This window comes from Terrapene carolina, unplaced genomic scaffold (genome assembly GCF_002925995.2).
Source record: "Terrapene carolina triunguis isolate 2854851 unplaced genomic scaffold, T_m_triunguis-2.0 Scaffold33891, whole genome shotgun sequence".
Taxonomy (NCBI): Eukaryota; Metazoa; Chordata; order Testudines; family Emydidae; genus Terrapene; species Terrapene triunguis.
The window spans coordinates 5,924,245-6,068,423 of NW_020698242.1; the positions used below are offsets into that span (position 1 = coordinate 5,924,245).

The 144,179-nt window shown below is 41.7% G+C and overlaps 1 protein-coding gene across 1 annotated transcript; it reads left to right on the forward strand.

Moving 5' to 3' along the window:
* The first annotated feature begins 46,050 nt into the window (after nt 1-46,050).
* Nucleotides 46,051-121,287, forward strand: LOC112106851 (chromodomain Y-like protein 2). The gene is made up of 7 exons (XM_026663657.1): nt 46,051-46,123; nt 87,572-88,166; nt 102,182-102,399; nt 111,759-111,931; nt 117,077-117,287; nt 117,937-118,080; nt 120,585-121,287. The coding sequence occupies exons 1-7, from the start codon at nt 46,100-46,102 to the stop codon at nt 120,741-120,743; spliced, it is 1,524 nt and encodes a 507-aa protein (XP_026519442.1). The 5' UTR covers nt 46,051-46,099; the 3' UTR covers nt 120,744-121,287.
* The last annotated feature ends 22,892 nt before the right edge of the window (nt 121,288-144,179 follow it).

Genomic DNA, 144,179 nt, shown 5'->3' on the forward strand with positions numbered 1-144,179 from the left:
CCCAAGTAGTACCTTAATATAGAGGAGGGTGCTGAGGAGATGGATCCAGTACAGAGTATAGAACAGCTTCACCAAAGGCCACACTAAGGCACAATGCTATGAAAGCCTGTGAACAACGGACCAGGTGGCTGCCTTGCAAATGTCATTGATGAGTGCCTTCTTAAGGAGGGCAGAAGAAGTAGTTGCCCTTGTGGAGTGAGCAGTGACTCTCAAAGGAGGGTGCATCCCAGAGGACTCACAGCATGCCAAAATGCACCCCAATACCCACTGAGAGGATATTAAGCGATCCCTCATTCTCTTGACAAAGGAAACTAGGAGACTGGGAGAAACCCTGAAGGGTTCCATTTGGTAAAGATAGAAAGCCAGGTCTTGTCTTACATCCAGTGTATGAAGATTGGTATTTGCTTTGGATGAGTGGGACTTGGGCTAAAATACTGGCAACTGAATGTCCTGATTGACATGGAACTGTGATGATACTTAGGAAGGAAATTTGGGTGGGGATGCAACATAACTGTCTGGATAAAATGCTGTATATAGTGGGTCAGCCATGAGGGCTCCTAGTTCCCCTATCCTTCCGGCCAAGGTGATTGCCACTCGGAACAAAGTCGTGATCAGGATGCCATCGGCTCAAAGGGAGGTCCTCTTAGAGCATTAAGTACTAAATTGATATCCAGGGTGAGGTAGGATCCCACATGGAAGAGAACAGATTATGGAGGTCCTTAAATAATCTGGCTGTCATAGGATGTGCAAAGACTGAGAAACCCTCAATTAGGAATGCCATGATGGTGGCTAAAGGAACCTTAATAGAGCTCAGGGACAGTCCCAGCAATTTCAGGCTTAGTAGATAGTCAAGAATGGACACCAGGGGAGAATCAGCCTGAGACATGAAGTGCTGGGTTCACCAAATCTCAAAGCACTTCCACTTCTGCATGTAAATCCTGTATGTGGTAGTTTTCATTCTATTTAATAGAACTGACTGAACTTGGGGCAAATGTTTCTGCTCTAGACCCGAGAACCATTGAGCAACCAGGCTTTAAGGTGCAGGGATGATAGGTTGAGGAGGGTATGGAGCCCAACTCCTGGATCAGAAGATCCGTCATTAGAAGAAGGTGTAGAGGTGGGTGTGTCACCAACTAGGTCAGGGTCAGGAACTACATCTGCCTCAGCAACGCTGGGACTATAAAAATAACAACTGCTTTTTCCTGTTTCAATTTGAGTAGGGCTTCGTGTATCATGTCCCCCTTGAGAAAAAGTAGAAGTATTTTGAATTGGAAGGCATGGCAAAGAGGTCTGCCTGCAGAAGACCCAAGTAAGGCAGATCTCTCGAAAGATCACATCAGTCAGCTTCCACTCATGGTCTTGATGAAAAATTCTGCTCAGTGAATCTGCAGTGGTGTTCTGTCATCCCAGCAGATAGACTGCCAAGATTTCAATTCACTGGGCTATGTACCAGCTCCAGAGCCGCACTGACTCTTTGCATAATGATCAGGATTTTGCTCCTCCTTGGCAGTTTATATAGAACATGGCTGCTTCGTTGTTCAGTCTCACTCTGACCAATTGGCCCCAGATGGAGAGGTAGGAACTGAAGGCAGGCATTACTGACTGCTTGAAGTTCGAGGATGTTGATGTAAAGCAACAACTCTTGAGGAATCCATCTGCCTCAGGCTGTATGAATTTGTAGCTTAGAAGGGAGGTATCCATGGTGACGATGTGTGTGGGAAGTTGATGTGAGGAGGGGGTTCCCACACAGACTTTTTGTGGGTCTTTCTATCAACTGAAGGAGTTGAGTATCATCTGAGGAACTGACACCTCCCTGGACAGCCTGTTGTGAGTGAAAGCTGTCTTGAGCCAGGCTTGAAGATGCCGGAAGTGCAGCCTTGCTTGGGGGTTTAATGAAAGTACAGGGTGCCACGTGTCCCAGGAGCAGAAGGCAAGGCTTTGTCATAATTCATGGGCTCTCCTGTAATGTAGAGATCGGATCAGACATTGTGGCAAACAGGGTCAGACATTGTCTGCAGGTAGGTATACTTTGGGTGCCACAGAGTCTAGGGTGGCCCTGATAAAGTCTATGCATTGCACGGGCATCAGGGTTTATGTCTCTGCATTGAAGCAAAGGTTTCAGGAGTGGAACAGAGCTAAGTCCTTCTTGGTGGCAGACTGGACTTAAAGGAAAAAATGAGCAGCCGGTCATTCGGATAGGGGAAAATGGCTATGCCCATCTAACGGAGGTGGGCTGCAATGTCTTAGAGGACCTTGACAAAGGCTCTCAGGACAGTGCATAGGCAGCAATGCAGAACCCAGTACTGGCAATGATCAGTGCCCACTATGAACCTGAGGAGGCACTAGTACGCTGGGTGTATGGCTACATGAAAGTAGGAATCCTGGAGGTTGAGGGTGATGAACTTATCTCTGAGATCTAATGACAGAATGTTCATTGCTAGGGTGACCATCCTGGAGTGCTACATATGAACAAAAGTGTTTAGAGACCAAAGATCTAGAATCGATCTCCACCCTTCTTTTGTCTTTGGGACCAGGAAGTACTTGGAGTAGAAACCCTTTCTGATGAAGTCTGGAGGAACAGGTTTGATTGTCCCCGGTTTCAGGAGAGATACTACCTCCTGTTTTAGGAGACCCTCGTGAGAAGGGACCCTGAACAGAGACAGGGAGGAGGGGATGGAACTGAGCATCAAAATTACTGCCAGCATTCATTTGTCTGAGGTGATATGCCCTCAAGAAGGGAGGAAATGGGCAAAATGGTCTCCAAAGTGTGGGTGACTGGCATAGTGCACCTGAAGATCCAATGGTGAGGGTTTATGGGTCTCAACCAAGGTGTCAAAATGTTAATTTGGGTGAGGTAGCTATCTAAGAGGTGATTGTGGAGGACAGGCCTTTCTTGTGTCGCCAAGCCTCATTCTGGGCAGCTCAATGGTTCTTTGGGGCACCTGATAGTACACAAGATGGGAGTGTTGCACTGTCTGAGACTTGCTATATTTTCTCTTTGCAGATGGCATGTAGATACTGAGAGAATGTAACATCCCCCTGGTGTCTTGAGTAAGTGAAAAGATCTGTCTGTGGCATCACTAAAGATTTTAGGCCCCTCAAAGTCCTCCACGGTGTTCTGCACTGCCCTGGGTATGCAGGATTGTAGCCAGGAGGCCCGGCGCATGACTACTGTGGTGGCCATGGATCAAGAAGCATATCTACCGCATCAAGGGATACCTGCGAGGAGGTCCAGATTATTGCCTGGCTTTTTGTAGTAGGAGTCCATACTGGGAGACCATTGAGGATCTGGCAATTGTGATGGTACTGCTGGGCCAATCTTTACTTGAGGCTGCAGCAGTATCAGCAAATATGCTGGGTCGGGGTGGGAGACTGGTACAAATGGAAAAGTCCTCATGGTACCTCTTAGTAAGGACGACTCAGGTTCCTCCATAACATGGAGGTCCTCATGAGAGAGGAACCTGGAAGGTACTGGTGAGCCTGGCAAGTGTTTCTCCAGAGGAAATATATCCAGTAGTATCGAAGAAGGCCCCAGTCGTTCTGGAGAAATCTGGGTGCTGAGGGACAGCACTTGCACTTCATGAGGAGCAAGTTCAGGCAGTCTTCCCTCATTTTTCAAGATCTGCTCTTGAAACCAAAGCAAGTCTTACATTTAGATGGGGCATGAGCCTCTCCAAGGCAGCAGAGGCAGCTGGAGAGCCCATCACTGGGGGGAAAGCCCTGTGGCAGGTCTGGTAGGGCTTGATTCCTGGGGTTTGAGAAAACCCCACAAGGAAAGCCACCAGTTGAGAAGGCCCAAGAGAAAGAGAAGGGTCTCAAAGATACCAGGAGGAGAAGGGAGAGAGAAACCCCTTTCAAAGCACAACTGCACTATCAGGGTAAGTTAACAACAACAAAAAACCCTAAAAACTAATTATAAAATGAAAATCAAGAGGTAAAGGGGCAGAAGAAAAACGGAGTCAGCTTGATAGCAGACTCCACAGAACTCTGTGTTGAGCCGCGGGTGGCTGAGAAGGAACTGGAGTGGCAGGGATCCACTACTCCCTAAACGACCGTGTAGTGGAGCACCAGGAAGTGTACGGGCACCACTACTGCCAGAAAAATCACCGAATGAAAGTGTACAAGCAGGTGCACATCCTCACATGGAGCCCCCTTAGGGACAATACCTCAAAGCAGCAGCCAGCTTTCTTAAAGAGGTCCAAAAGCATTCCAGTTAACAACTCCGTGATTGTATCAATATGTCTCCTGTATTCAAACGGAACCTAGTGATTTTTACTGAATTCACATTAATGTAGGTTGGCTCATAAGCGGTGAGCTGCTGACATTGCTTTTGTTTTAGGAAACAGAGAGCATTACATCATTTGTTTTCTTAGAAAGACATATGTCGAATTACAGACTCCTAAACTAATACAGAAACACTACTTACACACCTCAGCAGTGTCTCCTTAAGTTCTATGGAGGTGCATCTTTGCTTTAAAATATTTAGCAGATTTCAGTCCAGATGGTCTGCAAGTCTCCAGAAATGATTGCAAGGGTCAGGTTTGTAGATCAAAATTATCTTCTCTGATAACAACACTAGTAATAGCTGTATATATAAAGCACAGTCATACTGATGCACTCAGGGTGCTGCATGAAATAATAAAGGTAAATTAAAAGAGTTAAAATAACACTCTTATAATTCAAACAGATCAAGGGAGAAGATTCCAAATTAAAAAGAGGGGAAGCAAAGAAGAGAACAATAAAGGGTATAAAAATGGAGCCCAGTAGTGATTATTCAAGCGTCAGTTAAAATATGGGTTAGTTTCTTTTTTAAAAAGTTGGGAGAGATGGCCTAAGATGGAGTCCAAGTCAGGGTGAAGTCTAGAACTTGGAACCAAGTACAGCAAAGGCGTTGTCCTGTGCAAGCTTCTGACATGATGGCAAGGTCCTTCACAGATGAGTAGTGTTTGTATAATACTGCCAGGACCAAGTTCAAGGAAATCAGAGCTTATACCAGTAAGGTTGACATTTACAAGCGTTCAAGTGCCGAGCACACACCGTGGATCAAATACAATAATACATTATAATATATTAACAATCATATCAATGGATCCTGCAAACTGCTGAGCACTCCATCCACAACACAGCAAAGCACTCAAGCATGCTAATAGTCCCATTGTTGAGGACCAGATCAGGTAGGACAAGCTGCTGACCTGCTTCCTTCCTGACTTTTCCTGCTAGGCAACCAGTAAGCCCAGCTGCACTACCTTGGAATTGACAGAATGGCCACAGCCCCAACTGGCTGCTTATCTAGTTGCCCTGCTTATAAGCCTGGCCCCCAAAGTGGATCAGTGGCTGCTCAATGCAAATTATCCATGCCTGCAACTACATTTGCCCTTGTTCCAGTCCCTGCTCCTGCTTTGTTCCAGCCCTTGCTTCAAGTCCTGCTCCAGACTGCTTCCAGTTCCTGTTCCAGCTCTGCTCCAGGACCTGCTCCCCTCTGGCTTCAGACTTCTGGCTTTGATCCATGGCTCTGCCTCTGGTTTATGACTCTGGTTGACCCTCATTTCTGGCATTTGGCTTCCGTCCCTCTGGTACTGACCCTCGGTTCGTTTCCTGGTCTCTGCCCAGCCTGGACCCAGCTCTAACCAGTAAGGCAAACTCTTGCTTCCACCATTAGGCATGACCACCCACAGCCTGGTTAGCCACACCCACTGAGCTCAATGGAACTACTCATGTTCTTGAAGTTAAGCATGTATTTAAGTGCTTTGCTAGATCAGGACCAGCAGCCTGCAGGACACCAAGTTATGCCTGTAAAAAAAAGGTAAGATTTTTAGACTGAAATTTATCAGAAATTACGTGTGGGTGGAAGGCCACAGATCAGGCTTCCACACCCAGATGAGTGATTCATCTGAACTCACTGGGCAACAGGAACTTGTTTCTTTTGTTTTCTCATTTATCTTTGGATACTTCTCATAGCACTCTCTGGACAACATTTGCTCAGCCAGAAGAGCAATTCTCTTATTGTATTATATTTCAGTCCAACTAAGTTGAGAGGTATGAGGCTCTGTCATGGTGACCTAGCACCATTTTACTGGTGTAAACAAGGCTGCATGGTAAACATCTATCCCACATAAGAACGCACAAAGGGCCTTTTGTCTCTCTGGTGCCAACCCCTACTGGGGAGGCAGCTTTTCTCATCCTTTCCTTTTCATCTGAGTCTCACAGAAATCTTGTGTGTTTTCCCACAAAACATCTCCTTCATTTCTTTCCTTCTATTTAGTCTTCCAATCTTCCTATCCCTTAGAGACATACTTCAGTCACTGACTCAGAGCACTCCTGTGGAGAGCCGTTTGGACAGTGGAGACTTCTTTTCAATGGAGAACACAATCAAAACTGTTTCAAAGCAGGGTAACAAACATTGCCATTATACACTGGATTTAAAAGCTCCAGTACAAAAAAAATCCTATGGAAATTAGAAAAATGATAAATTACGCAAGATGTTTAAAAAAAACAAATTTATGGAAAGATTAATAAGAGAATGATATCCTCACTATGGTACTTTATAGCATGGTTCAAAAACTCTATGTGGGAGATCATAAAATCATAGAAACATAGGGCTGGATGAGACCTCCTGAGGTCATCTAGTCCAGGCCACTGTGACCATCCGAGACCATCTCTGGTAGGTGTTTGTCCAACATGTTCTTAAAACTTCCAGTGATGGGGATTCCACAACCTCCTTTGGAAGCCTATTCAAGAGCTTAGCTACCCTTATATGTAGAAAGTTTTTCCTAATATCTACCTTAAATCTCCCTTGCTGCAGATTAAGCCCATTACTTCTTGTCCTACCTTCAGTGGACATGGAGAACAACTGATCACTGTCCTCTTTATAGCGCCCTTAACATACCTGAAGACTAATCAGGTCCCCACTCAGTCTTCTTTTCTCTTCTAAACATGCTCAGTTTTTTAACCTGAGGCCTCACCAGTGCCAAGCAGAGTGAGCCAATTACCTCCTGTGTCTTTAGAATTGCCAACCCTCCAGGATTGGCCTGGAGTCTCCCGGAAGTGGCATCGATCTCCCGGTGACTATTGAAAGCAATCCGGTAGATTTTAATAGGATATTTAAAGAAAATGACATTACATGGGGGGGGGGGGGGGGAATCTCCCAGAATAGTTTCAGTCAGAGTTGGCAACCCTACATGTCTTACGTATGAGTTTCTGTTAATACATCCCAGAATATTAGCCTTTCACAACTGCATCATGTTAATTCATTTAATTTCTTATACCCCACTCCCTCCATCCTCTTCAGCAGCACTACTGCCTAGTCGGGTATTCTCATTTTGTAGCTGTACATATGCTTTTTCCTTCCTAAGTGTGGTACTTTGCACTTGTCTTTATTTCCTCTACTATTACATCCTGTGATTTATTTTAAAACTTCCTATAGACCCCTATGAAGTTCCTGTGGAACCCTACTAGTTTTGTCTCTATTAAATGCTATAGGACTATTTCATAATGGTTTGCATAGACTATTAAAGCAAAAAGCTGGAGGCAAATTAATCTAATTTGGACATATTGGTGAAAATGAGTAATCATGAATTTATAACGGATTGCTAATCATACAGTAAATATTGACAGTCATTCTCAAAGATCTATGCACACAGTTTGTGCACAAAAGTGCCATTTGCTCACATAGTTGCTCTTATGTACGTGCAATCACAGAAACTATATGCACAGATGTAGATAGCAAAGTGCATATATTTGTGTATGGATCTCAGGCCTGTCTGAAAATCTGGCCCCAGAATAACAGCCACTTTCCCAAATTAGACTGATCCATTCCTAAGTAAAAAGAACTCACTACTTTCTACTTTAGTCTGTAACTGAATAAATTGGAGTTCAGCGCTAATAATTTATGCCAGCGTTGCTCCACACATCAAGGATTTTTATACTCACATGGATTTAGTCTTGGGAAAGCATTTTAAAAAAGTCTAACGTACCAGAAAGAATTAGTCTGATCTTCTCTTACAATATTACTGTATCACAAACCCTTTGTATTTCAAGAGACTCTGCTAATGGTGAACACTTTTTCAAGAGAGAGAAAGTGGATCAAAGTTTGCCTGCTGGGTTGAAATTACCTGGTCTGTTGCCCTGTGTGCCAAAAAACACCCACCAGGTGTAACTGACCTCCTAGAGGCTCCCTATTGTGCAGAAAACCCCATGTTTGGGTGGGACTACTCCTCTGCTTCTCCTCCCCATGCTCAGGTTCTTCATTTGCCTCCCAGCCAATTCCCACCCTGCACTTGCAGTATGTATAGGCTCCTCCTCCTCCCTGGTACAAGAGCATAGCAGGGATGATGATCCAAAGAATCTCAGCAGAGACTATGTAGAAGTGCAGCCAGGCAGGGAGTTGCTAGGAAAGCTCTGTGACAATCCTCCAGGCAGGAGAAGGCTATGAAAGGCCAAAGGGAAGACACATTCAGGATTCCCATTTTGAACTAATTGACTATTTGATGAAGTGATAACATTAATGGACATTCAGCATTATTGATACGAAACCCAAAGTAGCTAGATAAAGCCAAAAAATGTACAGACACTGTTAGCAAACTGCTGGGAGGACACCACAGAATATCCACCCCTTTCACAAACAGAGCGGCAAACACACAGATAAAAGTATCTGCTACGATATGAAAACTGGGTCCTAGACACATATTTTGGTTGCTTCCACTAAATACTTGAATGAAGAATTTCCTAAAATGGTCACTGATTTTGGGTGCTCAACATGAGACACATGGAGAATGACTTTCAGAGGTGGCGAACATCCAAAAACAACAAGAAATAATCTAGAAATTAAACATTGTGCTGCTGTAGTCTAGCCTGTCCGAATTCTCTGTCTCAGCATCGGCAACTAGTGCCTCTCTCTGTGTAGTAGAGAGTCTGAGGAAGTCAATAGGAAACATGGCACTGCATAGTGTCTTGTAGAAGGTGTGACAACTTCTTAACTTCCTGTTGAAACTTGTCTACTCTGGCACTTTACAGTGCTGCACTTTCTCGCTAGGGGTGTGAAAAAACACCCCCCTGAGCGCTGCAAGTTTCAGTGCTGTGAAGTGGCAGTGTAGACAGTGCACCAGCACTGGGAGCCACACTCCCGGCTCTGGTAGCTACTCCTCTCATGGGGGTGGGTTTTTTACAGCTGCCATGTTTTTACACAGCCATGTTCAAGCACTGTGAAGACATACCCTTTATGGCTCAAGAACTAGCAGAGACATCAAGTAACTTACACCTAATCCACTGCCAGCTGAAGACAACCAAAAGTCAACATCTTTATTGTAATGCAATGACTAAACTTAACTGGAAGGAACTTGGTGTGATCCGGAAAGGACTCCATGTGGAATCTGTTTTGGGTGGGGATGAAAGATGTCAAACAACTGCTTTGGGTAAAGACAATGCTTCCCCCCCCCCCTTTTGTCTAGATGTCTCTTTGCGGGATTCCAACATATATCGGATGCTGTCTCTACTGACACAGGAGGATAGCAAATCTTATAATTTGGTACATTATATATTTTCTCCACACACTGTACATTTTGTGGACAAACCTCTGAGACACAAACCCTCACAGCATATTAGCATTAAAATATAACATCAGTGCCACAGTGAAACAAATATAATTTTAAGAAACATCATCATCATGTCACCAGCATATCGCCCCAGAAAAAAATACTATAAACACCGCTGCTAAAAGTGTAATTTTTATTCTTCTTTTGTCACACACACAAAATGTCTCTACTCTCAAATTAATGCCAGTAGACACAGGCCCTACCCAAGTACTGCTCTTATCCTCTCCGCAAGGAGATTATTCCCATGATTTCTTCATGCACAAGTCAGCCAGGCTGTGACTTTTATCGATCCACAAAAAAAAGCATCATGCTTAATATTACATAAAATACCACAAAGCCTGGTTTCCAGGCACAAAAGCAAGAGAATTCACAGTGAAGAATGTACAGCTTCTTTTTCAAAGGGATCTTTGACCTGTGGTCAGTTTGCATCATTCTAATGTCAATCTAATGAAAATAGCAGCCAAATTCTGCTCTGTGTTGCACCCAATGAATATTGGCTTCACTAGAAGACACAGTTACAAGAATACCCGATTTGTGGAGTTCATCAGGGTATCATTTCTGCTACTGATGGCATATACAACGCTCCCATTGATTTCAATGATATTTAAGTGCACATAAACGCAGGCAGCATGTGACCCTGGATTTGTATGATTTCCCACTGGTCTGAGACCTCTAAGAGCATTTAATTAACAGGGTTATAAGCACTTTTTGGAAAACCTAAAATAGAGAATTTTAAAAGTTATAACACCAAAGGTTCCTGAGAGAAGAAAAAGCCTTCTTTAGATACAGGGATGCTGGAACAATTTGTATAGTGGGGGTGCTGAGAGCCATTGAACCAAACTGTAAACCCTGGATATAATGGAAACCACTTCAAGCCAGGGGGTGCAGCAGCACCCCCCATACCACTAGTTCCAGCACCTATGTTTAGATATGTCCATAGGCCAAGTACCTGGAAATCTGTCACATTCCTATGCACCAGGCAATGATGGAGGGCTTCGCCATGTGAAGTCCTCAGTCTATAGCAGGGGTCGGCAACGTTTGGCACGCGGCTCGCCAGGGTAAGCACCCTAGCGGGCCGGGCCAGTTTATTTACCTGCTGACGCTGCAGGTTCGGCCAATCGCGGCCCCCACTGGCCACGGTTTGCCGTCCCGGGCCCATGGGGGTGGCAGGAAACGGCGTGGGCGAGGGATGTGCTGGCCGCGGCTTCCCGCCGCCCCCATTGGCCCGGGACGGTGAACCGCGGCCAGTGGGGGCCGCGATCGGCCGAACCTGCTGTGTCAGCAGGTAAATAAACTGGCCCGGCCCGCTAGGGTGCTTACCCTGGCGAGCCGCGTGCCAAACGTTGCCGATCCCTGGTCTATAGGGACTCTGTTACCTTCTGTAGTTTAAAATAATTTTGAGATCAGTGTACCGTTTGGAGAGCAAGTACAAATGATAAAACCCACCCCTAAGCAAGTGTTTGGACTCCCTCTCCCTCTTCCCCCTCCCAACCCCACACACTTTTGTCTGTAATAAAGCACAGCTTCTAGCATCTCGTCTTGGTCACATAGGAAATCCATGGTGACAAAAATACATGTGTTGTGAAACATGAAGTCCCAGCCAAAACTACTACTGATAGTAGTACAATTCTTCTTACAATTCACAGCGCAACAGAAAACTATTACTTGCCTTCATTTATTACTTTTAAGTCTTTTTCCCCAGCCGTTGGGTATGAATCACAGACTAATATTACTAATCTGTGTTCTCCCCCCAGCATCTGTTGCGACATTCTATAGATTATGTATGTCTCAAATTTGGCCTTTCTGTAATTTATCTGCATTTTTGTGCCAAACAGCTTAATCTAAAATATGTATTTGTTCTTGTCAATCTATCATAGTGTTTATGGGGGGGGGGAGGAGGAGGGAGTAAACACTGCAATTTAGTTGTTAGTCAAAACAGTATGACCGAATATTAAGCTCCTGGTATGATAACAACTATGAATATTTAACAACCAAATGAAACCTCCGAGTGAGTGGGTCACTGTGGTTGAAAAGGCTTTTTGGCTTTGCACTACATGAAGTTGATGTGTTTTGAGGATTTCCTGCATAGATTCCTGTCAAGGTTCTAGAGGCTTGTTTGTTTCCTGCCCATAATCTTTGTTTTGATGCTTTTCGCTTGGGCACATCATGTTGTTCTGTGTGTATGAGAAAGTCTGCTCCCCGAACACAGGAATGAAAGTGGGGGGAGCATGAAGTACTGTCCCTTGAGTATATTGGGAACCAGCCATCCTATGTGAAGCAAAGCAGAGTTATTGTACCAACGCTGTTTCAAATGTCTTTCTATACTTCCTCATTGTTAGACTCAAACATAAGACAGACATGCCTAGGCTGGAACCAAGTCAAAAAGAATTTGAGGACCCTAAGTTTCTATGAGTCTGAAAAAGACCGAAAAATCTAGATGCACAAGGAAGAGTCAGATGTAAGCTGCTCTGGACTCTAAGCTCACCGATTTGACTCCATTCAGATAAAGTGAGAGGCTGGGGAAGAAAGAACTAGATGAGCAAGTGCCAAGATGCAGGGGTGGGTTAGAAGGAAAAAAAGAATAGCTTCTCTAAGTGAAACTGCATGCAAGACACCAAGAAGTCTGAAAACTGAAAGTAGCAATTGAATCAAGCCTTTTCCCACAGTGTGAATCACTGCCCAGCTGCAATCCACGTCATCACTGGAACAGGCAAACTGTGAAAAGCACATTATAAGAGCTTCTAAATAAAACAAGTACAATAACTTTGGAGAATCTGCCTGATTGGTTAAGGACAATTCTCACTGTAGTCACTAGTTAACAGGGTTCTGAAAAAAACAAAAAGGTGCTGTCAAGAGATACATCTGAACCTAGGAATTACCATATAAGAACAGATCATTGGTCTATCTAACATAGTATACTGCCTTTAACAGACCCAATACTTCAGAGGAAAATGATGCACCTAAAGAACCAGTGCAGGACTGCCAAAAGCATCTGTCCCAGTCAGGAGGCCAATTGAAAGACCTAGAACACAGGGACAAGTTCTTCCCAATGGGTGAAATGCACTCATGAAGCAAACTAACGCAAGGCCCAGGCACCACTTAAGTCCTACTTATGCTGCGTTGTCAACTCTCATGATTTCCTTGGTAGCAGTTTTGACTAGGGCTGGAACCAATCTTGCAATGACAAAAAGCTGCTCCAGCCCTCTCATGAATTTAAGACACCACCACAAGGCATCATGGCAGCATTTCCAAACCAAAATTTTCTGTATTAAACCAAAAGTTTTTGGCCAAAAATTTTCATTTTGCCACTGAAAAGTGTTCTTTTTTGGCCAATGCCCACCCCCAAAAATATTTTGGGACAAGCTCTAAAGGTAATCCTTTAGAACTGTCAGAATATGACACATCATGTCTTTAAATAGCTCTAGGAAATACCTCCAGATTAAATAATTCAATTAAAGAGAAATAAGTATTTATTTAACTCAAATGTAAATTCAATTTACTATGCGATTTCTTTAAGAAAAGTCAGGAGGGTCAGATTATATACTATTCTTCATTCCAAAGACTCCATCTTGATTCAAAGATTGCCAGAAATTAAACCTGATGACCCTTCTCCACCTACTTTACAAAAGTGATAAGGCATGAAAACTATTTAAAAGAGCAAGTTCTCTGAGGGCAGATGTCAAGTTACTAGATGACTAAGCTAAGGAGACAATGACTATGCCAATACCTGTATTCAGCCTCTAGGCATGCACATAGTGAGCTAGTTGAAAAGACTGAGCCCTGGTCTACACTATGAGGTTAGGTTGAATTTAGCCACGTTAGGTCAATTTTATAATGAATGCATCTACACAAACAACCCCGTTCCGTCGACCTAAAGGGCTCTTAAAAATCGACTTCTGTACTCCTCCCCAGTGAGGGGAGTAGCGCTAAAATCGACCTTGCTGGGTCGAATTTGGGGTAGTGTGGACGCAAATCGACATTATTGGCCTCCGGGAGCTATCCCAGAGTGCTCCAATGTGACCGCTCTGGACAGCACTTTCAACTCCAGCGCACTAGCCAGGTACACAGGAAAAGCCCCGGGAACTTTTGAATTTCATTTCCTGTTTGGTCAGCATGGCGACCTCAGCAGCACAGGTTACCATGCAGTCCCAGAATTGCAAACGAGCTCCAGCATGGAGCGAACGGGAGACAATGGATCTGATTGCTGTATGAGGAGAAGAATCTATGCAGGCAGAACTCCGATCAAAAAGAAGAAATGCTGATGTATATGCCAAAATCACACAGGGCATGATGGACAGAGGCTACAAGAGGGACACACAGCAGTGCCATGTGAAAGTCAAGGAGCTCAGGCAAGCCTACCAAAAGACAAAGGAGGCAAACGGTCACTCCGGGTCAGAGCCCCATACATGCCACTTCTATGATTAGCTGCATGGCATTCTGGGGGGGGGGGGAATCCTACCACTACCCCACCACTGTCTGTGGACACCTGCAAGGGGGGAGTCTCACGCAACACAGAGGAGGATTTTGTGGATGAGGAAGAGGAGGAGAAGGAGGAGAATGCGCAGCAGGGAAGCGGTGAATCCATTCTCCCCAGCAGCCAGGACCGTTTCATCACCCTGGAGCCAATACCCTCCCAAGACGGGATCCCCGACCCTGAAGGCGGAGAAGGCACCTCTGGTGAGTGCACATTTGTAACTACCGTACAGGGTTTAAAAGCAATAGTGTTTAATGTTTGATTTGCCCTGAAGACTTGGGATGCATTCATGGCCAGTACAGCTACTGGAAAAGTCTGTTAACGTGTCTGGGGATGGAGCGGGAATCCTCCAGGGACATCTCCATGAAGCTCTCCTGGAGGTACTCCAAAAGCCTTTACAGAAGGTTTCTGGGGAGGGCTGCCTTATTTCATCCTCCACGGTAGGACACTTTACCACGTCAAGCCAGTAGCAAGTAGTCTGGAATCATTGCGGCACAAAGCATGGCAGCAAATGGTCCTGGGTTTTGGTTGCATGCAAGCAACATTCAGTCTATATCTTTCTGTGTTAGTCTCAGGAGAGTGATATCATTCATGGTCACCTGATAGAAATAGGGCAGGGGTCAGCAACGTTTGGCACACGGCTCGCCAGGGTAAGCACCCTGGCGGGCCGGGCCAGTTTATTTACCTGCTGACGCGGCAGGTTCGGCCGGTCGCGGCCCCCACTGGCCGTGGTTCGCCGTCCCGGGCCAATGGGGGCGACGGGAAGCTGCGGCCAGCACATCCCTCGCCCGCGCCGCTTCTCGCCACCCCCATTGGCCTGGGACGGCGAACCGTGGCCAGTGGGGGCCGCGATCGGCCGAACCTGCCACATCAGCAGGTAAATAAACTGGCCCGGCCTGCTAGGGTGCTTACCCTGGCGAGCCGCGTGCCAAACGTTGCCGACCCCTGAAATAGGGGAATTTTTGTAAGGGAACAGTAAAAGGACGCCGTTCATGCTGGGCTGTTTGTGCTTGGCTAAAAGGGATCATCCCTGAGAATAGCCACGCGGTGGGGGGAGGGGTGAAGGGATCATCCCAAATAGCCACGCGGAGGGGTGGAGGGAGGTGTGTGCTGCACAGCCACCCGAAAACTGCAGCCCCTCCTTTTAAATGGCAAACCCAACCGGCATTGCTTGCTATGGGAAAGGAGGGTGCTGCAGTTTGAAAACATTCCCACATGTTATGAAGGCGTTAGAAGCCAAACCCGCGTACCCTTTGGCTTACCATGGCTGCCTGGAAACCGAATTCTGTTGCCCAGCCGTGTGTGATGTGTCACCATACCAGCAGGCGCTCAATATAAAAGGCAAAATGCGACCTTGTACCTAAAGCACATGTGCTGTCTGCTGTGAATTGCTTGATTCACTGTGAAAGAGTCTCCCTTTTGTTCTCAGAAATGTATCATCTTAAATTTTACTCTCCATTTTTATCTCCCCACAGGTGCAAATGTTTCTATGCTCCCCCTAGCATCTCCATCCCTGAGGTTATCGCAGATTAGAAGGCGGGGGGGGGAAACCACTCGCGATGACATGTTTTCTGAGCTCATGCAGTCCTCCTGCACTGATAGGGCACAGCTGAATACATGGAGGCATTCAGTGGCAGAGTCCAGGAAAGCATTAAGTGAGTGCAATGAGAAGAGGCTAATGGGGGAGCAAATGGACATGCTCAGGTGTCTGGTGGAGCTGCAGGAAAGCCAACAGTCCACCGCTGCATCCACTGTACAACCACCTGCCCTCCTCCCCAAGTTCCATACCCTCCTCACCCAGATGCCCAAAAACGCAGTGGGGAGGCTCCGGGCACCCAGCCACTCCACTCCAGAGGATGGCCCAAGCAACAGAAGGCGGTCATTCAAACAGTTTTGATTTGTAGTGTGGCTACAATAAGCAATGTGGCCTTGTCCTTCCCTCCTCCCCCACCCCACCCGGGCTACCCTATCAGTTATCTCACTTTTTTTTTATTAATAAAGAAAGAATGCATGGTTTCAAAACAATAGTGACTTTATTTCCTTTGCCAGCTGTGATCGAAGGGGGGAGGATGGTTGGCTTACAGGGAATTAAAATCAACAAAGGGGACAGGTTTGCATCAAGGAGAAACACACACAACTGTCACACCGTAGCCTGGCTAGTCATGAAACTGGTTTTCAAAGCCTCTCTGACGCGCAGCGTGCCTACCTGTGCTCTTCTAATCACCCTGGTTTGTGGCTGTTCAAAACTGGCAGCCAGGCAATTTGCCTCAACCTCCCACCCCGCCATAAACGTCTTCCCCTTACTCTCACAGATATTATGGAGAACACAGCAAGCAGTAATAACAATGGGAATATTGGTTGCGCTGAGGTCTAACCTAGTCAGCAAACTGCACTAGCGAGCTTTTAAACATCCAAAGGCACATTCTACCACCATTCTGCACTTGTTCAGCCTATAGTTGAACTGCTCCTTACTACTGTCCAGGCTGCCTGTGTACAGCGCCGCCCAGAGGATTCAGGGGATCTGGGGCAAAGCAATTTCGGGGGCCCCTTCCATAAAAAAAAAGTTGCAATACCATAGAATACTATATTCTTGTGGGGGCCCCTGTGGGGCCCAGGGCAAATTGCCCCACTTGCCCCCCACTCTGGGCAGCCCTGCAGAACTGTGGCTAGCATCGACTCATGGAGCGGTGCACTGTGGGAAGCTATCCCACAGTTCCTGCAGTCTCCACTGCCCATTGGAATTCTGGGTTAATGCCTGATGGGGCAAAAACATTGTCACGGGTAGTTTGGGGTACATGTCATTAGTATCTTCTCCCTCCCTCCCTTCCTCCCTCCGTGAAAGCAACTGCAGACAATCATTTCACACCTTTTTTCCTGGGTTACCCGTGCAGACGCCATAGCACGGCAAGCATGGAGCCTGCTCAGCTCACCGCTGCTGTTGCAAGCATTGTAAACACCTCGTGCATTATACTGCAGTATGTGCAGAACCTGGCTAAGAGACGGCAGCGCGAGAACGATTGTGAGGAGGACATGGACACAGACATTCCTGAAAGCACGGGATGTGGCAATTGGGACATCATGGTGGCAGTGGGGCTGGTTGATACAGTGGAACGCCAATTTTGGGCCTGGCAAACAAGCACAGACTGGTGGGACCACATAGTGTTGCAGGTATGAGATGATTCCCAGTGGCTGCGAAACTTTCACATGCATAAGGCCACCTTCCTGGAACTCGGTGAGTTGCCTTCCACAGCCTTGAAGTGCAGGAATACCAAGATGAGAGCTGCCCTGACAGTTGAGAAGCGAGTGGCAATAGCCCTGTGGAAGCTTGCAACGCGTGACTGCTACTGGTCAATCGGGAATCAATTTGGAGTGGGCAAATCTACTGTGGGGACTGCTGTGATTCAAGTACCCAATGCAATCACTGACGTTCTGCTATCAAGGGTAGTGACTCTGGGAAATGTGCAGGTCATAGTGGATGGCTTTGCTGCGATGGGTTTCCCTAACTGTGGTGGGGCGAAAGACGGAACACATATCCCTATCTTGGCACCAGACCACCTTGCCAACCAGTACATAAACCGCAAGGGGTACTTCTCAATGGTGCTGAAAGCACTGGTGGATCACAAGGGATGTTTCACCAACATCAACATGGGATGGCCGGGAAAGGTGCATGACACTTGCATCTTTAGGAACTTCAGGCTGTTTGAGCAGCTGCAAGAAGGGACTTACTTCCCAGACCAGAAAATTACTGTTGGGGATGTTGAAATGCCAATAGTTATCCTTGGAGACCCAACCTACCCCTTGCTTCCATGGCTCATGAAGCCATACACAGGCAGGGCCGCCCAGAAGGGGGGGGCAAATGGGGCAATTTGCCCCAGACCCCACAGGGGCCCCCACAAGAATATAGTATTCTATGGTATTGCAACTTTTTTTTATGGAAGGGGCCCCCGAAATTGCTTTGCCCCAGGCCCCCTGAATCCTCTGGGAGGCCCTGCAGTACTGAGGATGCACTCCACCGACTTAATGCGCTTAGTGGGGACATATACAATCGACTGTATAAAATCGATTTCTAAAAATCAACTTCTGTAAAATCGACCTAATTTCGTAGCGTAGACCTATCTTGAGCAGTCTCAGTGTGATATGACTGTTCACATAGCTAATACAAATACTCTCTTCACTCCTGACAAAACCTGCCTCTTGAGAGATCATTAAATATTTCAGTTTCTGCCTTTAGTCACACCCATGCAGCTCCATTAAAGCCAGGTAGAATTTAGCACTAAGATATTAATATGATTAACTTTATTCTAGACTACTTTGCAAGGCTGACTCAGAATGCCAAAGGCACCTCCAATTTTATATTATATAAACAACAATTTTTCATGTTGAAATTTTGTTTCAAAACAAAAAATTGAAACATTTGTTCTAAAAATGTCATCATAGGATGTTTCTGTGTTTTCAGAATTTTTTTCCCCCCAATTTTCTTTCAAAACAAATTGCTGGGAAGAATGACCATTTCAGAACCGAATAATCCAATAGAATATCAAAATTTCTCTGACCAGTTCTATCTAAAAGGCAATATGTAGTTTAAAATTATTACATAACGAGTAAGAGATGGACCTTCCCACCAGTTTGGGGTTGAACCTAACAAGAGGAAAAGCTTCAAGACACTTAGATGAAGAACTGCATAGCTATCCAAACTGAAAAAGAAGGACCAACTTTAAGACATATAGCTCTTGGAAAAAGCAATTAAGGATTTGGAAACTACATTTCCTAAATCTAACTAGGGAGATGTAACAAACATTACAATGTTATAGCAGGGATTGTTCCTTTAGCTCGAATAAAGACGCCTATGAATTAGAAAGAGCAGCAAATTGCTTGTCGATCAGCTTAGACAAGACAAGCCAACGCTCTGTATTTCATCCATTATAGAGTGAAGACGGGAACCAGTATCATCAAAGCTAAATAAGGCTTCGAAATATGGCTTCGAAAATCTGGTGTCCTTTGTCCATTTTTCTCATCAGGTCAATGGACTCAGTGCTTCGAAGCTGCACAGGCTCAGGGATGGAGTTTGGAAACTCATCACCCCAACCTGGATAACTGTTCCAAGGAGAAGTTGGCAGACCCAGCACCTCAGGTTTAATTTGAGCTCTAATTTCATGAGTTATATGATGCCATTGACTATAGTTCAAACTATTCTATGCATAAAAGACTTTTAAACTCTAAGATCTTTTCATCATATAAATTGATAGTGCATAAAGCCCTGGGTACTGAATTGTTCTCAGTGAATAGAGACTCCAGTGCATAACACAGTAAAATTTTTAAAACGCTTTAGATGAAAATTTTGATGCAGAAAAAGTTACGAGCTGAAAGGACTGGTCCTCCCCTCCATGCAACTGGCACAGACCTCCTCAGCCACAACTAAGTCTAAAGTCCTAAATCCATTCTTCTTCTCAACTGCTGTAGCCCATGTGGAGCTATGTCCTGGAGGACTTGCAAAGCATCGCATGGGTTGGGTGGGGAATGTAGACTGAGGACAATAGAGTTGGTTTTGTCTGGGGAGAGAAGCCTGGATTGAACATTTCACAACAACTGAACAGTCAGTCATTCAAAACTTAGTTCAAATGGAAAAGCATTCGCTCAGTTTCCTCCAAGGTTTCCAGAAAAGTTCTTTCTCCCTCAGAATGAGCCTTCAAATTTTGATAATATAAGGACTGGGAGATTCTAGATTTAGATCCTGCTTTATTAAGGAACACCAGCTACTACCTTACCTCTGGAGAGACAACCAGTCTTTCCATTATAATTATTTTAATCCTCATTTTTAAATGTAGACTGTCACTCCGGGCTCGATCTTGCTCTCATTGACATCAATGGGAACTATTTCATTGACCTCACGGGAGGCAATAATTTGTATGCTGGTTATTGCCATACCATTGATCCTAAACATTTTACAGAGAGCAAGCACTGAAGAGGACTATCAACAAAAGTGCAACATTTGAATCTTTAATCTTTGTGGTTACTGATTTATATGACACTCACTCATTAAGCAGTGAACTTCCACAGGCTTTAAAACAGCTTACTTCTGTATGCCATCATCTCTGGCAATAGCCAATCAAATAAGATACTGTGCCACCTCTTACCATCCATTTTCATTGAAGGTGACTGCAAAAAATGTGTGTGTAATTAATGTGACCTGTTCAATCCATGCCTACTGGGCACTGTATCAGTCAAGGATTTACTGACATACGTCAAGGATTTACTGACATACATCTTCTGAGATTCCCCCCACCCCCAATCACAGAATATGAGTTTATTGGGGTCAGATTCACCTGCTTTTGCTTCTGTATCTTTTCTGCTGATTTGATTCTATTACCCAAAATATATCATTCAGAGCATTTTGTTTTGTTTTTGTTGGGGGGGGGCTGCCTTTGGACACTTGAACTGATTTAATAGAATATTTAAAGGATTTACATGTACTTTTCTGATTAAACAACGTTAATTTGAAGAGGACTGTACTCATTGCCAAAGTACAAATTTCTAAGGAGCTCCCTAAACAACTAAGGGAGGGCCTATTCTTTTCTCTATATACGTTTCCGGTCACTCTTGATAAGCATTGCATAGGGCTAAGGATCTGATCCAAATCTGAGTGAAATCAGTGGAAACTCTTCCACTGATTTCAGTGAACCTGGATCAGGTCATAAGCGTTTTTTCTGAAGTAACAAGGATATAGTGGCGGTCATGTCAGTGCTGATCGGGTACCAATCCTTTTGTCTTTACCCACATTTCTCCAAATGCCATTACTTGTTTCATGTCCTCTAACCTTGATTGTCAAATAACTTTGTACGATTTAATAAGAGCAAGAAACACATTGGTGCTTATTGGCCTTCACTCTAAATTGCAGTTAACACCTTCTGGTATAATTTTGCCATGCAACATTCTGTTCACCCTGGTTTCTTCTGTCAAAATCTGCATTCTATGTTAGTCTTCCTTACAGAGCCCATACAAAAAGCATTGCTAGACCCCACAGGTGGATCCTTTAAATCCAATGAGCTCTCAAAAAGATGAATTCTTCATTAATACTAAACCATATTATTTTAGCATTCTATAGCCATGGATTTGCCAACATCCTGGCTGCATATAACGCTATTTATTCCAGTACTTGTCTGTTCAGTAGAACTAAGATGTAAGATATTAGCCTTGTCTCGGTGACCTACAACTTTCCATCACACACAAAGTAGATTGTCTCAAGGAATTCTCTGGGACTAAGTCATCCTAAATACTTAAGCAAATGCTGAACTAACACTGCCATTTGGATCTAGCTGTATATTTGGCCATTCAAAATGTACCATCTTCTACTTAGAATTTATTGTCCTTTTCTTTTTATGCTCCACATTTATGAAAATCTATTCCACCCAAGATGAAACCGGTTTATCTGAATCTTAATCGCATACTGAATCTTACTTAAAGCAAGTTAGATGTTCAGCTTTTCTACAATCCTCTGAATTGCTTTAAGTCAGTCTTGTCTATATATTTGAGAATATCATTGTAATGTAATTCAATATTACTGAATATGACCTATATAAATTATACTGCCTTAAACTGTGATTATGGTCAGAGAATTGACATTAGCCTGCTTTGGTGATAAAAATATGGTTTTACTATTCTTTACTCTGCAGAGTCAATAGAGCTAAGGAAAACTGAGCTAAGGTCTGTTCTCACTCCTGCATCATCCACAAACTTAATTAAATAAGTTCTGAATGCTGGATCTTTATAACTGGCAATATGCCCAAGCCAGAAGAGAGACACCTGATTTTCAGATCACAAAACAGACTGCAATGTCAGGCAGAACAAACTCCCATATTTTTCCTAGTGAAATAATCAGTATGTATATACTTACTGAGAACAAACAACTCCACAATGTTATCATTACGGTCACTTTTCAGAGTATAACTGCACTTTAAAAACAAAGGGGGAAATGCAAAATACATAGTCTTGGAAAGGGGGGTGGGATTCTCACTTAAATGAACAAAGGCCAAAAGAAGTTAAAGTTGGGTTAGTCCTCTGTTACAGTAGCCTCATTCAACTTTCGCCATCCAAGTCAGGAATTGTAGGTCATGTTATATCAGGAACTATGGGTGATCCATTCTTCAAGCTGTAGGTACAACTGTTTGATTTAACAGCACATTAACCTCCTGGCCTGAGACCTCTTTGATATATTTCAAACCTACTCTGACTCAATTTTCTAAACTGTCTTCATTTTGTATGTTTAAAACAAATCAAGACCTGTATAATTTTAACAGGGATTGGTATTTATTCTTATGTTAATAAAAGATTGCATAGGTTAGAATGCAACAGCATACATAGAACCCAGTTCACACGCATTTTGTGTCAGTGTAAACCTGCTGGCTTCTGTGGAGTGACTCCTACAAACAAGAGGCAGATCAGGTCCAAAATATAAAATTTTGCAATGTATACAGTTTAGAAAAGTAAGAACAGGATAAACATGATACAGGAAAACTGTGAAAAATGAATTTAGTAGGGAATATATTTTCCATGGTTCAGTCTGACATCCCCTCAAAGGTTTGCAGAAGGCACTTCATGAACCATTAGGAATCAAATGGAATATTTGTGGCACAAATGCATAAAACATAACATTTATTGAGCTTATCTACCAGACATAAAACACACTGGATACGAAATGTGAACAGCAAGATCATTTAGAGTATTTTGTCTCCATTTATTTACCTGACCAGGACACACCACTGGGTTTTAGAGCTCATTTATGATAGAGTCTTGGGAATATGGCAACCATGTAAATAATAACTTGAGTCAAAAAGCAAGGCAATGACCATAGGAAAAGTAAAATTGCTTTTCACAGCAGTTCTTAATCAGTGTTTTCCTTACCAAGGAAATATAAACAAGTTAAATACACCTCTACCCGATATAACGCGACCCGATGGAACACGAATTCAGATATAATGCGGTAAAGCAGCGGTCTGGGGGGGCGGGGCTGCATGCTCCGGTGGATCAAAGCAAGTTTGATATAACGCGGTTTCACCTATAACACGGTAAGATTTTTTGGCTCCTGAGGACAGCGTTATATCGGGGTAGAGGTGTATATATCAATCTTTAACAGTCATGAATAGAAGATATATAAGCTTTATAATGAAAAAGAATGGACTTAACAAAATCTTTGTTCCATAGCAAATTGATATCATAGACCTTATTTGTGACAATATTATAGCTTCCAATATAAGTGATTATGATGTGGGGTGTAAAGAACTATGATTTCACTAAACACAAAAGGAAGGTTAGAGCTAATGTCTTACCTGGTTTAATTAGTAGGGCTGTCAATTAATCACAGTTAACTCACGCGATTAACTCAAAAATTAATTGCGATTAAAAAATGTATCGCAATTAATCGCAGTTTTAATCACACTGTTAAACAATAGAATACCAATTGAAATATAGTAAGTATTTTTGGATGTTTTTCTACATTTTCAAATATATTGATTTAAATAACAACACAGAACACAAAGTGTACAGTGCTTACTTTATATTATTTTTACTACAAATATTTGCACTGTAAAAGTGATAAACAAAAGAAATAGTATTTTTCAATTCACCTCATACAAGTACCATAATGCAAGCCATTTATCGTGAAAGTGCAACTTAAAAATGTAGATTTTTTTTGGTTACATAACTGCACTCAAAAACAAAAAGTCCACTCAGTTCTACTTCTTATTCAGCCAATCGCTAAGACAAACAAGTTTGTTTACATTTTTGGGAAATAATGCTGCTGCTGGCTTCTTATTTACAAGATCATCTGAAAGTGAGAACAGGTGTTCGCATGGCACTTTTGTAGCCGGCATTGCAAGGTATTTACATTTCAGATATACTGAACATTTGTATGCCCCTTCATGCTTCAACTACCATTCCAGAGGACATGGTAGCTGAAGCATGCTGATGACGCTCGTTAAAAAAAATGCATTAATTAAATTTTGACTGAACTCCTTGGGGGAGAATTGCATGTCTCCTGCCCTGTTTTACCTGCATTCTGCCATGTATTTCATATTATAGCAGTCTCAGATGATGACCCAGCACATGTTGCTTGTTTTAAGAACACTTTCACTGCAAATTTGACAAAATGCAAAGAAGGTACCAATGTGAGATTTCTAAAGATAGCAACATCATTCAACTCAAGGTTTAAGAATCTCAAGTGCTTTCCAAAATCTGAGAGGGATGAGGTGTGGAGCATGCTTTCAGACGTCTTAAAAGAGCAACACTCTGATGCGGAAACTACAGAACCCGAACCATCAAAAAAGAAAATCAACCTTCTGCTGGTGGCATCTGACTCAGATGATGAAAGTGAACATGCGTTGGTCTGCACTGCTTTGGATCGTTATTGAGCAGAACCCGTCATCAGCATGGATGCATGTCCTCTGGAATGGTGGTTGAAGATGAAGGGACATAAGAATCTTTAGCACATCTGGCACGTAAATATCTTGCAACGCTGGCTACAACAGTGTCATGCGAACGTCTGTTCTCACTTTCAGGTGACATTGTAAACAAGAAGCGGGCAGCATTATCTCCTGCAAATGTAAACAAACTTGTTTGTCTGAGTGACTGGCTCAGGACTGAGTGGACTTATAGGCTATAAAGTTTTTCATTGTTTTTCTTAATGCAGTTTTTTTTTGTACATAATTTGTAAGTTCAACTTTCATGATAAAGAGATTGCATTATAGTACTTGTATGAGGTGAATTGAAAAATACTATTTCTTTTGTTTTTTACAGCACAAATATTTGTAATAAAAAATATAAAGTGAGCACTGTATTCTGTATTGTAATTGAAATCAAAACATTTAAAAATGTAGAAAACATCCAAAAATATTTAAATAAATTGTATTCTCTTACTGTTTAATCGCACGGTTAATTTTTTTAATCACTTGAAAGCCCTAATAATTAGCAGTAATTCTAACTGAAAATAATAGATGTAGATCTGTCTTTGTTCATCAGTGGCTGAAGTTCGTTTTTAATTTGCAGATGGACCTTATCCATATCTCATTTGTGTGCACACGATATTTTACACACATACATCTGCATGTGCACATTACATGGACTAACCACTTGACGCTGAGAGCTGCTATAATTTGCACAACACAAGTGATTACACTGGCATGTGCAAAACCCATTTGTGTGCACAGATGTTAGTGTCTGTCACACACACACAAGTGCTGGCGTTAGCAAAGGCATGCCCAGGTGTTTTTTAAGTAAAGAGTTACAGGTGCAAAATGGGTTGTGCTATTTTTGGAAAGTCAACTTTTTAAGAGTCATTGGCAAGGGCACAATAGGCCAGGCTGTGGAGAGAACAGCAGCCAGAAGCACCCAAAAGCAGTGATTTCTCCCTTCACTTTTGAAGATTCTGTAGGGGTCTGCACAGTCTGATCTAAGTACTGCTGATGAAGTCAAACTCCTTGGCTTCTGTGGCTTTTTTTTTTTTTTTTTTTTAACTGCACCAGCTATCCCAGAACACTCTGGTTGGACAACCTGCTGACTCATCCTTCCCTATGCAGAATACCCTGCTTTGAAAAACCGCTGACTCATTCCATCACACACTGCTGACTGACATCCCATTCAGCAGTACCAAACTTAGGTCTCCACAGAACCCATGTCTGGTTTTTTTTTTATAAGTAGCTGCAGTGCAAATAAAATATTCTATCCCTGCCAGTTCAATATGCCATACATAAAATAATGGTAAAACCTGAGGGCAGAAGTACCTCCTCATACGAGAATATACATTTTCTCTGAACTCTCAATGAGAAACTTACTTCTAAATGGAGAAAAATAAGAGGGAACATAACCCCAACACGTTTTTCAAGCTCAACTCATTCTAAAAAAAAATAAAGTGTCGTGTCTTTTAAAAAAAAAGCATGACTTCCTGCCAAGAAACTCCTATTTTCCAGCTAAAATTGGTATTCAGACATGACAATTTTATCCTAGTCCTCGAGGATGGAGCAAGCCCATATAACAGCTAATCACGGACTATCTTTATTCATGAAGTCTGATTTCCCATTACTGCTATTTTCCAACAACTGTGGTTTAAAAAACACAATTTTGCACATTTTACTTCATTTTTCTGATACGGAAATAATGAAAAATTGGTTTGTCAGTTACAATAAGAACAATCTATGGAAAGCTGAGCTGTTGTCACGTGCTGCCACACTCTGCTCTGCTACACTGGTGCAAACCCAATGACTTCAAGATGTGGCTTTATGGGCAACAAAGAATGAAACTGCAGCTAGTTTCACCATAGACAATTTTGGAATGAAAAGGCAGAATTTAGGGTCTATAAGCAACAGTATGAGGAACATGGAATTACATTTTAAAGCTGAACTATGACTCAAAATACTTATTAATATAACTCTTGAATATATTAATGTCACTAAAGAGGCATTAAACCTTCTTGCAAGTTGTGTTAACATAAAGATCACTCAATTATTAGCAGCGTAAAGCACCCTACTGCACTTTGGAGTACTTCAGCGTTTGTAATGTATGCTAGAAGACAGGCCAGGTTTCTTTTAACACTTTTTACCAAAAATTAAATTAGAATATCCCTACAGTAAAAACATTCTAAGCTCATTTAGCTTTCTCTGTATAAGAAATGCTGGTAAGCGTGTGTAACGATGGGGCGGTCTCATTGCTATTGTCTTTAAAAAATGGTTTATAACTGACAGCTGACACTGAAGCACTGCACTGAGCAATCATGAAAGCCTAGAGAGTACAAAAGTAGTTTTTACCATGCTCACTGCAGCTGTGTAGACTCAACCTCTAACAGGTGAGCTCCACCTATCTGAAAAGGCCAACATTAGGGAGCAGAACTGGTTGCAAAGTAATGTTTTTCTCCTGTGAAAAATGTCGATGAAAATGTTTCTGTCAAAAACCAAAACAAAGTTGGTTGCCAAAAACTTACATTTTCAAATTTTCATTTTTTGGTTGAAAACCCTAACATTGTTGACAAAAATGGAATTTTTTGGCCACGAAAATTTCTCTTTATTCAAAAAGCCATTTTTTGTCAAAAGTTTTGACAGAAAATTTCTGAGCAACTGCATGAGGGAGTTTTACTTTTCTAATTAAGGGCCTAGCAGCTACTGACCTTGGTATGTTCACCAGAAGTAATGGTGTAGTGCTGCCAGCTTCCTGCTAATCCCACTCCATTGAGAGGGCCCAGAAGCAGCCCAGGCAGCCCCAAATTGGATGGGATTGGCTCAGGAGGAGCATCACCTACCCGGGTGGAAGAGACACTGATTAAGCATCTGTAATGGGGGTAAAATCACCACTGAAACACCCCCACAAACCATGATAAGGGGTTGATGGTGTTCTTTCACTCTAGTCCCTATGGTCCTGGGTCTGCAGCTTCTGTGTCCCAACCCTCCGGCCAGGTCACCTTTCACATTCAGGGTAGCAGAAAAGTCCAGACAAAAAAAACACCAAAGTCTAATAACCTTTATGACAGGCCTTCAGCTCCCATATAGTACTCATCAATCTTTGCCTCTTTTAGTCTTGAGACTTGTACTTCCCGTCTGGCTGGGGGAAGGGGAGGAGAACCCAGGTCTGCCCTCTCCTTTCCTCTGAGGTCCAGCGGGGTCCCTGTGTGTTAGGCAGCTAAGGGCTATTCCTTACAATCCTTTGCCACTTCCCTAGGCTGCTCCTACCTTTTCCCATTTATTAGCATCTCTCAGAGGGACTGCAACCACCACTACGCCTGCTGTCCTTGTGCAGCTTCTTCCCAACTCTCTATTGAAGAGTTTTCTCAAAGCTACTCCACTCCCAGCCTCTACCTGTATGGTGCCCTATCCTCCTTCTCATCTGGCCGATACTAAATTAGGCCTGCCCTTCTTCCCTCCCCCACGTGTAGCCTGATGGGCTACCTAGGCACTAATTCTCCTATTAACCCTTTATTTGCCAGTATGGGACACATGACCCATCACAGCATCTCTCAGGCAACCTTCACTGAAGGGCTCCTAAGGAACCTCTGCTGGAGTTCAGTCCTGCCCAATCCTGCAGTACTACCACCTGCACTAGGGGAATCCCCCATCCAGCACACTTGCCACCACAGGAACAAGGAGATGCAATTTGCATTCTCCTGTGTCTGCAGGGAAAAATCCAACCCAAAGCAATAAATAGGACAGTTCCCAAAGAGAGCTGGGGGGAAAGGGGGAAACTGAATGGTTTTGCATGCAAAAGTGACTGTAGTTCAATGTATACTGTACCTTTCCCCAGTTTTGGTATCCTTTTTCCAGGGGGAATTCTGCACGTTTTTGCATCAATAAAAGGTTTATGTGTCAGTAGAGAACCTCTGTGCAGTAGAGCAGGAAAATTCAGTTCAGTGCATCACCACTCTGGATCTGAAAAGATCATAAAATGTACCTTTTTTTATATTGCACCCTTTATCTTAAAGGCTCACAAAGCACTCTTGAAATAAATTGATGAACAAACATATCTCCCATTTCTTGGGAGTTAAACAACTGCTGTATGCTTGTGATCTTTGAATTTAATTGCTACAGAACAGACTTGGATCAACAGTCATTGACATTAGCCAGCTCATGATTCATTTTCATGTATGTGGCTTACCCAAATCTTTGTTCAACAGAACAAAAATATTTTTCTCCCTGGTTTATCCTTTCAAAGTCAGAAATTATTTTTAAAACTTTAACATTATTGCCTTTAGTAACCTCTATATTTACATTGCCTACCATTTTCGATTATAAAAGATTCTGCAAATAGTTTTGTTTGTTTGTTATAAACCTCACAAATCTCCATAGTTTGCAGCTGGCCCTTGAAATTCAGTAGGGAGAAAGCACTCTGGCTAGACAAGTGCCTTTTCTTTTGCATTCAGGTTTCGCTGATTTATAAACTGTTAAAAATGACCATTTCCCCTCTCTTGCTTGCATTGCTCAGGAAAAATTTAGGATCATGCCAAAATAAGAGTTGAACATGAACTCTCTAAAGAGCCAGCTGCATACTGCTACTGTTGGAGCAGTGGTGGGTACAGGTTCTTCCACTCCAAATGATATCTCCCAGACGTTGCACATAGCTTCAGCACCCCTTCCCCTACTACATGGATCAAGAGTTCCTTCCACTCCTGGAAGGGTGGGAGAGAGAGAGAGAGATGAGGAAGTCAGAGGCATTGTGGGAGGGAAAGTGGTAATAAAGGCGATGGAAAGAGGGGAGGATTTACACACAATAAGAAAGAGAAAGAAGAAATGGAATGATGAGCAGCATGAAACCAGCACTATTAGGGTACAGTGCAAGACCCATATCTTTTCATTGGCATTCAAAGCAGACGGGCCCTGAGGTATTTGGTGTAGGAGTAAAACCTCTGATCTCACAAAGATAGTTTCTCAAGGGCCTGATCCTAATCCCACTGAAATTAATGGGAGCTTTCCTATTGATCTCAAAGGCCTTTAGATCCTAAAGGGGAGTTCCAACTTCTAGCAAAATATTACATATCTCTTATGTTTGGCACTGGAACACAGTCCCTAGATAATATAATGATGAACACAGTAGAAATACTTATAGGGAGAGAAATAGGCAAAAACAAAGAACCAAAGAAGAGAAAATGCCTAGGAGGGGATGTCATCTCTTTGAGTGGGCAAATAACATGTAAATAAGGATAATGGCATGAAATGGGACCATTGGTTGTGTATTAGGAAAGACTTCCTAATGGTGAAATCTAGTAGAGTGTGGAACTGATGAAGACCTCATTGCTTGGGACAACTGAAAGTAGATGGACCAAGCATTGGAAGAACAATCTCATATTGGCCAGGGAGAGACCTACACTAATAAATCTTTTCCATCTCTTATTTCTTGGAATATTTTTATATATTCATCCCAATATGGTCCTTGAACTTTCCTGAGAGAGATTCGGAGCAAGACGTCTGACAGCAGTAGCATCTCCTCCTGCTCATTTCATTCTTTGGGGGCAGGGAGGAGAGGCTCAGCTCTGTCCCACTTCTTCTCTTCTAGTTCCTCTGCTGAGAAGTGCGTGAAAGAAAAGCAAAGGTGAGAAAAGGGGCAGCAGTGTTTCCTCCCTGGAAGGTGAACACTGAACAGTGGCATTTATAAATGATTTAGTATTCAGGGTGTACTTGAGACTGTTCTCACATCATCTATCACAGACACACACAAAGACACAGAAGTTAGAAAATTAGTACCTTAAAAATAAATTTACCAATTGTAATGTGGTATTCTTGTTCAGTCTGGCTTTATGAATTACATCACTCAGATACCACTACACAATATCAGAGCAGAACCTTATTATTGTAAAGGTTGTTCAGCCCTCAGGCTCGAGAAGTGCCTTTTCTTTATCCTGTGAAATCACACATTCAGGCATAGCTGAGTGACGAACTGTTAAAAATTACCATTTCCCCTGTAAGCTGGCATTTTACAATCCCTAGGAACAGACCCAGGCAAAATTAGCCTCAGCATCAGAGTGATACTGCCTCTCCAGAGATGACACTGCCCCCTTCACATGCATAGTCTGTCCCTCATGTCCTAACACAGGATCAGGCCCTTGCCTGGATGAATGAATAAGCATCAGCTAAGGAAAGATTTGAACATGGGCATAGCCAGACATTTGGAGTTCTCCCATGCTAAAATAGCTCCCTGCCTGTAGTCAGTAATAAAAAAGAAGGAAGGAAGTAGCTGTGTGGTCCATACAGTACTGGAGGTAGGAAGTCCCTCAGAATTCTCCTATATTAGCAAAGACCCCCAAACACAACAATTAGAGTAGTGAGGCTGGACTCGTTCATAATTGAAGGAACAGAATCCCCATTAGAAAGAGGGGGCCCTCAGGAGCCTAATCTCACTCCCATTGATTTTGTTGTTATTGTTTACATTCAGCATATAAACTGGACCCAACCACCCACTGTCCCTAAAATAAAGCTACGCAGAGAAATTAATCCCAAAGGTTGCTAAGCAGCAAGTGGGCAAATGGACTGTGCTGAGGGCTGGGGGAGGGGGAGTTAGCTTACCACTCATTGGTACAATCTCTCTTCCTCTTGGGCAGCTATATAATTTGCCACCAAGAAACTGTTTTATTATGTGGGGGAAAAGTGAGACTTCTACTGCAGAATAAACTGTGCCCAGATAGAGTGACCTTTTGGGGCTTACACAGACCAGGGGTGATAGAGGAGTTCTGTTTCTATGTCCATTCAATCCCTGGCCTGTCTTCTAATACTGCCTCCAAAAGATTTACTGGTTTTTGTGAACTGGAAAACATCCAGTACAAATGGGACTGAGGCCCCCAAACTCACTTCACGCAGGTCACCAAACAGCTATCAGATGATTGCATCTTTGGGTCACTATTCACCTGAAATGGATTTGAACTGCTGATCTTTCAGAAAATTTCAAGAAGTGGATTTAGGAATAGCTTTACACCTAAAGATTAAGGTATAGATGCGAACATCACCTTGATTGATCGGTCCATCAGCCTTCACAGAGTGCTGATCACAACATGTCATTTGTGTTGTTCTAGCCAGTCGTTCAACCATTCGTTGGCCAGGCTGTCAGTGGCACCAGACACCCAATCAGCATAGCACGCTACAGCCCAGAACCCTTGAACTCAAATGCTCCGCTAGCCACAGAGTTCCAAGTAGCTGGGATTACAGGCGCACACCACCGCAGATGTGAACATACAGCTGCACAATTCAGAGACTGGCCACTTACAAATTCTGAATGCCCAATTACAGGTTTGCTCTATTAGTAGAGATCTGCAATCACACATTTTATTAGTCTGAGAGCAACACAGTCATATCATAATAAACACAGGCAACTCATGCACAACACTCTCATGATTATCTGGCAGCTTTACCTACTCCCTTCCTCTTTTCTTTAAAGTTGCACTAGTACTTTGTACAAAATGCAGTGAAGGAAGACAGTAGAACAATGTGGATAGCAGCTGCTCTAGTAAAGGGTACATTTTGCCACCACCCCATTTAATTATTATTTGCTGTTCGAAACTGTGTAGATTATCTCCACCCACACAAGATAATTTGATTGCTTTATTTCGTATACCCGTGTACTAACATGACATTAAAAATTTCAAAAAGTAAAAACTTTATGACTGCAGTTAAGGATCCTGCAAAAAATCTCAGAGCCTTTTCTTTGGGTTCTAATTATTTTATCAGTATATCCCTGTAACACAACACACAGACCTAACACAGTGTTTTGCAGACAGAAGGATTAAACCTTGTCTCTAAGAAGCATATTGACAGCTGGGGTGAAATCCTGGACACACTGAATTGGAAAACTCCCATTGACTTCAATGATGGAGAGCAGGAGGGCAGGATTTCACTTCTGGTGTTCGCCTTCATTACAGAAGTTAAAGGTGAAATCCAGACAAAGGAAAAGAGGAGGTAGGGAGTCGGTGTCAAAGATTGTTCCATCAGGGAGGAAGAAATAGTATAAACAGCAATAGCGGGATTGGAAACCATTTACATTGCGACTTTGAGTTGGTACATAGATGCTCTTTAAGTCAATGTGCTCAAGAGTGTGGAGTGAGACTGGATGATGGAAACTCAGCTGATAAAAGCTCTCTCCTTGATGGCTGCCAGCACACATGATTTATCTCCAGATGAAGACTCTGAGTCAAATTCTCAGATGATGTAAATAGGTGTAGCTTCACTGAAGTCACCAATTTACACCTTCTGAGAATCTAGCTTTCAAGCTGTTAAGATGTCCCAATTTGTATTTAAAGACCTTAGTTGTGTTGGAAGCCTGCTTTTGTGCTTAAAGATTCAGGCCTGATTCTCTTCTTACTCTGGTTTTACATCAATGTAACTTCATTAACTTCTACACAGTTACTCTGGATTTACACTAGTGGAAATATGAGGAGAATCAGGCTCTCAATTTTAATTAGGCTTATTAGTTAGCTTATTCCTTTTAACTCAGGCTCCAAGAAGTCATTTCATCGTTGCCCCAGAAAGCCACCTTATTAAGCATGTGGGTTAGCCAATACCCATCTCAGACAGAGATAGTTGGCCACACCCTTATATAATCTCCATTAAAAACAAGGTAAAATAGATTGGTTACTATTTGTAAATCACTTTTAACATGGAAAGGGTCAAGTTCTTTGGATGAATTTCAAATTTTTACTGAATTTAAGTCATTCTGGGTGGAAAAATTATAAAAATGAAAGGTGGGATCCACAAGGGATGCAGGCAATGCTGAGTGTCGGGGCACCTGGCTTTTAAGCACTTAGAACAGTGCGGGGCAACCTGCAGCCCATCAGGTTAATCCGCTGTTGGGCTGCGAGACAGTTTGTTTACATTGACCGTCTACAGGCATGGCTGCCCGCAACTCCCAGTGGCCGCAGGGACGTACTGGCTGTCACTTCCCACGGCTCCCATTGGCCGGGAACGGCGAACCACAGCCACTGGGAGCTGCAGGTGGCCATGCCTGCGGACGGTCAATGTAAACAAACTGTCTCGCAGCCCAACAGCGGATTACCCTGACGGGCCGCAGGTTGTCCACCACTGACATAGAAAAATCACAGGAACAACTCCGCCATCCATATAGCCTGAGTTAGGTGCCTCGATTTCTATTCAACTAACAGGGAGCAATCAGCATCTCAGAATGTGTTCCACAAGGCCAGCAATAGGTGAAGAGAGGCCTAAACTAGCCAATGGGAGATAGAGAGGAGAGGGGTGTGGCCTAAGCCCCACCCATCTCACAAAGATAGGCAGCTATCTCTGTTTGCCATCCATGAGCCAGGGAAGACAGGTGACCGAATGCCTAAGACACATGCAATCCCTGAAACAAAACAGTCAGGGGGAAGAGGAGGACACTCTCCCTTATAACTTTTAGTCAAGTGGATAGGCTGCTGTGACAGGCTGGCACTCTGCCCCTGCTCTGTGGTATCACAGAAACCTGCTCAGACCCTACTGGTTAGATATCCACACTGTGCTGTTTATTTCAGATCCCTCCACCAACATCTTTACAGTTCAATGCAGCAACACTATGTACAATGTCCCTTGTATCCTCAGGCCTTTTCCCAGGGCCCAAGAGAAGACGTCTCCCTTCCTGCAGATCTCTCTGACTCCACGCTCAGCTTGCCTGCTCCTCCCTCTTTCACTTTGTTCCTGTGCCTTTTTATCAGTCCTCTGCTGATGGGCTAATTAATCCTTTAGTTCACCTAGCCTACTATAATTACTATTCATCCCCCCAGTCTGACCTCTCTGGGGCAGCCAATTAATGCCAGAGTGATCAGCGTGCACGCTCACCTGTTAATTCCCAGCACTCTGTCACAGATGCTCACCCAGGATGTGGGAGACCCCAATTCAAGTCCCTGCTCCTCCTGAACGGGAGAAGGGCCTGGACAGGAATCAGCCACCTCAGGTGAATGCACTAATCACTAGACTATGAAAAAATCCAATGTGGCTCTCCCTCAATCTCTGCCATTGATGTTGTTCCGCTTTAATTAAATAATTGAATGCTTAAATATTAACTGGGCCATAGAAAGCATTGAGTAACTCTACAACCTAGCGGTTAGAGGACTCACCTGAGAGATCACCGATCTCTGTTCAAATCCTGTCTCCCACTTAGAAGAAGTGGGGGAGGGGACTTGAACCAGGGTTTCCCACATCCTGGATGAGTACCCTATACACCAGGCTAAAGGCAATAAGGGAGCTCTGCCTCTTCCTCCCTACATTTTGTGCGGTGTTACACAGCCTCTAAGCACAGCTACTGGATTGGGCCTGCACAAGCAACTAAGGACACTGAATGCCTATTTTCCCCAGTTTCTGACTTGCTCTGGGGCTTAGATGGGAGATAGGTGCCCGGGCACCTAGAGGGAGGCAGCAGTGCATATGCTCAGAGTCAGAAACATAGGGAGCTTTTATTACAAAAGCTTCGGCACCGAGTGAATTTAGGCACCTGCAGGGTTAGATGGCAGCCAAGCAAGAGTTTTGTGCTTCGCAGTGGTGCATAACAATGGGACTTACGCGTCTAAGTACCTTTGTGGAGCCCACCTGAAATTCTCAACATTTTGAAGTTTACAGATGAATTTAATTTCACAGACTAAGCATCCCAGTATATAAATAAAGCAGTATCTACCTAATATCTGAGAACATGACCAACAGGATATCAGCTTTTTTGCAGATTCTCTTTCATAAAAACTGCATGAGAATGGTTTTTAGGCTATTATACTTCATTTTCAATGCCCCGTCTTGTAATCCTTACTCTCAATAGTAGTCCTGAGGATTAGTCCCATGAATAAGCATACTTAGGTATGCACCATAACATTGAATAGTCACTTATAGTGGTCACACTTAAAAACATAATTCCTGTTGTATAGCTACTATCAATTCCAGCAATATTCCCTATACATAAATGGAGAGTTCTAGCTGATAATATTTAAGTGCACCCACTCTAATAATAAGTAAATAACAAACATATGTAATAAATTACTATTTTTAAAGAACAATATGGGTCTGACTAAAATATAAAGCACCATATACAGTCTACTGTCTAAAAACAGACAATATATTCAATAAAATAAATCAAAAGGGACAAGCACTTATTTCTGCCTTTTTTAATCTCCAGTCTCCCAAACAAACTTCTCATAAATACACACAAGGCCAACAAGATGGAGCCTCCATCTACATAACTAATCACAAAATAAATCTCAGAATAGACTTCATATAAATTCAAGGATTTCCATTTCCTCTTGCCTAGCCTAAAGAATCTTTTTCCTGTTACGCAACATCCAACAGACCTTTGCGTCAAGATCCTAGACAAGAGTAGATTATTCATGTCCCGTTCACAAGTAATAGTAATGTTTTGAGCCACTATTGCAATCCTTACCAACCACACTTTTTTCCCATTTGGAGCCTCAAAATAATGCATGTGTTTTTCCTAAAAGCAATCAAAGTCAAATCCATGGTAATTCTCCCATGTCCAGGACCTCTTTAACTGCAAAAGAGGTTTCTTCAAAATAAAGTAAAATAAAATAAAATAATCATCTTAAATAGTAATGCAGGAAGCACAATTAATTCAGAGTTAGGAGACCTGGGATCCATCTCTGTCGTTGCAACTCTTCATGAGCTTGGGAAAATCATTTAGCTTTGCTGTGTTTGAACTTTCCCATCAGAAAGTTAGGGATAATAAAACAGCCATACATATGGAAAGTACTTTGAGATTCTCAGATGAAAGCAACTGCACATGTGCAAATAGTTAATATTAAACATAGTAATAAATACAACAAAATTATGATTTTTGCATTATTCTGTGTGTACTGCCCATTAGTAAAGAAATTGCATCAATATGTCTTTAGCGGTTCTTTTTTCTGAAATGACATGTGTCCTGGCCTGGCTTCAGAGCCACTGGCATATTTAAACACACAGATTTCTTACTATTGTGCCACGGAAACAAATACTATGTGTGCAATGGAATTTTTGTGGGTTGCAATTAAAAACACAGATCCCTAATTTGAATCCATGACTGAAAAATGAACAAAGAAGAAACGTACTCTGGGTTAATATATCAAATGTTATTATCCCTGAAATATGAACATAATTTGAAATATCTACATCAGGGGTCGGCAACGTTTGGCCCGCGGCTCGCCAGGGTAAGCACACTGGCGGGCTGGGCCAGTTTATTTACCTGCTGACGCGGCAGGTTCGGCCGATCGCGGCCCCCCACTGGCTGCAGTTCGCCGTCCCAGGCCAATGGGGGCGGCAGGAAGCTGCGGCCAGCACATCCCTCGCCCGCGCCGCTTCTCGCCGCCCCCATTGGCCCGGGACGGCGAACCGCGGCGAGTGGGGGCCACGATCGGCCGAACCTGCCACGTCGGCAGGTACATAAACTGGCCCGGCCCGCCAGCGTGCTTACCCTGGTGAGCCGCGTGCCAAACGTTGCCGACCCGATCTACATAGTAGTAATTGGAAGCTTGTTGGTACTATATTGTTTTAACACCAAATGTCAGGGGGGACAAGCTATCAACCTGTTTCTGTGCTTTATTATATCAAGACCTATTAGTACGTAGGGTGAAGATGGCAGATGTTTTCTCAGGAAGTGACTCTTATTTAGTTCAGGTAGTTCTACTGGTGTTTTCCATCTTGTCTGTCTACAGATGGCTCCTTCTTAATGATACTAATATGTCTTGCTGTGGGTGACCCTACATCTCTGACTGCCAGAAGCTGGGTCTGGACTACAGGGGATGGATTGATCACTCAGTAAATTGCCCTGTTCTGTTCATTCCCGCTGAAGCATCTGGCACTGATCACTGTTGGAAGACAGGATGCAGTGCTAAATGAACCATTGGTCTGACCCAGTATGGCTGTTATGTCCAGACAGCATGTTCACTCTTAACATTTTCTCTATTTGGCATGGCATAAGTTTCAATTTCCTTATTCCATTATAACTTCTGCAATTCTAAGCTGTTTATATTATTTCATGCACCGCTTGATAGCAGACACAACCCGTGCTTGCCGAGAGTGGGGGTGCAGAGGGAGGGCAGTCAGCTTCAGCAGTGTTACTAAGCATGCTCAGTCCATGTGAGCATGCTCAGTACAAGACAAGCAGCAAATCGGTGGGGGGGAGAACGTGACTCCCCATGCCCCTCCAATACGTGTCGCCTCTGCTTGATAGAATAGACCACCATAGCCATCCATTTCAGACTTGCAAATTTCTACTCCTATAAAAGTTAGACAGTTAACTGATGTCTCTGACCATGTTCTCTCATTTTATGTTTAGGACATACTGGAGAATTAATTGAATTGTCTCATTAGACTGACCCCCAACTTGGTAAGGCAACTCCCATCTTTTCATGTACTATGTATATATACCTGCTACTGTATTTTCCACTCCATGCATCTGATGAAGTGGGTTCTAGCCCACGAAAGCTTATGCCAAAATAAATTTGTTAGTCTCTAAGGTGCCACAAGGACTCCTTGTTGCTTTTGCTGATACAGACTAACACGGCTACCCCCTGAAACCTTAAAAAAGAATGCTTCTCATCTGCCCCTTCTTTGTGTCATCTGAGCATTTCCTTACTCTTGCAAAAATTCAGCCATTGAACTGTTATTTTAAAAAGCTTTTTGTAGTATAGTACAGTAATTTTCCATATGACATTGACATCCACCTGATCTACGTGTTCTACTATTTTCCCTCTTTATTAGGTATTTTGTCTATGGAGCAAGCCTCCTGTCTGCTTAAACAAAAATGTTTTGGTATCTGTCTATTATCTATCATGACATGTCTGCACTTGCAAACAAGATAGAGCAGAATCTGAAAAGATGTATTCTTGGTGTCACAGGGAGAAACCTGAAAAAGAACATGTGTGTTCAGGTGGAAAGCTAGGTAAGAGATATCTCAATAGCAGAGAAGAAACTAAAGTAATTATTTTCTGGCATTAGTGCAAGAAGATGGCCTACACTTCTAAAATAAGGTTGTAGGTGGTACAATGAATGGTAAATACAGCTAAGGGAATTTAAAAAAAAAAAAAAAAGAGGGAGAGATTAACTAGTAACCTGGGTAGAAGCCATGCTCCGATCCAAAGCCCATAGAACTCAGAGGAAAAAATCCCATTAGTTTCAATGGGGTTTGGATAGGTCCTTCATGATCATACTTGTCCTAGAACAGGGATACCTGCTGGTAATGCATCTTCTGCAGTGGCTGTAATGTGGTTGTGATGATAATGAATCAGCAATGTACTTTCCACTGACTCACATCAGAAACTAATCATGAGTTATCTGTCCTGGCGACAAGTTCTACCCACTACCATGTTTTCTTCTTATTCTTTTCAGTGACTGCTGTTACAGAATGGTACTTTCATTTGTTCCGGAAAACACTGTTTTGACAGTGATGTCTCTTTCTCTAGTGATGTCTCTAGGGTAATTTCTGTCCTTTCTTTTTCTATATGGCATAGCAATGGCATATAGTATCTCTGCTTTATTTTCTTATGGTCCATCACTCCATGCCCTATTTTTTAAAATCACTGCAGCCTTCTCTGAGTCTTTTCCTGATTTTTCCTATACAGTTCCAGTCCATCAAACTGATCCATATAGTAATACCAGAGAAACTCTATTTTGTGTCCCTGGCTTCCATTTTGTGTCCCTGGCTTCCATTTTAAATAAGCAAGCATCACTCCACCATTAAATGGAGGCTAAAGGTACATAGCACTAAAAACGAAATTGGTGAGAAAAGGTGATAAACAGATCATAACACTGTGAGCTAATTTAGAATATAGGCTAAAGGTCACATAGTAGAACTGGTGAGAAAAAGAAGGTGGTAAACAATGATTGACAGATACAAATAATAGTCAAATGGTACAATGTCATGTCTAAAAATAGAATTGAAATAGTATAAAGGTCAGTGTGTCAGTTGACTGCTGACAGTTGAGAGTTGACAGGCTTGAGAAGAGGTTGAGAAAGCAACTGAGCAGAGAGCTAAGAAGGCAGAGAAAGGTGTGAAGGTGGTGAGGATGAGATGAAGGAGAAGAAGCAGCAAGCAGAATGACAAGAGAAGGATGCATCAGAGGAGTGAGAGAGAGAAATAACAGGAGAAGATATTGTGCTGTCAGCTGAGTAAGTCTGTCAAAGTAATAGTTATAGTTATAGCAAAGTATCGTATGTTAATGTATATAAGTTTGGGGGGGGATGGTTAATAAAGATGTATGTATGTGTGTTGGTTGTGAAAGGGATTTATATACGTAAAACCTAATGAACATCTAAAAATTGCTCTTAGCTATCCATGAATGACTGATCACCATAAGCAGGGACCAGCCACTTCGTATCATTTCAAACTATAAGGCAATGTGGTTTGAATTACTTTAATTTGTTATAAGGGATTTGTATTTAGATTGTTATTTTGTCAAGGAAGGTTATTTGTATCAATAAAAGGCATCTTGTTTTGGAAAGAATACTGCGTGTGTCAATCATTTATCAGAAGACTGTATCCACATCCTCCAAGTATTTCCTTAGCCACCTTAGAGTCCCATACCTAATGAAAACAGATTGGTTATAACAAGTAAACAGGTTATCAATTCTGGGGGTATGCAAATTCTGTTTTTGGGATAACAATTGATAGGTTTTGATTCCTTTTGTCTTTCATTTCTATCTTTAACCCTTCAAACTAATCCCAAATTAAGTGAAAGTATTAGAAAAAAAATTTCCACCTATTTCCTTGTATACAAATGGATTTCCAGTCTCTGGTAGTCAAGCCTCTGCCTCCTTAATTCCTAAGGTTATATGGATGGCAATAAGAATACATAACATTGGCTTATTAGATTCTGATTCAGGGTATGGCTTGTTATGGCAGACATCTCAGGGTGGTTTACTAGATATTTTTCTTAGCATTCATTTTCTCGCACATCCTAGGTCAAAGTGTTGAATTATTCCCACAAAACAGAAAGACAAAATAATATTAAGCCATATCATAAGTTTTGTGAAAAGCATCAAGCATACTCTAATGGAACACGGTTGTACAAATTAGAGTGGCTCTTAACAACAACTGCAATTAAAGTATACTTTCAATGCTGGAAGAACTCCATTCAGTTGCATATGAAAATCATTGAATTCACTCTGTCCTTAAATTCTATACAAAGTTGTTAGCGTATTAATGCCTAAAAAGATAGTGGACATCTTTTGAATTTAGAATCAGAACCAAATGATCACAACCATTTGTTTACCTTTGAAATGACGACTGTTCAGCATTTTCATGAGTACAAAGAATACTCTTTTTTTCAAATCCATTTTCTCCCTCTACAAAATGTACAAATTAGTGACCCAAAACTTGATCCCCTCCTATTTTTCCTTCATACTCACCTACTCATGCACTTTTAGCTACCATCTCTAAGTTGATGATTCCCGTATCTTGCTGTCCAGCGTCCGTTTGGTCTCATGCCTTTGACAGTGTTTCTGGCATGTTTCCTCACCAGTTCAAAATCAACATGTGAACACCAACTGCATTTCTCCAGCTGTGTCAAAACTTCCATTGTCCTGCTCATCACCAAGTGCAAAACAGTGGTGTCACAATAAACATTCCTCTCTCCTACTCTAGACAATTGCCATATCCTGTCAATTCTTCCTTTACAAGATCTCTAAAACCCATTCCTTCCTCTTCACCCCCACTGCTAAGACACCTATCCATACTTCGGTCACCTCTAACTTTTCGTCCTGAAATCTCCACGTTTATGGACTCCTTTTCCTCACCTCATTCCTCTATTGTATTTCCAAACAACTGCTGCTGCTGAAACACTCTCATGTTCCACTTGGATCATGTCACTCCCTTCTTCAGATCCTTTCAAGGGCTTCCCTCCTCCTTTTTGCATCATCACATTTCTCATCTTCAAGGTTTAGCACAGCTCTGTCCTTGCCTACATCTTTGGTCTCTTGTCCCCCTCGTCCCATCCCATTACTTCTGCTCATCCCAACCCTCCTTCCTGAATGCCCTCTTCTATATCCTTCTCCCATCTCATCTTCATGCCTTTTTTCCTTCCTGGCCCAGATTATAACTCCCTCCCTCCCTCTCCTTCTTCACCTAATGTCTTTCCCTCTTTTCATTCTCATTGCTCTTTAAAACACAATTCAGCCATTTATGATAACCTGACAAATGCCCCACCATCCACCCTATATATCCTATATATTAAGACCGTATTACCTGTCTCTAATTTAAGGCCTGATCCTGCTAAACTTACTATTTACCGCCAGTTGCAGACACACTGAAGTCTAGAGGACTAATCACAGTAGAAAGCATTTTGCTCAATAGTGATTAAATGTATGGTTTAGGTCCTTATGCCTTGATCCTGCACTGGGTTCCATAGGAGGAGACTGGCCCACCCACACAGAGTTCATTGCAAGATTGGGGCTTAGACTGTAACGTCCTTGGGGCAGGAACTATATTGTTGGCTATATGGTATTTACACAGCATTGAGCGTACTATGACCAATCAATAAATCAATATCACAGACATGCTACTATCTTTATTTTTAAACTAAAAATAGTGCAATGGTTTCACTTAACAAGTTTCTTCCATTTTGAAAGATTCTGCCAGTTTGAGAGATATTGAATGTACTTAAAATGGAAAGTACTGCTGGAACCCAAAATATCTAATCAAACCAGAAACACCGTGTGATCACTTTGCATCATCCTCAGAATCTCTCTGCCTTCCTTCCATAGTGGAAGAGAGTGGAAATGGAAGGGAGTGGAAATAATTAAGAGGATGAAAAGTGCATATTTTGCAATGAATGTTCAGTCTAATGTTTGTAATAGTGTCCAAAAATATGTGATTTTTACAACACAACTGTAATTTTGCAGTAACTTGACTTCAGAATAAAAATATATTCTTAAAATTTAAAAACAATTGTTAAGATTTTTTTAAAAATACTCCCTTTAAAAACTGTCTGCAGAAACTGAAACACAGTTTAATAATAAATTTCCATTGTTGTCAGACATTCTTTCTGGTTTATTCAGAAAGACTCAAATGGATATTACTCATACAAACTGATGCGTTAAAAATAAGTGTGTGTTTCACTAAACAGATAAATATCTCTTACATTTGGGTTTTTATTTTTTTTGCCAAACTTAGGAGGAAAAAAACCATTGAGACCATAATCAACTTTTCATGGATTAAATATTCATATAAGTCCTCTTCCTACTCCTTACTATTGACTCACACTTTACTGCATACCCAAGGGACTACATATTCTAAAAACAAGGAATGAGTAATCAGGAAAAAGATGTTTCCCTTCTTCAAAGTATTCACTAAAGCATTCCTCTTTTTAAAGTATCCAACACATAATGCTTGGTGTAATATTCTTGCAAGCACATTTAAAATATTAACCACCTCCTAGAAGTTTCTCCAAGTGTGACTAGGGGGTGGTTGTTCTAATTCTCATTGGTTTAATAACAAGATGACATGGAAAACTAGAGATATCTTTTAGATTATTGAGATGTACCATAAGGTATCAATGTATGTTCTTCAACAACTAGAGAAGGGACATTTTTAAGACATCTTTGAAATTAATTCTTAGAAAAAATTGTGAAAAGGAAGTCGTAGGACTCACTTGAGAAGTGACTCACTTGTTTTGACTGCCATTTTGGGTTTTTTGCTGTGGAAAGGAGCACAATGGCAGGCATGTGTCCTGCAAACTAGATTCTTAAGGGCAATTAATTAAAATGTATCTATATCTAAGGAGCATTCTGCTCAGTGAGCATTCTAAAGGGCTGAGTTGCTATCGTAAACTACCAATCTCAGTTTACTTTAGCACAAAATAATGTATTTGTTTTCTGACAAAGGAGTTCTACAATAACATCAAGGCAAAACCACTGGGTGTGATTATCAAGTAATACATTTATTGGGCATAAAGGCATTTCTACTGTGCCAATTATTAATTATGCTCCAGTCATGGGTAGTTTATGATATTTCTTAATCCTTTCAACATGTTACTACTTAAATATCAGATCTCAAAAAATTCAAATATTGCCGGCAAATTGATAAGCCTAAAACAGAACTCCAATTATTCCCTTGTACAAAACTATTAGCTTTTCGGTAAACAATCTAGCTTTGTTCTTAGGAATTTAAAATTGATCATATCATCAAGTAGACCACATGAACCATAAATGGCTTTAAGCTCCAAAATAAAAAACTATATAGTTTTTATTGACCCATATGTCAATACTAATCTGGTTAGCTGGCATGTTCATAATCACCAGATGTAATATTCACAATTCAGGATACTGGTAGGTTGAATAGTCAGTCAAGATATATATAAATATTTCCTATTGTCATGGTAAAAGAGAATACAAAACTGAAAAAAAATCAATTGTAAGTACTGAGCACTGGTAAATTTCTGTTACTTACAACAGTATTTAGTACTTATTCTATTTGAATCCTTCGTTGTAAATGAAAATTCTGAAGACAATGCAATGCCAAAAATAACCATATTTACTAGTAACAAAGTAGAATTACTATATAATATTTTATCACTGGCTTCCACCTTGTAGTCAAATCTGTCTCTCTTAACATATTTCATATTCATGTGTATTATAGAAACATTCAAAAGGATGAGATCGTACAACCAAAATGACAAATACCAATCAAGTGAGGGCAAATAGAAAACAGGGCCAAAACACAGACACACCTGACAGCAACCATGTCATCTGTCAAGGCACTGTGACAAGGACCATGCTATTTACAGGTCAATGGTGCCTTGTAGAGAGGTGAAAACATCAAATCTGAAACCAAGTAACACAGTGCTGCTAACAACAGGGTCTCTATGAAGTCAAGATGCAATGGTTCTAGCAAACCAGAATCTACTTGCTTTCTTCTCCATTGTCAAGAAAGCTGTTATTGAGAAGATGATCACTTTTTAGCTGGGGGGATAAGTCTCTCTGGTTGGGTAGATCTGGGGTTGTGAAGTCTCAGGAGAATCATTTATATTACTGTAATGGCACCCCATTGCAAAAGAGTCTTTTGCCTCCTCGAACATTTTAATCAGTTTCTCCAAAATGTAGCCCATTTCCAGATGGTTTCTTTGCACACAAAAAATGCAGCTCCCATCCCATCCTATGCAAAGCAGAGGCTCCATGGGTGTTCAGCACATTCCTGGGGCATGGTGGCTAAACAGATCTAGGGAAAGACTCCTAGTCTGGGCATTCTGGAGTATGTCCCAGCAGAATCCATTCAGCTGGAATCCCCGGTTGCTTTTTTCCTGCACAACCTTGCCCAAGGGCAAAGCTGATCCATCCTAGTCTGCTAGCACCTTTCTGTTCTAATAATATGGTATCAGGCTGACATTACACATGGACCTAAGACTCCTTCATCCAGTGGACTCTCCTCATCCTCTGCACGGGCTCCAAACCCTAATGGGTTTCCCAAACATTTCAGATTAGAGGCAAAGCAGAGGTGGAACCTAGCAAGTTTCCTCTTCTGAGAAATTTCTCTGAACGACTCCTCACCTCTGTTGCAAATAAAGGGGGTGTGAGCTGAGAAGAAGGGGGTAAATGCCTTTCAGAGCAAGTTGGTGAGTCTTCCATGCTCCAAGGAAGGAGCAAAGTGGAACGGAGAGTCTGTTCCATATTTCACTCTCCATAAAGACACTGTTTCATGACGTTGACTACCTGTCTGTATCTACTGGAGGAGGGTCTTGAAGCCACTCATGGGCAGCTCCATTGATGGTGGCCACCCCAAGTGTAGGATAGTTGAATGAAGCCAAGAGAAAACCTCCATTTTCCTGGTGGTGGCCGTTGATGGGGTGGGACATGGAGGAAGTCAGTGGCCAGTGGAGCAGAAGGAAAGGGGAGAGGGGTTTGAAGGGTGCCATTCTCTCCTCATCGTTCCCTACAGGTGGCCATTGACGGTTATCAGACCTCCATGTCCTTGATAGCAGTCCTTGGGTGGATGGGGCTTGACGTAAGCCCTGGCCACCTTGGGTTCCCTCATGGTGGTCATCTTGTCCCTGAGGGAGCTGGCAGGCACCAGCTCCCCCATGCTCCCAGAGATCCCTAACACTCCACTACCACCCTGCAAGCCCCACAGCCGGCCTTGACCTTGGGCGGGAGGCCGGTCTACCTCCCGCCTAGCCGCCCGGCCCTGGCTGTGCCGGTGTGGTGTCACCGCAGGTCCGGGCTCCCCCTCGCTCTTTCCTTTTGGGCCGTGGAAAGAGTTGGAAGCGCACCCGGCTGTCCGGGGAGGCGGCACGTCGGCGGGCCCGGGGACTTTCCCTGCGGCGTGTGTCGGGCGCAGCCCTCCTCCTCGCCCGCCCCTAGGCTGGAGGGGGGGGGCGGCTGAAGCCAGCGCGAGAGAAGCCACAGAGCGCAGCGCCCTGCTCCGGAGCTGGTTACGCCAGCCAGCCCCGCCGCCTGCCCGCCCGCCCGCCGGCTGCCTCCCTCTCTCGCCGTCTCTCCTCGCCTCTGATTCTGCGCACAGCCGGCCCCAGCGCCTGTCATTCTGCACAACACAGTTTACTCCACGGCGAGCGGGGGAGACAGAGGGAGAGGTGGCGAGGAGGCAGCCGAGCAGCCAAGTCCCGCAGCCCAGCATGGCTTCGGGGGACCTTTACGAGGTACGGGGGGGGGCAGCCGTACCCAGCCGGGCGGGCAGCGGGCAAGGGCGGCCGGGCGGGGAGGGGAGGCAGCGGCAGCGGCGGGGGGTTTGTTTCGGAAACGCTTAGCGGAGCCTGGTTAGTTCCTGAAGCGGGGAGGAAATCGCCCAGGCGGGGGTGGGGGGAGCCGGGCTGGGGCGGCGGGGAGCGGGGGGACCGGGATGGAGCGCTCCCCTCCCTCCCTCCCGCCCCCCGCCTGGCTCCCTCTCCCTCTGGCGCTCCCTACTTTCCGTGGGGCTGGAGCGCGGCAGGCCTTGCGGGAGGGAGAAGGAGGAAGGAGCGAGCGCGAGCCGGAGTTAGCGGTAGGATGGGAGGTGTCCGCCGCCCGGAGAGTGGAGAAAGTCCAGGTAAAGTCCGCGGCGGCGCTGGACGTGCTGATTCTGCAGATGAGTGCGGAGGAGCGGGGGGGAAATGCGCCGCGGCGCTGCTGGGGAGGAAGGCGCAGGGATGGAGGCGGCTCCGCGCCTGGCCGTGCAAAGTGCAGGAGCAGACGCCCGGCTGCTTCACCTTGCGCCTGGGGGGCGGCTGGAGGGGGCGGCTGGAGGTGGGGGAGAGATCGGGGGCTTGGCGGGCAGGGGATCGGGGCAGCAGGGGGTGGCTGTCAAAGTTTGGGCAGGTCCCTGGTGGCTGGTTGGACCTCAGCGGCCAAGGGAGGAAGGGAAAAGCTGGAGCTCGTTGCATCCTGCCCGTCTTTGGTTCCAGGCTCCCAATTTGTACCATGCACAAGTCTGGCTGCTCCTACTGCGCCAAAAAAAAAAAAAAAAAAAAAGCAGGACCTCCGACTAAAAAACCAAATCTGGCCGTAGGGTCTTGCTGGGTCCAGCCAAATGTTAACCCCGAGCACGCAATTTTAAATGTCCAAAGCAAGAGCAAGTCTAGTCCCTCCTGCTGGTCCACAAGAGAATTTGGACCCAGGCACTGCAAATACCTGGGTCCAGCGAATGGATCCAGCTGAATCTTGTCAAAATGTGGTCCAAGCCCCAAATTCCATCATTGAAATAAAAAAAAAATCATATCTGGTCCTATAACTGCTACTGAATCAGGATGCATCAAGGTACACCTTTTTTCAAGTGAAATTGGAATGGCTAGACTTCTTCTTAGCTGATTTTTCTTTGTTTAAACTGTACACTATGAGACTTGCAACCAAAAATTGTCATGTTCCAGTTCCATCCAAGTGTCAAGGTTTCTACAGCACTCATATACCAGGATGCGCCTCGGTCTGGTGCAGTAAAAGTAGCTAGGCGTGTTCTCTATTTTGATTGTAGAATTTGGGGTCTTGCATCCAAAACTCACAGGATCTGTGATCAACTTTTCCCTTTTACCATGGCTATTGCCTTTGAAATCCCCTAACAAAGGGCGTAATTAATGTACGATATTGATCAGTTGTGTCTTTCTTGTGCTGAACTGGACTTTAAGTTTCCTTGAAGTAAGTAGAAATTGGACTCTCATAGGTGAGATTAAATGCTCAGAGACGTGTACTGATCTAAATTAATATTGTCAACTTGTTTTCGCTGGTTCTTCATAGATTTTGTAGTGTCAGTTTGTAATTAGTTATTAACGGCATTGTGTCAACTTTATCTGTGCTCTGACTCCATTGTAGTCTATAGGAGATCTATCAAGGATGACTTTGGCCCATAACTTTCAGTGAAGTAAAGGTTTGGTTGGGCCCTTCTTTTACTGCCGATTTGTAACTTCTGTGAAGCATGGAGAAGTTTTAGATAATCTTGCACCCCAGAGACATTTCAGTACATGTTTAGATTAGTTCTGGAAGGAAACAAACACATACCGCTAACATTGACACTGGCTGTGTTATTACAGCTCCTATTCATTAATTAAAATCTGTGCTCTTTTATGAGCCCTGAATGAGCAGATGACCTATAGAAATGGGAGATGGGCTCTGCATTTAATATTGTGTATTGTGCCATGAAAATGCTATGTGAAATCCAGACTTGCAACCTAGGAAGCACATCGAAGCATGATCATTTTAAAGGCTCTAGTCTAGGCAGTGAAGCCATCTTTGACTGTACCATGAACTTAACTTAGGCAATGCTGAATGCTGTAGTTTGCAGCCTGTGGATTATTCTTGATCATTCCCTTTGGGCTGTTTTTGCTTATCAATATATAATAGAGAAGAGTTGTATCCATCAGGACAGGTAAGTGAAAGAATGGATCTCCACCTCTACTTTGTTGATATGTCTAGAACATGACCTTCTGAGATGGTACATGGTGTTACATCATTGCATTTATGTCAAGCTGCTGGGAAAAGTATGTGCAGTGCTTAAGTTAGCAATTCAATCTATGCAGTGTAAAAACCTTTCTACTGTGAAGGTACTTGTGACTGGGGCCAGAGAGAACCACTGGAAAGATGAATAGTTTATATTCTGATATGCTGCAAGTTGGCAGTTGTTAGGCTCTGGTTAAATGACTGCTAAACTTTCCCACACACGCACACACAACCCCCCACGTCTAAAGATCTCTTTGGGTTTTCTGGAGTCTTTAGAAAGAGGCTTCTAACAGTTGTGTAGGTAGTGATGTCAAATATCAGTTAGGTTGCATGAGAGATGATGTTATCACCATGAACATGTCGTGTGTTTGGAGTCCATACCTTATTTTTTGGTTGTATGCGGCATTGTTTTGGTTGCTTGTTTGGACAGATAAAATGTTGTGATGTCAAGATGCATATTAAATAGCTTATGATTGTCACCTTTAACAGGTTGCTCTTCTGAATGATCTGGGGCTTAAAGCACCCTGCATAACATTTTTAATTGTAGATACACCTTATGAATCTACTAAGTATGTGTAGAACTGCCTTAACAATATCTCAGTCCTTCAAAGATTTTTACTGAAGTTCAATGAATCATGCAAGAGCAGTTACCTCTGTAATAGTAAGCAAATGGTATTGGCTAAAAATGATTTTACTACAGCTGATTACGGTTACAGTAGTTATGACTAAAAAGAGTACACTGCATTATTACCCATCTAACCCATGTTAAAAATTTTCCTTGGTTGTATCTACATTATGTAACATATGAGAACTATAATTCAGTGCAAACCCTTAAATTTTGAAATCTAGATCTGTGATTATATATATAACAATTCATCCATTTTGTATTGTTCAATTATTTTAAAAACAGATTTTTTTTTCAACACAGTGTTGACTTGAAGATAAATTTAGTGCATGTGTCGAAGTTAAAGGAAATGTAAGATTACAGTCAAAACAACAATAATATTTTATGTTGTCCTGCTACACTTGTCAATATCAAATGGCTTCTAGTCATCTCTGCTTGAAATACGTTCTGTTTCTCTAGGATTACAAATTAGTTTTCATTTATTCTACAAAATGAAGAGCATCCCTAGAGATTTCTATGCTTACTGATAATAGGGTTCTAGGTTTGTGTATCTTAGAATCAAGATGTGTTACACTTGAGGATAATATCTTGCATCAGATATTATTAGAAAGTAGGTGTTAATTTTGAAGACAGAAACAAATATTCTTTTTTGTGTAGAAATTCACTTAAGATTTTCTCTTTAATAAATTTTAGATTAAATTGAAGTGTGGAGAGGCACTCAGACATTACGATGATGAGCACAGTGTAAGAACCGGAATAGAATAGAATAGAATCTCAAGCACAGCTATGCATTCACAGGTTGAACAAAAGGCCAGTTCTGGTTTGCTTGTTTTGACGTAATTATGACTCTGAGCTTCTCCCGGTGGGTGAGGAGGTTCTTTATTACGTCAATATTTGCTCAGGCGATGTAATCTTTTTAAATATTTAAGAAATATATAGCACAGTATTTAGACCAATAAAAATTTAAATACAAACTTTGGCAACAGCATATCCACAGTGACCTTCAGTAGCATAGCACTCTTGAGCTTTCTAGTTTAGACAACTTGTTGAATGTATTGATGTAATGTCTTTATTAATCTCAGTAACAGAGAACAGGTAAAATAATCAAGGGTAAATTTCAACATTTCTCATTGGTGCTATGAGTTTTGCTGTCATTGCCTTGGTATATCCTTTCGTATTCTCCATCTTGAGTTCACTTAAGACTCTCTCTTAACAGAATTAGGTCTCTTAAGAAGGCTATTGCACTGGTATTAAATATGAGATGACAGTATAAAAAACAAAACTTTTACTTCAGACCACTGCACACAAGTTTTTTCTAGCAAAGAGAATGCAATTTAGTGCAATAAAACATAAGCTCTGGTTTATGATGATGAATAGCTGATATCATTTATCAATAACATGCAGAAGCTTTTGAAGATCATGGGCATTTTTGTTTTGAAGTGTAGTTTTTATTTTGAGCTAAAATTGTCTATTTTTTCTCATTGTTTATAATAAACCAACATAATCAGAGCTTTTGGAACAATGAGATTAAAACTTAAATATTTTCTCATAGTTCTTTAAAACTATTGGAAATCCCAATTATGGTAGTTTATTAAACAGTATCTTAATTCAGAGATCTAATGAATTAGCAGTTAAGTCTCTCGAGAGGAATGTGGCAGGTAGATATCTCTGGACCACAGTAATTTCATCATTATTTAAAACTATTAGCCACTAAAGTGCTATTTTACTTGGAAAAGTGACTTCTTAAAAATGAAACTGTCTTAATCAAGAGATACAATGCCTAAGTGTATTCATGTCTACCTACATCAGTGACAAAAATAAGATTTAACTACATTTTACTCCTGTTAATACGGCTATGTGAGAGTGGGCTGCAGTCTATTCCCGCTCACATTATCAACAGGATTGTTAATTAAGCTCCAACTGAGTTGCAGTGTCAAATTCTTCTCTCAATTATACCTGTGCTCTCTGCACAGCTATCAGTGAGGACAGAATCTGAAAACAGTGGTGCTCCACAGATGTAAATGAGGGCAGAATATGGTCCACAGAATATTTGTAACCTGTCTTGATGTGTGAATCAGAAAGACTACAACTTGAATTTCACATTCCCGTTTGAGTTTACAGAACTAGGGTTTAGAAATTGACTTTTGGCTTGTAAACCGAGCTAATGTGATTACCAGTCCGTAATAAAGATGGAAGCACACAATGCTCTTTTCATGGAGTCACTTTTCAGTATAGAGCCACACTTTAAACTGCTGTTATCTTATGGAAAACATTTGGGAAGGGGAAATTTATTTTAAAACAAGTTCACGTCCTCCTCTTTCAATACAGAGGCGACTCACTTGAAAACAGAATGTTTGTTTAAGAAGTAAATACACTTATTTCCAAACCGAAGTCAACCTCTTTATTGACATAACAATTGGTTGTTGTGGGAATATGTGTGATGTCACAAGCAGAGAATGATGACTTCAGGAGCAAATGATTTTATAAATAATGAAAATTCTATTGGAGTGAGGGCAGAAAAATATAGTATATCGAGACAGATTCTCAGCTGGTGTAAATTGGTATACCTCTACTGACTGTAATGCTGATTGCAATAGAAATAAGCCTATTTACACTGGCTGCTGATCTGGCCTTATTACATTTAAGCAAAACTGCTGCGAAAGAGAATGCTTTATCAAGTCTCTCTAGGAAGAATCAGCAATTTAACTGACCATAAACTTACTTCTGTATCATTGTGTCACTGAAGGATTATCACAACCAATAGTATTTGGGAGACTTATCTTAATTTAAGTAAAATTAACTTGTACAAATACTACTCTAGTTCAGTTGGTAGAAGTCTCACAGTGGAGTGAAGCTTTCTGGATACAAATCCACGTTAAATTTGATCTTGTACCCAGTGGTGACAGTGTTATGTAGTTCTAGATTGGGTAATCTGCTGGATGAGAAGTTAAATTTAGGTGTCAACCTTTCAGTAAGAAGTTAAATTGAGGTTTCTTCTACTCTCATCTTGTAGTTCCGCATATTAAAGAAAAAGTTTCATAATACTCTAAGAAAAGAATAGGGAATAACTCTGCCAATATTCCCTCTCAAGACATGTCTACATAATTGCTGCTACAGTGGCACTGCAGCTGTGCCACTATAGTGCCACTATAGTGCTGTAGTGTAGATGCTTCCTACATCAATGTAGTTAATCCATCTCTCCAAGAGGGGGTAGCTATGTCAACAGAATTCTTCTGTTGACCAAGCCAGATCTACCCCAGGGGTTAGGCCAACCTAACTATAGTACAGTACTCAGGTAGGGTGACCAGATGTCCCGATTTTATAGGGACAGTCCCGATTTTTGGGTCTTTTTCTTATATAGGCTCCTATTACCCCCCCACCCCCATCCTGATTTTTCACATTTGCTGTCTGGTCACCCTATACTCAGGGCACAAAATTTTTCACAGCCCTGAGCGATGTAGTTGGATCAATCTAATGTTTAAGTGTAGTACAGGGTTAGTAAGAGACTCTGGTGTCAAAAGCTATGTAAAACATTACTGTGCACACAACGACTGTCATGTTTACCTACATTGTCACTGTGTCACCAGTATCCAACTTCCTCATTGCATTGGAAATTGCTTGGGACATTTTGAGTATGAAAAGACCTATTGTAAACCAAATGATTTTCTATCGCGTTAGTGTTTTATGACCATCTTGATGAAGTTCTTTCATCCAGAGCATGATATATTTCCTCCAAATGTAGGTTAACTCAGGAATGTGCATGAGATGACCATGTTCCTGATTGGATAAACTATTGGAAATATACTTTCTATTATAGTTAAATCACCATTAAATATACAAGATGAAGTACATTTCTCAAAAAAAATTAAACTGAGTATATTTCCCTTCACTGTCTAGGTACATATATAATCACATCATAACTTTTCTGATAGCATTTGGTCAACTACAAAAATGTAAAAATACAAAATGTATTGCACTTAGATTGGTGTTTTATTCAAAATTGTCATGTAATTATGTAATTCAGGGTTCGGCAACATTCGGCACATGCTCACCAGGGTAAGCACCCTAGCGGGCCGGGCCAGTTTATTTACCTGCTGACGCGGCAGGTTCGGCCGATCGCAGCCCCCACTGGCCGCGGTTCGCCGTCCCGGGCCAATGGGGGCGGCGGGAAGCCGCGGCCAGCACATCCCTTGGCCCGCGCCGCTTCCCGCCGCCCCCATTGGCCTGGGACGGCAAACCGCGGCGAGTGGGGGCCGCGATCGGCCGAACCTGCCGCGTCAGCAGGTAAATAAACTGGCCCGGCCCGCTAGGGTGCTTACCCTGGTGAGCCGCGTGCCAAACGTTGCCGACCCCGATGTAATTGTTTGTGTTTTGTAAGTTAAAATATATTTAGAACAAACCTAATACAAATAATTGTGAAATTCAAATGTGATCTGATACTGAGGAAAATTAGCTGATTTTTTTTCCATCAAAGGCGGAATTGTAATGGCTAACTACTCAGTGAATAATGTTTCTTTGTCCATTCATTTGACTTTTAGCACTGTTGCATTTTCTTGGCTTTGTATATTTTCATCAGTGTAGATTATTTGTTGTCACCTCTTACCCATATATTTTGGGAAATAATTTTATAATATATTTTATGCCATAAACATATTGGTATTGTCAACAAGCTGGATGAAAGACTTAACTATTCTTTTTATTTAAGTGCGTGGAATTATGTAAAGTTCGTATCAAACCATTTAAACGTGTAATATTTACAGTGGTAGAAATTATGATCGAACTGTATGAGTCCCAACATGTTTTACATAAATAAAAATAAGATTATTCTTCTATTTCCTAGAGAAAGAAAACTGGTCTTTTGATTTAACGACAGTGCCGCTATGTTTATTCCAAAGCCCTTATCCTATAGATGGCTAGTGTTGTAAGGCTGTGGGGGAAATATGGTGTGTCTATTTTCTTTTATCACACACCAACTGTAATGTTGTCATTGTTAGATACAGTGTAGAATTCAGTCTTCTGTAGTTATTATTTATAATTTAAACAGTGACCTGTATATTGCAGGGTATATTTAAGGTTTCTCATATCTTTCTTGACATTGTTTAGGTTGATACAGATGGACAGTGTAGGAGCCAGTGATTCTTGTTGTAACTTAGCAAAGCATGGGAAATAGATCACCCATTAGAGTACATCCTGATACCTGAATAGCGTGGGGTTACTTAGTGATAGACAATGACAATGAAAATAGTGCTGAAAAAATGTCTGCCAAAAATACCCATTTCTTTGCAAACTGCTGTTATATCACTTGGGATGTGATTTTTGCTATGCCTCTTGGAGGTCCAGCACAAAACCTGCAGCCCAGAGGGAGTGGGGACTAAACTGGCTTTAAGCCACCTTTGTATGCCCCTGATGCTGGGTTGTTCCAGAGGCTAGTGCAACCCCTGGCACAACTTAGGTAGCCCATCCTCAGCTGCCTATGGATGGCAGTGTCACCCAGAATCTCCACATGCTGTGGCATGTGCAAATATGTTATGCTTAATAGACAGTAGTAATAAACTTGACTGACCACCTCAATTTTGGTTGAAAATCCTTGCAAAAGAAATTACGATAAATTAAAAGGCATTTTAGTGATACGTGTAGAATGAGTTAACCTGTAAAATCAATGTTGTTGTAAATATATATTAATAAAAGAAGGTGTTTCTAATGGCCTAAAATAGCTTTCTCCTCTTTTATAATTTTGCTTTGAACAGAGAAATCATTTCAAGATCTGTGCTGGGAGGATTTATTCCAGGGCTTTCTGTTAATTTAGATTTTGGGGTGCATCTTCAGAAGTATCACACTCTATACAATTTTATGTTTTCTCCCCATTAATCTGAAAAGACCTAGTTTGCTGTTGTGTGCAAGTGGTAGTTTATTCAAACTTTTATTTTAGTAACATTTCACAGAAACCTTATTAAATGGCTATATACTTTTTCCTTATTACCCTTCTTATAAAGGCTGATTATCAATATATTTTAATGTAAACAGCTACCTCTTGTCCAGCAAATCTGCTCCATTTCATTGAGGCCAGAATTCATTTTTTACAGCATCACATTCTCATTCACTGTGATGAACGGTGATGTTACAAGCTATGCTCTGACATCAGTGAGTATAACAGGCTGATTGTAAAGGAGATAGCTTCTGTTCACATAGCTTATTAGTCATCCATGATAGGGGAAGGAGGAGAAAAAGAACACGACTGTATGATAAGGTTTGGTAAAAGGATTACCTTTTTTAATGTTTAATGCTATTTAAATTATAACTGATAACTACAGACAACTGAATTCTATACTGTATCTATTGAAGATTACCTTTTTTTAATGTTTAATGTTGGGAGATGGATCTTCCCCTAAAATGTTGTGCGTTTGGAGTTTCCTCAAACTAATAACAGAATGTCTTAAATTATTAAAACCTCATTAATTTATAGGATTGATTAACAAGATGTAGTATAAAAATCATTACATTTAATAAATGAATATACTGGATGAATTCCTCTTTCAGAAACCTCCTTGTGACAGGATAGCAGGTGTTTCAGTATCAGAAATGTGACAAGAAAAGTGGAGCATATCCTGAATACTGCTGGGGAGTTCATGCTGAGTGTAGTGTGTGTAGGACCAAAGTGTACAAATGGAGTTTTGCTAGAATCAAGAATGCCTTCTGGAACTTTTGAAGAGGAAGTCAAGGCAGGTGATCGTCTCAGAAAATTTTCTGATGACAAGTATAAGTAGAGAGAAAATATTGGAGGTTAACGGATAGAAGCATGGATGGAGGAGAGTTGGTGTTCATGGATCATCAGAATGCCTTCTGTGATGAGAAGAGACTGTATTTGATGGTTTCCACTTAAGCAAGGATGTAACAAATTCCCACTTTCAAAAATGGCAGGTTTTGTTATGGCAGCTCTAAATGAAGTAGTCACATGTGAGAATGGATGCTTTAGCATAACTCCAATAATCAAGCATGTACTTTCATCATACACCATAAAACAGATGAGGAATACAGTCTGCATCACAAGTTAAGTACTGTAATCAGAATGACAGGAATTATAGAAAAAGGTGCATTCATGTACTAGTGTCTCCACAAAAATACAAGGAGAATGGGAAATAACCCAGAAGTTCCTGAAGTAATACTAAATTATGGAGATTATGACAAAGAGAACATAACTGAAACTTTGTGGGTTGAGTCTAATAACGAAAAACTGGAGCATAACAATCTCAGTTGGGGCATGATCGTTTACTCCCATTTTGGAATGTCAGATGCACGCTGTGTAGAAAAGGAAGTGGCAATGGGGAGTAGGAAGTACAATATTTACCAAGTCAGTGAAATACACTTCAGTGGCAAAAATGGTAGAGAAATACTTAGAGATACAGGAAGAGAAAGACAATTCTCAGGATTGGAGAAGAGCAAGAATGAAAACTTCTTGACACAAATTTCAGCGAACTCCGTACTGCAGAATACCTTTCACAAGAAACAAGTTAGTTACCCAGATAGCTATTGGGTAGCCAGTATGGCTAAATGTGCATCAACGTTCAAAAGGCTCTTACTCCCAGCTTACGTAGAAGACAGCACTGTGATCCAAGGAGTCAAGAAGCGGAGATTCCAACCCTGTGAAAAACCATCCTGGATCGACATCTTGCTGGTGAGAACAAAAGAAAAGGAACTTTTTGAGAACACAAGGATAACAAGGAAGTTCTTGGAGCTATTGATTACAAGCTACTTGAATGCAGCATAGTAAGGAATGCTTCACAGAATACAACAGAACTAGAGAATTAGAATTCAAAGCAGCAAATTTGGGAGAACTGAGAAATTTAGTATGCAATGGGAAAAAGTATGAAAATCCCTGTGTGTAGAAAAAGACTCAAGAATCCTAAGAGACACGAGAGGAAAAAAATCCTGTGAAAAAAGAAGAATGCAAGGAACAAGAAGTGATCAGTGTAACTTCATAAGAGACAACTCACAAATGTGAGGATAACAGCTTTGTTCAGGAAATGAAAAAGGGAGATAACCAAACAACAGCACACAAAGTCCATTAAGGCTTGCAGGAAAAAGTTAAGGGCACCAGAAAATAGAATTTGTTAATGTTAGGATTCAGTGGATTAAAATCCTTTTCAAAAATATCAGAGATTGGGGAATATGAGGCAGAAAGGAGGCCTATTAATGAATGAGGAGGGGGATGATGGCTAAAATACAAAATGGTTTTGTTTTAATCTATCTGTAAAAGGAAAACTAAAGAAAAGAGATTGAGGCAACTAGGAGGGAAAGAAAAGCTTGAAAAAAATTAGCTATGGGGGGGGTCTCCAGGATGGTGGAGGGGATTGGGGTGCAGGAGAGGGTGATAGGTGTAGGCTGTGGGAGAGTGTTTGGGTGCAGGAGAGGTCTCCAGGCTGGTGCAGGGGATTGGGGTGCAGGAGGGGGTGAGGGGTGCAAGCTCTGGGAGAGTGTTTGGGTGCAGGAGAGTTCTCCAGGCTGGTGCAGGGGATTGGGGTGCAGGAGAGGGTGAGAGGTGTGGGCTGTGGCGGGGGAGTTTGGGTGCAGGAGGGAGCTCCAGGCTGGTGCAGTGTTAGTGATCACTAACTTATACTGTTGCACTGGGAGGATTTTCTCTTATATTACACACAGAGACACGCTCTATTCCCATCAAAGGAACAAAGGAATGGTTCTGGCACAGTTTTTTTTTAAATACTGTTTGGCATTTCATATCAGGGCATGGTCATCTGCAGTATATTGTGGAAGTCTATGGGTCTCTCACAGAAAGGGTCACAGGGTTAGAACAATAGAATCATAGAAGATTAGGGTTGGAGGAGATCTCAGGAGGTCATCTAGTCCAGCCTCCTGCTCAAAGCAGGACCAACCCCAACTAAATCATCCTAGCCAGGGCTTTGTCAAGCCGGGCCTTAAAAACCTCTAAGGATGGAGATTACACCAACTCCCTAGGTAACCCATTCCAGTGCTTCATCACTCTCCCTAGTGAAATAGTTTTTTCTAATATCCCACCTAGACCTCCCCCACTGCAACTTGAGACTATTGCTCCTTGTTCTGTCATCTGCCACCATTAAGAACAGTCTAGCTCCATCCTCTTTGGAACCCCCCTTCAGGTAGTTGAAGGCTGCTATCAAATCCCCCATCCACAAGGGCACACTGTTGACTCATATCCAGTGTCTTGTCCACTGTAATCCCCAGGTCCTTTTCTGCAGAACTACCGTTTTGCCAGTCGGTCCCCAGCCTGTAGCAGTGCATGGGATTCTTCTGTCCTAAGTGCAGGACTCTGCACTTGTCCTTGTTGAACCTCATCAGATTTCTTTTGGCCCAATCCTCCAATTTGTCTAGGTCACTCTGGACCCTATCCTTACTCTCCAGCGTATCTACCCCTCCCCCCATCTAAGTGTCATCCGCGAACTTGCTGAGGGTGAAATCCATCCCATCATCCAGATCATTAATGAAGATGTTGAACAAAACCAGCCCCAGGACTGACCCCTGGGGCACTCCGCTTGATACCGGCTGTCAACTAGACATCGAGCTGTTGATCATTACCTGTTGAGCCCGACAATCTAGCCAGCTTTCTATCCACCTTATAGTCCATTCATCCAATCCATACTTTTTTAACTTGCTGGCAAGAATACTGTGGGAGACTGTATTAAAAGCTTTGCTAAAGTCAAGATATATCACGTCCACCACTTCCCCCATATCCACAGAGCCAGTTATCTCATCATAGAAGGCAATCAGGTTGGTCAGGCATGACTTGCCCTTGGTCAATCTATGTTGACTGTTCCTGATCACCTTCCTCTCCTCCAAGTGCTTCAAAATGGATTCCAAAATGCTCCATGATTTTTCCAGGGCCTGAGGTGAGGCTGACTGGTCTGTAGTTCTCCGGATTCTCCTTCTTCCCTTTTTTAAAGATGGGCACTATATTTGCCTTTTTCCAGTCGTCTGGGACCTCCCCCGATCGCCACAAGTTTTCAGAGGTAATGGCCAATGGCTCTGCAGTCACATCAGCCAACTCCCTTAGCACCCTCAGATGCATTAGATCTGGACCCATGGACTTGTGCATGTCCAGCTTTTCTAAATAGTCCTTAACCTGTTCTTTCACCACTGAGTAGGATGACCAGACAGCAAATGTGAAATATTGGGACGGGGTGATGTGTAATAGGAGCCTATATAAGTAAAAGACCCAAAAATCGGGACTGTCCCTATAAAATTGGGACATCTGGTCACCCTACCACTGAGGGCTGCTCACCTCCTCCCCATACTGTGCTGCCCAGTGCAGCAGTCTGGGAGCTGACCTTGTCTGTGAAGACTGAGGCAAAAAAAGCATTGAGTACTTCAGCTTTTTCCACATCATCTGTCACTAGGTTGCCTTCCTCATTGAGTAAGAGTCCCACACTTTCCCTGGCCACCTTCTTGTTGCTAATATACCCGTAGAAACCCTTCTTGTTACCCTTTGAATTCCTCGCTAGCTGCAACTCCATTTGTGCTTTGGCCTTCCTGAAAACACCCCCGCATGCTTGAGCAATATCTTTATACTCCTCCCTAGTCATCTGTCCAAGTCTCCATTTCTTGTAAGTTTCCTTTTTGTGTTTAAGCTCACCAAAGATTTCTCTGTTAAGCCAAGCTGGTTGCCTGCCATATTTGCTATTCTTTCTGCACACTGGGATGGTTTGTTCCTGCGCCCTCAATAAGGCTTCTTTAAAATACAGCCAGCTCTCCTGCATTCCTTTCCCCCTCATATTGGCTTCCCCAGGGATCCTGCCCCTCAGTTCCTTGAGTGAGTCAAAGTCTGCTTTTCTGAAGTCCAGGGTCTGTGTTCTGCTGCTCTCCTTTCTTCCTTTTGTCAGGATCCTGAACTCGACCATCTCATGGTCACTGCTGCCAAGGTTGCCACCCACTTCTACTTCCCCTACCAATTCTTCCCTGTTTGTGAGCAGCAGGTCAAAAGGAGCACGGCCCCTAGTTGGTTCCTCCAGCACTTGCACCAGGAAGTTGTCCCCAACACTCTCCAAAAACTTCCTGGATTGTCTGTTCACCGTTGTATTGCTCTCCCAGCAGATGTCAGGATGATTGAAGTCCCCCATGAGAACCAGGGCCTGTTTCTCATAGCAGCAAAGACCTCAGTAACTTGCTTAGTAAACAGGTGCTTTGCACCAGGTTTCTCCCTTTATCAGTTTTTCAGAATTTACTCCAGACCTTGCTGAACCCATTAGTGGTCTGTTAGTAATTTGGGGGGCACTAAGGGAATAAATAATGCCCTCAGATTTAGTACCAGGGATACTGCTTTGTAACCTGACAGTAGCAGAAGGGACAGTAGAACAATCTGCCCCTCCCATGTCCTCAGTTAGTAAAGAATGTTCTGATGTCACAGCAAGAAGACTCAGTCTCCTCCCTGCATGTTCTTCTCCTGACGCGTCCTCTCCAGCAATAAATGACTTCTGGTGCCTTTCCCGTGCACTGGCATGCACTTGCATCAGATGACAGATTAAAGCAGGGGTGCCAACGTGGCCTTGCCATCTCTCCCTGCTGACTAAGGCTTTGCGAACAGCATGTTGCACCACATTTATCAAGTGGGTCACTGTCGAAATTACAAGTTAATAAGGAGGCAACGTGTTTTTTTTCTTTCACATGTAACAGATGTGAATTGTTCTTGTCAACCTTTTGCTTGAACATCAATAGGACACACTTCCATCAATAAACATCACTGCTCACCATATGGATTGGGTCAGACCTGGTTCACAGTTTGTATGAACTATGGATTTTGCTGCCCCTTCAAGGAATTGTTAGCAGAAGTGGAGTAAGACAGTCTCTCCTGGATGAATAATTTGTCTGCTTTTTCCCAGCTTTGTCACAAGCAGGATCCTTTTCCCCATCAATATTCTCTGACCCTGCAACAACAAACTCGCTTTCTGACACCAAAGATAAGTATTTGCAGTGATTGTCAATGCTAGTACAGCTCTCACTATTAGATGTGGTATCAAATATCGCAGTACGTGTGTAGTTACCAGTTGTTGACAATCCAGTGTGGGCTGTGTTTTAAATTCTTCCACAACTGTGCCACGGTTATTTTCTCTGCTGCATCTGTTCTAATCAAATGTCACTGACAACCTGCCCTGTTTAGAAAACAAAGGCTTCTTTTGCTTGTGAACTGGACTTGCTATTTGCACACTTAACTGTGCAAATTTTCTCCAGGGTTGTCAACAACTGTTCTGGTAGCCTGTGTAGTGCACAGAGAAGAGGGACATTGCATAATGAACAATAAAAATACTTGTGCTACCCAACTGCTTTTGGACTACTGCCCCGTCCTTCAGTGTTAGAATGTTCACACCCCAATTCTTCACAATCCATTTCAGGATTTGTGACTAAATCACAGTCTACAGGCTAAGGAGAAAATTCTCGGTAGCTGCTTCCATTCTCAGACTACAACCAGAATTCCTTCAGTAACAGCTACCACTTTTGGCTCAGCATTACATTTTCTAGTGAAATTCTAGATTCCCAAATTAAACTGATTTCTTGTGTATCTCAGTCATTATCTGACAGCGTCTATCCCAGGGGTCGGCAACCTTTCAGAAGTGGTGTGCCGAGTCTTCATATATTCACTCTAATTTAAGGTTTTGTGTGCCAGTAATACATTTTAACATTTTTAGAAGGTCTCTTTCTATAAGTCTATAATATATAACTCAACTATTGTTTTATGTAAAGTAAATAAGGTTTTTAAAATGTTTAAGAAGCTTTATTTAAAATTAAATTAAAATGCAGAGCCCCCCGGACCGGTAGCCAGGACCCGGGCAGTGTGAGTGCCACTGAAAATCAGCTTGCGTGCCGCCTTCGGCACACGTGCCATAGGTTGCCTACCCCTGGTCTATCCACATACAACCCCATTCTCTCCCCAAGTGTGCTTTTCCACTTGCTGGTGCTCCTGCTGGCCTCAGCAGATGGCCATTCCAAAATCTTGCAACATCTCTGCTATTCATGGGCTGAAATATGATGGTAATTATCTGATGAGATCTTAATTTGCATGTGTACCAGAATATCATACCTGAAAGTTTGCTTAAGACCTAGGGTTGTTTAAGACGTAAAGCCAGAACTGTAGGGATGTGTTGAATGTGTATTTGAACACATGCACCTCTAAATGCAATGGCATTTGATTAAGGAGGTGTCCCACCAGATTTGTAATATTTGGTGTATCACCTTCCCAGGACTAGGTACTTATTTGATTGCTAAGACTCACATCTATTAATAGTAATAGTCAGGCCTAACTTTTCATTTCTTCTCCAACTGATTCTTCTTTATTAGAATAGTAATAATAATACTATAACAGGTAGCTTGGAGGGCCAGGCAGCCTAATGGTTAGAGCATGTGGCTCTCAGTCCCCTGCTTGGTTGAGGAGCCTCAGTCTTTAAGGCATAGATGGACCCAGGCCCTCCCACTCCACTGGGTCCCAGTCCAGGGACCTGTGTATGTCCACCCCTAAATGGGGGTGGGGGGCAGGTCCCTCCTAGCAGAGAGGCAAAATCCACTGCCCTAGGATAATTCCTACCAGTCTTTTCAGTTTGGGGTATGACCCCTCTAGTCCAATTTATTGGGTGGCTTGCTTCCTATAGGGTCCCCGCTTGGGTCTTGGGCAGCACCCTACCATGGTCCAGGCTTCTTCAGGCAGGTCTGCTGCAAGTTGGTGAGGGCGAGCTCCACAATGTCTGTGGGGTTCATTCACTCAGTTAGCTCAGGTGCTGGAGGCTCCTAGGTCCCCTTTGCAGTTTCCCTTGGCTGGGGAGACAGTGCTTCTTCCCTGTTGGCTGCCTTGACTGGCTAGCACTCCTTCCCCTCAAGTAGGGGGGCAGTTAGCTCCCACCTCTTCACCAGTCAGCCCCAAACTGAGCCTGTCTCTCTTCTTTTCTCCCCACCTCCAGGCTGGCATTGGCTGCAGGTATAGCGGGGCGGGGCTAGCTGGGTCCAAAGGCTCTCTTTAACCCCTGCTGTGCTAGCTGGTAGTTTCCCTGCTCATCACACACTCATGTCTACTAATACCAAAAGCTGAAAAGCATGGTAAATATAACAAATAAAAAGCCTTATAGCTAAGTATAGTAAAAATTCCATAAAAAAACCCTTCAGCTGAACATGGTTGACCTTACATTTCAAGGTGCTAGAGGGATTTGGTTCTGCATAGTTAAGAACTTAGCATAGTTTAAATGATGCATCAAAAGCTAATAATGGTGTAATGTCAATGCTTTTTGACTTCTGCTAGGGCATCATCGACAGCCTTCGGCACAGATGATTAGGGAAATATCTGATATAAAAGATTCTAGTATTTCTTAGGGGAATATGTCATTTACATATTTTAAAACATAAACTGCTAATGCTATAGTCTGATCTTTCCTTTCTTCCTCTTTATGAAGCCCCTTTAGAGGGGTTTTCAAACAGACAGCGAAAACAAGACAGTACTACCTCAGGGCCCAACTAAGAGAGAACTTCCCAACCTGTGCAAGCATGTGGATGCTAGCTGAATGGCAGGCTGATCTAGTCAAGGAAAGGGATGGCTACTTGCAATAGAACACACGTGAAAAAAAACAATTCTGTAGCAGGGAATTGGAGAATTACTTTGGGGGAGTGAAGAAGAGGAAAAGTGTTCATGTTAATGGGCTCCCATTTCCCTTCCACTACACAGTTCCTTGTGCCTGAGGTGGGCTGCTGCTTTTCCCTTCACCTTAGTGTTCACAACCCAAGGAAGTAGTAACCCTCCAGTGCAGCACAAGGGTGGGAGATAGGTGGATCCTAACCACCTTCCTGACCAGCAGGGACAGGTAATTTAGGGCTTCCTTTTCCTGATCACCAGAGCTGACATGAGGAGGGACTCCTTCCAAGTTATCAAAATCCCTTCCTTCTCCCTTTTGCCAAGAGTTGGGGGAGAGAAATCTTCAACCCAGTGTCTTCGCCTTTAGTGAGTTCTAAAATAGATTTGTCAGCTCAGGACACTTCCACAGGCCCAACTTTACTAAAATTTTTCCCTGGCTGATTGAATGTCAGAAGGCAACTTGTACCTCATTGTGGGTCACACTGAAAATGCTGGTACTCCACACCCACCTGCAACATCATCCCTTTGAGCACAGTTGCCATATTTTGCAATTAGCTGGGGAAGAGTCACACACTTTGTCCATGAGACGGGGATAATAATAGGCTACTGTATGAAGATTGAGGCATTGATAATAAGGACATGTTTTTGTGTCTGTAGACCCAGAGAAACCTTTTACAGTCAAGCAGGGAAGCTTTTATAGGCAGGTAGCCTACTGTCTCTTAAATAGGTGTTCAGATGACCTCCAGAATGCCAACAAGTGCTGGTCCAGCTCTGTTAGATCCGTGACCAACAAATGTTGTTCCCTTTTACTTTAGTGAAAGTACCAAAGTTGTATTCCTTCATCTTATGCTGTATCCTGTATCATCCTGTCTTTGGAACTTCAATTGGACTTCACAGGAGTTTTGTATGCAGATCAATGGCAGGATATGCTCTTTGCTTTTAGAGTGTATTTGACAAAAAATACTGATGTTTTAACCAATTAGACAAAAATACATACTACAAACAGACATATTTTCTCACAATAGTGACTCAGAGAAAATGACTAGAAATTGGAAAGGTTTGGTATCGACCCATGTTGTAAGTATAGCTAACAGATGAAAAATTATATACCCTCTGTGATGTTTACAGACCATTAGTTTTAGTAAGTATGAATATATGCTTATTTTTCTTTGTAGATTACCACTGTGAACATTCCCGTCAAGCCTTAATTTTAAACTTGGCTTGAAGACATGAAGTCTCTAAGTATTCATTCAAACAATTAATGTATAATAACCTAGGACATGCTTTTAAGGACATTAAAATGGTATCAGTAAAACTGGCTACATTACATGCAGCTTCCAGAAACTATAAAATTCCTAGAAAATATTAGAAAACTTTTAAAAGTATTAGAAAACAGAGTTTCTCAGATAGCCATTTCAAGTCCCTTCTTGGCACTCAGTTTGACAACTACACTTCTGAGGGATTGTTTTAAGTAGTGAACTAAAGTATTTTATCAGTCATATAAAGCCGGCCAGGACCAGTGAACTCATGTACCAACAAGGCAAGGCTACTTGAGTTATTTTGCCCTGTGGTGTTCTCTGAGCTCTGAAATGCAGAGACCTGGCTTGTTTCAGTGGAAACTCACTAGTGGTGAATTTCAGTGGAAAACAATTACTAAATTTTTGTTTCTTAATTCACAGTCTGCTCTCTAGGAGTTAAACAACAATATTTCCAAGGGTGTCTTTATGTGTATCCAAGTGGTACAGTCTCACCAAGCTGTCTTTTAAAAGTGACCGTGATAAACCTTTCTCATTCCAGAAGAAAATCTTCCTTCATTCAGCGTAAAACTCTATGAGGGAAATTATTTGTGCCTTATGAAAACTTTTCAGGGGTCAGCCTTAACCATGCCTCTCCTATTTTAAGGTATATTGGAGGGATATCGATCTTGATAGTGCTGTGTAAAAACCAACTCAGCTCAAGCTCTTCCAATGAGTTCTGCACCACACTGTGGAAATTTGAATAAAACAGACATCTAGAATACAAAATACATTTGGTCTCCTTCCCTACATGTTGATCATCACATTAGGTGTATCCTTTTAAAACTAGTGCATGTCGAAATATTCTTTACAACCACCTATGTTCTGAACAGATTCTCGAATACACCACATGTGTTTTACAAAAATTCAACACACAGAAGACTGTTGATTTTTAAAAAGGCAGATGATTAAACTCTACAGGATTTATGTTACTCAGATACATGACACTTTTTTTAGTGACTCAGACATGCATAATGCAGTAAGTTTAAATACATTCAAAGAAACAATAAGCACTTGGATTTTGAAATGCAAATGAGGAAGGTGTGTATTGTCATCCCACTTTAGAAAGAAAGGTTAAAGATTTATGCAAATATAAAACAGAATGTGGGCAAGTCTATAGGTATGTGCAGTGATCCAATATGCAGGGGTTCTCAACCTTTTTCTTTCTGAGGCCCCCCAACATGCTGTAAAAACTTCATGGCCCAGCTGTGCCACAACAACTGTTTTTCTGCATATAAAACCGGGGCCAGTGTTAGGGGGTAGCAAGCCGGGCAATTGCCTGGGGCCCCATGCCACAGGGTGCACCACAAAGCTAAGTTGCTTCGGCTTCAGCCCTGGGTGGTGGAGCTTGGGGCCCCCGCCTGCATTCCTGCTTGGCGGGGCCTCAGCTTTCTGCTCTGGGCCCTAGCAAGTCTTATGCCAGCCATGCTTGGCAGACCCCCTGAAACCTGCTCGCAGCCTCACAGGGGGTCCCAGACCTCTGATTGAGAACCATTGCAATATGGGACAACATGGGGAAACTATTCCTTTAGCCAGTAGGACTGAACACATGGTTCCAGATGCAATTTAGACAGCTACCAGCTGAAAATTGTGTTTTCACAGCTACAACACAATGGTGGCAGACAAATTAGTATTAAACATCTTCCTTGCAGGATGGATGAAAATCAGTGATTTTAAAAAAAATCAATTTTTTAATTTAAAAATTTTTAAATTATTTTTTTAATTTAAATACAACTGTGTGGGGTTTTTTTAAATTTTTTTAAAAAAATTAAAATTAAATCTGAAAATGACAACCTATGTTAAGGCCTAAACTCACTATAATCTATTAAAATGATTTAAATTACATTAAATAATATTAAGTGGTACATTTGCTGCCAAGTTTTAAAGAAAGTCAAACCACCGCACTAGGGGAAGTCACTGACCAAGCTCCTGGAGCCAGATGAAGTGCTAAACCAGCTTTCAACAGCAATAGCCTCTTTAGCAGGTGCAGAGAGAATATTTTCTTAGTTTCAGTGTATTCAATTAGTGGAGTTCAGTGACTAGTTCATTCAAAGTTAAGAAACCAGTAGTAGTTGAAAAAGCAGGAAAGCTTGTTGACCTTTTCCAAAATCTTGAAGTACATAGTGACCAGAAACAATGTTACATGCACTAACTACAGCTTCCTTTATTTAACAAATCAGTTCATTTTAAATGCAAATTATGTTTTGGTATACTTCCTGATAAACCTTTTTCTTATGTATCCAGCATATTGAGGATAGTGTTATTTAACTAATAAAAACACATTTTAAAATGCTGTTTATGCATTATTTACTGAATTTGAATTTCCATCCAAATAGAGTTTGACACAATTCACAAGTAAAAAATTAATTATTTAGTAGATAAGAAATGCATCATTCACCATTTTCTCACATAATAAAAAATTAAAAATTTAGACTCTGAATAAATGTAAATTAAGCTATATAAATGCTTAAATAAATGTGTACAGATATAGTGTATCATCCTGGTTAGTAAACAGAAGTACTAATTTTAATGTAAAGGTTACATTTAGTTGCAAATCAATACATTTTAATGGCTACCAGCCAATGAGAATCAACCTTTAGAAAAATTACTAAAAAGTACAAATGCAAAACAAGATTAAAATCAATTATTTAAATCAAGGGGTGGCTAATGAGACTGATCTGGGATCCATAGATCTTGTCACAATTGGGGCAGACATTTCCCAATGGAAGGGGCAGATCTGGATTGTTGAGTCGGACTGAGTCCTTTCCCATTTCTCCATTTCCTGTTGTTTCCTGAAATACCGGGATCCTTGACACATGGTTCTTTTTCATTTTTGTCAGTCGAAGGCTTGGGTTTCCCATTAGTTTATGTCAATACTGCACTTTTTCATGTTGGCTTTGAGGGTGTCTTTGAAGTGCTTTTTTTTATCCACTCCTTGTCCGTGTGCCATGGCTCAATTGTGAGAACATGACCTGCTTCAGGAGTCGATTTTCTGGCATTTGAAGAATATGACCTGCCCAACGGAGTTGGTGGTGGATGATAATAGCTTCAGTGCTGGAGGTTTTGGCTTGGGACAGAACACTGATGTTGGTATGTCGGTCATCCCACTTGATTCGGAAGATCTTGCAGAGGCACCACTGATGGTATTGTTCAAAAACCTTCAGGTGTCTATTGTACATGCCCTAGGTTTCAGCACCATACAAGAGAGCAGGGATAGCAATGGCTTGGTACACGAGAAGCTTGGTTTAATTCTTGATGTCACAATCTTCAGACATGTTTTCTCAAATGTCCAAAAGCTTCATTGGCGCACTGAAGGCGGTGTTGAATTTCTTCATCGGTGTCAGCTTTCTGCAACAGATGACTGCCGAAGTAAAGGAAGTGCTCAATATTCTCCAGTGTCTCTTTATTGATCTGAATTACAAGAGCAGGATCCTGGTGATCTGGAGTATGTTGGTGGACTTTAGTTTTCTTGATGTTGAGTGTGAGGCTGAGTTGGTTGTAGGCCTCAGAGAATGTGTCGACTATTTTTTGAAGATCTTCTTCCAAGTGGGCACACAGGGCACAGTCATCTGCATATTGGAGTTCAGTGATTGATTTAGTAATAGTCTTTGTCTGGGATCAGAGCTGAATGAGGTTGAAGTGCCATCCATTCTGAATTGGATGTCAAGACAGGAGAAGAGCTTGTCAGTGATGATGAGGATGACAGCAAGGAAGATGGAGAAAAGGATTGGCATGACGACCCAGCCGTGCTTAACTCCTGTCTTAACTAGAAAGGGGTCCGTTTCAGATCCATTGCTGACAACCAACATAGATATGTTGTCATGGAGGAATCAGAGGATGGCAATGGCAACAAATTTTGGCAGGCATCCAAATTTAAGGAGAATTCTCCACAAAGCCCCAGTGGATCGCGACCTTGATGTGGTGGAGCAACTTAATCGTTCCCATGATCCTGCGAGTGATGCTGTCTGGAGTTCACACTCCTGGCAGAGTCGCCAAAGGTGGGAAGGTCGAAGGTGAGGTTCCAGATGAGCAGCGATCCATCACTGGAACACTGTGTCTAGTTCTGGTGTCTACAGTTTTTAAAAATATATTGAAAATTTTGAGAGGATTCAAAAAAGATCTATAAGAAGGATTCAAGATTTGGAAATCTTGCTTTACCATGAGAGACTTATGAAGTTAAATTTACTAGAGGTTACTTGATGATCATCTACAAGAACCGTCATAGGAACAATACTTCTGATAGTAGAGGGTTCTTTGATCTCGGAGGCAAAGGCATAACAAGATCATATGACTGGAAGACAATTTAGACAAATTCAGATTAGATATTAGGTCCATATTTTAGAAGTGAGGTTAATTAGCCATTAAAACAATTTACTAAGGGTAGTGGTGGATTGTCCATTACTTGAAATCTTCAAATAAAGGTAAGATGTTTTTCTGAAAGATATGCACCAGCTAAACTAGAAGTTCTGGGTTTGATGCAAGAATTACTGGGTGAAATTCATTCCTGTGTAATGCAGGACAGATTAGATGGCAATAATGGTCCCTTCTGGCCTTTACGTCTAGGAGTAAGTGAATCTATAAATACTGCCGTGCATTTCATGGACATCCATCCCAGATAAACAATTGAGGCTGGGCAATTATACCTAAAGAGCACAATGCATCACTCCTCAACAGGACTTAAATCAACAACATTATCTGTGGTGGGCGCTATCATTCTTATCATGCCATCTCACATGCAACTTATTGATGTGTAAATCCAGGGTACAGTATGGATAATTCTTGGCCTTTTTCCTTACCAAAATATTACTCGGTCACTGCATCCCCAAACGTTTGATGGTTGAGGGTCAATTATTTGGCAAAAACCAATTTGCTGAAGAAAGAAATTTTTACAATATTTTTTGAAATGTTCTGGATGGTTATTACCATATATAAACTCTTATAGTTTTTGTATTTTAATTTTCAAACTTTAATATGCAAAGACTATATTTGAATATCTGTTATACAAATATGTGCACAGCCACAGCAATACTCAAAACAGTTCACTTAAGAGAGAAATAGGACCAAGGTGCATATAGTGCCTCTCTCTTTCACCATCCTTCTAGGATCAGCTAGTAAACAAGGTAGTGGCCCTGCATTTTAAGCATTGTGGAGCAAAACCTGCAATTTATTAAAGAAGAATGTCCACCAACTGAGTTATGAGTGCAGAATAAGTCAAATTTTATTTTATTTTGTGAATAACATACTGAGTATCACTCTTAGGTAACGGAAACCCCAATATTCTACAGACAGAAATAATAAACTAATTTAAAATACATATAATACCTGTTTTTGCAGCTACTATTTACACATATCTAATGTCTTAGTTTACAAACATTCACAGCTTAATAGAAATAAGCATAGGTTTCATATCCAACTCTAGTGGTTTATAAAAAAAATCTTTAGAATTGAAAACAAGACAAAGCATCAGCTAATATTGTTCTCTTCACGTGCAACATAGTGAAGTTATTAGAGTATGTTACTCACTGAACACTGACACTGAGATCTCACAATTGGTTATATAATTGGATTTAATATTGTTGACTTATTAATTCCACAAGTACCTGGTTATTATATTGGTAAAGGACATTCCCAGATTCCAAAATGCAAAACTTGTGGTTGGAGCAGAGACAGGAAAATATTCTAAAATTATTTTTCTTGCTAGTTGTTGGCCCCCAAACACCTACCATCACGTACAGCAGAAAACAATAGTAAATGCAATGGTCAAAGCCATTCAGATTGTCCAGTTGAAGAAAAACTGAAATGATGCTCCTCCAGCAAAATTTAAATGGCTTATTGATTAACTTGTACCTGACTCTCCACGGTCGTACACTCATTCAGTCATTGATATGAGCGCAAAGTGGGTGTAAAACACTCCTGAAACAGAGTGTACATCAGAAGACAGTTGAATAATGTAAGCCATTCAGATTGTCATGTTGAATTAAAAATGAAGTGATGCCATATGATCAACAGTGTAGGTTATTTCACACCTGAGAATGCTCTACTCATTGAGACAACTCTTCAATAAACCTCTTAAATTTTGTTTGATGACTTTATATACCACATATTCCTTAGCATCATCATCTTTAGAGCATTCTTTCCATAAATAAAGAGATACATTTCCCAATTTTTCCTGTAGCTATCAGTTAACTACTATGTATCTTTGAAAAACTAATTACTTTTGTTTAAAGAATCTCAAACTTCCCTTTAAAAGTAACTCTCAGCTCCCAAGTACTAATCTTTTAAAATCTGTACTGATTATTTGCAATTGATTGTATTAGCAGAATCAGCAAGACAGGAAATATTGAGATAATGTAGCACACTGAACTGTATGCCTTGTATTTGCCCCTGCATGGCATATTGTATATTTTGAACACTGCATATGACATTCAACAGCCCAGGGGAAGGTCTTTGTCAGAGCAACAGAGAATCTGACATCTTTCGTGCTCACCAGTATTTATAATCCAGAAGCCAGTTCACTATTGTATTTTGTCATCCGTGTGTCCTGACTGTTTAACCAAATATACATGTTGGATCATTGTGGCACACGATATATTACATCATGAAGTGCTCATTGACCCAAGTTACATCTCTACTATTATTAATAGCTATTATTCATAGAGTACCATAGTTGTGTATAGTGGTTTACAAGCAATAAAAATTAAGTGTCAAAGATCAATAATTTGGGAATGCTCAGCTTTGTGGTGAAGTTCTCTATTAAAAGATAGTTGTTCAAATGGTCAACTTCACTACAGATCATTTTCTCATGACCTACAAATGTAAAGTGGATTCTTGATTCCTCTTCAAACAGCACAGAAACATGTGCACAGCTCCTAAAATCCTTAGTAAATCCATGTAAAATATATTTTGCCTTATTCTTATCTGAAAGGCTAGCTAATATTCCTCTAAAGATTCCAACTTGATTGAGATTTAAGTTCTTCATATTAGTCTGCACCTGACAACCATAATATGGGTAATGCTTTCCCCAATATTTACCTTGCTTACTGTAGTAGCTCTGTTGCAGTAATAAGCATATGATATCCCTTCACCTTGTACATTACCACTTATTTCGGCATTATTTTTCCTATATGTGCCTTTGTAACCCATATACTCTTTGGAGGAGAGGACAAGCTGGTATAGGATCATGAATTCTGTACATAACTGCATAGTCATCTAATCCTGGATGGTACATTTTTGCTCTCAGCAAAGAAAAACTTGCATTCATCATATGAACCTGCTGTTCCCTCCTAGCATCCTTGGATCCTCCTGGTCTTTTCAGGACACTGCATTGCATAATGTACTCACATAAATGCTAAATGCAGGTATCAGCTGGCATAAATGCTAAATACAGAGAGACAATATAAATTAATTATCTTTCTTTTCTTCCATTTTACACTGTTTCCTAGGCTTCCAAAGAAATAGCTTCACACATTCTCTTCATCATAATTTTCAACTTGCAAACGGATTTAGACATTTAATAGTACCTTCCCAACCTCTGATAATACCACCTAGCTATCATAGTAATTTTCATCTCTAGATCTCAAATCACTTTACAAAGAAGGCAAGTATCATTTTACAGATGAGGAAGCTGAGGCATGGATAGGTGAAGTGACTTGTCCAAGGTCACCCAGTAGGTCAGTGGCAGAGCTGGGAATAGAACCTCAGTCTTCTAAGCTCCAATCCAGTGGTCCGTCTACTGGACAAAACTGCTTCTAGGCTAAACATCCAAGCAAACACTAAAAGTAGACTACTCCTTCTGTATCCTTTAAAGAGGGGACTTTAGCACCAATAGCTACTTCACGGTATAGCCATTTAATATCACAAATTGCCCATTTAGTGATTAAGAATGCACCCTATATGAGACCCTGCAACAAACCAGCCCAGTCCTATCTTGCCCTAAAATGTCTGAGGGAATAGATGATTCTCGCAGTGTGACCTGAAAGTCAACAAATCCTGGCTCAAGGATCAAGGAAGGAAGAAGTTCCAGAGTTGCTCATGGGAAATCCCCTGCCAGCAGCTTCCTAAGCCTGGCATCTGTTAGCTCAATCACATTAACTAATTACAAATACCACAGAAAATTTGGCCAAACTTTATATTAAAGTTCCATTTATAAATAATTTATACAGAATTAGTAAATGATTAATAGATATTATAAACATGTTATGAACATGAGTAATATATGTTATAGAGGATTATAAGCACATCAGTAGAAAGATAGATCATGGTTATAAGCCATGTTTATAAGTAACCTAATTAGCTGCTAGACTCTGACAGTCCCTAATAATTAGTCATTTATTAAAACAACTTTTAATAATAAATCATTTATAAATGGAACCTTAATGCAAAGTGTGACCCAAAACTTTATAAGTCAAAACCAACATCTGAAATTCCACCCAGAAACTAACTGGAAGGCAATGTAGATCTCAGAGCACCGATATAAGTGTTCTCTGCATAAACCTTCACTTAATAAGGAAGCAGCTGAAACCTTTACCAACTTAAGTTTGTGAATGGTATAGTGCCATGGAGAGCACTGCAGCAGTCTAATCCCAATCTAACGAAGGCAGGGAGAATTGTAAAAAGTCCCATATCAGAAAGTCCTGTGTCTGGGCTACTACTTCTGTATGTCCATTCCTGAGCAGAGGAGGATCTAAATCAATCCTCATCCGGCTAACAAATGTCAGAAAAACTCCCTCAGTTAAGGGGACTGATATAAATCACCATTTCTTCTGGTTGCATTCCCCAGCAGCACAATCATACCACAGCCATCCCTGGATGGAGCCAGAGCTTCATCTGAGCTCCAGTTTCACCCTGATGCTGGATAAGTCTCTGTTCACCAAAAGGGTCAGGAGACACGGAGATGGGTGTCATTATCATAAAGATATTGTAGCCCAGGCCTCCTCATTAACCTAGTAGCCTCATATGCATGTTAAGCAGGATGGACAACACCTCAGAACCCTGTAGTACTCTGCATGGGAGAGCCCTCAGGACAGGTGAGCAATTCTTAATGCCACCCTGTCTCAGAAAGAAAGAATGGATACATTCCATAGCAACGCCGTCTATACATGGGAGGTCTGCAGACATGTCACTGAAACCTCATGATCAAGAATAATGAAGGAGGCTGGCAGGTCTAAAAGAACCAGCAAGCAACAGCTAATGGTGCTTGGCTTGTGTACAATACCGAGGCTGAAACCAGATTGAGTGGGGTCAAGGAAAGCTGAAGATTCTGGATATTGCCAAAGTGGCCTCACAACAGGGTCTGTTTAGCTGTCCCTGAGGAGAGCAGAAGGGAACATGTGATTGTCTGACTCTTCTGCGTACCAATCTCACTCTATCCTCCCTGTGGTGTTTGTACTTCACTTTCTATTGCCATCAGAGTTATGTGACTACATAATAACTTCTTTATTCAACACTCTAGCTATGGTTAATGGGGGGTGATGGGAAGAACTGACTTCACTGCCTGTTTTTGGTCTTACAAAATAGCAGAGAGTTCAGACTGATTAATGCGAAGGACTCTAGTCTGAATTTACAAAGTGTTACTTTCTGCATGATGACATAAGCTCTGTAGTGTGCCATGCAGTATGGTGTAGAGTCAGAACATGCTCATTTCACACACATCCCACTTGTACAAGCACAGTAGTGTTAAGGCTTCTCCATAGCAAGTGGTCTTTCATTCACATTGTGAGGAAACGGTCTTTCACACACACATTGCCTCTGATGACCCCAGAACATGTACTTACATCAAAGCAGTTAAATATGCTCCTGCTCCATTGCTTCCTGGCCTTTGCAGACTGCCAGTTTCTTAATGTAGCCTTCTAATCAGCTATTCTGTGGATTCTTGGAAACACATCAGCCTGATATCTGCTGACAACTTTCATAACTGTCTTTAGCACTATCAGTAAGGTAGTAGTTGGTTCCTTCCAGGCACCCATAATATATTGATTTTACATTGGGATAGATTCTGATCTTAACTACACCAGTGTAAATCTCGAGTGACTCCACAGAAGCCAATGTGATAACTTAGGGTTACCATACATCCGGATTTTCCCGGACATGTCCGGCTTTTTGGTCCTCAAATCCCCGTCTGGGAGGAAATTCCAAAAAGCCGGACATGTCTGGGAAAATAGGGAGGGGTCGTGGGGCTTGGGTCCGGGCTGGAGCCGCTGGGGCTGGAGCCGGAGCCGCTGGCGCCGGCGGTGCTCGGTCGCCGGCCGGCGCCGCTCAGCCGGGGCTGGTGCCGGGCCGGAGCCGCTCGGCCAAAACCGGGGCTCAAGCCGAGCCGGGCCGGAGCCACTGGGGCTGGGGGTGCTCAGCTGCCGGCCGGGGCGGGCCGGAGCTGCTCGGCCAGGGCCGGCGTGCTCGGCTGGAACCAGGGCCGGCGCCCCAGGGCCCAAGCCGAGCCGGACCGGGCCAGAGACGCCGGGGCCAGAGCCTCTTGGCCGGGGCTGGCCGCTGGAAGGAGCCGCTCGGCCGGGGGGGCCGGACTGGGCTGCGCCTCCTCGCGCGCGCCCCGCCCTGACCCAGCTTACCTGCTGCCTGCCTGCCTGCCTGTTTCAGGCTTCCCGCGAACATTTGATTCGCGGGAAGCAGGGGAGGGGGAGGAGCAGGGGGCAGAGCATTCAGGGGAGGGGGCGGAGTTGGGGCAGGGACTTTAGGGAAGGGGCGGAGTTGGGGCGGGGCGGAGGAGGGGCAGAGTTGGGGCGGGGAAGGTGCGGGGGCGGGGCCCCGTGGAGTGTCCTCTTTTTGTTGTGTTAAAATATGGTAACCCTAGATAACTGAGGTCCTAATCTTGCCCAGTGACACTGCTCACCTGAATGCTGTTTTTGAGAGGATAGTAGACTATCATTCTTCCTTCTTGGTAGTTATTTTTATGCTGATCAGTATCATCTTGTTATCTTGCACTTCCCCTCACCTATCTGTTGTATCCACCTGTTGTCTCTTGTCTTATATCTAGAGCATAAGTTCTCCACAGCCAAGAAACTGCCCCAGAAGAATACCTACTTATATGTCCCACTGCAAGAAGCTGGAAGAAAAGAGCATCCCTGAATCGATAAAGTTCCTATTGACTTCTTTGGAGTTGTGGGTGCTCAGTATCTCTGAATATTAGATCCATGGGCTCACCCACTATGAACAGACACTTCTCAAAAGTTGGGCCCTACCCTCTTTTTGCTTGCATTTACCACTCTGTTGTGCAAGACAGCTATACAAATACTTGCCTGCCACACACGAGTGAGGAGGCTTATTTTATTACTGATGCTGAAAGAGGGGCACTACAGCACAGAAGTTCAAACTATTATTAATATAGCATTAAAAGTACACCTTCATTATTATCTTTGTTCACTGAATCACCACTTTTGGCTGAACTATGGGGTAGAGGCAACAGGGTCCAACTGAAGTGACTAGTAGTACTCTATGAGCTGAGGGGTGAAAACATTTTCTACTGGGTTCAGTGGGCATTAATCAGGTCCATAGGGAAAAGGAAAAGACTGGAAGAAATTTACAAGAACAGGAGACCTAAATAACCTGCAACTGAATGGGGAAATAGAAGCACATGAAAGACAACAGGCAGAGCTCATTAACGCTAATGGTTTCAGGTACAGCATTTATGTAAACTAGTAATTGCTTCCTGCATTTCTGGACATTGTAAAATAGCCCCCTAGCATTTAGTTTGATGCTAGTGAAAAGCATCTTTAATGACACTCAAGTTAAAAATATAACTGCTTCTAATATGTTCCTGTACCTGTTTAAAAACATGACTAATGTTAACATCTTTCCAGCATATTCCATTGTTAGAGCTGTGCTGCTGTCACAGAAATACTAGCCCTCTTAGGGTCTTCACATCCAGCCTGCATCCTACTCACCTCTTCTTACTCGAATTATTATCATTGCCATGAGCAGTACTGCTAAAGTTGGGCCAAATCCTACTTCTGTGGAGGCAATGGGAATTTTATCATTGATTTCCAAAGAAGCAGGATCGGGCCCTTAGCAGAAAGAAAATATAGCCAAATCCTATAAAAGCAGTTAGTATAATCAATCAAGTACAGTGGTATTTTTATGTGATGCTGAGTTTGAAATTACCTCTTTAAAATTCAGATTCTTCGGTTGATACAGATTTTCTTTTCAGGTAAATTGGCCTTAGCAGATAAAACTAAGATTCTCAAACAAAATACAATGGGCCAGAGCCTCAGTTGGTTGGCCTCAGTATAGCCTCATTGATTGCAATAGATCTATGCCAATGTACACCAGCCAAGGGTCTGTCCCTTCATGCTTTCCTGGTCAGTAGGAGTGCAATGAGGAGGATAGAGTAGTGGGTAGAACTGGGCAGTAAAGTGGTAGAATCTATAGATATTTAATTCTTTGCAGACTTTGTCAACTTTTTAAATTAAACAAATGTTCTCAATTAAAGAAAGATTTGTACATTTTCAGTGAAATACTCCAGTAATAATAGTGTATGTTCTTACTGTTAAGGTATCTCAGCAGGCAACCAGTAAGTATTTTGCACAAGACCTTCAGCTGTGAAGTTTAAAAAAAAAAAACCCAGTCACCACCACTCAAGTTCCCTAATTTTAAAACCAAGAGAAATAAAAATAATTCCGATCTCGCACCTGTGTAAATTAGCAGCAACTCCATTGACACTAATGGAGTTATGGCATTGGAAAGCCAGAGTAAGTGTATTCAGAATCAGGCCCTTACTTCTTAATGCTCATCAAAGTTGTACATCTTTGTGCTCATCTTAATGTACTTCTTACTGCTCATCTGAATCGGCGGGTAGAAATCGACCTCTCGGGGATCGATTTATCGATCCCCGAATCGGCGCTCTAACTCCACCAGGGGAGGTGGTAGTAAGCGCCGACGACAAAAAGCCGCAGAAGTCGATTTTGCCGCCGTCCTCACAACGGGGTAAGTCGGCTGTGATACGTCGAATTCAGCTACGCTATTCACATAGCTGAATTTGCGTATCTTAAATCGACTCCCCCCTGTAGTGTAGATGTAGCCTAACTCTTGCATCCTCGTGCACCTGCATCCTGTTTCATGTTTCACTCCCTCAGTACATATGACTAAGCTCAGATGGGCCAAATTATCAACTGGCCCAACACTCCATAGCTATGCTGAACTCAAAGGGAGCTATGCCAATTTACACCACTTGAGGATCTGGCCCACAAAAGCTGAAAGCCGAACTTGCATCTCCTATGGTAGGCAAGCATTGTAGTGCTTTACAAAAATGTTGATGCCTCATTTCCCCTGTATTCATCAATGTTAGTCACAAAAATAGACCATACAAACATAGCTCTACAAACATAGCTGTATTTAAAACAAAGTTTATCCACTTCTCAAATCTTTTGCATTAACACAATGTACAGGCTTTATTTTTAAATCTCACTTTTAGCAGTAAATAGGAACCTGTACTTATTTTTTCCTTTGTTAGCATGCAAACTGAAAACACATCTATTGTTTCTATATTTAAAGTATGCACTACACCATTACAAAACAAATTTAGTTGCATAGTAAAAACTACCAGCTGTAGCTTAGTAGTGAAATAAAAATAAGTATTCGTCATCAAACTCAAATGCCAGCTTCATTTTGAAATAAGTTATACTAGCAGGATTGTCGAGTGTGCAATCATAGCCAAATTCTAATTTTTTATCCAACAGAAGCTGAGACATTGGGAAGCCTGGCTTCTTATTTTGTGCTTTTTGTAAAAAAAAATAAACACTGAAGAACATTCATTGGCTTACTTCCTGTACAAGGGAACAGTTTACCCCTGCCTTAGAAAATGGTGATTTGGCAATGTAATTGCATCATTATTCTTTAAAATAAGTGGGAAACCCATCTTCATTATCTTTCTACATGTTGTGCTCTGTGCTTTGACACTTTGTAGGTGAGTTTTGAACTATTTAGACAGGCATTTTTGTTATGAGAGAAGGGAATGTGACTATTTTGATGGGAATTTATTGCATTCAATATTATTTTTGAACAGACTAGATTACTTCACAGAACTAGTTAGCAACTACTTTGAAAATTCTAATCAACTACTCTTTGATTAACCTAAAGAAGCCTCATTCACTGTTATGCATCCTAGTCCTTTTGATGTAATGGTGCAAGGGTATGGTCTATGTTTTAATCTTTTTAGGTACAAGAAATGTTGTCTATGTAAATTAAATCTATCCAAAACCAAGAAATTTTCCTAATAACACGGCTCTTAATCCTGAAAAACGAATCAGTTTTCCAAAATGAGAGTGTCAGTGTTGTTTAAAAATAATTAAATGTAAGAGTTACCAATTGTTCTGCTAAGCGACCTAGCAAGAAAACTCCCAGGGCACAGTCTGTGTGTGTGTGTGTAACACAAATATGTGCATGTCCTGTCATCCCTCTACTCCCCTTTTCTGGCTCTGTTCTTGAGGGTGGTCACAGTATTGAATTATACAAAAATTCCCTTCTTCCAGAGTAGGATTCTTGTATATTTCATGACCCTGACTGCTCACATGAATAGTCAACAAACACAGCATTTTCATCATCGGTCGTGTTACAGTATGTACACCCACAAGTAAAAGCTTGGTAGGTCTCTTTTTTTCCTGCCTGCAGCCTTGGCAGTGTTCCTTTAATAATTTAAATATTAATACTTACAATACAATGGCAGATGGAATTTCAAAATCCACACATTGCATTAAGAATCTGCCTTTCATTTGAATGTACGTTGGAACCTTCTATATAGGCTTTTAGACAAGAGTCCAGCTAGCAAGACACCCTTAAAAGCTACAAGTTGATGACAAAATTAAAATCCACAAAAGCTAGGGGCGGAGGGTTATGGTATTTTAACTGCATTTGAAATTAAATGGACCTTGCCCAATGGGAAAGGCACCATAGCACTGTGGACTTTCCTGAAGGATGCTAATGTATTTTGTATGTACTAATGCAGTCAAGTGGTTTAGAAAATCCCCTTGAGATTAGGGTGGGAGAGGAATATGGTTTGAACACAGGTATTATTTTGACAAATTGGAATAGGTAGAAGGGAAAGGCAATTAGATCAGACCAGGAGAAAGTTGCAATAATCAAGGTGAGAGAAGACATGGGAATGAAAATAGGTTTTGGTAGCAGAGACAGCAAGGAAAAGATATTAAAGAGGAAGAAGCATTGGACCTTGTAAGAGACTTGAAATGGTTGGGAAAGGAGAGAAAGGGGGAGAGAGAGAGAAGATTACACTGAGACTATGGGAATGAAGACAGGAAACATAATGGCAGTTGTCAAAAAGAAATAGTGAAAAGAGGCAGAGGAGAGCAAAAATTGGAAGGCAAGATGAGAAGTTCAATTTGAAAGAGATTGAATTTCAGATAGTGGTTGGACTTCTAAGAAAACATGCCAGGAGGCAGCTAGAGATGTGAGCATGGATGGAAGAACCATAGTTGTGGTCTGTTTGGTTTTTTTCAAACACAGCAGGGTGTGGGCCGTAGCCTCCTTTGGTGTAAACTGGTATAAAGAGGAGCTGGCCAGCTCTATTCCCAGGTTTCAGCCTCAGAAAACCAGAAGATTCCTGACACAAAGAAAGGGAGAGAACTGTATTGCCTAGTTTCACACAGTGTCAGGTTTATGCTTCATTTTCTTCAATGGAGTTGGACACTACGCTCATGTAGGAAAGAGAATAGAGTGTACCTAAAGTAGGAAAAATATGAGGCCTTGATAATATAGGGGTGTGTGTGTGTGTGTGTGTGTGTGTGTGTGTACTGTACAGTACATTGCTCTCATGTTTACACTCCTTGTTAGAACCAGAGGTCCAGGTACACCATAAGAGTGTAGACTGCCTCTAAAAAAATCTTTGCTTATGAAAACTCCTTCTGGCCCCTATGTGTCAACCTCTAGTCCTGATGCAATTATTAAAATGGCTGACCCCTCCAGTGCCCACCCTCCACTCGCCTCCCAGGCATATGCAGCCACCCAATTCATATCAATACACACATAGAAACATTTCAAGTATTTCCAAATACTATTTTGAAATTTCAATGTTTCACTTTTATATTCTGAGTATTCTTTGTAGTCTTCTAAGACATCACAGCAGGCAAACCAGTGAACATTTAATGGGCATTTTTAACAGTTCACTCACTTCAGGAGAGATTCCAGAGGATTAGAAATTGGTAAACCTAGAAACAGAAACTAGGAAGGGGAAGAAGTAGAGCCTCATTAGCACCAGAACTTTGTCTGTTGAACTTCTTCCCTGAAGATGTCTGTTGAAGTTCTGTTTGTGGGTGATTTAGAACAAGTAAATTTTCCTTTTATATATTCATAGCTATTTAGCTTTTCCTCTTTCCTTCACTATGCAAGTTCAGTAAGGTGGGTTTTTTCAGTTGGGTCATTGGATCTCTTCTACTTTTTAAACTTTGTGTTGGATTTTCAAGAAAGGCCCAGCACTCAGATGTTCCAATTGCTTTTAATGTGGGGGCTGAGCACTGTTGAAAAACTGGTCCTGTATTTTTACCACACATTGCCCAGATTACTATTTACAGCATCTGTCCACATACAGATAGATGTGGTCAAAAAAGAGGTAATTTCTTCTGCCCATTCTGGAAATCAGGATTTAAGTATGTAATCTTCCAACCATATCCTGTTGGAAAGGTGATTTGTTTTCATGATTAGGCAGGCTGAATTATATGTAATCTTGCTGAAAATGTGAAGAGTTTTATATTGCTGTGTAGATCTGATTATCTGAATTGTGACAGCATGCACAGTGCTTTAATTATACACCAATGCCTGTTGACGTCATTGAACTGATAAAATTAATTTTTAAGGGTTGAACCTACAATTTTTTTGAGATTTGATCTACTACTTCTATACACAAATGATTTGTATGTTGTATTTTTTATGAATGAGCAAAATGTGCATGCTGTGTATGCGGTATGTATCATCTCTGTTCAACAGTCCATGTTATACAAATTTTGGAAACCACTGATATAGAAGTTCAAGTGCTAATGCAAGAACATGCATAGACATGACTTGTGCAATTTCACTAATTACGTTTAAGTGGTTATTTGCTCATGCAATCACTAATTGCATGCACAAATTCTGCATTCACATTTTAGCTTACAAAGTTCTACAGATCTGTACCATTGTTTCCTGATCTAATACTAATACTGTGTCCCCATATATGTATTTAATCAAAAAGGATGTTATTTCATTTATGTCATTCCTCTTAACCTATATAGGTGAGAATACTGCTAAGATTATGAATCATCCACACTTGAAAGTTGAAAAGTAGCATTAAAAATGCATTTCCACAGATGTCATGGTTTCATTCCATTTCTTCTCTTAAAACATATTTAGTAACATTTCGATTCACCCAGAATTAGCTTGTATGCCTATCGTATAGTCAAAGGAAGTAATGACACATGTAAAATTCTGACACTCTTAACTATGATACTTCGACAATGTACTTGTGCTTATAAAAGATAGGACAGCAACGTAATTAGGTAATGTTGTTTTTATTAGATTAAATATCTAGTTTTCCAAACCAAATGTAATAAATTCAAGGTGTCAAATACAAGACTACCAAGACTGCTTTTTGCAGATGTTATACATTGTTCATTGAAGAGTGAACTGATGGGAAATACGGAAAATAAGAAGTGGAAGTAACAGAGATCTTTCTACTTAAACAGAAATTGTGTATTCTGAGAAAAAAACTAAAATATCATTTCCATTAATCACTAGTTGTCAGAATAATTTCTTAAGAACAATTCCTATGAATTTCTGAAAGCTTACACTAAATGCAAGAAGATTATTACAGAGCATTTTCAACTGATATAGTAGAAATTAAAACCAATCATTTTGGAAAAAATATATGGACAATCATGCTGTTGGTGTTCACTGCACATTGAAGGGAACTGGTGGAAGTTGTACCACGTGATGGGGAACAAATATGAAATTCATGTCCGAACTGAAGCACTGTTGTGCTTCTGCTGAATACATTTAGAGGGCAGAGCAGCACTCCAAAGGGGGTTGGCATAAATGAAGGACATGAAGCCACAGGGAAAAGGGGGCCAGGTTGAAAGGCCTAGTAATTGTGCTTGATGCTATAACGATATTCAACAGTGTGAGTTTATAATGCTTAGTTTGGGGAAACCTACAATAACCATGTAATGTATTTTAACATAAATTACTAATATGTACTCTTGCCCTTTACTACATCTCAACATAATTTTGAGCTGTGAATGGATAAAAATATGTGGGATTGGTTATATATCTAATCTGGAAAAGCATTGGACACTTTTGTTTTATACCTTTTAAGAAACAGACCTCAGTTGCTGATAATGGGTGTTGCACTGTAGTTGTAATCATTTTAACTCTAATGAATTATTTTCTATTTCCAAATGGATCTCTTTCCTTCAGGATTCTATTGATGCTGCACTAAATAGATTGATTTAAAACTATGAACATTCAAAGATAAACACGCAGACTCAAATTTCTTGGATAGTCCTGCATTTCATCTGTATTCTCTTTCCCGTAGTTGCCCATTAAAATGTGTAAATACCAGCTTTCCCCTTTCTAATCACCATCTCCTTTTGATGCTCAGTTCCTTCAATGATTTCATACACCCTATCATATAAGTAATTGTTATGCCTAAAATATTAAACTGAAGCATCACTGCAAGACGCAGGTAGAAGTAGCAGTCTGCTTATATTCTTTTATTATTCATTGACGGCCACAAGTGTGCTCAGGGTGGCACAAACATAAATGAAGACACAGTCGCTGCCCAAGAATAGACAAAGGTTTCTTGGAATTTATTATTTATATGTCCAGATATATGTTGGGAAAATAACACAGCGGGGCACAGACTATCCAACAAATTCTTGGACTGCATTGCAGACAACTTTTTATTTCAGAAGGTTGAAAAAGCTACTAGGGGTGAAGCTGTTCTAGACTTGATTTTAACAAATAGGGAGGAACTCGTTGAGAATTTGAAAGTAGAAGGCAGCTTGGGTGAAAGTGATCATGAAATCATAAAGTTTGCAATTCTAAGGAAGGGTAGAAGGGAGAACAGCAAAATAGAGACAATGGATTTCAGGAAGGCAGATTTTGGTAAGCTCAGAGAGCTGATAGGTAAGGTCCCATGGGAATCAAGACTGAGGGGAAAAACAACTGAGGAGAGTTGGCAGTTTTTCAAAGGGACACTATTAAGGGCCCAAAAGCAAGCTATTCCACTGGTTAGGAAAGATAGAAAATGTGGCAAAAGACCACCTTGGCTTAACCACGAGATCTTGCATGATCTAAAAAATGGAGTCATATTAAAAATGGAAACTAGGACAGATTACAAAGGATGAATATAGGCAAACAACACAGGAATGCAGGGGCAAGATTAGAAAGGCAAAGGCACAAAATGAGCTCAAACTAGCTACAGGAGTAAAGGGAAACAAGAAGACTTTTTATCAATACATTAGAAGCAAGAGGAAGACCAAAGACAGGGTAGGCCCACTGCTTAGTGAAAAGGGAGAAACAGTAACAGGAAACTTGGAAATGGCAGAAATGCTTAATGACTTCTTTGTTTCGGTCTTCACCGAGAAGTTTGAAGGAATGCCTAACATAGTGAATGCTAATGGGAAGGGGGTAGGTTTAGCAGATAAAATAAAAAAAGAACAAGTTAAAAATCACTTAGAAAAGTTAGATGCCTGCAAGTCACCAGGGCCTGATGAAATGCATCCTAGAATACTCAAGGAGCTAATAGAGGAGGTATCTGAGCCTCTAGCTATTATCTTTGGAAAATCATGGGAGACGGGAGAGATTCCAGAAGACTGGAAAAGGGCAAATATAGTGCCCATCTATAAAAAGGGAAATAAAAACAACCCAGGAAACTACAGACCAGTTAGTTTAACTTCTGTGCCAGGGAAGATAATGGAGCAAGTAATTAAGGAAATCATCTGCAAACACTTGGAAGGTGGTAAGGTGATAGGGAACAGCCAGCATGGATTTGTAAAGAACAAATCATGTCAAACCAATCTGATAGCTTTCTTTGATAGGATAACGAGCCTTGTGGATAAGGGAGAAGCTGTGGATGTGGTATACCTAGACTTTAGTAAGGCATTTGATACGGTCTCGCATGATATTCTTATCGATAAACTAGGCAAATACAATTTAGATGGGGCTACTATAAGGTGGGTGCATAACTGGCTGGATAACCGTACTCAGAGTTGTTATTAATGGTTCCCAATCCTGCTGGAAAGGCATAACGAGTAGGGTTCCGCAGGGGTCTGTTTTGGGACCGGCTCTGTTGAATATCTTCATTAACGACTTAGATATTGGTATAGAAAGTACGCTTATTAAGTTTGCGGATGATACCAAACTGGGAGGGATTGCAACTGCTTTGGAGGACAAGGTCATAATTCAAAATGATCTGGACAAATTGGAGAAATGGTCTGAGTTAAACAGGATGAAGTTTAACAAAGACAAATGCAAAGTGCTCCACTTAGGAAGAAAAAATCAGTTTCACGCATACAGAATGGGAAGAGACTGTCTAGGAAGGAATACGGCAGAAAGGGATCTAGGGGTTATAGTGGACCACAAGCTAAATATGAGTCAACAGTGTGATGCTGTTGCAAAAAAAGCAAACATGATTCTGGGATGTATTAACAGGTGTGTTGTGAGCAAGACACGAGAAATCATTCTTCCGCTCTACTCTGCTCTGGTTAGGCCTCAGCTGGAGTATTGTGTCCAGTTCTGGGCACCGCATTTCAAGAAAGATGTGGAGAAATTGGAAAGGGTCCAGAGAAGAGCAACAAGAATGATCAAAGGTCTTGAGAACATGACCTATGAAGGAAGGCTGAAAGAATTGGGTTTGTTTAGTTTGGAAAAGAGAAGACTGAGAGGGGACATGATAGCAGTTTTCAGGTTTCTAAAAGGGTGTCATACGGAGGAGGGAGAAAACTTGTTCACCTTAGCCTCTAAGGATAGAACAAGAAGCAATGGGCTTAAACTGCAGCAAGGGAGGTCTAGGTTGGACATTAGGAAAAAGTTCCTAACTGTCAGGGTGGTTAAACACTGGAATAAATTGCCTAGGGAGGTTGTGGAATCTCCATCTCTGGAGATATTTAAGAGTAGGTTAGATAAATGTCTATCAGGACTGGTCTAGACAGTATTTGGTCCTGCCATGCGGGCAGGGGACTGGACTCGATGACCTCTCAAGGTCCCTTCCAGTCCTAGAATCTATGAATCTATTACTGATAAGTATTATGGTCAGCAGTTTTTCAGCATGCTTTTTTTAATCATGCCTTCAGAATTTGAGGGCATCAATTTTATGTATGGAAAAAAATGTAATTGTGCAAACAAATCAACATATGCATGTGCAAAATGAATTCAGTTGGACATTTTTGTAGTTTAAAGGGTAGTTAAGGAGCTAATAGTAGATATGTCCAGAAAGGAATAGGAGATAACTGTTAAACAGGTATTTAGTTTTGGCGGGGAGAAGTGAAAATAAGCTGAGGGAAGTGGCACAATGCATGTAAAAATGCCGACTTTTCACCTCAGGGGACCAATAAAAGTTGTTGCACTAACCCATTTAATTTTTTCTTTGTCTGTACCAGTACTGTTAACTTTTGCTTTATACATCTGGAGACCTGAATTAAGTTTGGTGTCAGATGCAAATCAGTTAGTTTCAGTTTAGTGTCAGTCATCAGAGGCCAGATTTTCAAAAATAAATGTGCTAAGTTCACATACACTGATGTGTGTGCACAAATTTCAGTGCAAACACTGCATCCATAGAGAAATCGGACTTCGGGAGAGCTGGCAAATATAAAAGTGCACACACAATGTTGCAAATGTGGCCCTCAATATACAGGATGACCACACAATTTAGTACGATTTCTTTGCAAGATAGTTTCAGAGATGAAGTAGCAGGAATTCCTATAGTTCAGGTAATAAGAGAACTGTCACTATCAGAGCATACGTACACACGTTCAATGTATAAAGAGTGCAGCAAAAGATACTTTAGCTTTTTTCAACGGGAGACAGCTGAGGAGGATGACAATATGGTCTCATTTTAGAAATGCAGTTTCAATGGTAACACATTCTTTACTGATCCTAAGCCTCATATATTCCCAGAGTTAGCCATACTCAGGAAACACGGTTGTACATTATTACAGTTAAGATTTCTTCACAGGGAAAACAGGTGAGTGCCTGCAAATGGGATTGCTATTAACGTACCAAATGGGCCAGCAAAGTTCCTCCATATATACAGCCAGATCTGCTTGTGAGCATTCTTTGATAAATGGGGACATTTAGCTGTGATACATAAATGGAATATCAAGCAGTATATGCAGGAGCCAGGTAGGCCACATCAACAGTCAGCCAGGGTCTTTTGAGGATCTGATGGGACTACAAGTGTGGGGAGGGGATCGGAGAGGTTTCTAAAAAATGAGAATATGTTTGATCTGTTTGGCAAAATTTCTGTTTAGCCTGCTTAGACAGTACACAGCGTTCAGTGCCAGAATGCAATATCAGTTTATATTCACAATAGGGACCTGATTCTCATTTACACTAAGGTCCTGGTAAACAGCCTCTGGCAGTGTATAGGATCCTTAGTGTAACTGGGGATCAGACCCTAAATGTTTTTCATGACTGAATTGTTTTTCTTTCGAACAGCTAATGGTATCTCCTCTTTTTCTATTAGGTTGAGAGGATTGTTGACAAAAGGAAGAACAAAAAGGGCAAATGGGAATATCTTATCAGATGGAAAGGCTATGGAAGCAATGAGGACACGTGGGAACCTGAGCATCACCTATTGCATTGTGAGGAATTTATTGATGAGTTCAACGGACTACGTGTCACTAGAGAAAAGCGAGCAAAACATGGGAAACAGACCAGTGCGCCAAAATTTTTACGAGAAAGCCGAGGGTCATCTGTTGAGAAAATATCACACAGACCTTCTGAATCTGGGAAGGCCAAAGGGTCAACACATAAAAGAAAGCGAATTAACCCATCTCTTCAAAAACAGAAAAGAGGGTACACAGCAAAGCCGGCACCTGCTGGTGACAGGGCTGCTAAAACTGTGACTTACCGAACTACCCCCAGTGGTTTACAGATCATGCCATTGAAAAAGCCTCACAATGGCCTACAGAATGGAGATGCTGGTCACGAGAAAGATTCTAGACATTTTGGGAATGGCTCACAACAGCAAAACATGGATTTAAATGGCCACGAAGGAGAACATGATTTGCCCAGCATGTTGGAAGTTAATAATGATGTGCCTGTTGTGAATGGAATCGGTATGTGATTTAAACAGCAACAGTCCTTTCTGTTGGGTTTTAATTATGGCAATTGATAAAAGAGCCCAATTCATGGAAAAGTTATTGTCATACTGCATGAGTAATAAGCACATGAAAAAGGTCCAGACTCTGCACACAATTTTCCATCGATCCACTTCTTCACCTCCCTCCCTTTTCCTGCTGAGTCATGTGAGGCAATGTGGACTGTGTCACACACCTCTCTGGTGTGTTTTATTTACAGGTATTTGTGGGGGAGGGATGCCGAGGAATGGTGTGGGGGCGACAGTTGAGGCATGTACAACACTGAAATTCTGGCTATACCTCTTACCAACTCACTATTTGCTTCTCAATTCCACAAGTACCGGCCCAGCACTCCAGAAAAGGCAGGATCTTGGAAACTATCTTAGTATTAATTTGTTGCCTAAACTTTGTGATAAATGTGCCTGGATAATTTTACGGTACTTATTACTGCCACTAGTAACTTTTAGGAGGTAATTTATTCAGGATTGCCATTCCAGATGAGCCCAGAAGTCAGTATCTCTTGACAGTGACTTGATTCATAGGAAGGTGCAAGATAAAGACTTCATTGGATGGTACAAGGAATCCCCTAGTAGACAATTTATAATAACCTGCCCAGAGGGGACATTTATTCCTTATCCCAGTAGTTAGTGGTTGGCTTATGTCCTGGAGAATGGAGTTTATACCCCTTATAAAAAAATCATCCTGTTTTAACATAATTGTGGAGTTTCTCATTGCCCACAGAATTGTCAAATCCTTGTTAAATCGTACTAAGCATTTGACATCAATGATACCTTGTAGAATTTCTGTGGGTTAATTATGTGTTGTGTATTTCATTTTATCAGTTTCTCCCTTTCAATTTCATTGAATATCCACTTGTTCCTATAGTCTGTGAAAAGGTAAATAGGAGCAACCAATTTCTCATGCATCGCCTCAATAAGCCAAGGAGTGCCAGGTCTTTTCAATCTCTCCCCATATAGCAGTCTTGCCATGTTTCTAATGATTTTCATTGCCCTTCTCTGGCCCCTTCTGTTTCTGCTGTATATTTTTGGAGACAGTGTGAGCAGAACTGAACACAGTATTCCAGGTGAGGGTGTACTGCTGACTGATATAATAGCACTACACTGTTATCAGTATTGTTTTCTATTCCTTTCCTTATATTGCCTAACATTTTGTTTGGGTTTTTTACTGCTGCTGCACAGCAAGCAGAGATTTTCATTGAGGTGTTCACAATGACCCACCAATCTTTTTTCCTGAGTGATTACAGTTAATTTAGAATCCAGCAATGTGTATGAGTAGTTCAAATTCCTTCCATTTCATCTGCTGTGATGTTGCCAATTCAGGACTCTCTCTCTCTCTCTAGTTCCTCACAATCTCTTCTAGTTGTCAAATTTTGTTCACTACAGATGTTTCTATCACTTCACTTCCTTTTCAGATCATTTATATGTATATCAAACAAACCAATCTTACTACAGGTCCGTAGGGCAGCCCACTGTTAATCATTTGCCATGATGGAACAAATGGTTTCTTTTCCACTCTTTATTTTTATTAGCCAATTTCTAGTCCATGATAGTATTAGTTTCCTTAATAGCCTCTTGTGAATGACTGACTGTCAAAGGTTTTCTGAAATTCCACATAAATCATATCATATCACCCAGTTTTCCATTATCCACTACATTGTGGACACACGTTCAAAGAACTCTAGTAGGTTACAGAGGTGCAGTATTCTTTGACAGGAGCCATACTAGGTTGCCCCAACATGGCCATCAAGGTGTTTTTAATTCCTTAATTACCGTTTTGGTATTGTTTCAGTGACATGAGTACGCAGTATATTTCTTTGCTAATCCCATAACCTTGATTATTATAGTTACCCCAGCAGTTGCCACACTACACAACCATTGCTGTTATTTGGGTATTGCATAAGAAGTTCACACCTGCATTTTGTGAAATTAAAGCCTTGCAAGTCAGATGCACCGAAATGCCCATTAACTTGAACCCTTTCAAGTGCGCACACAGGCATTAATGCACCAATGTTCATGTTAGCCAGTGAAGGCCTGAGGCTGAAAATAAGGCACCTGTGTTCCAATCTGAGCAGCCAAATGTCCTGTCCAGAGAAAGCTCATCTTTAAGCGTATGAGTAATTCCAAAGGCTTCAGTGAGGCAACTCTCGTGCTTAAAGCTGAGAGTCTGGGGTTCTGGGCTTTGCTGGGTTTGGGTGAAGGAGTCTGTTTGAAAATTGAGCTTCAGCTGTGTTGTGTGTGTAACCCTTCTGCCCATCTAAGTTGGCAGCAACGAGGGCCGGGTTCTGTATCTAGGGGTTCCGTTTCAATAACGCAATGCAAAACCGGCTCGAGCCCCCACCCAGTGACAATTACATACCACCCCCTGGGCGCCTTTAAGAGGCAATACTTCCCCTCTCGCGAGCACGGAGTCTGAGTGTAGCAGAAAATGTTCAATAACATGAGGTAAACGACATCAGCATTAAATTGGAAAAAACACCACAAACAGGATTCCTAACACAAACCATGAGCAAAAGACCCACCGCAGCAAATTGGGCCGTGAATGAATGAAAGTTTTTAATGCCTATTGCTCTTAATTCATTTTCCAGTACACAATGTATTTATTCACAATGCAGTGGTTTTTACATTTTATATTTTAAGATCATTTTGTTAAAAGGGGAAAATAAAACAAGAACTCGAGGGGCAAATAAACTTTCATTTGTCCCTACGGGGGGGAAAAAACGGTATCTCCCATTCCTTGAATAATACCCTTGACAGGTCTGTCTAGAAAAAAAGCCCTTCCTTGCCCTGAGCTCCCAGGTGTGCAGACACTTATGGATATTCCTTATGGCATAACAGCAGATGGCCCAAACTATCTGAGAACATTTCTTTATAATGATTTTTACATTGTATCTCCCCCACGCCTTCACTTCTATTCTTGTGCTTTACACTCGTCTTGCTCCCTTCACTCCATTCTGTTCTTCCTGCAGCCAGAAGCAAAGTGAAGCTGAATTTTGATCTCTACATCTTGAGTTGAGATGCATATCCTCCAAAAGTTCTATGTCTAGCAGCACTCCTGAGTTGACGATTCCATCCAGTCTCACTTTGCAGTGGCCAACATGCACAATGGAGAAGAGAAAAAAGGGACAAACTATGCAACCAAAATAAGAGGGGAAGGGATAGAAAACAGGGGCAAGGAGGAGCAGGCAAGACAGACTACAAGTAATGCTTTTAAAGTTTTTTGCTATAGGCTTTTGAAATTTCTTCCATTCCCTGTCAGGAAGAAATTAGAGAGTGTGACAGAAACCACACGTAAATCAAAGAAATCTGCACTGCTATTCATTTCCGGCCAAGACGAATATGTTCTCTCCTCAGTTTGCACACTTACAGGAAGGCTCATTAGCATTAATACAGATGCCAGCTGTGATGAGGGCATATGTCCACTTAGTACTGGACTGACATCACCAACTCCTTTTACATAGGACAGCAACTAAGTCTTCAGTCATCCCCAATGTTGGCTATAGTCCAACCCATAGCCTAGAAGTGAAAGGCCCCATATCCCATCACCCTGAACCAAAAGTGCCTTTCATACTATAGCAATAATGAATAATTGAATTAACCTGATAATTACATTTATGCCATAAGCTGAGTAACCCTATAATTAAATAACCTGTATTTTGTCTATAAAATACCACACATACTAATGGTGCTGTAGAAATAAAATAATATATGTTCGGGGACTGAGGTTCAGTGGCTCCCTAAAGTGGCCTCCACTAATGCATGCCCCGCTTTGTATACACGTATACTTGGATGGGCTATCACCTGCACACCCCACGGATACAATTTTCACCAACAGACCCACGGTGTACTTGTAGATGTGTGTGCACGCGCCTGCACGCACATACCTGCATGCACATTACTGGAGGTTTGGACCACTGTGCAGCCATGTCAGACTCAGCAGAGCAGCTGGGATAGCCACAGACACAGCTTTTGCCTCTGCATCCCATGGACTTGCTTTCTTCCCAGGATCTGCTGGATTGGGAGACTACACCTTTTGCCCACAATCTGCACCCTCCCTCCTGAGGAGATAATTGCCTGGAAAAATACTGCCTCTTCCATAGACTTCTCTGCCGAAGGGAAGAATCCAGCCCCAACCTTGAAAGCCCAGATCAAGTAGTGCTTACCATCTTCTCCTATTATCTTTTAAGGGAATCAACAGCTGGTGATAAAAGCTTCAAGCACCTCACAATGTACATTAATATCTGTATCTTTAAAATTCTAACGTTCAACCCCACCTTTTAATACATTTACCAACATAAAAAGAAATCTCCATTCTGCATTCCTCCACTTACTCTTAATTTTCCTTAATCACAAGATTACTGTATTTTATTAGTTCTGTTACCTAGAATGGCAGAACAGAACCATGTAACAAATGACTATATGAATACTTATATCTGCCTCCATTAGGGTAAAAGTTTTTTGCCTGGTGGACATTAGAGGACAACATAAATCAAAATGCCCTGAGCCGCACTGGTTCTGTCCACTAGGGGGCTGGACTTGCCATACACACTAGCTAGTCCATTTCAACACACAGCATTGTAATTCCCGTGAAATAGCCACATCCGCTCAGCTCTTCCCTGTCAGTAAGTGTAAGGGTGTGCTGTAGGTTAATGTACACTGCTCTCTTGTTTCCTTTGCATCTTGCCATAAACTAGGAACACCTATTGTTCTGATGTTGCTAAGGAGATGCGTGCTGTTAGCCTTGGAGGTCTGGACTCTTGCATTGTGAATGACTATAATAGGCCAGGCCATGAGGAAAACAAACACTAGGTAAACTCTGGAACATCTGTTGAAAAAACTTTCTATAGCTTGAAGCAGTATTCTGATGACATTTGTTGTCTAAAGGTGCCACAGGACCCTCTGTTGTTTGTTGTCTTCTGTTATCCCATTGCTATCGGCTTCTTTCATGATACTGCAATTGAGAGGGATTGTTGTGTCAAATTCTTTGACAGCATCAAATTTTCCCCTTTAAATAGTCTTCTTCCTGCCCTACTCTAGTTCTGCACACAGTCTGCTGAAGAATTCGTGCTTGTTATGTATCACTAACCTCTGTATCTTTCCATTATGAAAACCTTCATAGTGTCATGGTGTCCTTAATTTAAATATTCTCTATCAACCCAGTTTCCTGCTTCCTTTTATTCCCCTTGTTCTGTTAATTATAGGAAACAGTAAAATGCAACCAAAAATACTCATTTTCTAAGTGTTGTTGTGGCCAAGTTGATCCCAGGATATTAGAGAGACAAGGTGGGTGAGGTAATATCTTTTATTGGACCAACTTCTGTGGGTGAGAAAGACAAGCTTTGGAGCTTACAGGGCTCTTTTTCAGGTCTGGGAAACATACTCAAAGTGTCACAGCTAAACACAAGGTGGAACAGATTGTTTAGCATAAGTAGTTAACACATTTTAAGGGACCATTCAAGGTAAAGTGGCCATCATGGGGGTGGGGAGGGGGGGAAGGAAGGTGAGGGAGGCAGCTGGGGGTGGGGGGTTATGTGGGTGAAACCAGACAAGTCAGTATGCTCTCGAATGAACTCACACAGGAAAAATTATAACAACAAAAACACATCACCTGTGGGTGAGCACTTTTTACAAAGTGATCTGACCTATCAGTCCTCATCCTCAAAGGAAACATGCACAACAACACTTTCCAATGGACTGAATAGACACATTGTAGTAATAAACCATAAATCCAATAATAATCCCAAACCCCTTGCCCCCGCTGCCTTTTTCCTCTTTCCTTCACCCACCTATAACTGGAGGGGTGTTAACACGCCACTTCACCTTGAATCACCCTTTGAAATAAGAACGTAACATAAGAACATAAGAATGGCCATACTGGGTCAGACCAAAGGTCCGTCCAGCCCAGTATCCTGTCTACCGACAGTGACCAATGCCAGGTGTCCCAGAGGGAGTGAACCTAACAGGTAATGATCAAGTGATCTCTCTCCTGCCATCCATCTCCACCCTCTGACAAACAGAGGCTAGGGACACCATTCCTTATCTATCCTGGCTAATAGCCATTAATGGACTTAACCTCCATGAATTTATCTAGTTCTCTTTTAAACCCTCTTATAGTCCTAACCTTCATAACCTCCTCAGGCAAGGAGTTCCACAGGTTGACTGTGCGCTGTGTGAAGAAGAACTTCCTTTTATTTGTTTTAAACCTGCTGCCCATTAATTTCATTTGGTGGCCCCTAGTTCTTACATTACGGGAACAAGTAAATAACTTTTCCTTATTCACTTTCTCCACACCACTCAGGATTGTATATACCTCTATCATATCCCTCCTTAGTCTCCTCTTTTCCAAGCCGAAAAGTCCTAGCCTCTTTAATTTCTCCTCATATGGGACCTGTTCCAAACCCCTAATTATTTTAATTGCCCTTCTCTGAACTTTTTCTAATGCCAGTATATCTTTTTTGAGATGAGGAAACCACATCTGTATGCATTATTCAAGATGTGGGCGTACCATGGATTTATATAAGGGCAATAAGATATTCTCTGTCTTATTCTCTATCCCTTTTTGAATGATTCCCAACATCCTGTTTGCTTTTTTGACTGTCGCTGCACACTACGTGGATGTCTTCAGAGAACTATCCACGAAGACTCCAAGATCTCTTTCCTGATTAGTTGTAGCTAAATTAGCCCCCATCATATCGTATGTATAGTTGGGGTTATTTTTTCCAATGTGTCTTTTACTTTACATTTATCCACATTAAATTTCATTTGCCATTTATTTGCCATTCATTTGTGTGTTAACTGCTTATGCTAAACAATCTGTTCCACCTTAGCTGTGACACTCTAGTCCAGTAAGAGATATTACCTCACCCACCTTGTCTCACTTTCTCAGATCAGTCTGGATAGAAATGTGTTGATTTAAGGAACCCTGCAGGTGCGTAATTGATTACATGGCTCTAAAACTATTACCAAAAAACACACCTGAGAGTTTAATGCAACGGAACTGTCTCTGGGACATTCTTATTTTCATTTGCTCTTCTGGAACATCTTTGCAACAAGTGAGTAACAAACTTGGTTAAAGTGTGAGAGACTCATCATTAGGGCCCTACCAAATTCAAGGCCCATTTTGGTCAATTTCACGGTCATAGGATTTTAAAAATTGTAAATGTCATGATTTCAGCTGTTTAAATCTGAAATTTCAGTGTTGTAATTGTAGGGGTCCTGACCCAAAGGAGTTGTGGGGAGTTCACAAGGTTATTGTAGAGGCTTGGGGGTTGCAGTACTGCTACCCTTACTTCTGCCCTGCTGCTGGCGGTGGTGCTGCCTTCACAGCTGGGCAGCTGGAGAGCGGTGGCTGCTGGCTGGGAACCCAGCTCTGAAGGCAGAGCCGCCGCCAGCAGCAGCACAGAAGTAAGGGTGGCATGGGATGGTATTGCCACCCTTACTTCTGTGCTGCTGCTGGTGGGGCGCTGCCTTCGGAGCTGGGCACCTGGCCAACAGCCACTGCTCTCCGGTTGCCAAGCTTGGCAAATTGTGACCCCCCCCTAAAATAATGTTATGACCCCCCTGCAGTTCCTTTTTGGGTCAGGACCTCCAATTTGGGGAACGCTGGTCTCCCCCATGAAATCTGTATAGTATAGGGTAAAAGCACAAAAAAGATCAGATTTCACAGGAGGAGAACAGATTTCACAGTCTGTGACACGTTTTTCATGAATTTGGTAGGGCCCTACTCATCAATTCTTAGCTAACATGGTAGCTAGAGAGACAGTGTGGTCTAGTGCATAGGACACTTGACTGGGTTCTGTTCCTGGCTCAGCACTGAACTGCTGTATGACCTTAAGCATGTCACTTCTCTGTTTCCTTTCCCACCCTTTGTTTCATCTTTTTAGACAGTACGTCTATCGGGAAGAGTTTTGTACAGCACCTAGCATGATGTGGCCCTGAAGTCAGCTGGGATCTCTAGACACCAATATAAATTTTGTTCCCTTGGTGACCTACCAACTCTTCTTCCCAATCTTTACATGGCTCTTTCTACACACCTTCACAAGTTTTACTGCAGATTATTTATAACCCGGTATTTAATTTATAGACCTAGCTAAATTAAGGAAACATTGTCTCGTGCTCTCTTTCACATATAAACTGAGAGCACCAAAAAGCTGAACTAAAATTTTCATCTCTGTGCTTAGGCTGGGAAATCAAGTTCAGAGGTAGCTAAAGCTTCCTGTGTTTTTTTGTGACATCTCTAATTTATTTCACATACATTATTCATTGTTTGGGGGATGGCTAGCTTTACTCCATGCCACAGTCATTTTTCATCTTGACATATAAAGGTGTTAACTGTTACCCTACCATGTACTAACCAGGTGATAAAAGTTAGGCACCAGGGCCGGCTCCAGGCACCAGCTTAACAAGCAGGTGCTTGGGGCGGCCAAGGGAGAGGGGCGGCACCTGCGGCAATTCGGGAGCGGCAGGTCCCTCACTCCCTCTAGGAGCAAAGGACCTGGCACCGAACTGCCGCCGCCGATTGCGGCTTTTTTTTTTTTTTGCTTGGGGCGGCGAAATGCTGGAGCCGGCCCTGTTAGGCACCATTTTGTTTTAGGCTGAATGTTCAGTAGGAAGACACATTATTTAATTATAGCTGCAGAGGTTGATATTCACTCTCTTGGCCCATCTCAAAAGTAGATAACTAAATTATGTTTAGGTTCCAACAACTAGAGATGAGCGTCTGAGTTCCATGCTGGAATACTGATATTGACAGACAGGCAACATTGTTCAGAATTTTGATACAGAATTGCACTATCATGGGACTATCAGACATTCCTCCCATAGATAATCCATGGATAGTTATTGGTATTTGTATCAGTTTTAGGTTTCATGCAAAAACGACCAGACCTATTTTAGTTGCATTGGTGTAAATCTTTGCATGAAACCTAAAACAATTATAGGCAAAGTGGGTGTCAGCAGACAGGATTTTAACCAACAGAAGGTCTACATGCAATCTACAGTGTCATTTGAGGAAAGCATAAATTAGAAAACATAGGTGCCATTGTAGATTGCATGTAGACCTTCTGTTGGTTAAAATCCTGTCAGCTGACACATACTTTGCTTATAATAATTGCTGTGAGGTTAACAGCTTCTTTTGTCATATCTTTAACTTCCCCACTTGGCGCACTATTTGAACAAAATGAGATGCAACAAATAATGATGATAAACTGATTGACGAGAGGCTTTTTGTTTTGATGGATTTCCCTTAAGAATTAAGCCCCAACCCTTCCCTTACCATCTGTACTTAGAACAGCTGTTGCTTATTCCTTAATAGTATGCAGATTACCAATGCAGTTAGCCCGAGGCTGCTTCCATCTCATGTCCATTCTTGCATCTAATTTCCTAAGTTCTTTAGACTTTATTGCAAAATCTCCCTCTCCAGCAGGCTTGCAGATGGACCAAACAACATAGTGAGCACGAAGCAGAGCAAATAGTGCACAAAAGTGGTATTGGAATCTTTGGTCCCCAAAAAAAAGGAATTATTCACAACCCCAATTATTCATTTCACATGAAAGTTTATACAAGAACTTTTGTTTATTTATAAGAATGTTTGTGAAAAATGAAATTGATGAATACCTAAGTAGAAGTTTGCTTAAAGATTCATACCAGAAGTTGTTCACAGATTTAAAGGCCAGAAGGAACAACTATGATTGTCATGTCTGACTTCTTTCCTAACAAGGCTACCTATTCAAGTAGCCATCTTGAAATTTCTTTGCTTTCCCATTAGGGTTGCCAACTTTCTACTCGCACAAAACCGAACACCCTTGCCCCGCCCCCTGCCCCGCCCCTTCTCTGAGGCCCCACCCCTGCTCACTCCATCCCCCCTCTCTCTCTCGCTCACTCTCCCCACCCTCACTCACTCATTTTCACCGGGCTGGCTCGGGGTTGGGGTGCGGGAGAGGGTGAGGGCTCCGGCTGGGGATGTGGGCTCTGGGGTGGGGCCACGGATGAGGGGTTTGGGGTGCAGATGGGGGCTCCAAGCTGGGGGTGGAGCCAAGGGGTTTGGAGTATGGGAGGGGGCTCTGGGCTGAGGCAGGGGGTTGGGAGGGGGTATGGGCTCTGGGCTGGGGGTGCAGGTTCCAGAGTGGGACCAGAAGTGAGGGGTTCAAGGTGCGGGAGGGGGCTCTGGGCTGGGGCAGGGGTTTGGGGTACAGGGCTCTGGTGTGGGGCTGGGGGGGGATGATGGATTTGAGGTGCAGGAGGGGGCTCTGGGCTGGGGCTGAGGGGTTTGGAGTGCAGGAGGAGGATCAGGGCTGGGGCACAGGAGGGAGTCGGGGTGCAGGCTCTGGGCAGCACTTACCTCAAGCAGCTCCCAGAAGCAGCGGCATGTCCCCCCTCCAACTCCTACACAGAGGCACTGCCAGGTGGCTCTGCGTGCCGCCCCGTCCGCAGGCGCTGCCCCCGCAGCTCCCATTGGCTGTAGTTCCTGGCCAATGGGAGCTGCGGAACTGGCGCTTGTGGCAGGGGCAGCATGCGGAGCCCCCTGGCTGCCCCTACACATAGGAGCCAGAGGGGGAACATGGCACTGCTTCCGGGAGCCACAGCAGGCAGGGAGCCTGCCTTAGCCCCTCTGCGCCACTGACCGGACTTTTAACGGCCCAATCAGCGGTGCTGACCGGAGCCACCAGGGTCCCTTTTTGACCAGGCATTCCAGTCAAAAAACCGGACACCTGGGAACTGTATTTCCCATCTACTGTTTGTAAAAAAGCTACAGTCCTCCAGTCAGGCACAAGAAACAGTACCATGCATCCTAGATGACATATACTTAGTGAACAGAAAATAGATGAAGACCTAGATAAAGGAAGTTGGTTGCAAACAATGACAGGCTGAAATGCTTTCACAAAGTATTTGCTGAATAATTCTGAATGCCGAACAAATCTGTAAAAGTCAGTCAGTCACCAGTGCTGCAGACGCTTCTACACTGCTTATCATTAAGCACATGAATACTCCCACTGACTTCCATGGAACTCCTCCTGAGTTTAAAGTTAAGCACATATGCGTTTGCAAGATTGAGACCTCAGTTTGCAAATAATTCATGAACAGAAAAAAAAGGAATAAACTACCAGACAAGTCATTGTGCTCTAGTAATGAGTCACTATAAACAAGGAAGAAGCCAAAAATGTACAAGTTATAATTTTTAAAATTTCAAGCATTTTAAAATGTGGTGTTGGTCTGGGATTTTTACATTTGAAAATAATTCTTGTCAAAAAACAAACAAAAACCCCCTAAAGGCTTCAAATATTCTTTCTAAACTAAGGAACTAATTTAAATTTAATGTTTCAATTAATAAACCATTATTTAATTGAATATATCTGCTAGAGCTCTACTAGAGAGTGTTTATAATTTAACTCTAAAAAGAGTTTTATTGAATCCCTGAAAAAATAGAATTAACAAATATGTATATATTAAATCAGGCCAGACTCTATCAGCTGAATACTATTAGACATTTAATATAGTTTAGTACTAAATATAATAATTGCAGGGTATAAACGGATATTTTACAGGACGTGAACATTTGCAGAGTCCAGGGTTTAGTGACGGCTAGTCATGTCATTGAATTAGCTACTCAGACATCAAGTAATGGAAATATTAAGACTATCGAAGGAAGATGTCTGGCTCCTATTAGGGAATCTTTCACTATAAATTCATCACTACAGTCATCAGTAACAATGCGTTTTTAATTGGACAAAGATGATTTAAGCTACAAAATTTAAATCCATGTCCTAATTTCCATCCCTCCTCCTCAAAAAAAACCCTCTTAGCTTTTTAATAGCAAAACCAGGAGGTTGGTTTACTCTGCTCTAGAGGTAAGAACAAACAATTAAATACAGATTCAGGTTTAGATGCAGACTGTACTCCTCTTTTTCCTTCCTGCATGTTTGGAGTATTTTGGGACCATCTCTCTCTTTTTTTTAAAAAAAAATGGCCAATATATCAAGTAAATTGAGCAACTTTAACTTCTGCTTTTGCACAGTCTATATAAGAACATAAGAATGGTCTGACCCAGTATGGCCAATGGTCCACCTAGCTCAGTATACGGTCTTCCGACAGTGGCCAGTGCCAGATGCTTCAAAAGGAGTGAACAGAACAGGGAAATGTATCAAGTCATCTACCCCGTCATCCGGTCTCAATTTCTAGCAGTCAGAGGTTTAGAGACACTCTGACCATCTTGACTAATAACCATTGATGGACCTATCCGCCATGAACTTATCTAATTATTTTATTCACCCATCATTTTAATGGTAATGACATTTAAAATATCTATAACTGCAAAAAGGAGGAGACTTACAGAAAGCATGTGTTTAGGATATTTTTATGACTCCATAACACAGCCTTTGGCCTACTTGTGGATTGTTACTAATGACAACATATTTCCTGACTATCCCATAGGAATTATAAATATGAACAAAGCAGGAGTTACAATTTACTGCAAGCAGAACTCAGGATAAACTGAATGTTTCTCAGTAAGATGCTGTTTTGTTGTGGTGGTTTTGTTTTTAAAGAGGAAGCATGTATTTCTTGTCATTGATTTAGTGTTTTCCTATCAATATGTGTTCTGCAAAATGGCACCAGCATTAATACATTTTTTGCAGTTTAATGTTATAAGTACAGGTGATTAAAAAGTCAGTATTTTACCTACTGTTACTACACAGTGGTATATGAGATACCACAGTTGTGTCCTAGTCTCCCTTTTGTGGGGAGGGGACTTTTTATTAATGTAAAGTTACAATAAGACATTAACATACTTCATTATATATTATTACTTATTAAGGATCAGCTTAATATTCAAAGAACCTGGCTAAAGATTCTGGCTTCCTAGTTGGAGAGCCCTCATTCTCCGAGTATGCTAAAAAGGGTGACCAAATTTTTTAAATGGCTATCCTCTTTTTGGCACTTCTCTTGCGTATATACTTGGTGTAAAAGCTTTTCTAATATGAGGACAGTATGTATTTTACTATTCCATGATTCCATTGAAGGAGAAGTAATATTTTCCCAATAATGTGCAATACAAGGTCTTGCTGCTAACAATAAAAAAAAAATTTAATTTGTCATCCTGTTTAAAATGTAGATCCTTTACTGGAGCATTCGGTAATCAGGTCAGGGGACCTCGAGGAAGGTCTTTTAGTTTCCTCCCAAAACTGTTTTATTCTTGGACACAAACTCCACATGTGCAAATAGGTTTGCCTTTCCCTGCAGCCTCTCCAATGGAGCACCTTGTATCAAGTTGTATCCTAATTTGAGCATAATCTCAGATACCACAGTGGGATAACAGTGGGTAAAATACTACCTTTAATGGTGACCGCTGGAATTATAAGGAAGAGGAGTGTGATAGTGGAGTCAGTTTAGCTGTAAATGTTTGATATGAACTGCTCTATCTTGCTCTAAGTCCCTGTAGAGATGTACAATTGAGGACCCTGTTCCTACATTAAAGTTGCCAAATGGAGTTGGTAATGGCTTTAGCTCTGTATACAAGGAACAATATGTATCTTAGGAAGAGATGATATGGACTAAGTCAATCATGCTCAGCTTTGCCAAAGAAAACTGAATTAGAATTTTCCCATGAACTGGAGGGTCACCCCAAATTCACATAAAAGAGCAGGGTACAGCTGCTCTCATTTTCCACTACAGGCACATCTGTTGAGACTACCAGCCCCAAAATGCAATGATTGATCTACATCAGAGTGGTCTTCTGCTCAGATCATGATAGAGCATTTCATGCTGGGATACGCAGGCTGAACCGCTGTAGTAAAAATGAGCAGTCAGGGGACACACTAGAATTCGTGGGCCACATTTGGTTGCTGGACACATTTTTGCCCACCCTTGGAATAGGATGATCTAGACATCAAGTGAAATTCAAGTTAATAATACACTACACTGTTTTCTTTGGAGGTATAGACATGATCACATGTATCCATTTTGGTTGTTTGCATTTGAAAGGTTCCTCTCTGGCCAATGGAGGCCTGAATCTGCACAGCACTGTGAAAAGGAAACTGGATGGGGAGAAAGATTATGTCTTTGATAAGAGACTAAGGTACAGCGTGCGTCAAAATGAAAGTAACTGTCGGTTCAGGGACATTGTGGTCCGGAAAGAAGATGGTTTCACACACATTCTGCTCTCCAGCCAGACTTCAGATAACAATGCACTGACCCCAGAGGTAAGCATGTAGCCATAAAAGCAAAAGAAAGCCATCTTAATAGATGGGAATGTGGTTAACCTGAAAATTAAGGCAACGCTCAATCTGTATTTTTAGAGGGTGGGGTTCCCTATTGAATATCTTTTTAAAATGTATGGAGCTCAAATATTCCATCTTTCCATGCTTGGAATTTTATCCAGATGGATCTAACTCTTATATGCAATGGAAATTATTTTTTCAAATAATTTCTCCGCAAATAAAAGATGAAGAGTAAGAAAAGGAAAGATGTGATCACTAATCCCTGCCTGCAGTTTTAAGAAGTAGTTGTTCAAATGTAAAAATTACTACCCTTAATAATATGTTTGATTAGTAGTGCAAGGATTTATACACATATACATCTCAAATCAGGATCTTATCTCAGGATAAAAATTCAAAAAATTAAAAGTCATCTTAATCCTTCACTGCTTTTATTTAATTGTCCATTTGACATTTTCATGCATTGTATTCTTTACAAACTGAGGCCCCAACCCTGCACTCAAATGCACAGGGATTCAGGGTGTCTCTGTATAAGTGATGTTATTGATTTCCATTGAGTCAGTCATTCTACATCTAGGATTGTTTTGTCTTGTTTATCAAGACTTCTATTAAGTAACAAATGTGTCATTTTGAAATTAATTCCCAATAATTGAACACAGCTAAAAGCATTGCCAAGCACATTAGGCCTTAAAGAAAAAGTCCCTAAAACCGGGACTGTCCCTATAAAAACAGGACATCTGGTCACCCTAGGGCTTAGTAACAGGGTATCTAGCTTTTCACATCTAGCTTGCGTGTTTAAAACCCACAATTTCAGCAACGAGACCAAGGGCCATGCAGTATGGAGCAAATCTCTGGTCCCTAGTGTGTGGTTTCTCCTAGGCAGGGTTGAGACAATATTCTGCGGGTGAACACAGAGCTTCAGTCCCTAGGGCTGTCAGTTTGACACCTTTTACCAGCACTAACCACACATGTGCAGAACACTTACAGAGAGTGGGGAAGAGGGTTTGGTTTTGTTAAAAGTTCCTATGTTCATTTCAGACTCTATTAGAAACATAGGAAAAAACGTTTGCTCAAATCTGCTTAGAGCAGGTCTAGCTGACGTGGAAGTTAAAACTTGAGCTGCAGAAGGGGAGACAAGAGAGAAAGTGTGAAAAAGCGGGAGGGGGGTGGGGGGGGGGGGTAATAGGAACCTATACAAGAAAAAGACCCCAAAATTGGGACTGTTCCTATAAAATCGGGACATCTGGTCACCCTAGCTGCAGCTGCCATGGTCGCTGCCACCAGTAGAGTAAGTAGACAAGGCAGCAAGGCTTGTGCAGCCCAGAATCATTATAAACTATACATTACACAAAGGCCCACTCTCTCCATAGCTTCTCTGCTTTCCATTGTGATTCCTCCTGACCCAGCCACAGCTGGACTTCCTTTGGGCTTTAGCTGTTTCGTTAAACTAGTGATTTACGCTGTTTATCCCCACTTAATTAAAGATGTCTAAAAACCCAAAGGTTACATATTATAGAGTTCTCTGCACGTGTCAAAGCAGAGCCAAGCAAACATTTGCCTGACAAAAGATTAACCTCAACTATGGTATGCAATTCAAGTTATTATCACTAGGCTTGTTGATATACAGAGTAAAGGGAGGTAAACGAACACTAAATGGATCATAATTCATTGCTAGTAACTACATCATAGTTGAAGTTAATGCAGCTGATTTTAGCATAAAACATGCCTATGTTCCTTTCTTTTAGGATTTGCATTGATTGTAATTGGCTCAGTGCCATTGTGGTTTTTGAAAAAAAGATTCAGATTACTAACGGGATTATTTCCTTTTATCTTTAACTAGACATTGCTCATTTTGAAAAATTGTAATTTTGCTTTGGTATTTTATTTCATTTTTTAAAGAGAGTCATGCAAATTTTCAACATAAATTCCACCAATGGGTTATTTAACTTCACAGGTCACTTGCTAATTTTGAAGAATTGATTCCAACTTTTTTGAAAGTTTATTACCTAAACATATAGAAAACTTCTGTTATTGTTTTTTAAACTCAACAGCTTTTGGTAATCCAAAATCTGTTTCAGACCCAGGAACATGGTTAATCCATTGTTTTTATTCTTCCTAGTTAGGGTAACAATACTTCTGGGGATTAATAATTTACTGAGTTAAAAAGCAGAAGAGTAGATGAGAAAATATATTCTAGATTGATGATGGCTTTAGTAAAGATTGACAAAACTACTCCATATGCATTATGAGTCAAAAACTGAAAGTGGAGGTACACACATGAAATACCAACATTCATTCTTCTAGACATGAAAAAATGCAGTGCTTGTAGTGTTGTGGATATATGTCACATCACTGGTTTACTTGCACTCTTCTCATGAAATATGTCAGGTTCAAGTTGACAGCTATCTGTATTATTATTCTCCTAGCAGACAGATTGCTTCTTATGGCAGACTTCAATCACAAGTATTGCCCTATCATTCCAGTAGAATTTATCATCCATATAATTTATCAGATATCCTTGTACTGGAAAGGCTATCAAAAGTAATCACTGCAGAATAGTTATAAAAATGCTACCAAGGGTTTAGAACGTTTTGCTCATTGTAACATTTTTAGAGAATGTTTCTCTTTTAAAAATTATATATATCAGCAAATGGACCATTACAGTTTCAAATAAATACATGACATTTAATTTTTTAAACCTGGTACTTCTATTGGTTTATACAGGTTATGTGTAGGCGAGTTTAGGGATAAATTCCCAATTCACTGAGACTTCCTGAATATAAGCAAAGTTTAGAGAGAAGTCTTTAAAAACACCCATTTGTAAGAAGGGGAGGGGAGAGGAGAAATAACTCAACTAAGCTCTTAGAAAGATAGTAGTCTAATTTTTTTTTAGCAGTTTAAGTACATTTTATATCCGTTTATAAAAGGGAAATCTTGCCAGACAGACAAACCTGGTTGCTTTTTTTATAGGACTACAAAATTAGCAATCTAGAGAAAGCAGTAGTTTTAATATATTTGGATTTCAGCAAAGCAGTAGATGCAGGACCGAGTCTCAGCTGGCCCAAATTGGTGATTTGGCTGATTTACACCAGTTGAGGATCTGGTCTTGTGAATTTTTGCTCATAACATTAAATCATTAATTCAAATAGAACTTGGGTAGGAATAATCTCCTGACAAATGAAAACTGGTTGAAGGGCCATAAAAGAAAAGTTAAATGATAAACAGCAGTGTATTGAGTTGGGGGAGATATCTACTGGGCCACTGCAGGAATCAGTGCTGGATCTGGTCTGGATGACAAAATAAACTACATTTTAATGAATTTCACAAATTATATTAAGTGGCAGGAAGGTGAAAATAAATACCAGAGAGGCCAGAGAAATAGTACATGGGACCCTACAGAGAGTCTGGAAACAGACAGAAAGAATATATTATACTGAGTTCAGTGGGGAGCTCTGCTTAAAAAAATAATGGCATGAACTGGACCAAAATGATATTCATGTTGGAATATTGCCAGCATTCAGTTGTGTAGCCGAGAAGTAGATTTTGTGCTCATCCTGTATGATTATCAATAAGTATGCTACGTCTATTTATGTTTAAACATCTATAGGAAAACAATCTAAAACACAGATATTCAATGAGAAGTGTGGAAAACTATAATGCCAAAGGAGACTTAGAAGAGTCTGATAGCGAACTGCAAGTTAGAGACAAATGTGCACCATGGAATAGTAGAAAGGCCAATAGAATTTTAGGCTGCACAGAACCAGGGAATTCTGGTAATCCAAGTATACTCTGTTCAGCTTCTGAGCACATCTTTACTAAAGAAGTATTGACAAATTTAGAGAGGAGCAACAAAACTCATCATCAGGAGACTGGAAGGGCTAACCCACGATAGGCTTTCTAGGGTTTTTTTCTTTCTTTCTAATTTTGGGTGTTTATATTAATATGAATTATATCCCATTTGTAGGGGTGAAAATAAGTTCTCATTTATATTTTTTAAATGTTTTCCATTTTAAAATGTCAGAAATTTGGCCTCCTCTGATTCAACTTGATCCCAGGGACTGACCTTTAAAGTCCTTCGGCTCCCTCTGCAAACAAACAATCTTCAGCACTGGGGAGGGGGAGGGAATTGGGATGGGGGAGGAGTGTTGTGTACATTTAATAAAACCTTTTCTCAAATTGCTGCTTCTGTGTGGTTTTACAAATTAAAACATAGATATTTGTTCTGAGGTCCAGAAGGAGGTGGGAGGCAGACCAGTTGAGAGTCTCTGGGTAAAAAGATAAAAGGGGTAAAAAATAAGGTGACATCATGGTAGGGGTCTACTGTAGACCACCAAATAAGGAAGAGGTGGAGGATAAGGCATTTCTAGAACAAATAACTGAAATATCCAAAACACGAGACCTGGTAGTAATGGGGGACTTGAACTATCCAGACATCTGTTGAAAAAGTAATTTGGCAAAACACAAAATTTCCATTAAGTTCTTGGAATGTGTAGGGGACAACTTTTTGTCCCAGAAAGTGGAGGAAGTAACCAGGGGGGACAACCATCTTAGACTTGATTCTGATCAACATGGTGGAATTGGAAGTGAATCTGAAGGTGGAAGGCATTTTGGGTGAAAGTGAGCATGAAATTATGATTTCATGGTTTTAAGGGAAGGAAGGAGTGAGAGCAACAGAATAAGGATAATAGACTTCAACAAACTCGTAGAACTGGTAGGTAAGGTCCCATGGGAAGAAAATCTAAGGAAAAAAGGAGTTCAGGAGAACTGTTAGTTTCTCAAGTAAACAATATTAAAGGCACAATTGCAAATTATCCTGATGTGAAGGAAAGATACGAAGCATAGTAAGAGGCCAATATGGCTCTAGCAGGAGCTTTTTAATGACCTGAAAAATCAAAAAGAAATCCTACAAAAAGTGGAAATGAAGACAAATTGCTTAGAAGGAGTATAAAAGAATAGCACAATCATGTAGGAATAAAATAAGAAAGACTAAGGCACAAAATAAGGTACACCTAGCATGGGACATAAAAGGCAATAAGAAGAGGTACTTTAAACACATTAGGAGCAAGAGAAAGACTAAGGAAAATGTAGATCCTCTGCTTAGCGGGGGGAAAAAGAGCTAATAACTGATGACATCAAAAAAGCGGAGGTGTTTAATGCCTATTTTGCTTCAGTCTTCACCAAGGAAGGTTAAATGGTAACCAGATACTCAACACATTTAATATTAATAACAAGGGGGAAAGAATGCAAGCCAAAACAGGGAAAGATCAGGTTAAAGAATATTTAAATAAATTAGATGTATTCAGTTTGGCAGGACCAGATGAAATTCATTATAGGGTACTTAAGGAACTAGCTGAAGCAATCTCAGAACCATTAGAAATTATCTTTGAGAACTTCTGGAGGACGGGTGAGGTCCCCAAAGACTGGAGAAGGGCAAATATAGTATCTTTGAAAGGGGGAACAAAGAGTTCCCAGGGAATTATAGACCAGTCAGCCAAATTTCAACACCTGGAAAGATAGTGGAATAAATTATTAAACAATCAATTGGCAAGCACATGGAGGATAATAGGGTTATAAAGAAATAGCCAGCATGGATTTATCAAGAACAAATCATGCCAAACCAACCTAATTTCCTTCTTTGACAGAGTTCCTGACCTAGTGGATAAGGGAAAGCAGCAGATGTGTTATACCCTGATTTTAGTAAGGCTTTTCACACAGTCCCACATGACATTCGCATAATGAAAATAGGGAAACGTGGTCTAAATGAAATTACTATAAGGCAGCTGCACAAATGGGTAAAAGACCTTACTCAAAAACTTATCAATGATTAGCTGTCAAACTATCAGGGGAAATTTGTGGGGTCATCCAGGGGTCAGTCCTGGGGCTGGTACTATTCAGTATTTTCATTAACAACTTGAATAATGGAGTGGAGAGTATGCTTATAAAATCTGCAGATGACACCATGCTGGGGGGGAGGGTTGCAAGTAGTTTGGAGGACAGGATTAGAATTCAAAATGACCTTGACAAACTGGAGAATTGGTCTGAATACAACAAGATGTGAAATTCACTAAATCCAAGAGCAAAGTACTTCATTTAGGAAGGAAAGATCTGCACAACTACAAAATGGGGAATAAACTGGCTAGGCACTAGTACTGCTGGAAAGGATCTGGGGGTTATAATGGATCACAAGTTGAATGAGTCAACAATGTGATGCAGCTGCAAAGAGGGCTAATATTCTACAGTGTAGAAACAGGAGAGTCGAATGTAATAAACAGGAGGTAACTGTCCTACTCTGCTCGGCACTGGTGAGGCCTCAGCTGCAGTACTGTGTCCAATTCTGGGCACTGCACTTTAGGAGAGATGTGAACAACTTTGAGAGAGTCCAGAGGAGAGCAACAAAAATGATTAAAGGTCTAGAAAACCTAACCTATGAGGAAAGGTTAAAAAAAACTGAGCATGTTTAGACTTGAGAAAAGACGACTGATGAGGGGACCTGATAACAGTCTTCAGATGTTGAGGGCTGCTATGAAGGAGACTGTGATCAATTGTTCACTGAAGGTCAGACAAGAAGTAATGGGCTTAATCTGTAGCAAGGGTGATTTAGCTCAGATATTAGGGAAAATTTTCTAACTACAAGGGTAATTAAGCTTCCAAAGAAGGCTCTGGAATCCCCATCTCTGGAGGTTTTTAAAACAGTTTGGACAAACACCTGTCAGGTACAGTCTACGTTTAACTGGTCCTGCCACAGCGCAGGGGCTGGACTTGACTTCTCAAAGTCCCTTCAAGCCCTTCATTTCTATTATTCTATCCATTTAAACCTAAGTCTAGAAATGTTTATGTGGGAAAATGAAGAGATCCAGATATACATATGGGCTAAGAGCGAAACAAGTATTTGAAGGATAACATCATCAAGGAAGAGAGAAATTGTAGATGTGCATATAAACATATTGGGATGGGAACATTAAAGTTGAATATCAGGAGGAATTAACTGACAGGAGAGTCATATCCTATCATCACATTTGAAGCAAAACTCCCCATTACGATCAACAGGAAGTTTTGCTTCTAATTTGGCCACACAACATTGCCCAAACATGTTGACTACATTATAGAATCTGCCAAGGAAACAGTGGAAGTCCCAGTGTTGGGGACACGTAAAACATTAGAAAATAGACTGACGAGAGCAATCTTATAATGGCAGGGAGTTGGACTAGTCAATCCAATAGAGCTCTACCTTACACAGTTCTATATCTTCTGAAATAAATGTTTAGCTTTGATCAGGTCTAAAATCACATGCAAAACTTTACGAGTAGATTGTTCTCACTTCACAGATATAACAAAATTTGCATATGCTGTTCTACCCAGCTGCATTTTTGCATGAGTGTGGGTTAATATTCTCAAAAGGACTGAGGCTCTGCCTCCATGATTTGGGCGTAAATTGCCCTCACAAAATTGGTGCTGCCATTTTTGTACATGAATTCTAGCTACAGAGCTGAGAGAACTTCTGCCTATAACTACCTGATTTTCACACACAGTCAGGATTGTAAGCACTCGAATGTGTACCTACAAAAGAGTTTTTACCTTCTGAAAACTTACCTTGCCATTTCTCATGTCCAAGTTTTATACACACTAGAATTCAGATCTTTTTGTTTGCACATGCAAATCAGGTAGACACCACGGTACATGATTCGCACAAGCAAATGCAAGCTTGTTGCCATAAATCAGTGTTTCCCAAACTTGGGACGTTGCTTGTGTAGGGAAAGCCTCTGGCGGGCCGGGCCGATTTGTTTACCAGCCGCGTCCGCAGGTCCGGCTGATCGCGGCTCCCACTGACCGCGGTTCGCTGCTCCAGGCCAATGGGAGCTGCTGGAAGCAGCGCAGGCCGAGGGACGTACTGGCCGCTGCTTCCAGCAGCTCCCATTGGCCTGGAGCAGCGAACCGCAGCCAGTGGGAGCCGCGATCAGCCAGACCTGCGGACGCGGCAGATAAACAAACCGGCCCGGCCCACCAGGGGCTTTCCCTACACAAGCGGCGTCCCAAGTTTGGGAAACACTGCCATAAATCATAGAATTTGTGTGTGCAAAGCCTGTCCAAAAAAAGTGGCATGCATAAAATTGCATCTCTACATTTAGTGACATTTTTTAAAATAGATTTGGATTAGAACATGTCTGTACAGCACTTCAGAGATGTAAAACACTTTTCAAGCATTAAGTAGTGAAAAGTAGTAGTTGCCACCTGAATGTCTTATTTCTCTACATCTGTAACTCATCAGGCCAAATTTTGCAGTCTTTGAAAAATTTACCTGTACATCCAAATCTTTCAGCATAAATGAGAGCAGAATTTGGCCCATCACGCTTAGGGGCCTGAATCGATAAGGCACTTAAATACCTGTATGTACAAAAGTTTAAGCAAATGCATAGTCTCGCTAAATGAAATCATAGTCCCACTGGAGTCGATAAGAAAACTCCCATTGATTTAAATCGGCAGGATTTCACACGTAGAAGTCAATAAGAGTAGTCAGTCAACAGGGCTACTCACATGCTTAAAGTTATATATGTGCTTACATGCCTTGCTCAGTCAGGGCCGGAATGAAAACTACCTGCAGAAATTTATGAAATATTATTCCCCTTCTTAAAATGATTAGGAAAAATGTTGTTCTTGCAATAATAATAGCCTCTTATTTCAACACCAGTACATCAAGGTCTTAAAGATTTTGACTAGTGTTTATGAATAATTTGATCTAATAGTAAATCAAGCGGTAAATTAGTCATCTTTCTAGTGGCTTTTATTACGATAGCATTTGTAGACTTTAAAAATGTCACTGACCATAGCACTATAAACAATAAATTAGCCATAAATCTGTGCATTTAAAGTTGTATTGTTCCACCTGACTGATACAGACTACCCTAACTGAACTGGTGGAAGAACTGAAGACCAGGGTTTATATGTTTCACTCAAACACAGAGCTTACCATGCTATTGCTGTGGTAACAACGTTGATGGTACAATGATGTACATCCGTTTATTTTTTTAAAAGTCATAGGAGCAAAACAAGAGCCAAGAAACAAGAAATCTGTTAAATATCAATAGAATAACACAATTTAGGTAACCAGAATTTCCCCCATAGGATAAGCAAAGAAATGCCACCTTGTCAAAAATGGATCTGAATTACTGCATGTCTGCAAAGCACTTCAAAGATGTAAGAGCTTTGTAAACACTATTATAATTCAAATAACTTAAGTTACAATGGCCAAAATATACATCTCTAACAACAAGTACAATTTTATAAAGCAAGATAAATTATCTTGCAAAAGCATGCATGTCGAATTGTTTACTTTTCTTTATCCACAGATCATGAAGGAAGTTCGGAGAGCATTGTGCAATGCATCAGCTGATGACAGTAAACTCTTACTTCTCAGCGCAGTGGGAAGTGTATTCTGTAGTGGCCTAGATTACTCATATTTAATTGGCAGGTTATCCAATGACAGAAGAAAAGAAAGCACTAGGATTGCAGAAGCTATAAGGTGACCCAAGCTTACATATGATCTCTAAATTATGAAATGCAGTGTGTGATTATAAAAAATATCTGTCAGGTCGAAGAGTGTTATATATTTAAGTGTTGATTGTATGCTAATTTCAGTCCTACAAATTCATTTAACAAGAAAAAGGAATGGATTTGCTGTAGCTTTTTCTTATGAGACAGAACTCTTTTATTTCCAGTACAATGTGTTAAGATTTATTTAGTTCCACTACCTCAGTGTATTTCAAAATTCTTCCTCAAGTCTCAAATTCAAATTGAGATGTAACTTTGTTTTTTTAAATTAGCTGTGGCTTCATGTTTTAACATTGTTCCTCGAAGCCACATTTTACTTGTTTCAGTTTTCATCATTTTAATGAGTTTCAGTACAAATGGGGATCTATGACTTAGTCGTGTTATATTAATATAGCAGGCTTCTAATGTATTTCAGAACCTTATTAGAAAGGTTTCTGATATTTTTCTTACATTTAAATCATGTAATTTATATGTAAATGTAGTTCTATTTGCATAACTAAAATGTGGTTTTGCTTAAAATATCAGATTATTTTAATAGAAATCCAGGGTTTATGAAGTGCTGTCTATAAATCAGTCTACACTATAAACCATCAAATGTTCCCATTATCCACAATGGTATAAATATATGACCAGATCTTCAGGGGATGTATATCAGTGTTACTCCATTAGAGTCAATAGAACTACATCTTTTTACACCAGCTGAGGACTTGGCTCAGACTTATTATTTCCTACAAATATGTATTCCTCTTTTGAGAGCTTTCAAATTTTATGCAGTACATTCTGACATTATTATGAAGGAATCCAACTAAAGGGGATGGTCTGCTATAGATCTGGACTTCAGCTATATTAGGACAACTTGTTTTATTGTTTCATGATATAAATTAACAGAATTATCTAACGGAAGCCAAGCCATTTTAGTAATGACCTCAGTCTGTTGATTACCAGTGTCTTAGTTACTGCTGTGACTATTGTCAGTTTCAGGGCAATTGCACCTGTATTTCTTAGGGTCCCAGCAGTCACCTCTCTTGGGCAGAGACCCGCATGTCACTCCATCCTGACTGGGGGTTCTTTAAGGTTATACAGTTCCCTGCCTACACTGTGATCTCCCCAGCAAGCTAGACTGCCAAAAAAGCCAGTGTTGGTTCTTTTCTTTCTCCCCGGGGGCTGCCACCTGTGTATTGCTGTCAGTTATAAGTTATCACACAGCTCATTCTAAGCAAGCACATGTATTCTTAAGATAAAAGCATTACAGGGAAAACATTAAAAACAATAAAAGAATCTACATGCATGCTGAAAAGGTTACCAGAGCTCACCCCAACTCCAACCTTGAGCCCTGGTCAGTCCTTCAAAACCCACAACTGGGTTTTCCCTGTGGTAATAAGTTCATAATGGTCTCAGATTCAGAAGCAGAATCCCAACTGCAGTACAACTATTTCTTTATACAGCTTGGGCATGTGATCTGCAGTCTCCTGGAACAGATAATCAGCAGACAATTACCCATTCCTTAGGGCATAGTTTCAAAAGGCTGAGTTTTTGCATAACTGGAAGTGGGGAATTTGCATTAACCTCTCCCTAAGTAGATTTCCTGGGGAATACCTCACATTTAATGTCCCAAAGTCCATTCTTGTCTGGCACATTTTCAATGTAGACCTTTGAACTCCCGGACTTCACTTCACATCTGCCTCCTGGAGAGGCTACATACAATCCAAAATATATAAGATTTGCATTGAATACAATGGACCCCAAAGACACTTCAACTTAATTCAGTAAGGTCTCCCAAGAATACACAGGAAATTGCCATATCTGTCACAACTATTACAGTACAATTTGGATACTTCTATTAGACATTTCTGAAACTTAAAGTAGAGAAAAATGAACGTCTTGTAAATTTAATTATATAATATTATGGCTTAAATTTTCAGAAGTGTCTTGTGAGGCTGAGGACACCTGAAGGAGGCCTAATTTTTATGGGATGGACGTTCAGCACTTTCTGAAAATCAGGCACCTTCAAAGTGTGTCAAAATCACTAGTTATGTATGAAATTGTGTGTGTGTGTGTGTGTGTATATACACCCATACACACACACAAACACACACACCACAATCAATATGTAAATACTTGTTTAATGTTTGTTTTATAAATATGAATGACTAAATAAACATACATTTATACACACAAAAATCCCATAGATGTATAGAGTCATACATATCCAGTCAACATTTAAACAAGTGTGGACCAGACTGTGATACTCTGACTCACATTGGTAGTGCCTTACTCCACAAACAGTCGCATAGATTGTAAGCTACTATTCAGTGCAAGGAAGGGTATTGCAATATGGCCCTGTATAAACTGCTCAATGAAATCTGGTATGTCCCTCATATAGGGCCTGACAACAAGCAGTGAAGTCAATTGGATTCTTATTTAAAAGGGGTGTGGATCAAGTCCTTATACAGTCCATTTTGCCATCCTTTCTTATGTTAAAATCAGTAGTAGTCTCAGAATAACATCATTCCTCTCAGCAAGAATTTCAGATTCTGGCCCAGTCGGATTAGATTTTATGAGCATGGAAATACAATATTCTTAAACTTTTAACTTAAATGTCAATGCTTTTCTGTTGTTCAATCATTCCCTGAAAAGGGAGAAGCAGTTAACTGACTGATACAAAATAACACTGTAGAGAGAGAGAAAATGTTGCTTTATCAGTGGTTAGGGTGCGCCAGTGTATAGTAACTTACCCGTGTCCATTCTCTGTATCAGCTGAGAGTGGAATGTGTTCATATCAATATTATGAGATGAAAAGAATAATTCTCACAGTGTATTCTTTCTGTCTGTGCTATAGCTCTCATATGTTGATCATAGCCTAAAACAACAGGATTGCAGTTTGTTTGTTGCACAGGCCCTTTAACGGACTACAAGCCCTGATCCTGCAATGAGCGTGCTGTGTCCATGCCAAGCTCATTGCAAGATTCAAAAGTGCACATGAAGACCATATTTTCATGTCTCCTCTAGTAAAAACAAAAGCCTTCCAAACATAACATTTTCCCCTTTCACTGTAATAAGTTCCACTGTGCAACAGTGTTTACAACTTCCAGTGCAATTCTAAGAATGTCCCCTCACATTCTGCTCTCCCCTCCTGGGGTCCCCCTTTCTCCTTATAAGGCTGTCTTGTTTCTGCCAGGCTGCAGACTGTCTCCCCATGCAGCGTGTTTAGCTGCTGCCTCTGATCTGTGAAGGCAGCTGCAGGGGCAAAGGGAGTTTCCTCTGCCTTCTGCACTTAGCAGTCTGGGAGTCTTGATTTTCCTCTGCATTAGGCTTTTCCAGTTTCTGATCTGTACCAAAAATCAATAGGCTTGTGCCCATTGGTGCCCAGAATACTCTGAAATTTTGGAATTGATCAAGGTCACATTAGAGGCAGAGAAATGCCCTTGAGTTAATCATTGGGCCTTGCTTTGCTCAGCGAAGCGTGAACTATAATTCCCCTTAATCTCCTCCTTTTCCAGTAATACATCTTTGCCTTCTGAGCCCATCGATACAGTACTCTTTACTCTACTTGCCTTGCCTAGTAACCTGTTCCGGTTTTATTGTCCATTGTATGAGGCGGAGCTCCTGAACTCCCTCTTCACTCCTTATTTTCTCATGTTCAGACTCAGGCCTCTTAATATTGATCATGCTGTACCTCTTTGAAAAACACATCACTGTCACTGTCAGTCCCTTTCATACATTGTAAACGCTAATATTGGGTCAACTCAAAGTCTCCTCTCTTTTTTTATTTTGTTGTTGTTGAAAATAAACCCCTTTCTCTTATATCCCAATCCAGCATAGTACCTAAGGACATGCTTAACTTTAAGCCTGTATGTAGTCACATTGACTTCAATGGGGCTAGTCACATGGTTAAAGTTAAGCATATGCCTGTGCTTTGCTAAAATCAGGGCCTTAATCTTTCCATGAGATCTGCTTTCATCTCCAGTATCCAAATCCTGCTCTCAGATGCACAAGTATAGGTCCCATTGATCTCAACAGGAAATCTGCAAGCACATCCAAGGACAAATGTCTTTAAAGGAATCATGGTCTTCCAAAACATACTCCATATGAGACATGGCAGTAATAGTATCACCTCTTGCTTTGCATTTTCCTTCTGCTAATATAATTTTGTATTTTGTTTGCCTTCTCTCTTGCTGTGCACTGGTTTGATGGAACCCATAATTTGTCCACAATTATACCCACACTTTTTCCTGATCAGTGTACAGACTGTTCTGTTTCGCAGAGATTCCATACCCTTGTTCCTAGAAGGCAGGTGACTTATTTCAAAGCTCTTATTGCACTAAATTTACTGTGTTCTCACCCTCTCACCTAAATGAGCCAACCCATTTTGCATTTGACTGCATTATTTCTGCTTCCCCTCTTTTATCTCCCCCCATCAGTTCAAATTTGTTGTAAGAGGTGGGACAGGGAGATCTTTGTTATACCTTAATCTAAATCACTTCTAACAAAGATCCAGCAAGTGACCTCTGGTTACCACTCTAATAATCTCATTTCAATGTAGTTTTTTCCAATCTGTGGCTCCCCTTTGTGTCTTTCTCTTTCAGCTTGTGTGTACTCTTTAGATCACCCTGTTTTATCTCTATTCCATGGCTCAGTATGATACCTTACCATTAATCTTTGATGCAGAGCCTTGGGTTCTTTAACGTAAGTATACAACAGTGCACTCATTGAGTTTCCCTCCTCTTTCATTTTGCAATATATTTAAAGGATTCCATCAAGTTAGCTAAGCAAGACCACCTGAATCCATGCTGGCCTTCCTTGAATAGAGTGAGAGCCACTAAGTAATAATACTAGCCCTAACCATACCGCAAAAAGGTACCATGTTCCAGGCATTCCAGTTACTCTACACAAACCAAATACAATTTAAGAGAAATCATTTGATATTCCATAGTATTCTTATAAATTAATTACAGACAAATCAGCTGAAGTGTTCATCTGGGGAAAAGCTCAGTAGAAGGCATAAAAACCGAGCAAGGCATTTGACATTCAGATCTGTTTTCAGATACGTAGTTTAAACTCAAGAACTAATTTAAGTGTTTCCCTATTCAAGAACTTCCTTTTTTTTTTATTTTAGGGATTTTGTAAAAGCTTTTATTCAATTTAAGAAGCCAATTGTAGTTGCTATCAATGGCCCAGCTCTTGGGTTGGGAGCTTCTATCTTACCACTGTGTGATATCGTTTGGGCAAGCGAGAAGGCTTGGTTTCAGACCCCATATGCGACGATCCGACTCACTCCAGCTGGCTGCTCATCGTATACATTCCCACAAATACTGGGTGTTGCTCTGGTAAGGCACTTTTCTCCTAGAATTGCTCAGCAGGCTTGGTTAATTCCATACTGTTTTGCACTGTTTTTATGACTGTCACAGAATTTGACACATTTTACAGTCTCTGGTTAAGAGAGGGACATGAGAAGAAGGGCCATTTTCAAGGATGTGTCAGGGAAGGGACAAATTGCTTTGGCAAAGCTAAGGTGGGAGGTTTCAAAGTATCTTTCTGCACCATGCTAGACTCATGCAATAGCTAGTTAATAGGGTACACTGGGGCTTTACACTGCTGTCTGCTTCACAAGTGTAAATCTGGAGTAATTCCATTAGTCACTTAGTTTACCCCAGTGTAAAAAAAGATCAGAATTTGACCCCCATAATAGCTTATACTTGCTGTCCTGGATCAGTGTCGTATCATTGCCTATATACTGACAGTTACCCTTTCAAAATCACTGACATCACTATGCTGATATGAACAGCTAATGTATTTTTTTTAATTTGCCCATACAATGCTTAGATGTCACTGCCAAAAACACTTTATAAGTACTTCTCACTAAGGAGAAGGATGAAAATATTTGCAAGTCTTATTTGACCATAGCACCAGGCATATGTGGTCTAAGACAGAAGGAAATCACCTCCCAAGAGCTTGAGTGAGCCTTTTCTTTTGCAGGCAAATGAAATGTTGTTCTGCGGGAGAAAGCTAACAGCACAGGAAGCCTGCAGCAGAGGACTTGTGTCACAAGTATTTTGGCCAACAACGTTCAGTCAAGAAGTGATGCTGCGAGTAAAGGAAATGGCATCTTGCAGCGCAGTGGTAAGAAATCTATCAGTTTTTGTTTCTATCAGCGAGATTACAACTCGTATTAAGGAATTAAATAGAAACTTGTTCAGTTATAGGCAAAAGGAATTTAGAACTATAACTTCACTGAAAACAGGGAAGGTGTGCTACAAGGGCTAGGCATGTACTAGAGAACTAGATTCTCAACTCCTGTAGTAAAACCTCTGGAGAGGAGAGCTAATGGAAGGAAGTCTGCTCATGGATTTCTTCCCAGGTTGTTTCACTTCCTCTTCCCAATATGGAATGGATTGCAGGGCTCATTGATGAACCAGGGGGATCCACACATAGAGCCAGGGGGTCAGCAGGAGACCTGCACCTCCATGTGGACTCTCTGTCCCTCCCTGAAGCTTCTCCTCTGCTCCCTGCAGCATGGCTCCAATGGAGTTGCATTGCCACTGCCTTTAAAAAAGGGACACCCTCCCACCCCAGTGAAGGGGAGCCAGTGGAGGGGAGGGGAAAATGTATGTCCCCATCTCCTGCTTTCATCCATCACCAGGCTGCCAATTCCCTCCCCCCCCCCCCCTTCCCCCCCCCCCATAGTTTCTGACCCCACAGAGCATTCTCTTGAGGTCCATGTGGGAGAGGTGAGATCCATGCAAGGATCTTGGGAGCCAAATCTGGTCCAAGGGGTTATTACTTCCCTGTTTTCTAATTGCAGCTTAGTGGCTGTTAAAACCTCTGCATAGCCCTCACTTTCCAAGGCCCTTTTCCCATGTATATTCCTGCATCAGCCCCATCTAAGCTTTTAAAAGAAATGTAATGTAAACAGTAACAATTGAAACCACAGCCTCCCTAAAACAGCACTAACAAAATGAAAGCAACTGGTAGCCATTTGTACTTAATTCTTTAGTTATACTGCATGCCCCTGGCATTCTTAGGGCTTGTCTACACTTACATTGTATAGCGCTCTTACTTGCTGGCTCAGGGAAGTGAAAAATCACCCCCCTGAGCGCAGCAAGTCTGAGCGCTTTAAAGCGCTAGTGTAGACAGGCTCCGAGCACAGGGAGCCGCACTCCCAGCACTCAGAGGTAATCCCCTCGTGGAGGTGGATTACCAGGAACGCTGGGAGAGCTCTCTCCCAGTGCTCGCACATGACCACACTGGCACTTCAAAGCGCTGCCACGGGAGGGTTCCCGCGACAGCGCTTTGAAGTTTCCAGTGTAGCCATGCCCTTAGCATTCTTTGACTTCACTTAAAAGACCTGTCGTTCAAGGCACAGTAGAGGCACAGAAGATTTTTAATTAAATCAAGTTTAGATTACATCTCGGAAAAGACACTCAGAACTAAACCCACCATGAATTGGTCTTTGGAAATGCAGCATAAGCTTATCAGATCAGGCTGATACGTCCTATATTATATGAGCTGGGAAGCGCTCTGAATCTCATCCTGCATTCTCCATTCCCCCACACACGGATCAGGTGTACAACAGCATCTTCTACTAAAGTCTGTTAGATTGAAGGAAGGTGTTAAGATAGGTGTTAAGCAATGGTCTCAAGTTGCAGTGGGGGAGGTCTAGGTTGGATATTAGGAAACACTATTTCACTAGGAGGGTGGTGAAGCTCTGGAATGGATTACCTAGGGAGGTGGTGGAATCTCCATCCTTAGAGGTTTTTAAGGCCCAGCTTGACAAAGCCCTGGCTGGGATGATTCAGTTGGTGTTGGTCCTGCTTTGAGCAGGGGATTGGACTAGATGACCTCCTGAGGTCTCTTCCAACCCTACTTCTATGATATGACCAAGCATGAGCTACCTATCAAAAGGGTTAAAAGTTATAAAGGAGTTAGGAGTCTAGATTGAGCTCAAAGTAGAATATAATGGTCTCATTCTAGTTCCTTGTGGACAATTGTGCATAAAAATACAAAACAAAAACCACCATAAAGAAAAAAACCAGCAACCTTATAATTGACCTGTTTACAGTCTATTGAGAAGAAACACAGTTCTGGAATAGTAACAAGTTACAGTGCAAAACTGAGAGGATACCTTAGTCTAGGACTCAGTTGTTTGGTACAGCTTGCTCCCTTTTGTCTCCCTTTTCTACAAACACTAACATCTTGTATTAACCCCCTGCCCTTAGAACACAGTGAAGCATGGAACATATCCCAATTTCATTTAACTAATAGAGTTCCTTTGGGGTTTTGTATGTAAAAAAAAGTAAAGAGAGACAACCTAATTTGGCTTAAGACAGTTTCTAAATTAAGGCGGCCTAAGTAAGGCCCCCAGTAATGGAGGCACCTGAAATCACTATTTACTTTTGAAAATCTTGGGACTGGTGCATAAATACAAATGTCTGTGCTGAGTATCAGCAGCTTCCACTGACTTCAGGTGGAGTGGTGGCTGCTTAATACTTCTGAAAAATCAGGTCCAACTTCTCTACACCACGGAGATAATTATTTAAGTGGTAAAACACTGTTAATACTGCTGTCCATAATAAGTCGAACAGATCAAAAATTTAAAAACACCTTTGCTAATATTTTCACTTTAGGTATTAGAAGAGTCTAAATGCCTAGTGCGGAGCTTCCTGAAATCTGGACTTGAAGATGTGAATGAAAAAGAGTGTCAGATGTTAAAACAGCTGTGGAGTTCTTCCAAAGGACTGGATTCATTATTCAGCTACTTGCAAGACAAAATCTATGAAGTCTGAAGTCATAGCTTAACTTCGAGAGAAAACATTCCAAGTGTAAACAGAGTTCAAACATTACCTGTGTTTGAAAAGCAGAGGGAACGCATCCTTGAGATGAATTTGTGACAGTGTATCTTAATACATATGGTTGTGTCAATTTCCTTGTGAGTTAAATTGAGAAGTTACACAGCTGCTTCTAGCTGGTTTGATTTTGTGTAATCAAGATGGAGGCAGGCTTGGTCAGCGCACATAAATTCTACTGAGTGCTGCATCATTCACATGCTCATCCAGTTAGAAGTGTACATTCCACGTGCTGAAAAGCACTACTGTGGCCCAGTAAGGCACACCATCTGTAATGATTTATTTTGTCTGTCCTTTTTTTAACTTATTCTTGCTTTGCAACAAATGTCTGTGCTGACACTGAGGGCTCGATCTGAAAATCAGGTCACAGTAACATTCTGCAGACCCAGATTATTATACTTCAGAAATCTTTTAATTATTTTTTTAAGTTCTAACAATGTAATGGAAAAACCTGATAATTTATGTGTATAATATGTAAAGTTAGTTTTGGGGAAAAAAAAACTACTAGGATTTTTTTCTTTCATTAAATTTATTTAACTTATTTATTTTATGTTTGTATGCAACTGTTTATTGATCATATAGATATTATTTTCATACTTCCCTTGACTGGATTAATGGTTTCACATGAGAATGCAAGTAGCCCAGTGCATTTTTAACAGTGAGCTGTGTATACAATAAAGAACATACAGAAATCACCAAATGTCTGGGCACTAAAAGTGACAGCCATGTACGTGTTCCTTTATGTGTGAAATTGTACAAAGATGTATTGAAGTCGAGTCATAGTTTGTTAAACTTGTAAAGGAAAATCAGTGGCAGCTGCAATAGTGAGTCCCACACAAGTCTCTCTTCACTTCCTGCCTTTTTGAGGAGCACTGAAGGGCTTGCCAACAAAATGCTTTAAGTTTACTATTTTCTTATTAGCTGGACATTAATAACAGGGTGTGTGGTGCCCTTATGTGGCATCATAGTGTTCTTCAGGTTTAAACATCTCCTTTTGGTCTGAAGTCTACAAACAAACCCTTGTGAGCCTTAGTCTATCTGCCTGATTGCTCAGTTGTGGGATAATTAATACTCTGGAGGCGTCTGGGTCTGGGATAGGAGTTTTATAAAAAGGTGCTAGGTTTTGAACTGGGTGGAGACAGAGTTTTTGTTTTGCTTTTCCAATACTCCATGGCTGGCCACCCCATGATCTGGTTATGGGGAAGGAAAAAAAAATATCTATGGCTGTCCATAAAAACAGTCTGTGATAAGTGAAAGAAAAAAGAAAATTCTAATTTGCTGTTTTAAAATGTGACCCTAATATTTTTCAGCAACACTGACTTTTGAACACTGGATTCAAAAGTCTAGCAGGCAGTTAGGGAGGAAATAACATGAACATGTTCAGTGAATCGAACTGCCATATTAGTATGCCCAAATCAAAATCTCTCAAAGCAGAAAATTTGCACCTTTGTTTTTTTTAGTGATTTGTGCACTTGCTCTCCATCCTTGAGCTCACTGCCCAGATTACAGTTTAAAAGAACCACAAGTGAGTTGAGGGGTTTGTTTGTTTTTTCCTTACAATCTTTCAAAAAAGAGTCTCAATAAAGTCTTTGAGAGACTGCAAACTGACAATTCTAGTGAGCGGTAGGTTTCCACAAAGTCCATCCATCTTTTCGTTTTTCATAGTTAAAAGTAAAATACCTTCCATTTACATTCTATATATGTTCCTAGGGCCAAATTGTGCCATTGATTTTTTTTTTTTTAAAGCAGAGCGCTAGGTTGAAGTCATAACTTCCCCCCGCCCCCCAATTCTGCTTAGAGTGTAAAAAAATAAAAAAAATAAAAGGCAGAATCTGACCCGTAGTTAGAATTTGTTTAAATGTCTTCGAAATGCAGCATTGTACATGATTATGGAGTGACTCTTATTTTTCAGTGGTCTAAAATAAAGGGTAATTCTTTCAGTACAAATATGAAATGGTTGATACAGCACTTGTTATATGTTAAGGGTTGCTTACTTCTTAGGCCCCCTAGCAAAATTTAAGTGTGTGTTCAGGTTACGCACATGCTTAAAGGCTTTGCTGGATCAGGGCCATAGAACCCAATCATATAAGCATGCACACAAGTCCCTTACTTCAGTGGGATTAGTCACGTGCATAAGTGTTTGTACAATCAGGCTTCCAGTATGGGACTTTAGAAAAAAAATCAGGAAAAGTATCATGATGCCCCAACTTCCATTTTTTCTTATACTGGTCCAGAGAGGTACAACTCCAGGTCATGTAAAATACTAGAAAGTTTATTTCAATACTGTGCTTGTTATATGTTGATATATCTAGGAAAATTGCTCTCAGCAGCATGAAAATGCATTTTATCACAGAAGGTTTTAGAACAAAAAAGTATCATAATTCAATCAACTTTAAAATGCACCATTTCAATTGCATTTTCAAATATTCACTTTAGTATTTTGTTTGACAAAGGAATGGTTGAAATAGGTTTTTTCATAAAAGGAGCTAATCATATTTAATGTTTAATTATTCACATCTAAATAGTTACAATCTAGTTTCTATAGAATTTGTTTTTCTTTCAGAAAAAGGCTAATAATTTCAAAAGCTTCCTTTTTGAGTATTTAAGGCTCAGAATTGATTTTCTCTTCTGTTTCGGTCTTTACTTGCTATTCAGATACATAGATGTACTGTACATATTAGTCTGGGTACCTTTACTAATATTCACAGTATTTAAAAAAAAATGCAATTTGTTGTTAAGTATGTTATTTTATTCTTGTGTAAATTGTTTTGTACAATCTTTAAAAATCTGCAGTTTTGCATTTGTAGATATTCAAGGTAAGCAATTTATTTTGTGTTGTCTTGCATGTATATTTTTTGCTGTAGATAAGTGTTGTTTAGTTTACTACTTCAGTACATTTCTGTTTTAACCAATAAGCTTACAAACTTTAATACAGTATATATTTTCAGAATATAAACTTTTATATTTCTGTGGTAGGTTAGGGTATGCGTTTTAGGCAATCTTTTTCACTACTATTAATTGTTCTTTTAATCTATAGTATACTGGTTTTGTGCCAATAGTTTTTCACTAGAATAAAATGCTCTTTTAATGTTAGGGATATATACAGACAGGTTTGCTGGGGGTGGTGCGCAGGTCTTCTGTTTTGTTTTGTTTTTTGCCAGCCTTGAAGTAACTGAGTTTAAAGTGTAATTTATAAATTTATTGCATTTGTGAATAAGCCTTACCATTAGGTACAACAAATCTTAAAACTTCGCAACTGCATATGTAGTATTAAGGACTTCCCCAAGTAATCTCTGCAAAACAGTTGGCAAAATCAGAGTACAGGGCCTTAAGTTTTTCTTGTGAAAAGGATAATACGGGTTGGTTTTTTTTTTAACAACATAGTTAGAGACTTGTCAGTTTGGGCTTTGTTCTATATAAAATGTGCATATTGTTCTCCCAACCACAGTAGTTAATCTCAGGCTTTTTGTGGCTGGGTCTATAAAAGTCAAATCTGGCTAAAGCCAGCACTCTTTAGGAGACACTAAAGAAGTTTACATAAGAGACTTATAGACAATCTTAATCATAGTACATTTAAGTATTCAGTATCCTGGATGTGTTATCTGTGTCTACCCAGTTAACCGTATGTTTTAAGCCATATTAAATCTCTTTACCACTACTTTAATACTACACTGAAAGTCATTCCCTAACTTATCTACAGGTTGACAGGATTGTGATTTCTAGTGAATAAAAATATTATGCCTTCCATAAAAACAAAGGACCAAAGAACTACATTATTCTAACAAAGCATTAGTTACTTAGCAAGTGAACTAGTCTGACATTTATAGTGACGATCAAATGGTCTCTTCCTGCTACAAACATTTCATTCTCATTCATTTTAAGCATAAGGGGGGAAATGTATCCACTAGACTATTGGAAAATGAGCAATGTTCTGTTAAGCTGGCATGTCTATTGGTAAGGCTTATTACCAAACCTCTGAGATGAAGCAAAGAACCAAAAATTCACAAAATCTGTCTATGTAAATTTATTTGATTTCAAGCTAATAACTTGCACAAGAAATTAAAGGTAGAACTTTGCAAATTAGGCCCTTACGTTATTTTGTCAGAACGTCATGGAACAGACTAAAACCGTTTCTAATATTTGTAATGATGAGTACATAATATAATATTATAAGGGTACAGGCACCCCTTTATCACAGTGTTGTAAATATTTTCTGAAACTGGTACAGTACGGAGAGACTTGTATCTTGATATATCAAATATTGACTGTCTACATCAAATTGTACACAATATATTTGTTGATGGTCCTGTAACTAGTGTATGGACACATTTCTGGGTGCCTTAGAAGTTGTATTTTTCATGTGTGTTAATATGCAGTATTTATACATTGTGAGAAGCTGCTTTGAATAAAAACATTGAAACTTCATTGCAATTTAGTGATTTTCAATTTTACAGGAATCAAAATGATTTTGGTAAATAGATGCCATACGGAAAAGGGTGTATTATAAAGTGATATGGTAAAAACATTGAATACACTCCTACACTTTATAAGAAATTAGGCATACCGAGGTTTTTATTATGAGAGGACATTAAATTTAAAACTAATCATCCATCCAAAAATTGCAAAGATCACATCAATGAGAAGTTCTGTTAGTAATGTAATGAGTCTAACTTCATTCCACCTGACCTTCTGTTCACATCCAAGAAAATTAGCAAAGAATCATGGTCTTCAATATAATTTTCTAAGACTACTTCTACTCCACCATTGCTACCACCCTTGCTTTGACATATGCGAGTCATACGAAGTATGACACAATATGGCTCATACGCTCTAGAGCCCAGGACTGTCAGCAATTATGCAGTTCTAAATATAGGAGTGGCTGTGCGAAGAGATCTGGCTTTGGAAGGGTCATTCTGCACACAGGACTGCACTGTGCAAGTGGCACAGAGCCCTGTGTTGCAGCCAATGTGGAGCAGCACCATCCCAGTGGAATTTCAAAAGGGGCACAATCCTGTGGATTCATCTATGCATAGGGCTGATGTGCAGGCTGTGCCATGCTTAGTGCCTCCTCTCTGACCCACTTAAAAAAGTATGACCTCAGGGTCATAGAGAGGGAGCAGTCACTTAGTTCCCCCGAGCAGAACAGCAATACGAGAAACCTCTCGTGATGAGGCCTGGCTTATCGGTGGTGCTGCGTAGTGGTAAGGTCACTGGGTCCCAACTCTCCCCCATCTCCAGCATCCCTCACCAACAATCATGCCAACATTGTGGTGGTCCACCTTTCGGTAGGTAGTGACTCGGCCCTCTGGCTGGGTCGACAATTGAGTTCACCCCCTTCCAGGGTAAGAGAGTCCAACAAAACATAGAAGCCAATATCCTCACAAAAGAAAGGGTCTTCAGCACCTGTATGGGGCATGCCCTTGACACAGGGCTTACAAAGTCTCAAGCCTCTCCTCTGCCAGGGGTGAGGAGATTTATGCCCCCTCCACAAGTTCCCAGGCCCTCCCTCTCCATCAGTCTCTAACCGAGGGTACTAAAACACCCTGGAGTGCTTCAGAGCTGCCTCCCTGGGCCGCTTCCCACCACTGGCTTCCCCACAAGGCCTCAAAGTCTTGCACTTAAAAGTCCAACCAAAAATAGCACAAACAACTGAATCTTCAGCCCAGCTGGGCTTAGCTGCTTGCCATCTTCTTTCCAGGCTAGCTCAGTTTCACACTAGCCCAAGTTTCACTCCCACTACCCGAGGCTGTCACACTCTCCCTCTGCCCACAGTTTCAGACAGGCTGCAGTCCCTGATCAGCCTCTGTCTCCAGTCAGGCTTCCAGCTCAGGACTCTGCCTCCCAGGTTTCTCTCAGCCCAAGAGAGAAAACTCCCAGCTGCCTCATACCTGGGTCTCCTCTCTGGCCCCTATTCTAAGGCTTAGAGTACCTACCATTTGCAGGCCTCACCCTTACTCAGGCACTCCCAATATAGGTCTCTCCTCCTCTGCCATTTCATTTTCCTTCCTCCCCACCCCTTGTTAATCTCCTCCATCAGCTGCAGCAGGCTCTACAGGTGGGGTGGGGTGGAGTCACCTAAGCCCAGAATCACTTCTTAACCCCTTCTGGCCTGGTGTGGGGTTTATATACTCCATCACACCCCCTGGCCTGGGGCATACAAAGGAGGGAGTTTTTGCATAAGGACTACAAATAATATGGAGCCAACCCTAAAAGCAAATCTCTGCACCCACACAAAGCCCCCTTAACTCTTGATGTGCTTGGAGACATGCAGTATCAGGGCCCTAGTCGTTACTATTCATTTAACTGCACATATTATCTAACTTCCACAATCTGTGCAACACTAACTTACCTCACAGACTGGCAACTCTTGGGCTGAAAGGGATGAAACATACACGGCCCTTCCAAAACTGGAAAACCTATTGTTTTTTTCTACGAACACCTAGACAAAAGTGACTAAAAGTGCAAATGTATTGACAGAGATTTTCCTTAGGGGAATGGGGAAACAGTTTCTAGCCTTCATGGTTCTGGAGAAAAGTTTGAAAACATGACCCAAAAGCAACCTGAAGGCTAAAAAAAAGAACCCAAATATTAATTGTTTAAAAACCTCATGCTTTTTGAAGAGTTGGGGTTGGCAATACGGTTTTTATATTTACAATTTATTTTGTATAAATGCATGGAAGCATGTACTGTGCACTAGTATTAGAGAAACAAACATTATTTACTCAGAGGCAACGGTCACATCATAAAGAAAAGATTGAAAATGCTGAAATTCACTTTAATGGAAAGCTGCATAGGATAAATTGTGTGTGCAGTTACAAAGGCATCCAAACACTTTTTTACATTAGTGCTTACTTCCATTAAATTATCATTTTAACGTAGAAGCTAAATTTAAACAAAAGAACTAGAAAACAGTCATATGCTATCACCAAAAAAAATGTGCTTAGCTTTACAATGATAGACACTGGTAGGTAGTGGGGTCAGCCATCTATAGCAATGGGATGGGAGCCAGGATTCTTGGGTTCTATTCCTGGCTTTGATTGGACTTGCTACATGACTTCATGCCAGCCCAGAGGTGGGCAAACTATGGCCCATGGGCCACATCCGGCCCGCGGGACCATCCTGCCCAGCCCTTGAGCTCCCGGCTGGGGAGGCTACCCCCGGCCCCTCCCCTGCTGTCCCCCCTCCCCCACAGCCTCAGCTCGCCGTGCCGCCAGCACTCTGCAGGGCAGCGCGGCAGCGTGTCTGGCACCAGCCGGGCGGCGCGGCTGCCAGACATGGTGCTTTGAGCGGGGTGGTAAGGGGGTGGGTGGCTGGGGGTCCTGGGGGCAGTCAGAGGACAAGGAGCAGGGGGTGGTTGGATGGGGCAGAGGTTCTGGGGGGGGCGGTCAGGGGATGGGGAACACGGGGGGTTGGATAGGCGTGGGAGTACCAGGGGGCCTGTCAGGGGGCAAGGGTGTGGATAGGGGTCGGGGCAGTCAGGGGACAGGGAGCAGGGGGGGCTGGATAGGGGGTGGGGTCCTGGGGGAGCGGTTAGGGTCGGGGGGGGGTCTCAGGAGGGGGCGGTCAGGGGACAAGGAGCAGGGGGGGTTGGATGGGTCGGAGATTCTAGGGGGGCAGTCAGGGAGCGGGAAGTGGGAGGGGTCAGATAGGGGGTGGGGGCCAGGCTGTTTGGGGAGGCACAGCCTTCCCCACCCAGCCCTCCATACAGTTTTGCAACCCCAATGTAGCTCTCAGGCCAAAAAGTTTTCCAACCCCTGTGCCAGCCACTTAAATTTTTATACCTCAGTCTAACCAGCTTTAAGAAAATGAAATAATACTTGTCTCCTTCACAGGAGTGTTATGAGACCTAATCAATGTTTAACGCTCGGAGGCCTAATTGATGTTTGTAATGCTCTGTGGTTGCATTTATATAGAACTTTTCCTCTGAGGCCACTTATAATATCATCCTCAGAGGACTTGAACACACATATAATTTAATCTTGTTTAACCAGCACCATAGGCCAACAATTATTGATTTATATTTAGTAGCGAAATACTGTACTCTTTTCATGGGTTAACAAAATTGCAGTTTCCCTTGAAAGACAATCATTTCCACATGGTCTGCAAGCTATTTCCTAAATATGGTGTATATGTAGTGTTAACGATACTGTCAACTTAAAAAAACGTATGTTGTACACAAACACGGTCCTTCATTAACAATACTAAAAACCCCTTAGATTATTAAAGGTAAAAAATCTAGTTTACATAGCACTACTTATGTTCCTTGTTTCCTTTCAGCATTTCTCCCACCGGGAACAATGGAAATCAACAAAGTCAATTTTACTTCTGTTTTCACTCAGGGGCTGCCTACACTACGTCTGTGCTGCTGTAGTGTAGACACTTCCTACATGGGTGGAAGCGGGTTTCCCTTAGATGTAGATAACCCACCTCTCCGAGAGGTGGTACCTAGATTGACGGAAGAAGTCTTCTGTCGACCTAGCTGCACCTATAGTGGGGATTAGGTCGACCTAACATAACTATGTCACACAAGGCATAACTTTTTTCACAGCCCTGAGCAACATAGCTAGGTCAACCTGAGTTTTAGGTGTAGACCATGCCTCAGTTTGACATCTCAGCTTTCAGTGCTGCAATTTATACATTGTGAGCAGTTGCTTTGGATAAAAAACACTGACACTTCATTTCTGTGTACTTTCAAAAACTGCAAAGGAGTGTTTATTACTTTAACAACTCCCTTTTTAATTGGAATTTTTTTTAATTGTGTACCAGTCCTTTTGAGCTTTCACTTATAAAAACTTTACAAAACTTAACGTTGCATCCAAATTGTCTGGATAGTGCCCTATAATATATACAGGGAAGAAAGAAAGGGACAGATTATTATTTTAATTTTTAAATATTTATGAAATGCTAAGATATTATGATGATAGAAATATCAGGTAAAATTTTCAAAAGTGCCTAAATGTCATGACTGAGATGTGGGCAATCTGATCTAGTGGCTGGAGAAGACTCGGAGCCAGGCCAGGTCAGTTTGGATACCAGTAGATCAAAGTCTGAGATATGCCAGAGGGCAAAAAAAGAGTCAGGTGCCAGGGTTCAAAAAAGAACTAGATAAATTCATGGCGAATAGCTCCATCCATGGCTATTAGCCAGGATGGACTGGGATGGTGTCCCTAGCCTCTGTTTGCCAGAAGCTGGGAATTGGCAACAAGGATGGATCACTTGATGATTACCTGTTCTGTTCATTCCCTCTAAAGCACCTTGCATTGGCCAGTCAGAAGACAGGATACTGGGCTAAATGGACCTTTGGTTTGACCCAGTATGGCTGTTCATATGTTCTTATGTAGGAAGCAGGCAGGATCAGGCTATCAGCAGATCAGAGACAGGAAGTAGGAGCAGGTAGCACAAGGGAGGCTGTCCTAAGCAAGGGAAACCCAGTTGCATGGACATCTTCCTGTTCCTGTGCTCAGTTTAAATACAAGCAGGGAACCGGTCAAGACCCCCACCATTCTGCCAATCAGATCTGAGGACCGGAGTCCTCTGTCAGAGTGCAGCTTCTAGCTCTGGCAACTGTGAGTAAGACAAGTTCCTGACATCGCCCCCTCACTAAGGGGTGCCGTAGGGTGAAGTGGGACTTTCGGGGGTGATGCCTATGGAACTTGTGCAGGGTGAGGTGTATATTTTCCACTGGCTCCAAGGTACTCTCCACAGGACCATGCCCCTCCCAGTAAGATACCAGAGCCTGCCATGTTTACATTTAGAGTCCAGGATCTTGTGAACCATGTATTCCTCATGGTCTTGTACCTGTACTGCTGGAGGAGGGGCTGGCTTCTGTGAGAGAAAGGGTTTTCCATGTAGGATTTCAAAAGTGATATGTGCACAGGTAAATCTTCAGAGAGCGGGGTGGTTGAAGTTCAAAAGTGACTGGATTAATCTGTCACAGGAAGTTAAAAGAGCCAAGGAACCACAAGTTGCGAGCAGGTCTGTCTGTGTGGAGACGCTCCCTGGAGAGCTATACTTTTCCTCCCACCGGGTAGGTTTGACCTTGCTGTCAGTGCTGGTCTGCATACCATTTATAGTCTGATCTTGCTTTTTCCAGGTGATCCTTCACTTCTTCCTGGGCCTGATGAATCCACTCCTGGCAGCGATCCTTCCAATTCCGGCGGGAGACCGCCCGCGAGTCCCCCGTCCCTGAGATGCCACACTTCACCATGGTGCCAGCGGTGGAGGCGGACAAGCAGTGGGGGGACTACGACACAGCCTGGAAGGCCTGAGCAGAGGTGGACTATAGAGAGCCGGGTGGGGCGCGGGGCCCCACGGACCCCTACGACATGGCCAGCTCCGAGGGTGAGTCGGGCAAAGTTCCCCCAAATTCACCGGCCAGCCTCTCCACTTCCGTGGGGGCGAGAATCACCACTCGGCTCCCAGGACATCAGCAATTGTGTGTGGGGGGTTCTTCTCAGGGCCCGCGGGCAGGCGTGGTGGCTGTGCCCCCTGGACACACAGGGATCAGTGAGGCACCAGTTTAATAATGCTGCATAGGGCCCCATAAATCCTAAGAATGTCCCTGGGTGCTGGCATCATTATTCCTTTTCTAGGGGGGTGAGTTGTCAATAGGATACATCCACATGCATTGGCTCGGCGGGATGCACTGATCAACAGTTAACAGAACAGAGGTTAGGAGAGTTGCAAGACACTTCTTTTTTCCTCCTTCATTCCTGTAACCAATTGTCTGCACGGATGGTGAGAGCCACAAAGCCATCCAGACTCACAGGCATCTCCATCTGGGCCAATTCATCTTTAATTTCTTCTCACAGGCCCCACCGAAACTGGTACAGATGTGCCACCTTATTGCAATCTGTATCAGCCATGAGGCAGCAGAACTGCACTGCATAGATGGCTATGGTGCCCTGCCCATTGGAGCATCCTTAGGGCAGCTTCCACCATTCAAGCTCAGTGTAGATCATCAAATAGCACCGCCATGGCTTGGAGAAAGACCTCCCAGCTTGACAGTATCAGGCTGTCACACTCCAAGAAGAGGGATGCCCAGTCTAATGCTTCCCTGGACAGCAGGCTGATGACCAGGCTCACCTTTCATAGAATCATAGAACTGGAAGGCACCTTGAGAGGTCATCTAGTCCTGTCCCCCATACTCAGGGCAGGACCAAGTATTATCTAGACCATCCCTGACAGGTGTTTGTCCAACCTGCTCTTAAAAATCCCCAATGATGGAGATTCCACAACCTCCCTAGGCAATTTATTCCAGTGCTTAACGACTCTGACAGTTAGGAAGTTTTTCCTAATGTCCAATCTAAACTGCCCTTGCTGCAATTTAAGCCCATTGCTCCTTGTCCTATCCTCAGGGGTTAAGAAGAACAATTTTTCTCCCTCCTCCTTGTAACAACCTTTTATGTACTTGAAAACTGTTATCATGTCCCCTCTCAGTCTTCTCTTCTCCAGACTAAACAAACCCAATTTTTTCAATCTTCCTTCATACGTCATGTTTTCTAGACCTTTCATCATTTTTGTTGCTCTTCTCTGGACTTTCCTCCAATTTGTCCACATCTTTCCTGAAATGTGACGCCCAGAACTGGACACAATACTCCAGTTGAGGCCTAATCAGCGTGGAGTAGAGCGGAAGAATTACTTCTTGTGTCTTGCTTACAATACTCCTGCTAATATATCCCAGAATGATGTTTGCTTTTTTTGCAAAAGTGTTACACTGTTGACTCATATTTAGCTTGTGATCCACTATGACCCTCAGATCCCTTTTCTCAGTACTCCTTCCTAGGCAGCCATTTTCTATTTTGTATGTGTGCAACTGATTGTTCCTTCCTAAGTGGAGCACTTTGCATTTGTCCTTATTGAATTTCATCATATTTACTTCAGACCATTTCTCCAGTTTGTCCAGATCATTTTGAATTTTCATCCTATTCTCCAAAGCAACCCTTCTCAGCTTGGTATCGTCCGCAAACTTTATAAGTGTACTCTCTATGCCATTATCTAAATCGTTGATGAAGATATTGAACAGAACCGGACCCAGAACCGATCCCTGCGGGACCCCACTCGTTATGCACTTTCCAGCCTGACTGTGAACCACTGATAACTACTCTCTGGGAACAGTTTTCCAACCAGTTATGCACCCACCTTATAGTAGCTCCATCTAGGCTGCATTTCCCTAGTTTGTTTATGAGAATGTCATGTGAGACAGTATCAAAAGCCTTACTAAAGTCAAGATATACCACATTTACCGCTTCCCCCCATCCACAAGGCTGTCAAAGAAAGCTATCAGGTTGGTTTTACACAATTTGTTCTTGACAAATCCATGCTGACTGTTACTTATCACCTCATTATCTTCTAGGTGTTTGCAAATTGATTTCTTAATTATTTGCTCCATTATCTTTCCGGGTACAGAAGTTAAGCTGACTGGTCTGTAATTCCCCAGGTTGTCCTTATTTCCCTTTTTATACATGGGGTCTATATTTGCCCTTTTCCTTTGCACTATCAGTAGTATCAGACTGAGGATGCATCATGAACAAGCAATGACTTTGGTTTATAAAACCTTGGAATTGCTGTATTGGGGAACAGAACTCTGCGAGCATGCCTGGAGTGCAGCGTTTTTGCTCCTGCAATGGTTGGTTCCCTGAAGTCAGCTGGACAACCCACGCCTGCAGGGCTTGGTTGTTTGCCTGAAAGCAGGCAGCTCTCTTGAGCATGTCCAGTGCTCCCAAATAATTAGCCAGATCCATTCTGCCGGCCCTGGGCCCACTTCTGTGCCCTAACTGGTCCATGCAAACTCTCACGCCTAGGACATGGACACTCTGACTTAGTGGACTGAGCGGGAGCTGGGAGCCAGGCCGGGTTGGAAACCAAGAGATCAGACTCTGGGACTAAAGGACTTATGGAAATGTCTGCACTTCAAGCTGGGGGTGTGATTCCCTGCTTGAGGAGACTAGCTATGATCAAGCTACCGCACTAAAAATGTAAGTGAAGCTGCGGTGACACAAGCAGCAGGAGGGGCTAGCTGCCCCGAGTACATCCCCATCCAAGACACTAGGCATGTACTTGGGGTGGCTGGCCCCTCCTATAGCTTGTGCTGCCGCAGCTACACATTCTGGCATGCTAGCTCCATCAGAGCTTGCATGGGTATGTCTCCTTGAACTGGGAATTAACCCTTCTCTAGCTCCCTGATGGAGCCTAAATCCCACCTTCAATAGTGACTTAGGGAGCCTACATCCAGATGATTTTCAATGAGACTTAGGCTCCTTGGCACCTATCCGAGTAACTTTTGACTTAAGTGCTTTTGGAAAAATGCCCCTTATTTACTAATGATATTTAAAAAAAATTTTTATCTCAGGTGTGTCCTGTTTAGCCCTCAGAAGAAACTGCAGCTGGATAGGATGAATTTCTTAGAAGTCTAAAGATGAAATGTGCTCTTTAGAAGGAAAGAACCCTGTAGAAACTTTGCCTTTGAATTGAGTGAATTGACAGAGATGAGTTTATCCATCTACAGCAGGGATCGGCAACGTTCGGCACGCGGCTCGCCAGGGTAAGCACCCTGGCGGGCCGGGCCAGTTTATTTACCTGCTGACGCGGCAGGTTCGGCCAATCGCGGCCCCCACTCAGCGGGGTTCGCCGTCCCGGGCCAATGGGGGCGGCGGGAAGCGGCACGGGCCGAGAGATGTGCTGGCCGCGGCTTCCCGCTGCCCTCATTGGCCCGGGATGGCGAACCGCGGCCAGTGGGGGCCGCGATCGGCCGAACCTGCCGCGTCAGCAGGTAAATAAACTGGCCCGGCATGCTAGGATGCTTACCCTGGCGAGCCGCGTGCCAAACGTTGCCGACCCCTGATTTACAGTGTCTTCCCTGAACGTACAGCTGAAAAGAATAAATCACCTCGGGAGCATGCGGTGGTGGTGTAGGTTAATGAACTAGCAAGTTACAGGGAAGAGGAACTCACCAAACCCAATGCCTGTAAAGATCCTCCCTTTAGAGAAAAGTAGACAAAAGAACACATTCTGTTTGAGACACCAGAAAGAAAAGATGCAGGCAATAAATCAATGTTTTCAAACAAAGGCAGCATTAAAAAAACAACCCAAAGCACCATCTCACTATGACAAATCCTTTCTGGTTTTGAGCCCTAGTCCTTAGACAGGGACAATACTACGTGTGGGAGGAGCAAGGAGAGGCTTTGAAGAAAATGAGGGAACAGCTCATGAGAGGACTTCATGGACACCATGGGAAGCATTTTTGCACACAAATTGGGTGATTATCTAAATGACCTGAGACTCCATAACATGGAAGAATGGGAGGTTCGGACAATGAGGAGGAGAGCACCAGGGTGAAATTTTGGTTCCATTGACAAGTTGATGGCAAAACCCGCACTGAGTTCAATGGGACCAAGATTTCACCCCCTATTCCTCCCAGTGTCTTGCTATTGTTGAGAAGACTCTCACAGGGTCGACTGAGCTTAAGAAAGTATGACACAGTTCTGAGTATGTCTCTCAAGTCTGATTTCTCCATCTTAAAAGTCAAAAAGCTCTGCAATCGTAGCCTGGAGAGGGTTTCAAGTTACCAGTAAAGCTGGAGAGAGAACCAACTCTAGCATTCATACCATTTGCACTGTGCTTGGAACATTTTGCTTTAATTCATACTGTTCTTTCTTTTAGTTTTACAAATTTGCTCATTACTGATTTATCATAAAAATAGAATACTTCAGAGCTGTGTTGGATTCCAATTATTGTGTCCGTCTGGCCTGACACGGTAATTTTCACCTGGAGCAGTCGAAGTGTATTTTGTGAGTAAGAATGGAATTTCTCATTTAAATAAAAAGAAAGAAGCAGTTTGTCATTTAGCAGGGAATAAATTAATTACCAGACAAGGACTGTGAGGGAAAGACACAGGGATATAGAAGAAAAGAGGAATTATTTTTTGTAATGAAAGTCTGTATTGACGAGGATAGGCACTGAAGATGGGTGTACTAGAATATCTACATAAATGCATACAACATCCCTTTTTCTCCTCTAAACATTTTTGAGTTTACATTTTATCATATGCTAGGCTCAGTTGTTTGAATGATCTTAAACTGGACACATCATTTTTGTGTAGAAAGTCATTTGCAGAATGCCATTTTACTGGTTTCTGTGAAGCTCCCAGCACAAAAATAATAAACAACAATTATGCTGCTTACTGTAGCAGATACAACCCTGGGGAGACTATAATTTTACCTGTCCTGCAGGCAACTTCCATGGAATAACATGAAGTTCCTGTAAAGCAAACACTCCCTTTCCTGCAGGACAGGAAGGATGTTAACACTCCAGAATTATACTCGGTACATACATTACCTCCAATGTCTCCTCATGCATCAAATACATCAACAACGGAGTGCCAGGATTCCAGGGCAAAACTTACTTACTTTCTCACTCCCTGGCTCTATAGATCATGGAGATCCTTGGCCGCTCTCACAATTTGCCTCTACCTCTCTGTCAAGAGCATGTTTTCCCCACTGATGGTAATTCACCCTAAGAGCTCTTAGGTCTTGCTCCATATTATCCCGCCATCTTCTCCGAACTCCACTGCACCTCCCTTTAGCAAACTATAGCAGAGGCCAGCAATGAAGAGGGTGACTTGAAAATTCCTGAGCCAAGCAATACAGTCTTTTCTACTGCACTCAGTTTTTATTCACTCCTTACTCAGGTAAAAATAGCATTTGTTTCAGTGGGAGTTTTGCAGAGTAAAGACAGCAGAATTTAGCCCCCTGACTCTTGTCAGTTTAAGTCAGCCTTTTAGTATTTATTAAATCAGTATTTTATTATTGTGATTTTTGTTGTGCTCAGCCCCCAGAATAATACTTCCCAAAATTCTCAAAGCCGAGCTTCAAAAAATTACTTTCAAGGGCTCAGCTGTGGTTTTGCCACAGACCCTGAGTAAAAGGCAGTGTGTAGCTGTACTGCTATTAGAACCAGACCAGGAACCATCTCTTGGAGAGAGACGTCTGGTCTCTGGTTGCCCCCTTGCTCCACTGGAGAAATAATCTGCACCATCCCTATATCTGGGTCGGCGGAGCTGGCTGGTATATTGTGGGGGAGAGCGCTAACCCTTCACTTATTCATTGTAACACCGACTCCCCGTCCATTTGCACAAGAGGGGAAATAGTGGCTTTGTAGAGCCTGCCCTCCCCCCACCACACTGCTACCCATAATTTGTCCCCTTACACCCATGCACAGGCACATAACCAGGGCATAATCTGCCCCTACATTTGCACCTGCCACACTTTGCAATCAATTGTTTGTATTTGCAAAGCTCAGAATCCACGGGCCAAATTTTCAGAAAGCTAGAATCCCAGGAGTTTAAGCAAAAGAGCACGGTGATATAGTACATCTACATTTGTACATGCAATGAATAATTACACATATAAATGGCCATTTAGGCACCGACCTTCCATCTGCATTCACAAATACCTCACTCTGTATGCAATTACCACGACTGAACAAGTAAAGCAAAATTAGGTGCAAAACTGCACACAGTTTCTCCACACAAACTGGGACCGCTCTGTTTTTCTGTAAATTTGATCCTACCTGTGAGAATTGGCTATTTGTGTGAACAAATTCTGTTCTATCCTATGTAGGTTCTTATTCTACCCTCGTCACCACTGTACCTGAGCTCCTCCCCACAGTGCCTTAAGTGACATGACTAACATCTGACAGATGTGGTTCATTCTCTCGCTTATCCACTCCCCAGGAGAGGATTGTGTGTGAGGTGAAATTTTTGGTCTGGTTTGGGAGGAGGTTTTTTTGTTTTTGTTTGTTTGTTTGTTTGTTTGTTTGTTTGTTTTTAAATGCACACGCTGCTTTTTGGTTGTTAGAGAAGGCAGGCTGAAGAAGTTCACCTTGCAGGAGATGCAGAAGGTGGGGAGGTTTGTGATGGTCCTTACTTCCCATGGGAGTTTGTTCCACAGTCTTGCACTGTCTCCTGCAAAAGTTCTGTCTCCTGCACAGACAAATCTTACCCTTATGTTAGAAAGTTCCATTTGTTAGAGAAGCGGTCGACCATGGTCCTCATCCCAGAGCTTTAGGCAAACTTTTACGTATCCCAGACCTTTGAGCCCCTTGAAGATAAGGACTGAAACCTTGACTCAACGTTGTATGGGGAGTGGAAGACAGATTTGATATGCTCGCAATAGCCCATGTTGCTGAAGAGACGCACTGCAGTGCTCTGTACCAGTTGGAGTTTCCTGAGGGCTGATGGCTTCATGCCAATAGAAGCTGAGGGCAAAATTAATATCTGCCTCAAAGCGAGAAGGATCTTTTGTGGTCACACAAGTAAGTCATACTGAGGCCCATTTTTATATTGTCCCAAAGATCTTCAACTATGAACCAAATTTTGATAATGAGCTTCGAGTTCTCTTCAGGATGACATCGACATCACCTGTGGGATGAATCAAAGCTCTCGGAGGTCTTTCCTCTGACGTTGGTGGCTTTTAGATCAAGCGCATGATGTAGGCTATGGTATGCTCTTTCAACATGGCATGTAGTGAATAGAAAGCAGTCTGATTGTTAGAAAGATCACATGGTGCTGACTAATAACACTAAGCTTATGGAGAAGGGATGCTCCATATTTAAGGAGTGTGGATTTAGCCACAGAGGCTGAAGCACTCAGACTAGGGGCTGGATTTACAAGGGAGACTTAGGCGTTGCTCCATTCAGCATTGCAGTGCCTAACTTATAGACCGCCTAGTGGAATTCAAAACCCTGACTGAGGTGTCCACGCCCCTTGTACAATACAAGGGGGTGTAAGCCCCATCCTCAAAGGGAACTAGGCACCCAGCTCCAATCAGGATTCACAGCCATGCACCCTTTCCTGGAGTTAGACATCTAAAGACAAACCAAGGAGAAGGAATTGGAACCCAGGCCTCCTCCTTCCCAGATGAGTATGCTAATGATCAGGCTACAGAGTCATTCTCTCTCTGGCCAAATGAATATCTAAGTATGTATACAAAGTGGAACAGCTTCAAAACAAAACACACACACACACTCACTCTCTCTCTCTCCCTCCCCCTCCCCCCCCGAATGCCCTATAGGTGAGTGGGTAAAGCACTCTCCTAGGAGATAGAAGATCTGAGTTCAAGCCACTGCTCTACATCTGGCAAAGTGGGGATTTGAAGCTAGGTTTCCCATATACTGAGCAAGTGTTCTTGGTCACTGGGACACTGTCTCAAAGGGGACCATGCCTTCCCCCTTTGTGTGGGGTTAGGTATGCTCTAAGCATGCAGACCAGCATAGGGTCCTCAATCAAGATAGGTGGGAGAACCCACCAGGGCTTAGACATCAGTTTAGGCATCAAGTTGCTCAGTGGTGTCAGGACTGAGGCAGCAGTGCGCATGCCAAGTGGAAGAAATGTAGGCACCTAGGGAGCTTTACAAGAGAAACATAGACATCTAGGGACTTTAGGCACTTCCAATGTTAGATAGCAGCTGAGTGGTGGTTTTGTGAATGCCAGTGATGCCTAAATGTTGGACTTAGTCACCTAAAGGGGCAGCTAGACATCTACATTTCTCTTGTGAATCTAACCCCAGGTCTCATGACAGTTAGAATAGAATTCTGCATTCTGAATGTCCCATCCTCCCTTGTGAGCAAAGAAATGCTGTGCTCTGTTTAAACTGCTCTCAGCTTCTCGGTCACATTTCCCATTATGGACTTTACTCTTCTTCTCCAATACAGGCACCTAGCGGTGTCCTGCTGGTAATTTAGCTGGAGACTCAGGTACAGAGACAGGAAAGAAAATGTCCTTTGCTGCTAAGGGATAATGGCAAAAAAAAAATTAAGTACATCAGATGCAGGAAGCCTGCTAAACAACCAGTGGAGCCACTGGACAATTGAGATGCTAAAGGAGCACTCAAGGATGATAAGGCCATTGTGGAGAAACTAAATTAATTCTTTGCATCAGTCTTCACGGCTGAGGATGTGAGGGAGATTCTCAAACCTGAGCAATTCTTTTTAGATGACAAATCTGAGGAACTGTCCCAGATTGAAGTGTTATTAGAGGAGGTTTTGGAACAAATTGATAAATTAAACAGTAATAAGTCTCCAGGACCAGATGGAATTCACCCAAGAGTTCTGAAGGAACTCAAGTGTGAAACTGCAGAACTACTAACTATGGTTTGTAACCTATCATTTAAATCAGCTTCTGTACTAAATGACTGGAGGATAGCTAATGTGACGCCAATTTCTAAAAAGGGCTCCAGAGGTGATCCTGGTAATTATGGGCCAGTAAGCCTGTCTTCAGTAGCAGGTAAACTGGTTGAAACTATACTAAAGAACAGAATTGTCAGACACATTGATGAACATAATTTGTTGGGGAATAGTCAACATGGTTTTTGTAAAGAGAAATCATGCCTCACCAATCTACTAGAATTCTTTGAGGGAGTCAACAAGCATGTGGACAAGGGGTATCCAGTGGATATAGTGTACTTAGATTTTCAGAAAGCCTTTGACAAGGTCCCTCACCAAAGGCTCTTAAGCAAAGTAAGCTGTCATGGGATAAGATGGAAGGTCTTCTCGTGGATTGGTAACTGGTTAAAAGATAGGAAACAAAGGAATAAATGGTCAGTTTTCAGAATGGAGAGAGGTAAATAGTGTTGTCCCCCAAGGGTTTGTACTGGGACCAGTCCTATTCAACATATTCACAAATTATATGGAAAAAGGGGTAAACCGTGAGTTAGCAAAATTTGCAGATACAAAACTACTCAAGATAGTTAAGTCCAAAGTAGACTGCAAAGAGCTACAAAGGGATCTCACAAAACTAGGTGACTGGGCAACAAAATGGCAGATGAAATACAATTTTGATAAATGCAAAGTAATGCACATTGGAAAACATAATCCCAACTATACATTATAAAATGATGGGGTCTAAATTAGCTGTTACCATTCAAGAGAAAGATCTTGGAATCATTGTGGATAGTTCTCTGAAAACATCCACTCAATGTGCAGCGGGAGTCAAAAAAGCTAACAGAATGTAGGGAATCATTAAGAAAGGGATAGATAATAAGACAGAAAATATCATATTGCCCCTATATAAATCCATGGTGTGACGGGTTGGATCACAGAAACCCCCTTGGGTACTGCCAACTGATGTGCCAAGACTACTTTTCCCCCTGCTTTCCCTGCCAGCTCAGGACCCCAGCACCCTGTCTTGCTGAGCCAGACACGCCCGTCTGCTCCAACACAGACCCAGGGTCTGAATTACTTGCCCCAAAGCTGCAGACATAACTGAAAGCAACTTACAGAAGTGTCTTTGTCTTTAACACTCAGATGCCCAACTCCCAATGGGGTCTAAAACCCAAATAAATCCGTTTTACCCTGTATAAAGCTTATACAGGGTAAACTCATAAATTGTTCACCCTCTATAACACTGATAGAGAGAAATGCACAGCTGTTTGCCCCCCCTCCCCCGGTATTAATACATACTCTGGGTTAATTAATAAGTAAAAAGTGATTTTATTAAATACAGAAGGTAGGATTTAAGTGGTTCCAAGTAGTAACAGACAGAACAAAGTGAATTACCAAGTAAAATAAAACAAAACATGGAAATCTAAGCTTAATACGGTAAGAAAACAGTACAGACAAGAACCTCACCCTTAGAGGAATTCCAGTAAGCTTCCTTTTACAGACTAGTCTCCTTCTAATCTGGGTCCAGCAATCACTCACACCCCCTGTAGTTACTGTCCTTTGTTCCAGTTCCTTTCAAGTATCCTTGTGGGTGGAGAGGCTCTCTTTTTAGTTAGCCTAAGACCAAATGGAGGGGTCTCCCAGGGGTTTAAATAGACTTTCTCTTGTGAGTGGAGACCCCCTCCTCACTCCTATGCAAAGTCTAGCTCCAAGATGGAGTTTTGGAGTCACATGGGCAAGTTACATGTCCATGCATGACTCAGAACTACAGGTAGCAGCCATGGTTCACATGCTACCTTGAACGTCCTCAAGTAGACTTCTTATGTGGATTGGAGCATTCCAAGATCCATTGTTCCTTAAGTGCTTCTTGATTGGGCACTTAACTTTGCAAATTCCTTTCTAAAGAAGCTGACCAAATGCCTTACAAAGCTTACTTAGAAATCAAGCAAGTATACAGCCAATATTCATAACTTCAAGTACAAAAATGATATATGTATACAAACAGGATGAATAGATTCAGTAGACCATAACCTTTACAGAGATAAATTACATGGCACATGTAGCATAAAACATACTTCAGTTATGTCATATTCCCATAAAGCATTATGGGATACATCGTCACACATGGTATGACCACATCTTGAATACTGCATGCCAGATGTGGTTGCCTATCTCAAAAAAGATATACTGGAATTGGAACAGGTTCAGAAAAGGGAACAAAAATTATTAGGAATATGGAACAGCTTCCGTATGAGGAGAGATTAATAAAATTGGGACTTTTCAGCTTAGAAAAGAGACAACTAAGGGGGGATATGATAGAGGTCTATAAAATCATGACTGGTGTGGAGAAAGTAAATAAGGAAGTGTTATTTACTCCTTCTCATAACACCAGAACTAGAGGTCACCAAATGAAATGAATAGGCAGCAGGTTTAAAACAAACAAAAGGAAGTATTTCTTCATTCAGCGCACAGTCAACCTGTGGAACTCTTTGCCAGAGGATGTTGTGAAGGCTAAGACCATAACAAGGTTCAAAAAAGAACTGGATAAATTCATGGAGGATAGGTCCATCAATGGCTATTAGCCAAGATGGGCAGGTATGATGTCCCTTGCCTGATGGTCCTGCTTTGAGCACGGGGTTGGACTAGATGACCTCCTGAGGTCTCTTCCAACCCTAATCTTCTATGATGCTAGCCTCTGTTTTCCAGAAGCTGGAAATGGGCAACAGGGGATGGATCACTCGATGATTACCTGTTCTGTTCATTCCCTCTGAGGCACCTGGCATTGGCCACTGTCGGAAGACAGGATACTGGGCTAGATGGACCTTTGGTCTGACCCAGTACGGCCATTCTCATGTTCTTATGTAAGGGATGTACTTGGAATGAGGCTATTCAGCTAATGTTACCTATTTGAGATGTTAGATAAACAGCAGCATCTAGCATAAGAGTTTCTATCATGAAACAAATTATTTGAGTACTATGAACCAGCGATCTTGATGTGTTAGAATTCAGTTAATCACCATCTTCTAAAAGTAAGTTATTCACAGTCAACCAGACGTGATTTTGATGTGTCTCTAAATAAGGGATATATTCTCAGCTACACCAAAAAGATCAGCAATTTGATACGGCTGTGTCTTTCTAGCCTTCTGGTTAGTGATTACATATGCTGCCTCCAAGCTCTAGGGTATTCACTTTCTACAAGAGGTTCATTAAATGGATAAAGCCATTCACGTAAAGCTCTTCCCATGCCTAATTATTCAAGATCTGTATTATTTTAGCCCCTCATTTGTTTATTCTGTATGCAGCTACAAGAAGCTGCTTGTCAGGGATTCAGATTCTGGCAAACAATCCCATCCAAGTCCACTGTTTGGTCATTAGGCTCATAACGAGCAACTCAAAAATCTCGCCAGCTGAGCCACCAGGGGATTTTCCCACTGCTTCAAGGTTAGGGGTCAAATGAACACTGCTCCCTTGAGAGGCAGCAACGTTTACTTGTCAGAGGGCAGGAGGTGGAATCAGCAATTCCTCAGTTCTAATCCCAGCTTTATCGCTGAAAGCAAAGCTGCTATAATGCCCAGGATCCAGCCCTCTAAGGATTCACCTAATGTAATGACCCTATATCTCCCCCTTAGTCTCCAGAACAGGGACTGTTCCCAGGAATAGCTACTGAGAAGTATGAGCAGCCAGATGTAAATCAAAGCAGTCTTCAAGCTGCTCCAATTTATGCCAGGAGCCAGGCATGTCCTGAGCTTGAGCAGTGCAAAGGTAGTTTAAAGCACCTATCCTAACTCTGCCCGAACTTTGCCCTGTTCAATCAAACCAGAAAATAGTTTATATATTTAGATATCAAATGACCTAAATAAAATAAATAAAAGGCATTTCTTCTGGGGCCTAATCCAATGGAAAGGTTCACACTGACTTCAGAGGGCTTTGGATTAGGCCCCTAAGATCTATGTAACTTTGGCAATTAACATAAAATCAAACCCAGCAACCTTTTCTTTGTAACTAGTCATAACACAGGAAAGACAAAGAGAAACAAGCCCTCCCTCTCTAAATATTGCCCATTAAGCAACAGCTCCCTCTCCCAAAAGCCCCCCCAAAAAACTTTATAGAAACAGCAGGCCACGTTGTAGCTGATTTAAGGTTAAAATTTTCCCAAACTGTTTTAAGTAGAAGTAAACCCACCAACACGCCACTAGGGTCTAAAATATTTATTAAATA

Coding starts and splice junctions, on each gene's coding strand:
- LOC112106851 (XM_026663657.1), top strand. CDS start 46,100: ATGGCTTCGGGGGACCTTTACGAG. Junction 102,400..111,758: donor ACAATGCACTGACCCCAGAG/GTAAGCATGTAG, acceptor CTTTATCCACAG/ATCATGAAGGAAGTTCGGAG. Junction 118,081..120,584: donor TGGCATCTTGCAGCGCAGTG/GTAAGAAATCTA, acceptor TTTTCACTTTAG/GTATTAGAAGAGTCTAAATG.